We start from the raw sequence: 139,337 nt of genomic DNA on the forward strand, positions 1-139,337 counted from the left end.
CATTGAATATAATAGTTTATCTGCGGATTGCTTTGCATTTTTCATATACTCGTCATATCATCCGTGAATGATAAAGTTCATTTTTATCTTTCCAATCCTTGTATGTTTTATTTTATTTATTTTCCTTGGTACACAGGCCAGGTCTTACAGAACAAGAGTTTAACAGCTGTGGTAATAGTGAGCTTCCTTATCTTGTTGCCAATCTCCAAGGAAAAGTTTTTAACAGTTTCACCTGAAAGTATGCTATCTGTTGTAGTGTTTCATATACCTGTATATTAGATCAGATATTATCAGATTTAGGGAGTTCCCTTCTGTTTCCAGTTTGCTAAGGGTTTTTGTGTGTTTTAAAATCATGAATGAATGTTGAATTTTGTCAAACATCTCTTTGCATATATTGCGATCATTATTAGAATTTTCTACTTTGATCTTTTAATGTCATGAATTACATTACTTTTTTTGGTAATGTAAAATATGTATTGCATTTGTTAAAGCTAACATTATCCTTTTATATGTTACTGGATTTAGTTTACTAATTTTTTAAAAGAATTTTTGCATCTATGTTCTTGAGAAAGAGTAGCCTGTAATTTTTCTTTCTCATACTGTCTTGTTGGGTTTTGGTGTCAAGAGTATGCCAGCCTCGTAAAACAAGTTTGAGTCTTCATAAGAGTTTGGGGCCAACTTGGAATTATTATTTATTCCTAGAATGTTTGGTATAACTTGCCAGTGGAACTGCCTGGCCTTAAGTTTTCACTGTGGGAAGATTTTTGAGTATAAATACAAATTCTATGTCTAGGACTGCTCAGAATTTCTATTTCTACTTATGTCAATTTAGGTAAGCAATGCTTTTCTAAGGCTTTTTATAAAATTTAAATTTATTGGCATAAAGTTGTTCATAATATTATCTTTTTATATAATTATGGTCATAATAATGTTCTCCTTTTTCTACCTGACATAGGTTATTTGTGCTTTTTTTTCTAGTGTCTTCGTTATTTCTCCAGAGGTTTGCCAATTTTACTAATCTCTTCAAAGATCCAATTTTGATTTTTGTTCATTTTCTTAATTGTATGCTTACTATTTTATTAGCTTGTGCTTTGGTCTTCCGTATACTTTTTTTTGGGGGGGGGGTTGAATTTACTATTCTTTTTCTAAGCTCTTTGAAATGGATGATTAGCTCATTAATTTTAAGTCTTTACTCTTTTCTATTATATGCTATATATTTTCTTGTAAGTATTAACTTTAGAAAAATTTCCTACCAGCTTTGATATATATGATACTTTCATTATTATTCACTTCAAAATGTTTTTAGTTTTTAATTGTAACTTCTCTGTGATATAAAGAAGTATGACTTTAAATTGTCCACATTATGGGGATTTCCTAGTTTTTTTTAATTGATTTTAGCTTAATTATATTGTGGTCAGATCAACATTACATGAATTAGAAATTTATCAAGATTTGTTTTAGGCTCAGAATATGAGCCAAATTTGTAAATGTTCTGCTTGAAACATGTATCTTACAACAATTGTGTGCAGTATTCTACATATGCTCATTAAGTCTAGTTTATTAACAGAGTTCTTCAAATCTTTTATACTCTTTTGTCTCGTTTTTAAAATTAAACTGAAAAAGGTGTCTTAAAATCTTCTATTATGGCTGTTGATTCTTCCATAGTCCTATTAAGTTTTGCTTATATATTTTGAGATTATGTTGTAGGCACAAATTTAATATTGTTATGTCTTCCTAGGAACTTTTGCTATCTTTTCCTCTGGTTTTTGCCTTAAAGTTTATTTTGCCTTTCATGAATATAAATACTTACATCTGCCTTTGTGTGTGTGTGTGTGTGTGTGTGTGTGTGTTTGTTAGATTCAGGGAGTACATGTACTTGTTTGCTACATGGGTATTACACTTGTAATGGTGCAATTGGGCCTCTGGTATACCCATCATTCAAATATTGGACACTGTACCCCATAGGTGATTTTTCAACTTTCTCTTCACTAGTATTTTTACCTTATTACTTTAAACTTTATTCTTATGCTTTAAATGTATCTCTTCTTTTGTAAACACCATAATTCCCCTCCCTCCATTCCAAATCAAGTCTGAAATTCTTTGCCTTTTAACTGGAGCATTTAGTTCATTTACATTTAATGTATATGTAAATGTAAATACAGTGTATACTTTGTAAATGTTTAGAATTAAATCTATTACTTTAGCTTATCTGCTTATTCATTCTATTCTTTTTCTCTTCTGTCTGGACTTAAAAAATGATCTGCATATATTTTATCATTTAATTTTGTCCCTTAGCTTGTTTGAAATGACATACTGTTTCTATTCCTTTAGTGCAGAGATTAGAGACCTTTTCTCTGTAAAGGGCCAGATAATATATATTTTATGGTTTGTGGACCACAGTCAGTGGGTTTTTTTAGGGTCTGTGGGCCGAAGTCAGATTTTTTTATAGCCATTTAAAAATCTAGAAACCATCCTTAGCTTGCAGGCTATATAAAAACAGGCTGAAATCTGTATTTAGCCCATGGGCCATAGTGTGTAACCTCTTCTAGTGTTCACTCTAGAAATTATAACATGCACACTTAACTTATCAAAGCCTACAATTAATGAAAACCTTTACCCTTCTGGACAACACATTGATATTAGAACATTTTGAGTCTATTGCCTTCCTAACCCCAATTCCTATGTTATGTTGTCTGGTATTTACATTTTATTCCAAACTCTACTAGATATGATCATTACTCTTTTTTTTTTTTTTTTTGAGACAGAGTCTTGCCCTGTTGCCCAGGCTGGAGTGCAATGGCACGATCTCAGCTCACTGCAACCTCCAAGGTTCCAAGGTTCAAATGATTCTCCTGCCTCAGCCCCCCGAGTAGCTGGGATTACAGGTGCGTGCCACCACGCCCAGGTAATTTTTTGTGTCTTTAGTAGAGATGAAGTTTCACCATGTTGGCCAGGCTGGTCTCAATCTCTTGACCTCGTAATTTGCCCACTTTGGCCTCCCAAACTGCTGGGATTACAGGCATGAGCCACCACGCCCAGCCAATCGTTACTGTTTTATACAGTCAATGTTTGTGTACATTTGTCTGCATATTTACCGCTTTCTCTGCTCCCTATTCTTTTTGTGACCTCTACCTTCTACCTGGATCGGGTCCCTTCCACCTCAAGTACATGTGTTAGAATTTTCTTTAGTGAAGGTTTGCTGGTGGTGAACTTTCTAAGTTTTTATTTGCCAGAAAGTGTCTCTATTTTGCCTTCATTATTGAAAGCAGGACTCCCAGGATTCTAGTCACAGCTCTGCCGTCACAGCTGCTGTGTGACTATAGCCTAGTCCTGTCTTTTTGGAACTCAGGTTCCCCACCGGTGAACCAAGAAGAAGGGCTAATCATCTCTCCTCCTGCCACCAGCTCATGTGACCAACTCCCAGTGTTGTGTCTGTACTGGGAAGTTTGGTATCAGAGTTGCTGAGGTTACTCAAGGACCCTGAAGAGCTGGGTGATATAGAGTGAACTGATGAGATGAAGCTGCCTCCCTGGAAGCCACAGTCTTCAGGATCTGCAGCCTCTAAAGTTACCACACCTATAGCACTTATGTAGGTTTACCCAATATCTGGCTTGGGCTAGCAGTTTCTCACAGGTATGGATGAACAACTCTAGGTGAGAACTTGCTGCTCCCCTTGGGCTGGACAAACTCAAGAAGGCAGGCTTCCCTTTCTGGGCCACCAGGCCCACCTGAGACCTGCCTTCCCTGAGCACAGGCAGGACACCTGGGTTCCAGCCTCTAACTCTGTACCTCAAGCCAGTCCCTGCCCCTCTCTGGGCTCCAGTCCTCCCCACCCCCTCAATGAAATGGGGTAAGGCACAGTTGAGATAAGTCTCAAGGCCTCCTCCTGCCCTGCCCATCAGGCAAAGGTGTGATGGTCCCTCCTAGTGTGTGGCCCTGATCTCCGTGTGCTCCCGCGGGGGAAAGGGCAGTGCTGAGTGTGCGCACTGGGGCAAGGGCCTGACCACTGAGCACTCCTCACCTGTGCCTGCAGGTGGCAGCAGCAGTCACCTGGCAGAGCCTGCGGGATTGCAGCAGCTGATTTGCGCATGGCCTGGGAAAGGGTCAGCTCAGTCACGCAAAGAATAATTCCCAGCCCACCGGTGCCCGCTTCCTGCCTCTGCCAGGCCCTTGCAGGCCCCTTGCCTCCATCCTCAGAGGAAGCCAGAACTGGGAGAGGCCTTGGCCAAGGCGTTCCGGAGTAGGTGCTACAGGCCCTCTGTGGCCAGAGCCTCCGCTCACCCAAATCCTGCCCTGCTTCCAGGCCAACCCTCGAATCCGTTCTCATTTAGTTAGGGCTGCCAGCCTACAGGCAGTTAACTGCTCCCATTGGCAAAAACTTTAACGAGCAATTAATTAATAAAACTCATGACTGCCAGCCCCACTTCTTTCAGTGGGGGCTGGTTTTATTAACTACTCAGTCATTGGGGCAAAGGCTGATATCCACGTGTTTGTATCCTTCAGGATCCTAGGGCAAATGAAAGGTGACTGATTATCATTTCTGGGCAATGTGCTTTACAAACCACACTTCTTTCAGTCCTTACAGTGAGGTACTACTATTATATCCATTATACAGATGAGAAAACTGAGGCCCAGAAAGCTTACTCTCTTCCCCAGTGTCACCTAAGTAGAAGTGAATTCCAGTCTGTCTGACTCCAAAGGTATTTTCCCCTTGAGTGGCCCCTCAAAAACTGCTCTGTTTCCTTTTATGGCTGGAAGGTCCCAGAACCTATGAGCTAAGGGGCTGTTTTCTGACCTTCTCATGGCCTTGCAGGGAGGGACTGTGTGGACTCAGGTTTGTTCCCAAAGCAACTCCTTTGCTTTAGTGATGAAGGGAGTCCTCACCCCTCAGCTCTGCTGAGACAGCCCTTCTGACCCTCTCCCTCCCCTCTAACCACCAGCCTCCAACCTGAATGAAGTTCCAGATTCTTCCTCTGCTTTTCCCTTACCTCTTTCATGTCTGTGGGTGCCCCCTGAGGCAGTATTCATGTGATTTCAGATGGCACAGGAGATTCATTTTTCATTTTACATCATCACTAGTCCTTTGTTAATTATGGCGTGTGCCCTTCATCATTTAATGGGATATTGTATTTTATTTTAAAAGTGATCATTTTGAATTACATGTAAAAAGGCCAGTTGATCTAGAAGAAAATATTAAGTAAATATCTGGCCGATTTCTAGACTTGTTAAAAACCACTGGAACAGAACTTGCCTACCTGAAGTTGGGGACACCTGGTTTGGATTACCCCATTTCTTCTTAACCAAACCAGCCCGGGGGGAGTTTGTCGACCTCAAGAGAGAAGTCCTGTCCCTTAGGGGAAGTTGGCCTTCCTCCTCAGCCAACAAGCTCATGCTGCAGCTGGGTTATTTATTTCTCTGAAAATGTTATCAATGTGCTACACCCATGTGGTTTCAGATAATCGTGGTTGCCTGGGGTGGAAGTGGAGGGGAGGTTGACTGCAAAGAGCCCCAAAGGAACTTTCTTGAAAGATGGACGTGTTCTATATTTTGGTTGGTGTGTTTGGTCCGAGAGTGTACATGTTTGCCAAGTCATCAGTCATCACCCTGTACACTTAAAATGTGGAAATTTTATTGTAGATAAGCAAAGTTGATTTGAAAACAACATCAAAACCAAAGCCACAAATATTCACTGATGTTGGGAGCCACTCATATTCATTTCTTGTTCTGACTTCTGAGCTGCGAGGTGAGCTCTGTGGTCAGCTGCACTGTGGCGTATGCTCGCTGTCATTCAGCTGACATTTCAGCTGCTCCCAAAGTCAACATTTATGAGTTCCGCCATGTGCCAACCACAAGAAGAGTGCATAAAATGACAGAGAGATGCCTTTGACAAAGGGACATCACAAGTCAGGCAGGAAGGGGTGACTTAATCGGTAAATGGTGTTGGGACAATTGGTTCTCCATTCAGATGCAAACAAAACTAGATTCTAATAGGGCAACTATAGTTCATAGGATTTATACTTTATTTCACAATAGCTGGAATAGGAGATTTGGAAGGTTCCCAATGCAAAGAAATAATAAATGCTTGAGGTGATGGTTATCCTAATTATCCTCATTTAATCATTACACATTGTGTGCATGGATCAAAATATCACAGGTACCTCATAAGTATGTATGACTATTATGTATCAATTTTTAAAAAGACTCGCCCCACAAAAAATTAGACCCCTACCTCACATCATGTTCATGCACACAAACATTCCAGATGAATTAAATGTTAAACAAATACTCTAAAAGTATTAAAAAGAAAATATAGGAGAGTATTTTAAAAATAAATTCCAATCAGAAAAAGCCTTTTAAAGCAAGACATGAAAGCCAGAAATCATAAAGGAAGACTACATCTAACTGTATAAAAATGCAAAACTTTTCTATGACCAATGACACCAAGAATTTAGCTAAAAGCATGCAGAAGATCCTGGGAAAATATTTGGCTCATATGTATTAAAGAATTAAGGTTTCTAATATGCAAAGAGGTCCTATGAATCAGTAAGAAAGTGGCAAAAAGCCCAATTAAAAATGTGTAAAGCAGGTGCCCTGCGTTGCCCAGACTAGCGAACAATATAGTCAGGATGGCTAAAGATGACCCCCAAGAAACCAAAAGGTGAGATGTCTGCTTATGCCTTCTTTATGCAGACATGCAGAGAAGAATGCAAGAAGAAAAACCCAGAGGTGCTTGTCAATTTCACAGAAATTTCCAAGAAGTGCTCTGAGAGGCGGAAGACAATGTGTGGAAAAGAGAAGTCTAAGCCTGACGAAATGACCGAGGTGGATGAAGTACTCTATGATTGGGAAATAAAGAATTACGGACCAGCTAAGGGAGGCAAGAAGAAGGACCCTAAAGCCCCCAAAAGGCTACCATCTGGATTCTTCCTGTTCTGTTCAGAATTCTGCCCCAAGGACAAATCCACAAACCCTGGCATCTCTATTGGAGATGTGGCAAAAAGGCTGAGTGAGATATGGAATAACTTGAGTGACAGTGCAAAGCTGCCTGACATCACTACGGCAGCAAGCTGAAGAAGTGTGAGAAGGGTGTTGCTGACTCTAAGTCTAAAGGAAAGTTCGATGGTGCAAAAGTTAAAGTTGCCTGGAAAAAGGTAGACGAGGAAGAGGAGGAGGAGGAGGATGAATTAAAAAACCTGTTTATCCATCTCCTTGTCAATATCTTAGAGCAGAGGAGTGTCATAATTCAGGGGTCCCCAACCCCCGGTCCATGGACCAGTACTCGTCTGTGGTCCGTTAGGAGCCAGGCGTCACAGGAGGAGGTGAGCGGCGGGCGAGCAAGTATTACCACCTGGGCCTCCTGTCGGATCAGCGGTGGCATTAGATTCTGAACCCTGTTGTAAACTGCACATGAGAGGGATCTAGGCTGAGTGCTCTTTAGGAGAATCTAAATAATGCCTGATGATCTGAAGTGGAACCGTTTCATCCCAAAACTATCCCCCCTTGCCCCCACCCTTGACCCCCGTCCGTGGAAAATTTTCTTCCATGAAACCGGTCCCTGGTGCCAAAAAGGTTGGGGACCGCTGTTGTAATTGACTCATCTCTCATTTGAGAAATATCTGTTGCCCTCATTAGTTTTAATTACAAAATTTGATCACGATCATATTGCAGTCTCTCAGAGTGCTCTAGAAATTGTCAGTGGTTTACATAAAGTGGCCACGGGTGTCCAGAGCACCCTGAAACTGTATCAAAGTTGTACATAATTCCAAACCTTTGTTTGTTTGTTTTTTGAGACACAGTCTCGCTCTGTCGCCCAAGCTGGTGTGCAGTGGTATGATCTCAGCTCACTGCGGCCTCCACCTCCTGGGCTCAGGCGAGTCTCCCACTTCAGCCTCCCCAATAGCTGGGATTACAGGTGCATGCCACCGTACATGGCTAATTTTTTTTATTTTTTTGTAGAGATGTCATTTCACCATGTCACCTAGGTTGGTCTTGAACTCCTGGGCTCAAGCCATTCGCCATTCACTGGCCTTGGCCTCCCCAAGTGCTGGGATTACAGGCATGAGCCACCATGCCCAGCCTCCGAACATTTTAAAATGAAAACGCCCTCTCATATTCTCACTCTGTGCACTTTGCTGTTGGTGTGACAGGGCATTTAAAGATGTCTCTGGGCTGGGTGTGGTGGCTCACACCTGTAATCCCAGCACTTTGGGAGGCCGAGGTGGGCGGATCACCTGAGGTCAGGAGTTCGAGACCAGCCTGGCCAACATGGCGAAACCCTGTCTCTACTAAAAATACAAAAATTAGCCGGGCATGGTGGCGCATGCCTATAATCCCAGCTACTTGAGACGCTGAGGCAGGAGAATCGCTTGAGCCCAGGAGGTGGAGCTTGCAGTGAGCCGAGATCACGCCACTGCACTCCAGACTGGGGAATAGAGTGAGACTCCGTCAAAACAAAACAAAACAAACAAACAAAGAAACCATGTTTCTGGCATTTTTATAATTTGTAAGATGGTGTTAACTATATGGTTATTGGCTAGAAATCCTGAGTTATCAACTGTATATGTCCATAGTTTGTAAAAAGAATAAAACAACTGAGAAAGCTCTTGATGCTTCTTGTCTGGCATTGAGGCTGTGGGGAAGGTGCCTTTTGGAGGGGCCATAGCTGAGGGCATGCGCCGTGACGCTGGACCGGTTAACTGTGCAGTGGGCATTCATTTAGCTTCAGGTTGTCTTGTTTCTGTATGTGGTGACAGCTTTCTGCTGCCATTCTTAGCTAGGGGCAAAGATGCGGGGGTCAGCTGGCATGAGAAGTGTTTAGTTTTTGTTTTGTTTTTTAGTTAAGTGTGGTGGTTTTTAAATTGTAGAACTCTTCATTGTCAGTAAAGCAAAGAGTCACTGCAATGAAAATTCAGGAACCTTCTGTCCTTAAACACGATTTGCAACATTCTGTTATTTTTTTCGTATGTTTAGAATGCTGAAATGTTTTTGAAGTTAAATAAACAGTATTACTTTTTTTTAAGTTGGGTAAAGGATATAAACATTTGTTTCACAGGAGAAGAAATAAAAATGGATGATGAAGTTATGAAAAGATGCTCGGTTCCACTCAGAATTATAATAGGCACACTAAAACAATTTTTTGCCCATCTAGAGAGATCACCTCCACATTGGAATGGATATGGTGGGACTCTACATTGGTACTACTTCTTAAGGGGGCAATTTAGCAGTGTCTATACCTTTTTTTTTTTTTTTTTTGACAGGGTCTTGCTCTGTCACCCAGGCTGAAATGCAGTGGTGCCATCATGCTCACTGCAGCCTTGACCTCCCCAGCTCAAGTATCTGTACAATTTTTAATTGCACAAATCTATAACCTAGCAATCCCTCTTTTAGGTATCTTTCCTTTAGAAATAGCCACACGTGTGCCAAAATATATATGTTAATTACTGCAAAGTGTATTACACTAAAAAATAGGACCCCTAAATTTCCTTCAATAGAGGGTTATGGCTAAATAATTTTACATTCTATGCAATGGAATTCTTGTACTAATTAAAAAGAATGAGATAGAACTGTACATTCTAAGCAGAAATGATATGCATTATAACTTGGCAAGAGAAAGAAAAGCGAGTTGCAAACACTATGTATAGCATACTAATTCTATTTTTGTAAAACAATTGCATATATGAGTTACAGGGATATATAATAATCATGTCTCACAATTACTGAATGTTTACTGTATATACCAGGAGCACTGAATTATTATTGCTCCTATTCTACATATGAGAAAACAGGAAGAGAGTGGTTAAGTAATTTGCCCAAGGCAGCACAGCTGGTAAGTTACAGAGCAAGGATTTGAACTCTGGCAGCCCAACTCCACAGTCTGAGCACTTAACCCTATACATGGCCTTGTAGGCCAAAAATACTTCTGTTAACAGTGATGACCTGGAAAATCAAGAGTGGAGGGGCAGAGTCACTTTTTAATAAATACTTCTAAATAGACATTAAAAAACACGAACTGGTAAAAAGAACTTATAATGAAAAGCCCATTTCCTGCAAGCCCCCTCCCCAGAGGCAACCACTTCTAATAGTTTGAGCTCATGTGGCAGTTACCTCCAGAGCCATAAATAACATGCTTATACTGCCATTTCCTGATTTATTAACCTTGGACATTATCTGTTGACTTCTGCAAACACTCAGAAAAGGAAAAATCAGCTTATCTTTTTTCTCCTTTCTTCTTGTTATGTTGCTTCTTGATAACAGGGCTGTTTGCTGCCACTGGCTCTGGTCTAGACCCTGGGCTGGACACTCGACCGCATAGTTGCCAAGACTAGGCCCACTGAGGTTCAAGACAAAAAAAGGACTTGCCCAAAGTCACTGTGAGTTGGTGTTGGAGGTGGCACCCGGCCCCTGGTCTGCATGGCTCCAGGGCCGGGCTGTCTCTGTGATACCCTTTGGCCCACCCTGAGAGTGACTCTTGCGCCAGCCCTGGCCCACGCGGGCCTCTCTCACTCTGGCAGAGGCTTAGCATGGCTGGGCTGGGTGGCCCTGGCTGGGTTCCTGCTGAGGGCTGGCTGAGGCCTCCTGCTGCTCAGGCAGGGGCAGGCGTATTTGCAGAGCGGCAGGTGCAGCCTCCCAGTGTTTGGCCAGTCAAGGGTTTTATTCTCCAACACTGCCAGACCTAGACTTTGACCCTCAGGGACTTCTACACAGCTGGCCTTCCAGATCACTGCCCCCATAGCCTCTATATCTCCAGGGGAAAGGCTGAGCCAGTGGCTGAGACTGGCAAAGTGCCGAGCACCAGATACCCAGGACCCTTAGGGCGAAACCACCAGACTCACATGCCCCAACCCTGCAGTCACCTGGGGCCATCGGGCGGGTGTGGGGGTGGGGGTGTATAGGGGTAGAAGGAGCTTTAAAAAATTACCAGTGCTGGCCAGGCATGGTGGCTCATGCCTGTTATCCCAGCACTTTGGGAGGAATAGGCGGGCGGATCACTTCAGGTCAGGAGTTTGAGACCAGCATGGCCAACATGGTGAAACCCTGTCTCTACTGAAAATACAAAAATTAGCCAGGCGTGGTGGCGCATGCCTGTAATCCCAGCTACTCGGGAGGCTGAGGCAGGAGAATCACTGGAACTTGGGAAGCAGGTTGCAGTGAGCTGAGATGGCGCCATGGCGCCCCAGCCTGGGCGACAGAGCAAGACTCCATCTCAAAAAAAAAAAAAAAGGATGTCCTGAAGGCCTCTTCAGCCCAGAGAGACATGGGCTTGCGGGCTGGGGGCAGACAACAAAGAAACACGGGGTTGGGGTGCAAGCCTGGGACTTGTAGGGGCCCCTAGCAGTGAAGAAAGGCTTTGCCTAGCACACGGTGGCCCCTGAGAGGATGCGGGTGGCACTGTCCCCACCCTTGTAGTCCCTTTTCCCAGACATGAGCTCCTGGCAGCTTTATCTGGGGTAGAGGAAGGGTCCTATTTATGCTGTGTCTGCATTTAGAGAGGCTGTTCACTCATTAAGTTACAGACTCCCCACCTTTCTGAACCTTGGTCTCCCCATCTGTAAAATAGGTATATGGGCAGGAATGGGGGTGGGAATTGAGGATTGTGGGAGCCTTCTGGCTTTAAAATTTTGAGCCCTGAGGAAGATCCCTGAAAGAGACTGTGCTAGGTAGGTTATGACTTTGGCTGCTGTAACAAACTCAAGAGTAAGAACCCATATAAACAAGAAGCCGTTTACTTCCATCCCATGCGAGGGACGAGGCTGCACAGTGGCTGGGGTGGCTCCTGGACTTTGGGCACTCATACCTCTTCCCTTTTTGCTCCTCCAAAAGGGTGCACCTCTTTTTTTTTTTTTTTTAAGGGCATGATGCAAGATTTGCAGACTTCACTGATGGCTGCATCCTATTGTTCAGAACTTGGTCATGTGGCCACCCAGTTCCAAGGAATGTTAAGTAATAATGTCTTTATTGTAGGGGGCCATGAACCCAGCGAAAATATGGGGTTCTATTCGTATAGAAAGGGGAGGTGGATATTGAGGAACACTTACAGCTTCTGACATGGAATCTAGAGGTTGCTTGCTGGAGGCTCCGAGGGTGAGATCTAGCCTTAGATAGGCTTTGTTTGGCTTACGACAGGCTTTAAATCCATTTGAATTCATCCCCAACTTATAACAATTAAGATTTTCACATTAATTTCAAATTTCTGGCTTCCTTGAAAAAACTGAAGGATCAGGCCACATGGGGCTCATATTTCCTCGAGTGACAGTTCACTGGAGCTGGGCAGTGCTCCCCAGCGTGGCCCATACTCTCCAGTTCACCCCAGGCCCCCCCCACTCCCTATTGTCTCCCACCCTCCCCCCCTCCTGCTCTCATTAGCTTTGCAGCCTGGCCGCTGTGGGCACTGTAGTTTGTGACTCTTGGCCCAGCATAGCCACCAGCTTCTATAAACAAGGAAATTGAGGCACAGAGAAAAAAAGGGACTTGCCCAAGGTCACCCGGTGAGCCTGGACAGAGCTGGGACTGCAGCTGCCGCCTGCACACTCAGCCTCAGCGTATTTTCTGCCGCACTGGTCACTTGAGGATCACCTGGGTGCCCATGTACTCAGGAGAAAGGATGGCCCAATGGTTAAGCCATTAGGTGCTGGAATCTGATGGGTCTGGGTTTGAATTTTGGCTCTGTCACTTTCCAGGGCAAGTAACATCAGCTCTCTGAGCCTTATTCTTTTTCTTTTTTTCTTCCTTTCTTTTTTTTTTCCTTTTTTGGACAATGAAATGGGATAATAATAGAGATTGCCTAACAGAATCACATGAAGATTAAAGTGAGGTGCAGGGCCATTGGCACTGATGGTGGGCACCTCCTTAAATGTTACACCCTAAGTATTTTGCTCATTCCAGCCTGCACAAGAAATCCTAATTACTGGGACAGGAATTCAGAGACAAGTGGAAAAGCAGAGGGCTTTATCCCCATGCAACTGGGGGACGTGGCTGCCCCTTCTGTGAGATGCAGCTCGGTTTCCTCCTTGTGGGGCCACAGCAGCCCCAAATTGCTGAGATCAGTCTGCAGGGCGAATAGAATCTGTGTCAAGCTGCAGAGGTGGACCTGAGCCATTCTGTGTCGGGCTGTGCCAGAAACACAAACACCTTCTCTGTCTTAGGAGCTGTGCTCACCTGCCCTCTCTTTCTTCAGCAGCCAGAGCTGCCTGCTCAGGTGTTAGTTCTGGCATGACTTGGCGTAACCTCAGGGAGGCACCACTGCGTCTCCTGTCAGCTCTTCTAAAGCTATGCCTCTGAGTATGGCGTGCTTTGGGGCCAGCTGTGACAGCTGGGGAGCAGCCCTATGCACCCCCACTACAGTCCAACATTTGGTTTCAGATTCTATTTATATACATTATGTACCTAGATACTTGTGGGTTTGATTTGGTTTTGTTTTGATTGCACAAATAACATTAGAACAGCTATAATGGAAACAATTCTAAAATGGAAAAAAAAAAGGCACGCACAATGCTATCAGTTGGCTCGGCTTCCTAAAAGCACTGCTTAAGTGCTGGCAATAAGCCCCGCACTGTGCTGTCTATGGTTGATCTCACTAAAGCTGCACAACAACCCAGTGAGGAAGAAACCTGTCACAGATGGAGAAACTGAGGCACCAAGGGGCAGGTCACCTCCTCAAGGTCACACAGCGAGGACTGGAATCCACCTCCAGAGTCCTGTGCTTGCCGCCTCCTCAGGGCTGCCTCTTCTTGCCTGTCATCCCTGCCACCTCTCAGCTTGACCTGGAAGCATCAATTTGACATCACTGTTCACTCTGTGCAGAGCTTTTCCAAGTGGCCCCTGGGTAGCAGCCCTGTCTTTGAGTGGGGAAACAGGTCCCTGAGACAGGTGGAGACATTGCCTTTGTTTTCTGCTTATTTCACTGAATTTTGTATTACAGTCATCCCCCAATACCTGTGGGGGACCAAATTGTAGGATGCTCATGTCCCTCAGTCATGCCCCCCACGACTTGTGCAGAGGGCCAACTGTATAAGCGTTTTCCTTTTGTTGTGACCATATGACCATGAGCTGGGGGGTGACCAGCTCTCTCAGTTTACTGCAACTGAGGGGTTTCCTGGGAGGCAGAGCTTTCAGTGCTAAGCAGAGACAGTCCCCGGCAAAATGAGATGGTTGGTGACCCCAGAGGACAAACCTGGGTTGTGCTTTCTGAGCCATCTCCTGGTGCTGAGCACTTGGACCGCTTCAGCTCTCCACTGGTCAGGCTGGACAGCCCTGTGACCACAGCTTGTCACTGGAGTGTCTTTTCTTCAGGGCCCCTCTTGAGTAGGAGGAGACCAGGCTTTGAAGGTTCCTCAGAGGAGATGTACGGGACCTGAATACAGCTTTCCTGACCCGCCCCTCATAGGAGCCTGCAGGGAGGTGAGATGGGCACCCAGGACAGGGCTGAGGGCAGGCAAGGGCCAGGGGTGTGTTGGAGCTTGCTGTTTTGGCTTGCAAGAACTGGTGGTTAAATTTTTAGGCATTTTGTGAGTTGGTTGTTAAACATAGCCACTGTTAAGAATTAAATTACATACACAAAATTAAATTACAGTCATGCATTGCATAATGACGTTTTGGGCAATGACAGACCACATAGATGACGGTGGTCCCATAAGATTATATGGGGCATGTAGAGAAAGCTACAGATAGCACTTCATATTGGTCTTGCAGATCAACTAGGGGGAAATGACTGATATTCAGTAACGGTGCTGGGACATTTGGTTTTCCATGTAAGAGTATATAAATTTTAAAATGCATCCTCTAGGTTTGGATAAATGCACTCTATGATGTTTGCACAATGGCAAAATCACCTAATGACGCATTTCTCAGAATGTGTCCTTGTTGAGTGACTCATGACTGTGTATTTAAAAAGATAATAAGTACTCAGAATGAAACACTTTCTGATTATTTTACCACCATCATTCGTTGTAATGGATTGAATCCTGTTCCTCTTTGCCCCAAATTCTGAAGTTAAAGTTCTAACCCTGAGTACTTCAGAATGTGAGCTTATTTGGAGATAAAGTCTTTACAGAAGTAAGCAAGTTAATTGGCGTTTATTAGCATGGGCCTTAATCCGATATGACAGGTGTGCTTATAAAATGGGGGAATCAGACAGAGACACACACACACAGGGAGGGCACCATGTGAAGATGAAGGCAGAGATTGGAGTGAAATTTCTACAAGCCAAGCAGTGCCAAAGATGGCCAGCCAACCACCAGAAACCGGGGGGAGAGGTGTGGGACAGATTCTCTTTCATAGTCCTCAAAGGCACCAACCCTGCCAACACCTTGATCTTGGACTTCTAACGTCTAGAACTGTGAGAGAATACATTTCTGATCAAGCCACCCTGTTTGTGGTACTTTGCTGTGATAGCCATAGCAAATGAATCCATCTGTGCTCTTGAAGTTGCCATCTGTTGCACTGGTAGAGTAAAAAGAATGGTGAGCTTCTGTGCACCTTTTCCAAATGCCGTGTTCGATGTTTGCTGTCTTGCAATTGGCCGTGGCAGAAGTATTTATTTATTAAAACTTTTTGTTTTTTGGTAGAGATTGGGGTGGGTCTCAGGAGGTTGCCCAGGCTGGTCTTGAACTCCTGGCCTCAAGCGATCCTCCCACCTTGGCCTCCCAAAGTGTTGAGATTACAGACACTGCACCTAGTCAGAGAGTTATTAAAACCACAGAAATCTACAAATGTTACAAATCAGGACTTGCTTTGTTGTTTTGTTGATTGTCTAGATAGAGTTGAGAAAGCAGTGAAATGTTATTAAGGCATATTCCATGCAATCAATGTGTCATGTCTGTAGCTGTTACATCATGAACAGCACAAACAATTTGAAAACCGTGATCCGATTCAGCCAACTATTCAAAATCTGTATTCAAAATCAGACTCAGCAAAGATTCCAGTATCTGAAGACCATAATCCCACTCGGCAAAAAATTGCTCACGTCATTGATGGACAAATGAAATTCCGACATATATCTTTGTTGTTTCCTTTTTTTCTTGTTAATGTAAATGAAAATATCAATATAGGTATCCAAACAACACTTAGAGAGCCAGTTGTTAATATTTACCAGCCCACCACTAATGTGGGGCGGAGGAGGCCAGCTCTGGCCCGCCCAGGACTGAGGGGCCCAAGGCTGCAGGGCCTGCACGGGTGGGTGGACCGACTGCCTGCGTTTCAGCTGCTCTGGGTGGACCGGTTCCAGTGTCTCCTCCCTGGGAGTGGGGTGGGGGGCTGCCTTCCTACCCTCTACCCTGGGGGGCTTCTGCAGGGTTTCTGCTTGGTCCCTAGTGACCTCCGGCTATCAGGACCCTGTGGTGTTAGCAGCTGAATTTCTTTTTCTTTTCTTTCTTTTGTTTTTGTTTTGAGAAGGAGTCTCTCTCTGTCACCCAGGCTGGAGTGCAGTGGCGCAATCTTGGCTCACTGCAACCTCCACCTGCCAGGTTCAAGCAATTCTCCTGCTTCAGCCTCCCGAGTAGCTGGGATTACAGGCGCCCACCACCACGCCTGGCTAATTATTTTTTGTATTTTTAGTAGAGACAGGGTTTCACCATGTTGGCCAGGCTGGTCTCCAACTCCTGACGTCAAGTGATCCACCTGCCTTTGCCTCCCAAAGTGCTGGGATTTAGGCATGAGCCACTGCACCCAGCCAGCAGTTCAATTTCTTGATGGGGAAGTAAGAGAAGAAATAAAAAATCAATGATGTAATTAATCAAGTAATTCAATAAATATGAAGGCAAATACATGTAATGAAAGGGCAATGAAAAAAGCAAACTAAAAAACAAAAGAGTGGAGATAATTATGCCTGGTCTGGCATGCAGGAGAGGCTGCTAGGCCTAGCATTGATCGATAGCCTTTATCTTGTCAGAGCAGGGCTGAGTCCTTCAGCTACCCTCCTTGAAATATAAATCGATCCCCTCACTCCCTGTTTGAATCCACCCATGGCTTCCTGCTTCCCTCGGACTAAAATTATACTTCCATTCCTGTCTTCACATCCCGGCTCTTTGCCCTCATCTCCTTTGCCTCTGTGCTCCGGTCACAATTACCAGATCCTAGTTTCTCCAACACGCTGAGGATATTCCTCACTCTGAGCCTTTGCACATGCTGTTCCTTCTGTCTGGTATGCTGAGCCCAGGCCCACTCTTTCCATGGCTGGCTCCTCCTTATCCGTTAGGACCTTGTTACAAACATCACCTCCTCCAAGCAGCCTTCCCTAATTACCTGGCTAAAGTGTATTCCCTATTTCATTTCATCTCCACTCTTTTGTTGTTTAGGTTGCTTTTTAAATTGCCCTCCCATTACATGTATTTGTCTTTGTATTTATTGAATTATTTGATTAATTACTTCATTGATTGTTTAATTTCTTACCTTACTTCCTCATCAAGCCATCAGCTCCATGAAGGCAGGGATGGTTTCTGGGCTCTGTCATGTATGCAGAGCCCAGCTTGAGGCCTGGCACTTGGTGGGTACTTAGGAAATGTTCGTTGAATGAATGAATAAAATACATTCACTGAGAAACTGTATGACCTAGAGATAAATCATGGACCTATGGTCCAACAGAGATATGGATTCAAGTCCTGCCACTGGCACTTATTGCTGGTGTGCTCTGGGACAGGTTCTTAAATCTCTTTAGGCCTCAGTCTCCCTGTCTGTAATCCCCTACGTAATTCCCTTCAAATGATTGTTATGGGGATTAAATAAATCAATCCATGCAGTTTTAGGAATGGGCTTGGCACAGAGAGGTGCTTGGGAGTGTTGGATGCCAGTATTCTTATAAGTAAAGGGATGTGGGACTTTGGGGTTCAGGGGTTCAGAGGTTCAGAGCCTGACTTCCCATAAAAGGGGATGGGATAACTCCAAGAGGAGTTCTTGGAAGAAGGGGCATTTGAACTGGGCCATAAAGGGGGGTGGATGGCGTTTCTCTAGGCAGAGATGGCAGTAGGGAAATCAGGAGCCAGGAGGGACATCTGGTCCCAGAAAGAGATCTGCGGGCAGGCCAGACCTGCTCCAGGGCTGGGAGGAAAGCCACTGGGTGCCAGGGATATGCTCAGTATGAGCTGCCTTGTTCTAGGCCACGGCCTCTGCCCCCAGTCTTGACATTTGGTTTTCACCTGTTTCCTCCGGGTAGTTGACACACAGCAGCTGCTGACTCTGAGGAGGCGTGGGGAGGCCCAGCTGAAAATGCCCCCGGAGGTGGTGACTCAGTAGCTCCTATCTCGACCCTGGCAGAACTCAGGTAACTCAAGACACGGGGCAAACCTGGAGAGGCCCCCAAAGCTGTGCCAGGAAAGCTCTGCAGTGTCACGGAACACATGGAAGTCGCCTGATGCTACTGACTCACGGAGGCTTGGTGGATTGCTTTGAGTTGTTTTCGGTCACCCTCCATCTCCTTGTCTGTAGAACAGGGACAGGCACACCTCAGAACTGCTGGGACAGTCCGGGGAGCCTTTTGGTTGGCACAGTGTGTTTCAGAGTGGTTATCTGTCCCCCTGCCCCAGGCATCCTCATGTGATTCGCTTGAAAACACGGCAGGACGGGTCCTGTCATTATCCCCATTTCACAGATGAGGAACACTGAGGCTCAGAGGAGGGCCCTGACCTGCTCAGTACCACATAGCTGGAGAGTGATAGACCCAGGGCTGGAGTCAGACCCCAGACAGTGCACAGACGGATGATCACATATTGACAGAACTTGGATGTGACCACAGGATACAGAGAGTGGAGAACTGATCTGATGAACTGACTGCAGGAGGCAGGGTAATACCATGGCCTAGCTAGCCCTCACTTCTTTTCTAGAAAGCATGGTGAGGATGGTGGGGCTGATCCTAGGGCTGGCTGCGGAGCAGTGGCATGGAGACCACCTTCCAGAAGTGGTCAGAATGGAGGAAAGTTTTCCTATTGCTCTAATATGAGGAGGCAACACTGCAGACCAGAATGGGTTAAAAGGTCAGTAATTTATTTTTATTTTTATTTTTTGAGACAGAGTCTCTCTCTGTCGCCCAGGCTGGAGTACAGTGGCACAATCTCAGTTCACTGCAACCTCTGCCCCCCTGGGTTCTAGCGATTCTCTTGCCTCAGGCTCCCAAGTAGCTGGGACTATGGGTGTGCAACACCATGTCCAGCTAATTTTTTGTATTTTTAGTAGAGACAGCATTTTGCCATGTTGGCCAGGCTGGTCTCAAACTCCTGGCCTCAAGTGATCCACCCACCTCAGCTTCCCAAAGTGCTAGGATTAGAGGCGTGAGCCATTTCGCACGGACCAAAGGTTAGTAATTTAAATTCTCCTCTGGATTTTGATGTGGCAGATGTTTACTGAGCACTTAGCCACATGCCAGCCATGGGTGGTAGCACTTAGCATTATCTCATTTAGTCCTTACAACTCCATGGATAGATACTGCTATCACCCCCATTCTGCAGATGAGCAAACCAAGGCTAAGGGAGATAAACCAACCCGTCAGTGGAGCCGGGTGCTGACCCAGACGGTCTGCTCTAGAGCCCCATGGCTAATCACGCCTCTGCTGCCTGCTCTGTGGGCTGTTTTCTTAGTAAATCTAAGGCCCTGGTACCCAGTAGTTGCTGTGCAAATATCGGGTTAGCGGATGAATACATGAATTAGTGAAAAATGGCCCACGTAAAATAACCTGTGAGTAGGAAGAGATTTTTGGAGACTGTTTAGTCCTCCCTGCAGATGTGGTAAGTGTCTTATCTGCAACGCCCTAGCTGCACAACTCCTTGGCTTCCCTCTGAGACAGGTAGCTCACCCCCAACCTTGTGGGCAGCACCAGCTCTCAGAGGGAGCAGAGAGGCTGAGCCCGCGACCCTGCTGGAGCACAAGATGTCAGAGCTGGGGACCCTTCCTGCCTCTCCACACCTCCTATGTGCCCCAAGAGGGAAGGAGTCTGCATTTCCTGAGGCCCTCCACTGAGTGGGGGTGAGGGGTGGGCAGGCTGAGACTGGGCTTACCCAGGGCTCGATAAGGGGCCTGGAGTCCTGGTGGGAGTTCTGGAGTCAGACTGCCCGGGTGGGATCTCCGTCGCATTCCTGAACCCCCTGTGCGCTATCTGTAAAACCCGCATTATAAAGTGGCTCCTTGAGGTCAGGAGTTCGAGACCAGCCTGGCCAACGTGGTGAAAACCCATCTCTACTAAAAATACAAAAGGTAGCCAAGTGTGGTGGCACGTGCCTGTAATCCCAGCTACTTGGGAGGATGAGGCAGGAGAATTGCTTGAATCCAGGAGGCGGAGGCTGCAGTAAGCCAAGATCGCATCACTGCACTCCAGCCTAGGGGACAAAGCAAGACTCCATCTCAAAAAAACAAAAAGAAAAAAAAGTTATAAAGTGGCTTCTGCCTCTCAGGGTATGGTGAGGAGTCTGTGGGCTGATTCCTGTAATGGGCCTAGCACAGTGCCTGGTTGCCAGGATTACATAATAGCTATTATTATCATCTGCAGCCACCAGACATAGAATTGGACACTCTCCGGCTCCACCCCTTCATCCCAGGGGTGCTGGGCTAGGTCCTGGATTGGTGGTGAGGGAGGAGTCCCAGAGACAAAGCCCTGACCTCACAAATGCTCCCTAGGTACCTGATGAAGCAATTTCCTGACCCTGTCTCTTTTCTTCCCTTTATTTATTTTATTTTATTTTATTTTATTTATTTATTTATTTTTGAGACAGAGTTTCGCCTTGTCGCCCAGGCTGCAGTGCAATGGCACGATCTCAGCTCACTGCAACCTCCACCTCCTGGGTTCAAGCGATTCTCCTGCCTCAGCCCCCAGAGTAGCTGAGATTACAGGCATGTGCCACCACTCCTGCTACTTTTGTATTTTTAGTAGAGACGGAGTTTCACCATGTGGGTCAGGCTGGTCTTGAACTCCCGACCTCAGGTGATCCACTCGCCTCGGCCTCCCAAAGTGCTGGGATTACAGGCATGAGCCACCGCGCGCAGCTTCTTCCCTTCACTTTTAGAAGGCAAACAAGGCAAAGGCATGTGCCCTCATTTACTAGATGATCTGAGGCACAGAGAGGTTAAGAAACCTCCCCAAGTGTACCTAGTGAGTGAAGGTCCCAGCCCAGGGCCTCAGGCCCAGCCCCTGCTGCTCCATCACAAGCCAGGGACCCTGAGGCCAGAGGTCATGGAGGATGGAGCATGGGTGTCAGGAGTGGCAGAGTTGCCAGTGGGTAGACAGGAAGTCACTGGGACTCCCTTGGTGTCCTTATCAGGGTGGGTGACATCTCTGGGGCTGTGGGGAAACCCCGGAGCCTAGAGGTCAGGCTGTCATCCTGCAGATCCCCCTCTCTCTGACACTCCTTCTCCCTTCTGGTACCCCAACCCTGTCTGTACTCAAGCAGGAGACTCGTAGGGCAGAGCAGGCCTGCAGGCCCATGGGTGCAGCAAAGGTGGCATCGACTGTTGGGAATTTGCCATGGGGAAGAGGGGCAAGAGGGAGCTGGGACTGGGAATGCCAGTGGGGTCTGGGCTGGTCTTCAGGAATGGATCTGGGCTGTGGCCAGCAGATAACCCTTCTTTACTGCCTTGGGGAGTCAGAGAGGGCTCCAGTCCAGACCTGGATCCACCTCTGCTCCCATCTGACCACCTGTCCACATCCCTGTTTCACCTCTTGCGTCTCATCTCTACCTCGGTTCCTTTGTTCAGACACAGAATCGAGCTGGCCTCTTCCTCCTTGCCCCTTAAACACCAAGCCCTGGCCTCAGGGGATGTCCCAAAGGCCACTTTCCTCACCATATTCAGTCCGTGTGCATGTGTCCCTTCCCAGAGAGCATCTAAGCTGCCCACCCCACCTCCAACACTCTTTCCCCTTTCCTGGCTTATTTTTGTTCCATAATTCTTACCACTGGATTTATTTATTTATTTGAGACTGAGTCTCACTCTGTCACCCAAGCTGGAGTGCAGTGTCGAAATCTCGGCTCACTGCAACCTCTGCCTCCGGGGCTCAAGCAATTCTCCTGCCTCAGCCACCTGAGTAGCTGGGACTACAGGCATCTGCCACCATGTCCGGCTAATTTTTGTTATGTTTAGTAGATACAAGCTTTCACCATGTTGGCCAGGCTGGTCTCAAACTCCTGACCTCAGGTGATCCACCTGCCTCGGCCTCCCAAAGCACTGGGATTATAGGCGTCAGCCACTGCACTCTGCCGCCACTGGATATTTTTAATAATTACTTGCTTATTCATTTCTTGTCTCTCCTACAGTTCTGAGGGCAGAGGTTTCTATGTTTTCTTGGCTGCAGGATCCCCCATGCCTGGCACATGGCCTGGTGCACAGCAGGCCCTCAATAGACACTCGCTGAAGGCGTGGTGCATCCCCTGCCTGTCCACACTTTCATCCATCCACCGTCTGTGCTTTCTTCCCACATTTCTTCACCCATCAATCACCCAGAATTTCTTGATCCCAGGCCCTGTGCTGGTTCTTGGGTTTGGTGCGCTAGCAGGGCACACGGATCAGGAAAGAAAGAATTCCGACACTTAGGGATTGGTCCCAGCCAACGGGGAGCCTGGGGGACTGTGGGAGAAACAGTGGGGTGAGGGGAGGTGAGGGAAGGTTTGTAGGGTGCATTGAGGTGCCTGCAGCACCTCGCACCAGGCGTGACCCACAGCGGCACCTGATAGAGACTTTGTAGAATAAATCAGCCATTGCCTGGATGGCTTCTAGAAGGGGTGGCGGGGCTCAGACGATGTTCTCAATGTTGAGGACGTGATGCAGGAATCAGAAAGCATCTAGAGGAGGGGTACCTGGGTGTGAGAGCTTGAGAAACTTCCCCTGGAGAATTGCCAGACTGAGACAAGGAGTGAAGGGTGGGACAGGGGACAGGCAGGCAGGGTTAGGGGCGAGTGGGCCAAGGCCTGCCTGGAGGACTCTGCTGGGCACCCTCCCAGGATGCCTTGAGCGGTGGCCGCTGAGCTCTTTCCTGGAAGAGGCTTCCATCCCTGCCCCTTTGTCTACCTCAGTTCTCCCTCTGTCAGGTGTCCTGCAGGAGCCTGGAAACTCAGAGAGAAGAATGAGCAGGACTCCCCATCCCCCTCGCTTCCCGCCTCCTGACCCCACCAGCTGCTGGCTGGGGCCTGTTTTTATTACAGGCAGGTGAGTCTGGCCCAGGATTCCAGGCGTGGCCTGGACTGAGGGAGGAGGCAGGAAGAAACTCACAAAGAGTTGGCAGATCACGGATGGAGGGCAGCATCTCCCAACAGCCTGGGCGGCCGCTGAGACCCAGAGAACCCAAGGACTTCCCTGGGCTCATCCAGCCGCCTCTGCTTCCCAGGAGAGAGGTGCTGAAGTCCACGAAGAGGTGAGGGGTGGGGGCACTCAGCACCTAAGGGTCAGGTTGGCCCCTGCAAGGACACCTGGGAACAAGAGAGGGTGGCGGCTGCAATGGCTGTGGGGCAGCCGGAAATGGGGCGAGACAGACAGGCGGAGCCTCACCTGGGGCTGCCCGCCAGCCCAGACAAGCTCAGACTGGGTGCCTGTGGCCCTGGGAGGAGGTGGAAGGGGAGGAGCAGGCCACACAGGCACAGGCCGGTGAGGGACCTGCCCAGACCTGGAGGTAAGAGACGGGTGGGGGACAGGGGTGGGAAAGATAAGTGGGGTGCCACTGCCAGCCTGTCCCCCTTGACCTTGGCCATCCCTCAGGTCTAGTTCAATGCCCTGAGGGTCCCGATGTGTGTGGCCTGCCCCTTGGCCTGTTCAGGGTACTGGGCGTCTCTCAGTGGAGGCCCTGGCTGTTCTGGGGTTACCCCTTGCAGTGCACAGCATGGCCGGGCATGCTGGCATGGTGGTCATCCTAGCACCGGGAAGCTGGCAGGTGTGAGGTGTGTTCCCGGTGTCCAACGGACACTGCAGGACGCAGGGCAAGGGTGACGCCACGGAGCCTGAGCATGGACGGGAGGCAGGCGGCAGGACCTGAAGTCTCCTGCCTGCTTTCCGCAGCGCCCTGAGCAGCTTCCTCCTGGGATCCCACGGAAACCGGTTTGGGAGCAGGTTGGCCCAGGTTGTTTGACTTTTGACTGAGGAGGAGAAGGCAGCCTCCCTTAGCAAGCCAAATGGAAGGAACAGGGTGCAGGCCTGGGGGCGTGCCCAGCCAGCGGCCAGCTGAGGGTCCCCCTGCTCCCCCCAGCTGCCTGCACCCAGCATCACAGCCCTCCCTGCCCTGGCTGCAAGAGGCAGGAGGAGAACTTCAAACGGTCCCTCCCTCCACCGGCTGCTTGTCTTCTCTGGGCCAGGCCCCTCCATGGTGGCTGAGGACTCTTTGGAACAGGGAACTGTCGTGGAAGAAAGGGCCCGGCCCTGCCACTGCCTCCTGTGGGACCCTGGGCCAGGCTCCCCTGCTGTCCAGGCCTGTTTCCCTGTCTGTTCCATGAAGGAGAGGCAGGGGCAGTGGTCTGTAAACCCATAAGCTGCAGCAGTAGGCCCCTCCCCTGGTCTCATGGGCCACACACGCCAGCCAGCCAGAGGTGGGTGTCTGGAGTTGCGGGTGGGGTGCTGGCACTGTGCCCTCTCTACCAACTTGGCTCCCTGGGGCGTGTGGGCAGCAAATGGCACCCCCCACATTCCCTCTGTTAATTAGCCAGCCCCTGCTAATGAGTGGCTTCATCATTGCTCCATTACGCCTTCTGAGCCATCTGTGCCCCAGGACTTAGGGGGAGACCCTGGGGGCTCCTGGCTGCTGGGCACGGGCACATGCAGAAGGCGGCATTTCTGGGATGTGTTGGGGGGCTGGGTGCTCCGTGGGCTTTCCACAAAGTAGTTTCAACTGCAGCTCTTCATTTTACCAAGAGAGAAGTGGTGGCGGTCCTGGTGTCCAGGTGAGGAAACGGAGGCGCCCTCTTTATGATTCTCCCAGTGGGAAGTCTCTTGTAGCCAACACTTTAACACATTCTGTGCTGGGCACTGATGGGGTGTGTATGGGTGTAGGGAGTGGGGGTGGAGGTGGGGTGCACGGGGAGATCAAAGCTGACCTCCAGGAACACTGTGGCATCGAGTGAGATGATACACAGTCCTTTCGAGTTGGAGCAAGTCCTGCCATCTTTGCACACTGCTGTGCCGCCTTGTGGGTAGTCACTAAACCTCTCTGGGCCTCATTTGGCTCCCTTGGCACAGGAGCGATGATGCCTCACTGCCTGACCAGAGGCACCTGACACCAGGCCTGGCATCCGAGCAGCTGCCACTCAGACCTCACAGGCCAGGGCCAAGGGAGCTGCTGATGCAAGAGGCACAATTTTAGGGGCAAGAGCAGCAACTGGGATGGTCTTGAGGTAAGGGGATGCTGGTGACCCCATGCCAAGGCTGGGACCCCTAGTTCAGGAAGGGAGGTTTCTACAGAGGAGTCAGAGGCCTCTTCTGCTGCCCTCTCCACTGGGGGAATTTGGATTTTAAAAGAGAACCCAAGCTGGGTGTGGTGGCCTACCTGTAATCCCAGCTCCTCGTGAGGCTGAGGTGGGAGGATCATGTGAGCCCAGGCGTTTGAGGCTGCAGGGAGCTCTGATTGCACCACTGCACTCCAGCCTGGGTGACAGAGCAGGGTCCCGTCTCTAAAAAAAAAAAAAAAAAAAAAAAAACAAAACCAGAGAGAGAGTGGGGAGTTTATGCTAAACCAAAGATACAGCAGTGGCAGTGACAGAGGCTATCTAAGACAGGCAGATATCTCCATTTTACACAGGAAGATACTGAGGCACAAAAAGCTCTAATTTGATGCAAAATCTCATGGTTGGCTATTCAGAGGGCTTCAGGGTGATGCTGGGTGGCGTCTAGGTGGAGTGATGGGCAGTTTTGAGCCCCCCAACCACTGGGGCTCCTCCAGACAAGGCTGCTTCTAGCTGGGTGCCAGGCAGGGATCATCCCAGGAGCCACACTCGGAGGAGGGGCTGTGCTTCTGGCTCCAATAGCCTGAGCTGCAGAGGACACCGTGACATGCAGGGATGTGTAGAGTCTCACCGAAGAACCCAGACCTCTGGACGCCCAGCCATGCACACTGCAAGAGGGGCCCAGGCTGGCAGGCATGTGATTGGGTGAGGGAAGGGCTTGTTAGACGTGGCTCAGCCTTGCTCTGGGCTGAGGGGCTTCTGAAGGCTGGGGGCAGGGGTATGGCCAGAATGACCTGTTCTGGATGGATCCAACCTTCCTGCCAAGTGCGCTTGGGAGGCTAGGCTAAAGGTCAGACATTCCGTCATGCTTAGGAAGAGGGGGCGGCCACACTGTCTACCTTCTATCTCAGGCAGCGGGGCACCCAGGCATGCCTTCCCCGCTGGGGAGGTCAGCAGGCGGGGGTGGACCTTGGAGGCCCAGCCAGCCTGAACCCTAAGGAACTGCATTCTGCAGTGGCCCCTTCCCGGCAGGGCAGGGACAGGGTGACCCTGGGGGAGGGAGAACGTCTGTCTGCATCTGGCTCAAGGCCATTTCTTGTTGGCATGTGGTCAAGTTGCCATTGGAACCAAGAAGATGGTATGGAGGGGGAAAGCAGGACTTAAATAAGGCAGCTCTAATCCTGTGTGACCTGAGTCAGTCCCTTTCCCTCTCTGAGTCTCAGTCTTCTCCTCTCACAAATGGGGCAAATCCTCCTTGGCAGGGTTGTGGGGGAAAATGCAAGTCACCTGCCTAGCACAGGATAAGTGCTAAACAGGGGTTCACCTGCTCCAAGTCTAGAACCTTCAGGGGGTGGGGTGGATAGAGGCCAGTGCTGCAGCCAGGTGTGGACACAGGAGCCCGACTGGCATCCGGGGAGTGCCTCCTCCCTGACCACAAGCTCCAGCGCTTTTGAAACCAGATGCAGGTTAAACATGGGCAGGGCACCTGCCGAGGCTCCACTCACCAAGGGAGCCAGCTAGATGGAGTCAGTCCTTGGAGCTCCAAATAAGGTATCAGAAAATGTCTTGGACCTGGGCATGCTCGCCCCTCCTGTGTGCCCGGCCTTTCATTCTATCATCTGAGCTGGCACCAAGGCTTGCATCCTAAGGCTGGTCCTGAAGCACCACTAGATTTGTCCCGTTTTAGCGATGAGGATGACCTTGCTTCCCCCGCATCTTGGCTAGGCCAGGCTCCCTGCTCTTTCCCCGACTGGGGGATGGGCAGTGGGTGGGGGAGGTGGGCCTAGGGAACCAGACACACAGCTCCCTTTGTGAAGGCGGCTGAGTCACATGTGTAACGCAATCCCTGCTGGGCCTGGGCCCTGAGGCGGGTGTGATGGGAGATGGCGTTATCATGGGACTGTGGGTACCCCCACGCCTGTGTCCAGGAGGCTTTCCCACAGGAGATAGCAGGGAGGTGGCTGGGAACACTGGCCGCAAAACACATGGTCTGAGATCAGGTCCTGACTCTGTTGCCAACTTGCTGCAAAGCTTTGGGAAGTTCCTCTCTCTGAGCCTCAGTTTTCATCTCTGTTAAATGGGAACGATCATCACTGTTTTGTAGAGGAGGTAGTAGATGTGAAAGGGTTCTGCAAACTGCAAATGGTGGAGTTCTGGGCCTTTGGCATTCATGTGGACTTTATCATAATAATAATGATGTTGGCCAAGATTTATTGAGCACCTACTGTGTGCCAGGCATTGTGCTCAATGATTTATATGGTCACTCAGCTTGCAAGGGGAGAAGCCTGGATATGAACTGCTCTTGTCTAAAAAATATCCACCTCTGAGGCTGGGCGCAGTGGCTCACACCTGTAATCCCAGCACTTTGGGAGGTCAAGGTGGGAGGATCGCTTGAGCTCAGGAGTTCAAGACTAGCATGGGCAACGTATCAAGACCCTGTCTCTCCAAAAAAATACAAAAGTTAGCCTGGTGTGGTGGGGCATGCCTATAGTCCTAGCTACTTGAGAAGTTGAGGTGGGAGAAGTTGAGCCCAGGAGATTGAGGCTGTAGAGAGCTATGATTGCATCACTACATTCCAGCAAGGGCAACAGAGCGAGGCCCTGTCTCGAAAACAAAGAAAAAACCCACTTCTGAGCAGGCAGTGGTTGCTCATGGCCATTTGCACAGGTGGGGACAGCTCTTCACTGTTTGCTAGGCTGGTTCCCACTAAATGCTGCTGCTCTGGCTAGAGGGTTAGAGATAGAAAAAGGGGCTGAAGACCTCCTCCTAACCCTCCCAGCCCCACCATGTCTTCCTACTCCCCCAGGCCTCAGTCACAGCAGACAATAAGGATGCCCTAACCTCTTATCCCTGTCCTGAGGCCCTCATGTTCTTGAAGAACTCCTCCTACCTCCCTGGCAGCCCCCTCTCCACCTCCTTTGCAGGCCCCTCTGAACACTCCTTTGCAGGCTCCTCTGAATAACAGTGCCCTGGCCAATGCATCGGGGTGCCCATTGTCTGCCAGGCCTGGGCTGCAAGATTTACGCATGTGGCCTCATTTAATCGGCCCAATAGAAGGTGCTATTTTGGTCCCCACTTGGCAGGCAAGGAGATAAATGGATGGAGAGATGCTTGCCCAAGTCATCCAGCTGGCCGGCTGGGAGTAGAGGCCAGCTGGCCTGAACCCAGAGTATGTGATCACAGACTCCGGGCTCAGAGAGGGTGCAGCAGCATTGCCCCCTCTCCTCTGTCCCTCAAAACGAAGGGTTTCCTGCACCTTCAGCTTTCTGCTTTCCCCACACCATCTCTGGACTCCGTTGCCAGCCAATGATGCCATGACCTTCTCTGGGCCTGGCGACCCCAGTCCCTCACTGCTGAGCCCCAACGACGTGTTTCCAGCTGCCTTGGGAAGCAGGGGGGACCTGTGGCTTCCCCACATGACACAGAGCTACCCCCATTCCATTGTGCACAGGGCAGTCTCTTCTCTGCCTTCCGGATCTGCACCCCATCTTGTGCCCCGATGCTTCAGGGACGTTTCAGACATCTTCTCCCTCTCCTCGGTCCCCACCTTCACTTGTCGGGTTGTGGGGGGTGGGGTGTCCCAGCCCTTTTCCTGGTCTCTTGGACCAAAGTCTCCTCGCCAGCTCTTCCCCCATCTGCCTCCTTCAAGGCCCCATCTGGACCCAACTTCCCCTCTACTCCTCTGCCCATCCCTCCGCATCATTGCTGGTACAGGTCCCTGGCGTCTAGACCAGGGCTTCTCACACCTCCAATTCTGGAATCCCCTGGGCATCTTATTAAAATACACGTTCAGATTCAGCAGGTCTCAGGCTATCTGTAGGTCTGAAGACCACATTTTGAGGGCTAATGAGGCCTCTCCCTACCCAAACATCTTCTCTGGCTCCCCAGTGCCTTTGATTTAAGCCCAAACTCTACACTTTCAAAATCTTCCAGAATCTGCCCCTTGCTGCCCAGTTAGATCCCACTTCCTTCCAAGCATGGCTCCATGCCCTACCTCTCCACCTCAGCCAATGCTGTTCCCTTTGCCTGGGGTGCCGTTCCTGCTGGTCTCTGTTTATCGAAGCCCCCTTCTTCTCCTTCAGGTCCCAGCAGGGGCTCTGGGGTCTACACGCTTAGTTCAGATCCTGGCTGTTATAGAAAGGCGTGGGTAGCCCTCCCTGTACCTCGGTTCCCCTTCTGTAAAGTGGGGATAGACTGTTGTGAGAACAGAAGGAGAAGATGAAGTGCCTAGCAGGGGCCGGATACCTGGTGTCCCGTGTTTGGTTACAGCCCACACACCTGGAGGCCCAGCCAGGTCCAAGCTGTGCGACCTTGGCTAAGTTACTTCATGTCTCTGACCATCTCTAACATACAAGTGGTACCCAACCCACAGGGTTGTGTGGATAAAATGAGGATGATCTGTACAAGCAGAGCATCTTACACCATAAAACCTCCAGACATAGCAGGTGATTATTAGTCCTGTTATCAGCACTCATAACAGATAGTGTTGTGTTTAACAATTCATTGAATTTCTCCCCCTTTACTCCCAGAGCCCCCCTGGATGTTGAATACCAACTCCAGGTATCACTACTATGAGAACCAGGCTTGTCTCCCTAGCCAGACTCAGAGCTGGGGGCCTGCTTCCTCACCTGCCTGCCCCTAGCTCATAGTAGGTCTCTGCAAAGCCCGACGGTGAGAGAGGCAGGCAGAGCTGGGCAGCCAACTCCGCCCAGCTGGGCAGCCCCATAAGCCTCTCCTATGTGGCCAGAGTGGCAGCTGGCTCCGCACTCTCTTCAGCCATCTGCAGAGAGAGTGGTGCCTTCAACTCTCCATCTGTGCCTTTCTGGTCAGCACTCTCTGTGGGGTGTGTGTGTGGTGGTGGTGGGGGTGGGGGGACAGCCGCCCTGTGGGCCTGGTCCCTGCGGAACAGCTGAGGCTGCCCCGGTTACCAATTGATCAGGCCCTGAAGGACTGACCTTGGGGAAACTGAGGCAGAGGTGGTGGTATGTCAGGGACTCCCCATCCTCCCCTAGATAACTCACTTGCCCTCCCTTGTTAGTGGGCCCCCAGTGTAGGCTGGCCTCTGCTGCTTTGGCAATAAGGGAGTTCCCACTGCAGCCCCGGGAGAGAGCAGAGGGTATGACATGGGCCCAGTCCCCACTGTGCCTCCCTGCCCCAGGTATTGGCCCACAGCCTGGACTGGGGGCTGTGAATGTGGGGAGCACAGTGCCGTTTTCTGGAAGCTCTCACCTTATGGCCTCCCTGCACCCCACGGGGTGGCTTTGTGGCCCTTCCTTTCTGCAGCTTGATTTCAGGCAGATAGGTGAGGAGTGCAGTTCACCTGCAGCAGCCCTGGCTCCTAGGCTGCCCGAGACGTTCCATTCATTCTTCCTCCACGTGGCATGGGGAAGCTTTTCCTGGCCCCTTTGTTTAGAAGGCAGATCTCTACTGGAGAGAAGGAATCTCAAGTTCCCCAAGCATCCACGTGTCCAGGCCCCAGGCTGAGGCCTGGGGTGCTGGATTGCTGAGTGGTTAGGAGACCCGCTATGGAGCCAGACGGCCTGTGCTCCCCCCATCCCAACTCAGGCACCTCCCTGCTGTGTGACCTTGGGCAGGTTAATTCTCATCTCTGAGCTACATGTATCTGCCTTAAGCTCCCTCTTCTTTATCACCACATTCATAGGGAGTATTTATTGAGGGCTTGGCAAGTACCAGGCACTGGTCTGAGTAGCAGGTTTGACTTCTCTCCACTGCCAGGGGCGCTCTGGAGCTGGAATGCAGACGGTGGTCAGCGAGTGTAATTACTGTTATTGTCACCACTCACCCTTCTGGCATTGTAAAATCCTCCCAGCACATCTGACTGAGGAATCATCTATCCTCATTGCTCGGAGGAGGGCAGACAGGAGCCTCTGCAGGGAGTGTGAGTTATCCAAAGCCTCCTGACTCGAGAAGGGCACTGAACCCCAGCAGCGGGAGGCGCTGCTGACAGAGGAATGACCAGAAGGGGGATGGGGCATGGCCCATTTCCACACTTCTCTGTCTGAGCTTTTGGGGCCACTGGGAATGGCTCTTCACCCAGGCCTCGGTTTCCCCTTTGGCTCAGCAGATGGATTAAAGGAGGCTGTTTCCAGAAGCCCCTGGGGTCTCAGAATCCAAAATGACTTGGGATGTTGAAACTGTGGGTGCTTGAGGAGCACTGAGAGGGGAGACGGATCACCCCCCAGAGGGGACGCAGGTCAGCCGGTCAGTCGTGCGTGGCCTGGCTGGCCTCCTGCCCGGCTGCCTGTCACCCGCTCCCTCCCGACTGCCTTCCGCTCTGCCGGTCAGCACTGGCTCCCGTCGGCTGCCAAGGAGGCTGGACTCTCCTTCAGGAAAGGGCAGTTGTCGCCCTGACCTGGGGGGTGGGCGGACAGCATCCAAGGGCCCTGTTGCCGTGGCAACCCCGGCCTCTCTGTGGGAACTTTGGGGAGACTGGCCCTGGGAGGCGACAGATGGAGGCTGAGGAAGCAGAGTGATCCCCGGCCCCTTCCTGTCCCTGAACACTGTCTGCCTGGATGAGGGGTGAGGCTGAGGTGCCCCCTTGCCCGGCGCTGAGTCATGGGCATCCCCCAGGATCACTGCCTCAGCGCTCTCAGCCCTGCCCCCTCCTGGTCTCCCTCTGAGAAATCCATGACTCACATATATCGTCCGTCATCCCCAGTCAAGCTCAGGGAGGAGGGAGGAGCCCAGCTGGGGCAGGAGGGGGGTGTCTCCCCACCAAACAAACCCGGTCCCTCCCTCTCCGCACTAGCTGTCTGCCCTGCCCTGCCGTAGGAGATGGGCTGGGAGCCTCCCACGCTCTCCAGCTCACTCGGCAGGCAGCGGGGACCAGGGCTGGCAGGTTAAGCCTCTGGGGGTGGATCCTGAAAGGTGGTCCAGCCGCCTGGCCCTGCGTGGGACCCTCCACCTGGCAGCAGGTACCCAAACAAGGGCTGGACAGCAGGTGGGAAGAGGAATAGTGTGAGTGTGAGAGTGTGTGTGTGAGTGTGAGAGTGTGAGTGTGAGAGTGTGAGTGCGAGTGTGTGTATGAGTGTGTGAGTGTGAGTGTGTGAGTGTATGTGAGTGTGAGTGTGGATGTGTGCATCCGTGCACGGGTGGCTGTTGGACAGTGGGTAGGGTGAAATGGGGAAATGGGGGGGGTCTTGGTATCTTGGTGGGATCTAGCCCAGGTCAGCATGGCCGTGGGTGGGTCTCTAGAGTGGGAGTGGACCCACAAGGAGATGCCTGGGAGGGGACTGGGGCCCAAGGGGAGCGACACCTCCCGGGGCTCCCAGGCATTTTGTAGCTGGAGAAGCTGAGGCTCAGAGTGGTACAGTCACTGGGCCCAGCAAGCTGGGGTCTGCTCGCTAGGCTGTGAGATCAGTGCTCCCACTACACAGATGGGAGAACCGAGGCTCTGGGAGGGCACGTGGCTTGCCCAAGGTCACCTAGCACATCCAGGTATAGAAAGCCAGGGGTCAGGCTCAGGGAGGGGGTGGCACTTGAGGGAACTCCTGAGGGCAGCTTTCCTGCAGCTATCCCTGGGGCTGGGTCCGGGGTCCCCACTGAGCAAGGGACAGCCGTGCTCTTCATCACCAAGGCCAGCTTTGGGAGAAGGTGGCCCCGCAGGGTCTCTGAACGTGGGCCACCTGGGTGAGAGTCCTGGAACCGGTGACAGGCAGACGGGGAAGCGCAGGCTGCGGGCTGAACACCCTGCCCGTTGCCACCAGACCTCAGGGCTCCATCTGCCTGGCACTGATAGGACTTCCCACCCTGGTCCCCGTGGGGGCTGGGAGTGTGTAAGAAACCAATGATTCCTGTCCTCCCCCGTCCCCAACCCATCTCCCCTGTGTGGTAGAGTTGGGGTCTCCCTGTGCCCCACTGGGAGGGGCCTGATGTTCATTTTACTGAGTGGGGAGGAGGGGATGGGTCAAGGCAGGGGCCTCCCACCCCCACCAATGTGGAGCAGTTGTGGCCTGGGGTCCACGGGCTGTGTAGGAATAGCCTTTGTGGCTCCTTCAGTGGACCAAGGAAGTTATTTATAGAAGCATTTATTGAGCACTTACTGTGCACTCTGTGCTCTGTCGGGAACATGGCCGTGAGTGAGGCAAATAAGGTATCTCAGAACTCGTGAGTGACCCAGACCCAGAGCCAAGCCCCCTGCCCCTCCCAGAGGGTAGCCCCGGGCAGCCTGTTGGCTCCTTGGGGTCAGAGACTGTGTGAGAAGGAGCATATCTGGGCATTAATAACCATGGGCTGCCAAGTTGGCTCCCCAGAGCCCAGGCAGGGGTCCTGTTGGGCTCTTTTCTGCCAATGTCCAGGTGTGGAATGAGCTCTTAGGGCCAGACCTGACCCCTTCTTTGCTGCAGGGACCCGAGATATGGACCCACCTTGGTCACAGCATCACTGTGGCCCCCTTGCCCTTCCTCTCCTCTGGCCTCAGGAGCTTAGCTGCTAAATGGGTGTGTAGGGGTGATCACAGCTGCCCTGGCTCCTGTAGGCCTGGGGCTTGGCTCCGAGAGTGTCGGGTGATGGAGAATGCCGCTCCAGGTGTGATCTGTGATGGACAGGCTGTGTCCTGGCCTGGGCCACTGGGCAAGGGCCAGTCAGCCTGGTGTGACACTTCCTTTTGTCAGGGATACAAACAAACAAAACAGTTAGGAGGTGAGATGGAGGCGTGAGATAAGCTTGCTAACAGAGGGCCCAGAGAAGGGGAAGAGGACCAGGGAGGCTCTGCGGAAGGCACTTAGGCTGGGCTTGGGAGAAGGTGGGAGGGGAAGGGACTGATGTCTATATGAGCACTGTAGGGGGAGTCCTAGTGGAGGAAACTACTTAGGAAAACATTTGGGGAATGATACAAGCTGGGGACCATGGGGAGGGTGATACCGGACCCCTGGCATGGGTCATTTCATGGGACTTGATGAGCCAGGCCAGCAGGTCTCAGTCTGCTCTGTGGCGGGGAAGAGAGGCAGGAGGACTCGCCAGGCAGGTGCTGTGTGGGGCTGGTGGCCCAGGCTGCAAACCCAGCAGGACGGGGAGGGGCAGGATGGGTGTGCAGTGTGAGGTTGGCCAGGCAGTCCCAGTCTCTGGCTGCTGGGTTAAGGCTCAAACTTGGAGGCAGCTTCACGTGTGAGGGAGACGAGGGGGAGGTGGCGCCCAGTCGAGGGGAAGGACAGGGAGAGGTGGCAGAGCTGCAGCAGGGTTGGTGTGGGGGTTGGCCCCCTGGCAAGGCCCAGCATGACAAAGGCAGGTGCGAGGAGTGGGCAGGACAGCCGTGGAGGGACCACTGCGGACTGTCCTCCAGCCGGACTGGGATGCGGGTTCCGCCATCCTGTGCAGAAGCTGTGTGCAGGTGGGGTCTGGGGGGCTGTGCCATTTCAGGGATGCGGGATGGGCTTCCATGTGGCTGGGCTTCCATGTGGCAGGGCTCCCAGGGAGGCCATGGAGGAGGCCGTGGGGAAGTCGGGTGGAAGTAGGGAGGAGAGGGGAGTGTGACAACAGAGCCCCAAACCCCAGCACCACCTCCTCCTCCCAGACTGGAGCTTGAGCAGGGCTCAGCCCCCGTCCCCATGCTGGGGGTGGCCCTGTGGAGCCCGCCTTCTGACTCACAGCAGATGGGGACATCATGTGAGCAAACCCAGCAGTCAGGGGTGACCAGACGCAGCAACTGGGCAGATGGCAAATGGGGGGTGGGGCGGGCTGGCACAAAGGGGTCTCTCAAACCGGGTGGGGCGGGGCTGTGGCATGGCCTCAGCCTCCCAGGCCTCCTTTCTCCTGAGCCGTCACTCGGCTGAGACCCTGCCCCTCCTCCTGTCTCTGGTGCCCCATCTGGGGCTCCTTGAGGCCCCCAGGGGAGCCCTGTAGATTCTGGTCTTAGGTCTGGACTGCTGGGTAGAGGGGCCAAGGGTTGGGGAGTAGGAAGGGATACACATTTTCTGACCACTGCCTAGTGCCAGCCTGCCCTGGCAGGAGGTCAGCTAAGCCCCAAACTCTCCCTGGTTCCCTGATGGCTCAGCCTGGATGGGAGCAATCCTGGACCTTCCCTGACCTCAGATTCTGCCAGGCCCTGGGCTCAGTGCCTTGCACATGACACCCACTTTTCAGATGAGGACATTGAGGCAGGGGAGGCTTACCCAGTGAGCAACCCCACATCTTTGGGGATCCAGAATTTGGGCTCTTGTCCCTTGGTGGAGAGGAGGCTCCTCAGCCAGCCAGGCACATGCTTGTGTCTTGAACCCTGCCCCTGCCACTGCCAAATCCACGCACCTGTAGGGTGACAGGGCCCATACAGACAGCAAGGGTGGCTTGCCCAGGGAGAATCTTGGCTTTGTTTCTCTCTGGTTGTGGGAACATGGGCCTGTGCCTCAGTTTCCTCATCTGTAAACTGTGGATCACAATCACATCTGCTTCAGAGGCTATTATGAGCATGAAGAGAGTTGATATAGGAAAGCATATGGGAAAGTGCCTTTCCCATACGTGGGAATGTTAAGCCTTTTTTAAATACCTCTCCCGTTGGACAGATGGCTGTATTGAGGCCCAGAGATAACCTGAAATAACTGAGCACTTCTCCCTGCCCCTGCTACTGCTGGGAGAGCTGCGGCCACCTGGACACCAGTGGCGCTCACTCACCCACCTCTAGCCTGACTTGTGCTTTGGTGAGGAGGCCAGTGTGGTAGGCGTCGGGCTCCCAAGCTGGCGCCTGCGCAGGCTCAGGCAGTTTGTGGTATGCTTGGCAGTTCCAGGCAGAGATAAAAGCTCAGCCCCGGAGGAGCTGGCATGCTTCCGGGCACCAGTGGACAGGCCTCTCTGCATTAGTGGGAGATGGCCTGGCGGTGGGGAGATGGCCTTGCTGTCCAAGAGCCAGCCCAACCCTGGTGGCCTGAAAAGTTCTGCGGTGAATGGCTCTGGCTTGGTTTCCCAGACTCGGGGCCACTTACACCAACTCCAAAACAAGGAACAGTGAGATAGAGAGCCGCCTCTGCCACCTCCCAGGCCCTTTCCCCTCCCGTCCCCAGGTCTCTGTCCTCCTAGTACCCCCAGCCTGGATGCTCAAGGCCCACGGGGGAAAGCTGACTTTTGAGAGGAGCTGTGGAGACTTGCATTCCACTGTCAAAGATGACAGCTTCTCTGGACCCGTTTCCCTGCCTGTAAATGGAGATAACAATACATCCCTTTGCAGGGTTGCTGTGGAATTTGGGGCAAAAATGGCTGCAAAGTATGTACCTAGCACAGTGCATGACTTCAAGAGGTTCTCCCTAAACCTCAGCTCGAGGTTTAATCTTCCAGGTCATGGGGTCATTGACTTAGGCTCAAATCCTTGAAAAATGACTTAGAGCAAGCGGTTGAATTTCTCAAAACTTCATTACTTGGGCTGTGAAAGTCTCTGATACCTAAATGCGGCCTTGTGGGGATGAACCGAGACAGCCACACGTCACAGGGGCTCGTGAGACACAGACCCTGTCCCCAGCTGTCACAGACCTTTGCTTTTCCATCCCTCAGCCAGGCTGCCCCCTAGGAGAGGCGGCACGAGATGGGCTGTTAGGGGTGTGGGCTCTGGGGCTGCCTGATTCTGTCCCAGCTCTACTGGCTGTGTGGCCTGGGACAGGTGTATTAACCTCTCTGTGCCTCGTCTTCCTAATTGTAAACATGAGGATGGTAATGGCATCTTGAGAGGGTTAAGTGAGCCTCTATATTTTAAGTGCTGAGTGCAGGGCTGGGCACACCTCAAGTGCTATTGTAATTGCCCCTTCTGGGCCATGACCAAGCCTTGTTCTTAGAGAGCATCGGAGACTTTATCCGGAACAATGGTGCCATCCTCCCAGGATGTTACCGGGAAAACCACCAATCTTGTGACAGCTTCCCCTTTGGACATGCCCATTCCTGGGGTCTTGATCTGCTGCCCCGAGGCATTGTCCAGCCTGGGGCTCCTTCATGTTCCCCAAGACCTGAGACCTGACCCAGGTTTTGGAGTGAGTTAATGTGACCCTGGGCTGGGGAGCTGAGCTGGAGCCATTACCCACAGAACCGCCGACCTTTCAAAGGACCAGAGGCCATGGCCCTAGCCCTGGAGAGGAGGCCTGGGTTCCAGTCGAGCTGGTTTCCTGGGACAGAACAGCACTGTGGTCACTTCTCTGCTGGGTGAGTTCCCGTGGCCCCTGGGAGCTAGGCTGAGCAGCTGACCCCTTCTGGGTCCTTGGCTGAGTCTGGGCCTCAGGGTGTGGCTCTGTGGCTGGCACCCTGGGTCTCGGACCCTGTGGCAGGGGGTCAGACAACTGCCCAGACCCACCTGCTTTGATGGTGACAGATGCTAGGGGTGAGCCCCAGGGGCTGGCAGGGACCCCTGAGTCATGCTCAGCCCTGTGCCCTCTGCCCACTGCTCCTCTGCTGTGTCACCATCTGGGCACGGGCCAAACAGTTCAGGAGCGACTCACAGCCCAAACTTCCACCCCTGGGGCATACACTTCACTGCCTACAAAGACCCTCATTCAATCTTGAGTGCTGCTGGCCCTCTAAGACTTGAAACTTTATCCACATTTCACAGATGAGGAATCAGGCCCAAGAGCTCGGAGCAGCCAGTGGTAGCAGAGCCCGAACCCAGTCTCCTGCCTCTTAGCCTGGACTTTTCCTCAGAGTACCACAGATGGCCATTCCCATGATAGGTAGTGAGTTCCCCACCTTTGTAGGTGTTCAAGTGTGGCAGGGGAGTTGCAGAAGCAACTTTGGCATCGCATGGGGCTCCTCTTCATGGCTCCTTCCAGCCCTGAGCTTTCCTAGCCTTGGGGGAGATGGGCACCCAATTCCCACATTCCCCGGAGTCGCTATGTCCTTAAGCATCACATGGGTCTTTCTAGCTGCATCAGGCCATGCTTGTGGGCAGGTGGTGCCTCTATCTAGAAACCCTCTTCATAGCCTGGCTGTCTGGCAAGGTTCTTCCAAGGAACCTCCACCATTGAAAGCCATGAATGCATCTTCAGAGACTCCTGTCCATGTGTAAATAGCTCAGTGGGCTGGATGGGAGGGAGCAGAGGGGGAGAGGGACCCAGCTGAAGAGGACTGGAGTGAACAGGGAGAGGCTGAGGGAGGTCAGGAGGGGCAGGACACCCACCTCCTGAATCTTCAGGACCCGTTGCTCTCCCTTATCCAACAGGCTTGAACCTGAATAGGGGCATTCCTGACCCCATGGCACTCCCCCTGCCCCCCACCTGCCCAGAGCCATGGGCAGTGGGCAAAGCTGGAAGAAACCCTTGTGCACAGCTTCCTCAAAGCTGTACTTATCCTATGCCATGGCTGTGCTGGCCACACCTTCTGGGGGACTCTGCCACCTGTGCGCACACCTAGGGGACCAGGTGCACACGGTCTGTCCTCCAGCTCCTCTCCTGCCTGCCTCCTGGCACCTTAAGTGGAGGTGGTGGGAGCTGGGACCAGTGCAGCACCCTTGCCAGCCATGGTGGGGGAGGACAGCCAGTGTCTCTTCATGGAGATCCTGCAGCAGGTGGTGGCATGCCCCAGGGTCCCGTCTCTGTCTCCCTACCTGGGTTTGGGAAACTGGAGTCAGAACCTTTAGTGATTGCGATCTAGGAAGGACGGTAGTGTTTGCAAACCACGTGAGCACAGGAGTGAGCAAGGTCCAACCCCACCCCTGTTCCCTGGGCCGTGAGGCTTTGGGCCCTGTGGCTCAGCCCCTCTGAGCCTCCCTTTCCCTCTCTATGGAGTAGCTGCTGCTGACTCTCCGTGTCGTTGCCAGGGCATGCAGGACAACAGAGGCAGCCCAGGTAAAGGAGTGCACCATGCTCCTTTGGATCCAGTTTTACGAGCTCTGTGTCCCTGGGCAAGCTCCGTGTCCCTGTGTCCCTGCTATAAAATGGGAATGATAGTACCTCCTCATAGAGTGGCCCTGGAAGCATGGGAGGTCAAGTGCATATCCTATTGTTTGCACTTGTACGTGGCTCTCTGCCCTGCCCCAGCTCTGCCTCGTGAGTCTCTGCAGACTAGTCCTCGGGACACACCCCACCCCCAGCCTGCTAGACCGCAGGACCCCATGGCCATAGGCACGTGCCCTTTCTCCTCCTTGCTTGACCTTGGAGAGCCTGTGGGGAGCCCAGGTGGGAGCTTGGGGTCTGCAGCAATGGGAACGGGACCCACTTTTCTTTGCACATCTGCTACCTGGGCTCCCCTTAGGCCCGAACCACGGGAGTGGGACTTTGAGAGTCTTGGGGGTGGTAATTTTGCTTTAATTTTGCTTTAATGTAGAGAGAAAATCCAAGGTTCAGTGCTCACAGATTCAGATGGAATCTCAGACATCTTCTAATCCAGCAGCCATTAAAGCTGTCTGTGGCCCCAGGGGCATAGGAAAGGCATGCGCTCCCAGGCTTCCGTGCTGTGAGACTTCTCAGAGCCTTTATCGGGAAAGTAAAGGGGAGTTTGCCTTGTGTTTCAGATCCTATCAGGCTATGCACAGTCTTGGGAACCCTTCTCTGGCCAAGCAGCCGGCAGAGGTGTGTGTGCTCCTGATCCTGTTAGATGCTGGAGAGTGGAGATGGCTCAGTGCTCGAACCCTCTCCATCCCCTATGCCCTACCCCTCACATAGCCTGAGTGGCACTTTTGGGTTGGATCTTCTAGATCTTCTATCAGGAATGGCTATCTAGTATCTATCAGGAATGGCTCCTTTTGGGAAGAGGTGTGGAGCCTGCCTGCCCTGGGTTAGAGTCCCAGCTCCGTCTCAGTCTTCATTTACTCATCCAGCAGTCACTGGGGATCTTCTATGGACCAGGCACTGTGCTAGGTACTGGAGATGCAGGTGGTGAGCAAGACAGGTGAGACAGCAAAGCTGAGCAAGGGATAACAGGTAAGCAAATCGCAGAGTCATGTCAGTGTTGGGTGCCATATGGGTAATAAATCACATGGAAGCGAGTGATGGATACGGAAGATAATTTTAATTGGGTGGTCATGGAAGGCTTCTCAGAGGAGGGGACATTTGAGTTGAGGCCTGAGAAAGAGGCAGTCAGGGAAAGGGTCCTGGAAAGGACGTGCTATGCTGAGGGAAAAGTGCACGCAAAGACCCTGAGGTGTGTCTGAGGACAGAAGTCTAGAGTGGCTGGAGTTGGCGACTGCAAGGAAGGGATGGGGTGGCGTAAGGCTGGGGGACGGGAGTAGGCTTGTGGTCACTGGCTTGTGATTTCAGCAGTCCTGCTGCTCCCTGAGCCTCAGTTCTCTGACTTACAAAATGAGCTTCATCATTTCAGTCCCCGCCCCCACCCTGGTCGGGAATGTTGTAGGTGTGAAGTTAAGACAGTGCTTTGGCTTTTGGCTCTGGGCAGCAATGAGCTATTGCAGTTATTTTTATTATTACCATGAGTGGGATGTTTAGGGACTATGGGTGGGGCTGGGGAAGCTGTGCCTCTGTTTCTCTGGGTTGCTGTTGTAAGTGAGTGCCAAGTGTATGTAAAAGGCGTGGTGTGCCTCGTCTGTACCTCCCCCCAGGTCCCCTGAACCACAGCCCCCTGCCAGCTCCCTTTAAGCACAGGATCCTTTGATGCAACAGAGGCCGCCTTCTCCGGCCAGCAAGCCCTGTGAGCCTTTCCGGGAGAAGGTTTCACCAGAGAACAGCAAGTCCTTTCTTTGCTTTCTTTTCCTCTTCCTCCGGGGGCCAAAAATAGGGCCTGAATGGGACCCAGCTCTGGGCCTGCAGTGAGACAATAGCAGCCTCCTGACTGAAGCTGCCTCCTGGCTCTGCTCCACGGAGGGGCGGGGGAGAAGGGGAGTTGCAGAGACACCATCCCCTCAGCCCCAAGCCCCTGCTGCCTTTCCCATGGCCTCTGCCAGAAATCGTCCCAAAGCCCCTTCCTCTGTTGGACTCCCCTCAGAATGTGATTGCCAGTGGGGTTTCCCACTTGTGCTCTGAGAAAGTGCTTGTAGCTGGTTGACTGAGACCCCAGGACCTTTTGCACCCCTGAGCAACCCCACCCTATCTGCTGGCCTGGAACCAAAAACCTCGGTGGGGGTTCTAACCCCTGGTTCTTTTCTGTGCCCTGTCTGGGGCGTACCACAGTTTTTATGTCCTTTTCCCTTTGACTCAGTGGGTATGAAAAACTTAGAGATCAAAGGAATGTGCCCTCTTGGAAGAGAGCGAGTTCCCTGTCACTGGAGATGTTCAAATAAAGTTGGCTGAGCATCGAACGTGGGGGAGAGTTAGGGATTAGCCAAGTGCCAGATGGACAACTGGTCTTCATAGCTTCATGTCCCAGAGAAAATCTCCATTTAAATTCCATACCCTTCCCTTACCAACTAGGTGGCTCACAGCAAGTCACATCCCCCGAGCCTCTGTTTCCCAATCTGTAAGGTGGGTCCCCTAGGGCTAACCTTGCAGAGTGGTAGAAATGGATCTCCAAAATGCCCAGTGTAGTTCCTGGCACACAGTAGGAGTTTCAGAAGCTCTGCCTCTATTTTCCTCCCTCCCCAGACTGGCAAAAGAGAATCTGAGCTCCTAGCCCCCCGGGAGCTCTAGAAGGAAGCCAGGAGGAACCTCCAGGCCTAGGGCCAACTCAGAAGGGGGATTCTTGGTAGGCTGTGGCAATCTGAGAAGGCTTCCTGGAGGAGGTGGACCCTAAGGAGTTTTCAGAGAAATATGATGCACACATTGTGCTCACAAAAGCCAGTGGTGGAAGCCAGTGGTGGGATTAGAGGGTGTTCAGCTTGTTTTGAGGGCAGGGCCACAGGCTGGCAGCTTCCAGAAGCAAATCCAGCTACTGTTAGGCATAATTTGGTTACTGGGTGGCCTGCACTGGGTTCTAAAAAGATTTGGTTTTGGGCCAGGCGCGGTGGCTCACACCTGTAATCCCAGCACTTTGGGAGGCCGAGGCGGGCATATCATGAGGTCAGGAGTTCGAGACCAGCCTGGCCAGCATAGTGAAACCCCGTCTCTACTAAAAATACAAAAATTAGCCGGGCATGGTGGCGGGCACCTGTAGTCCCAGCTACTCGGGAGGCTGAGGCAGGAGAATCGCTTGAAACTGGAAGGCTGAGGTTGCAGTGAGCTGAAATCACGCCACTGCACTCCATCCTGGGTGAAAGAGCGAAACTCTGTTTGAGAAAAAAAAAAAAAGATTTGGTTTTAAAGTCAATGTTGACAAACTTGCAGATTTCATGTAAAAACCTGGGGCTCTGCCTCTCTCGAGAAATTGGAAGCTCTGGCTCTTTGTGGTCCCTTCAAGACAGGCAGGTGTCCCCGGGGCTCCCCATAAATTGCTGTCCTAACCCCTGCCCTCCCTCCTGCCAGCTCCCTGTCTGGCCTGGGCAGCGTCTGAGTTGAGGACTTGGGCACAGGACAAGTTACAGAGCCACGTCGCTTTGCTGGGTCTGAGCCGGGCTGTGACGTAGTCCCTGCAGCTGCCAACGGTTGCCAGGGCAACGGTTGCCAGGGGCTGCTGTCACCTGCGCCCCTTCTCCCGCGCTGGCGGCTGGGGCTTCTCAGCCTCTATTCCCTGGCTGTCCCCTTTGTTTGAAGCTCCAGTGAGGGAGCAGTGGCTGGGGTGGCCCAGCTTCAAAGTCTCTGTCCTCTTGAAAAGAGGTGGTCGGGGGACATTGACCCACCAGCCCCGCAGGCTACTGCCTGCAAACAAGAACCCCTCATCTGCCACGCACGTTCTTAATGTATCTATAGTCCGCCTGATGCCACAAAGGAGTCCAGGTACGATTCTCCCGCCTCCTCTCCCCTCCTCCCCGTCCCTCTCACTCCTGCTCCCTCTCCCTGCTCCCCGCTTCTCCCCTGTCTTCCTCCTTCACTCCCCTTCCCCTCCAGCTCCCCTCCTTCCTCCCCATCCCTTCCCCTTTATCTTTTTCCTCTCCCCTGCATTCCCCTTCTCCCCAACATTGATGGTGTAGCCAGTGGGTGGGGGTGTGGTGGCACTAGGGACCCTGGGGGAGTCAGATGGTACTCCAAGGGACTTGGGCAGTTGAAGACAGCAGCCTCAACTACAAGGAAGTAGTTGGGGGTGAGAGCTCCACACCCGTCCCTGCAGCCCAGCCCTTGCTGAAGATTCTTTTGGGTCCCTGGGCTGCACCCCCGGTGTCAGAAACAAGCCTCTGACAAGTCCAGGGCGTGAGGGGACTGGAAGTGCAGGAAAGAGCCACCAGTGGGGCTGGGATCCAAGGTCACCTGGGTGAGTTCCGATGGGCCCCCTGATTTGGGCCCTTGGGAGGATGGCGTCCAGCTGAACCCATGGAAACACATTGTTGGAAGCTTTCTTTACTGTGACTTTTCAAGAGATGTGCTTTCTAAGAGTCAGGTAAGTTCAGGAGGGAAATAGGCTTGCAGATGAACAGTGTGTGTCCTGGAGCCCGCCCTGGGTTCGCATCCAATCTTCATTACTTGCTAGCTGTGTGACCTCGGGCAGGTAACTTGACCTCCCTGGGCCTCGCTGGCCTTATTTGTTGAGTGGGTGTGATGGTACTTGTCTCAAGGGTTTTGAGGAGGCTTAAATGTGTGAACATGTGTAAAAAGCTCACAATCCTGTCTTGCATTTTCAAAGAGCTTAATGAACATAGTTGTGTCACTGGAGGTGGTGAGCACCCCGCCTGTGGGGTGTGCAACCCCTGATGGTCAGTGATGCTGTGCTGTGTGCTCAGGAGCGGGGATGGAACTCAGTGCTTCTACTTCCCTTCCCTGGACGGGGCCCAGGCACAGCCAGGCTCGGGCCCCCAGCCTTGGTAGGGGAGAACTTTGTTCTACTCAGCCTACTTAGTAGGGGAGGGTGCTCTCGGCCCCTCAGCCAGTGATCCAGGACCTCGAGGAGGGGGAGGAGAAAAGAAAGGGAGGGTTGGTGGCCAGCCTGGGAATGCTAAGTGTCCTGCACTCCAAAGATGGGAGTTTGCCAGACCTGGGGTAGTTGAACTGCTAAGCAAGGAGGGAGGTGACTGGGCTGACCTTGCGGGCCTGGCCTTGGGCAACGTGGGAACACAGATAGGGAAGGGGAACCTCAGCCAGACAGCTGAGGTCCGGCTGTGGTTTGAGAGGGAAGACAGTCTAGAGGGGGCAGGGGAGACGGCTCAGCATCCTCTTTGTCCCTTGCTGCCAGCTTGGAGGTAAGCTCTGTTCTTACCTGTAGGCATCCTGAAGCCTGCGGGAGCCTGGAGGGCCCTGGCTGCAGAGAAGGCAGTCAGGGGACAAACATCAGAGTTGCCCACTTGACAGAGGAGAAAATAAGGCCCAGAGAAGGGACAGGCTGGCCTCAAGATTCCAGTTGGCTGCAGAGCTTGTCTGAACCTTATGCCCCTAACTCCTGCCATCCCTGCTCTAGGCATGTACATTCCCTGGGCAGGTACTGACTGGTGTGTGCCCTGGCGCCCAGGAGGCTGGCCTCAGCTGCTCCTTGGAGATGGCCAGGTGGAGACTTGGCCATGAACCTCTACGTGGCTGCAGACCACCCCAGGCGCATAAGCTGAACAGGCCTGGCACCAGAGTCTTCGGACTGCTGGCTCTTTGGCTCTTTGAGGTCCCTTCAAGACAGGCTGGTGTCCCCAGTGCCTTCCTAATCCCTGTTTCTCCTTTAGGTTCTAAGTCTCTTCAATCAATTCTAAAAGTCCTTTTTTTTTTCTTTTTTCTTTTTTTTTTTTTTTTTGAGACAGGGTCTCGCTCTGTCACACAGGCTGGAGTGCAGTGGTGTGATCTTGGCTCATCGTAAACTCCACCTCCCAGGTTCAAGTGATTCTCATGCCTCAGCCTCCCGAGTAGCTGGGATTACAGGTGTGTGCCACTATGCCCAGTAATTTTGTTTGTTTGTTTAGAGATAGGGTTTCACTGTGTTGGCCAGACTGGTCTCGAATTCCTGGCCTCAAATGATCTGCCCACCTTGGCTTCCCAAAGTGCTGGGATTACAGGCGTGAGTTGCCGTGCCTGGCCTCCAAAATTCTTCTTGTCTTTTTTTTGTTAATTTGTATTTAGAGACAAGGTCTCACTCTGTCACCCAGGCTTGAGTACTGTGGCATGATCATAGCTCACTGCAGCCTCAAACTCCTGGGCTCAAGCAATTCTCTTGCCTCAGCCTCCCAAGTAGCTGGTACTACAGGCAAGCACTACTCCCCCTGGCTTCAATTCCAAAATTCTAAGAGGCTTTGATTCTCATCTCCTAAAACTCTTGCATCCTCATATTCTTTCTCTCTCTTTTCCAACATCCTGAGTGTCTTAGCTGCTTGAGATGAAGTCACAGGCTCAGCTGGCCACGGCCAACTTTAATGGAATGGCACACCTGGGACAGGCCTGGCAGTGCCCTTTTCCCCACGAGCTGGTGCTGCCGGCCGAAGGGAGGTGGGATAGGCCTGAATATACCCCAGGCTCACCAGGGACCTCTTTCCTGGAAGTGTCAGGGATGATGATGAGTGGCCCTGGGGAATGCCTAAGTGTCTCCTCTAGCTCATCTCATGCTAGCTAATGACCTTTGGGAGAGCTCAAAGGGGAAGGGAGGGGAGGGGGCTGGAGGTGCTGGCAGGCTTCTGTGTGGCGTCAAGATTTCTGAGAGCTTTTTTCCATGTTGATAACAGGTGTCCATGCAAAAAAGGCTCTGCCTTCATGTTGGGTTGGGAAACTGCCCAACCAAGCTTTATGGGTTTCTTTCCTGCAGGACTTATCAGAGCCTTTGATATGCTAATATACAACAGAAAGTATGGCCCACAAGCATTTCTCTAATCTGGGGACTAGTGCTCCCTGAAAGTGCTTTGGCAAGTTACCTCATGGTAAAGATGGGGAGACTGAGTCCCAGAGAAGAGAAAGAACTCAGAAGACCACAATGGCTAAAAGTTTGGGCTTGGAGGTTAGGCGGACCTGAGTTTGAGTCCCAGCTTGCCTGCTTATTTGCTGTGTGATCTTGGGCATTACTTAACCTCTTTGGGCTTCAGTTTCCTAAAGTGGGGACACTGATAGCATTTGCTTCACCAAGTTGCTGCGAGGATTGCATGATTCATGGGCTCTGCTCATAGGGTTACTGTGAGGATTGAACAATTAATTTTTTGCCAAGTGCTTTGCAGGATGCCAGCGGCTAAGTGAGCACTTGGTGAGTGGAAGCTGTGATCCTCCCTCTCCTCTTAGAATCTCCCTGGATTCCAGGGCCCTTTCCACTGCACCAGATAAGACCCCTGTTTCGTCCCACTCACCATCTGGTGTCCTGCCAGGCATGGGGACTGGGAGGATGTGGGGGCCTGAGGCCAGGACACTGGGACTCTCACAGACGTGTCACAAGGTTGTCATCACAGGGAGGAGGACCAGTGTGTGCAAAGGCTTGGAGGTGGGAGCATCCAAGGCCAGGCTCCTTCCTGGCTGGATGACTATATGTTGGCTTCTCTGAGGCCTCTTAAGCAAATGCGCAGTTCCACAGATGGGAGGCAGCAGGGCAGCCGGCTTTGGACAACTGACTCTGGGAGGACTCGGAGTCCCTTCCTATGAGTGGGTCCTTCCTCTCAGGCTGGCAGGGAGTGCCCCAACTTCTCCCCTTTGTCAGTCTTCCCACAGGGTGTGTCTGGGCAGGCAGAGGGTGTTGTGGCTCAAGCACTTGGTTGGACCAGAAGCCACGGCAACAGTGAGGCCTGAGCTGGCGGTGTGGGGGGTGGGGGGTGTCCAGCAGGTCTGGTGTAAGAGTGTGAGCCTCACCCTGGGCAGTGAGTGGGCCAGGCCTGGGCACCTGCCAGCCTCCGAGGCAGGCAGCTTGCTTCATTTTATTCTCCTTTATTGTAGGAAAATTCCTGAAAACTGAAGTCACTCTGCTTCTGCCAGTGATCCTGGAATACCCCTCTTGGGGAGCTCTCTGTGGTCACCTAGCTTGGACTTCAGTCACCCACTTGGGGAGTGGGAATGGGGGAGGGGAGTGGGAATAGGGGAGGAGAGTGCTTCTGCCTTTGCAAGCTGTTATCCCAGGACCCATGGGTGCGGCTGAGGGGTGGGGGGACTGGGCTGGGGGTGGGGCGTAGCCCTGAGTGCCACCTGGGTCTGACAGGGGTGTCTACTTTGAGCTGTTGGGTACATGCTATTTCCAAGTAAGATTTACTTTTATAAAAAAAGTTTGGAAACCGTTGGAGGGAGGGTCCTCTCAGACGCCACCCCACCCACCATGGAGGAAACACCTGCAAGAGCCCTGCTCTTCGCACTGTGCCCCGCCCTCCCTGTTCCCTTCCCAGCTTTGAAGTCTGTTCCTCTGCGGAGCTCCCCACCTTCTCTTGCTTTCTCCTCCTGGCCCCATGCATCCCTGTGTATGCACGGGCACACGCACACTCATGCACACACATGCACACTCATGCACGGGCACACACACTCATCACACACTCATGCACAGGCACACACTCATGCACACAAGGACATTCATGCATGGGCACACACACTGATCACACACTCATGCACGGGCACACGCCCATGCGCGCACACACACACATGCCCACTAATGCATGGGCACACACACTCATCACACACTCCTCACACACTCATGCACATGCACACACTCATGCACGGGCACACACACGCTCACGCACGGGCACACACACCCATGCACACACACATGCACACTCATGCATGGGCACACACACTCATGCGCACGCACACACATGCACACACGGACACTCATGCACAGGCACACACTGATCACACACTCATGCAAGGGCACACACCCATGCGCACACACATGCACACTCATGCATGGGCATGCACACTCATCACACACTCCTCACACACTCATGCACAAGCACACACTTATGCACGGGCACACACTAATGACACACTCATGCACGGGCACACACTGATCACACACGTATGCACGGGCACACACCCATGCACACACACGTATGTACACTCATGCATGGGCACACACTCATCACTCCTCACACACATGCACATGCACACACTGATCACACACTCATGCAGGGCACACACACCCATGCACACACACATGCACACTCATGCATGGGCACACACACTCATCACTCTTCATACACTCATGCACACGCACACACTCATGCACGGGCACACACTGATCACACACTCATGCATGGGCACACACCCCCATGCACACACATGCACACTCATGCATGGGCACACACACTCATGCACACACACACACTCATGCACACGCACCCACACCCACATGCCTGTGTAACTCGCAGGAGTTCATCCTCACCCTGCTGCCCGACCCCCTGGGCCAAATCCTTGCTTCCAAAGGCTCAGCAGCTCAGTGTTGTGCCCCAGCAGCCCACAGGAGAGCAGCTGCGGACGGGAGGGGAGCTAGGGCAGTGGAAGTTGAGCTGGGGGGGGTCTTCCCCTCTGCCTCTCCCAGCGAGGGCCCATTTGAGGGAAAGGCCTCCAGGTGGGCAAGACTAGGCTGGAACCTGGAGATTGCCTCCGGGGCTCCCTCGTTCCTCCCTCCTTGGCTCCCTTCCCACCCCACCACCCCCCAGCCTGATGCCTGCCCTTCTTCTGATGTCTTTCAGGAAGCCCCTTCCAGGGCCGCGCTAAATGCTGGGGGAGCCACAGAGGAGCCTGATGGGTCTGCGTCACAGGGCAGGGAAGAGAGTGCTGGAACGCAGGCTGCCCTGGCCCCGAGTCCAGGCCCTGCCATCTAGCAGCTGAGGGATGCGGGGCCAGTCCCTCCCCTCTCTGACCATCTCTAAACCAGGGCTGCTGGTGCCTTTCCCTGGTTCATAAGCCCGTGGTTCCCAAGCCTGCAGTATGTCCATCGATGGGATGCTTGTTAAAGCCAAGCTCTCAAGCCCACCCCATCAGACCCTCTTTGGGCCAGGACTGTGAATCTGCATTTCAGCTCACTCCCAGAGGAAGGTCTGACCCACCGGCAGGCTTGGGAGCCTCTGATGTGAGCGCCTGTGGCAATGGGGGGCGTGTTGTGTTGAGGGTGGGTTGTGGGCCAGCAGGAACATGCGTTAATTTTGGCAAGGAATGGACGGGTAGGTGAGGCTTCATGGGGAGGACTTGTCTTAGCTCGTCTCAAAGATGAGCGGAATGTCACGGGGCTAAGTGCTATCCAAGGCAAAGGGACACCAAGGGGCAAAGGTCTGTGGGTGGGATGCCTGTGCTCGGGGGTGGGCAGTGGCCACTGTGTGTAAAGGGAAGAAGGAAGCAGTGGATGGCCAGGTTCGTGAGTCTTCCCGGCAGGAGACAGCAGGGAGGCGCCTGCCCGGGAAGGGTTAATCCCAGAGCCGTCCAGGTCCTATCCACTCAACTTCCACCTCCATCCTCTGAGGAAATGGGTTTTCCAGGAGCTTGGCCTGGGCAGCGGTGACTCGTGGCTCCACACGGAAGTGACTCAGGCCCCCCGGGAGAAAGCGAGCCGTGGGTCCCCACTGCCCACCGTGCAGAGGGGCAGGGCTGAGCCAGGTCTGGAGCTGGAGCCCTGGGGGTGGGGCGGGGGATGGGCTGGTGGTGGGGTGGGGTCTCAGCTCAGACAAACCCTGGCCATCTTCCACTCTGCTGGATCCTTGGGGAACCCCATGATGTGGCCCCCATTGTGTCAGACTGGACTGGCCTGTTCTGTCCTGTGTGTGTTTACGGAAGGTCTGAGGTCAAGGGCGGCTGCTCTGGAAGCTGGGGGTTGTGGGGGCTTCCGTGGGCCTCAGCCCCAGCACCCTCTATCCCAGGCTGGATTCTCTGTGCTACTCTCCATTCTCCTCTCCTTCCCTTTGGGGGGATTCTAAAGCCGGGGAGTTAGGAAGGATATGCATCTCTGGGGCCTTTACCAATGCCAGCTCTACAAGGAGGGGGAGACTTGGCACCACGCCCGTGTGATCTCAGAACACACAGCCTTCCCCAGCCTCAGTGTCTGCATCTGTGAAATGGTAGCAGTGAGACCCGTATCACAGGGTGGTTCTGAGGGTTTGGTGTGATAACATGGATGTCACCACTAACATTATCATTGTGGGGGTGTTGCTAGAATGCCCCCTGCTCAGCCACTCCCTCTGGCTCTGTGTGAGCCGAGGCAAGGCCCTTGCCTGTGAGGCCGTGGTTGGTACTGAGCGCCTGATGGCTGAGGCTCTGTAGCGCTGGGGATCTGCGGCTCCAGAGGCAGAGACAGGTCAGGTCCCAGGGGTCTGTGCGGAGACTCATGCTACATCCCTGGTGCCTGGGTGGGTGGGTGGGCAGGTGGCAGGTGTGTGTGCGTGGGGCAGACCTGGAGGGGTGGCATAGGCAGGGATGAAGGAGGGGCGCTAAGCGGACAAGCGTGACAGTGTCCCCCTGCCCAATCTGTGTGGCAACTTTCTTGTCCCCAGCCCAGTTCTCCTGCCTCAACGGGCTTCTGGAGGAGGGAAGTTTTCTGGGTGGGGTTTAACCTTGCATTGCACTCTCCCGGAAAGGAAGCTTCATGCTTTAAGAATTTCCCCTCAAGGTGCTCTGGTGGGTGAGCTGGTTGCTGGGGGCCGTACGGGAAGAGGGGGAAACAGGGAGGAGGGGCCTGTGACAGGCCCAGGGGGCTGAGTTAGGGGCAGGCATGAGCTGTTTAGAAAGTACAGAGATACTTAGCTGAGACTGATGGCACCTGCCTCTAAGCCGTTTACAGGTATCAATTCATTTAATTCTCACAATGACCTTTGAGGTGAGGTTGACTTCTTTATTCTTCTTTACTAGTGAGGAAAGCGAAGCCCAGAGAAGGTGAGTAACTAGCCCAAGGACACACAGCTAGTGAGGGAGTCAGGATTTGAACCCAGGCAGTCTGGCTCTAGAGTCTACCCCATGGGTTAAAGGAAGCCAGCCAGCCCCTCCCCTCAAGCCTCAAGGATGTTAATGGAGCCACAGCTGTCCACCTTGGAGTAGTTGTTCAAACAGCTGAGGTGGAGTGGGGATGACTCAGGAAGTGGAGGGGACAGTTGGTCCCTTGTGTGTGTCTGGATTTCTTCCATGGAACCCCATGTTGTCGCTTCACTTGTTTCCTTCCAATGATGGAGAGCTCACTACCTGTACTCCCCTCCTTTACTCTCAAGGGCCAATCCAGGAGGGCTGAAGTGACGTGGTGGTTCTGCTTTGTCCTTCAGCCATGCCTACTGACAGTGAAGGCTCACTTTGAAGGTCAGTAAGCCAGGGAGATGCATGGATTCTGGCCAGTTCCTTCCTTGCTTGCTATGTGACCTCAAGAGGTCACTGGCCCTCTTTGGGCCTTGGATCCAAATTCTCCAAATGATTTGTCAGCTTCGAGTTTACAGGTAGGGAGTGGTGGTAGCAGTGAGGGGCTGCTTGGAGGAAGTGGCATTTGAACTGACAATCAGAGGGGGACAGCAACAGAGACTGACAGGAAACAGAAGGAAAGAGGGGGTCTGGAAGGGACATGTCCCTGTCCCCGGATGTTGGGTTTCCTTCCAGTGGTCAGAGGTGGCAGGAGGCAGTTTCAAAAGGAATCAAAATGCTTACAAATCACAACCTGGGAAATGGTGCCCTTCCCTAAAACACTTTCACATCCTTCTTCTCAAAGGGCTCTGTGATGCCACCAGGGCAAGATGATGAGCCTATTTGACCTACGACTGAACTGACAAGGCCTGAGAAATTGGGGTTCCATTCCACATGGTGGGACGCAGGGAACTGGCTCTCAGTCGAAGGCGCCAGGTTTATTTGAGGGAGGACTGGCCCAGGAAGGAGACATTGAGCTCCTGCCTGGGACACCCCTCCTTTTAATGCTGCTCTCAATGATTTGGTTCAAAAGCCACCTCTTCCTGAAAGTCCTCCTTGGTTTCTCTTAAACTCAGACTCCACGTGTGTTCTCCGGCTTGTGGCCGATGACTGCCTCTGTCACTGTGGCCAGCTGCCGCGCCATGCAGGATGAGGTTCTGTCTGTGTCTGTGAGCATCCAGCTCTGCCACAGGGCCAGCTGGCCATAGGGAGGGCCAAGCCTTCTGGCAAGTCTACAAGTGCCAGGGCCACAGGTTCCCTGCCAGGCACTACAGTCCTGACCAGGCAGGGAAAGCCCCTGGCCTCGGGAGCATTTTTGGGCAAGTCATTTAACCCCATGGGCCTCAGGTTCTCCATCTGTGCAATGGGTCAACAGCAGTGCCCACTTCAGAGGGTTGGAGTGAGAATCAATGCAGATGCAGGGGTGGGACGGGTCAACACAGAAGCTGGCAGATAGTAGCCGCTCAGCTAATAGAGAGCTTAGGGGATCAGATTTGCTCCATCCTTGCCAGGGCGGGGCAATACCGAGTCCTTGTCCCCAGCAGAAACCGTGGTCCCTTTGCTGTTCCAGATGCTCTGGACCCTGGGTACTGGCTCCCCCTGGCGGTCATGATAGGAAGCGCCCTTCCCCTCTGGCTCCTGTAGAGGGCGTCGCGGATGCATTGATCCTTTAGTTCCTTCACTGAACATCCCCACAGCCTTTATCCAGCAACCTCTGTACAGCCAGGGCCTGCCCACAGAGATGGATCAGGTGCTCCCTGGCTGACCAAGGAGGAGGGAATGCACGTCTCCCACTACCTGGAGGAGGCTACTGGGGGTGGGGAGGGGCTTTGGCCAGTGGTGTGAACCAAAGGAGGCTGGGACTGACTCTGGAGGGAGTTGAGGAGGGCTTCCTGGAGGAGGTGTCCTCTGAGCTAGGTCTCAGGAATGATGATAGGGAAGTAGCTGGGGAGAACTCTGGGAGCCCCCTTTTTTCTGTGTTCCCTCCAGGCCTGGAGGGGCAAGGTGGTGACGGTTCCAGGTAGAACCCTCATGCCAGATTCTAGATAAGATAATCCCGTCACTCTGGGTTCAGGAGGGAGGTACTATGATTAGCCCGATTTTGAGTGACTTACACAAGGTCCTGCAGCGGGCAAAAGGTGGAACTGAGACTGGAACTCAGCTGGACTCTGGACAGCCACTGCCCCCCCCCTTTTTTTTTTAAAGCAGGGTCTCACTCTGTCACCCAGGCTGGAGTGCAGTGGCACAGTTATAGCTCACTGCAGCCTCGACCTCCTGGGCTCAAGTGATCCTTCCACCTCAGCCTCCCTAGTAGCTGGGACCACAGGCATGCACCGCCATGCCTGGCTAATTTTGTTCATTTATTGTAGAGATAGAGTCTCACTGTGTTGCCCAGGCTGGTCTGAATTCCTGTGCTCAAGCGATCCTCCCTTCTCATCTTCCCAAAGTGCTGGGATTACAGACATAAGTCACCACACCCGGCCTCACTGCCTCTTGATTAGCTTCTGGCCGCTCTGGGGAGGTCCATGGGCTTTTTCCACACTTGCTTCCCCACCTCACCTCCCACATCCATGCCACACTGGCCTCCTCTTCTGCAGGGCCAGCCCAACCACCACACAGTCCACACTCCCAGCTAACACTCCTGGCCTCTTCCAGGTGGTGACTTCCAAGAGTGACTCCGTGGGAGGAAAATGACTGCCCAGTCGCTGCTGCAGACGACACTGTTCCTGCTGAGTCTGCTTTTCCTGGTCCAAGGCAGGTCTTCCCAGGGGTGCCCTGGGCTGTTGGAACTTACGTTAAAATGCCCCTGTGCCTAGGGTGGCTGCCAGCACACATGCTAACCCCTTTAGGCAGGTACAGCTCAGCTAGTGGAGGGTACCTTGGAGAAAAGCAAAAGACACTCCTTCCTTCTGGCAGGTGCAGCCCTGCAGTGCACAGCTTAGGGTATGGAATATGGATGGGGTACTGGCCCCACTCACCTTCGCGGCCAGAGCATTCTTGTGCAGTGTACCACCTGCACAACCGTCCATGTCAGCCACGGCCTCATTAAATACTTCATTGCTGTTAAAAATATGTTTTCCCTTTGAAATTACTGTTCGTTTTCAGTTTCCTCTTTTTATAGTTTGATGCTGATAAGTTTTGAATGGGAAAGACTAACACATTTTTATAGACCCTTGGAATGTATGTGAGTCTCAGGCTCCAGGTTCACATGTACTCAGCCTAGGTCCTGTCCCCTTCCATGCCTCTGGTCAGCCCCTGCCACGGGGTCCCATCTGCAGCCTCTGCCTCCTCAGGTGCCCACGGCAGGGGCCACAGGGAAGACTTTCGCTTCTGCAGCCAGCGGAACCAGACACACAGGAGCAGCCTCCACTACAAACCCACAGCAGACCTGCGCATCTCCATCGAGAACTCCGAAGAGGCCCTCACAGTCCATGCCCCTTTCCCTGCAGCCCACCCTGCTTCCCGATCCTTCCCTGACCCCAGGGGCCTCTACCACTTCTGCCTCTACTGGAACCGACATGCTGGGAGATTACATCTTCTCTATGGCAAGCGTGACTTCTTGCTGAGTGACAAAGCCTCTAGCCTCCTCTGCTTCCAGCACCAGGAGGAGAGCCTGGCCCAGGGCCCCCCGCTGTTAGCCACTTCTGTCACCTCCTGGTGGAGCCCTCAGAACATCAGCCTGCCCAGTGCCGCCAGCTTCACCTTCTCCTTCCACAGTAAGGCAACTTCCAGGCAGAGGGAACAACTGGGCAGTGGTCTAGAGGAAGGGAAGGCAAAACGCAAAGTGGGCTGGGCTCGCAATATCAGATCATGAAGACTGGGCTTTGCTCACAGGCACTGGGGAGCCAGTGAAGGTGTCTGAGGAGGGGAGGAGTGTAATCCAAGTGCTAGGATTACAGGCATGAACCACTGCGCTCGGCCCCACTGTCCCTTGATGGTTACTTTGTGGGCAGGTAGGGGTGAGGATGGAGGGGCAAGGGCCCGTCCTGAGGCTGCAGAGAAGGTCTTGGTGAAGGAGGATGAGGTCTGAACAGGGTGAGAGAGCAGAGACTGGAAAGGGACTGAAGATCAAGAGCACCAGGAAGAATTCTTCCTCAGCATCAGTGTAGACTGTTTATTTCCTTTCACAGAGGAGGAAACTGGGGCACAGAGAGGATGCCCAAAGCTGCACAGCTAGCCAATGGGAGAGCCAGGATTTGAACCCAGCAGCTGATTGGAGTGGGGTGGGGGTGAGGGGCGGAGTATGAGAGGTCAAAGGTCAGGAAAGCAGTGGGGCTGACTCTGAGGTCCAGAAGCTGCATCTTCCCCCTTGAGTGTGACAGGTACCATGTGGCCACTGCCATTCAGCACCATTAAATGCTGAATGGTGGCCAGGAAGGGAGGAGCATCAGAAGGAGCTTGAAGGTTTACTGGGGGGTTTTCATGTCTTTCCAGCACCTCAAGTTTGAGGCAGGGCTTTCAGGGGTGGGGGGCACAGCACTTTGATTGTGTTAGTGTAACAGGCTAATGATTATGTCCAGTGCAACAGGCAGGCCCAGGCCCGTCAGTGGTGGGGGGTTCCCCACACCCCAGGCTGGGATTCTGCCCCGCAACCTGGGAGGATTTAGGGCAAAGTTGATCCTAGTTGCAAACTGGCATTCTGAAGACCAGACTGAGCTTGGTCTTGTTTGGCCTGTAGAGGGTTTTTAAAAAACATGGACCAGGGATTTCAAATCACCTAAAACCCAGGCTTTCTCGGTTATGCATTCAAAAGATGGGACTACCCAGGGCCTGCCTTCCTCAGTGGCACAGAAAGTATACCCTCCAACCCCCACTATCTGTCTTCCTCATCTGAGTCCCAGCTAATCCCTGGAGACACCTTACTCGGCCACCTTAGTCGGCCGCCCAGGCTACCTGGGCAGAGGGGCCCGAGCCTGGAGTCAGGGAGGCTGGTGGGTGTGGAGTCCCAGGAACCACCACCAAGCCCCCCACATCCCTCCTAAGGAGGCCTGGCTGGGCCCTCCCTGCTCCGTGTGTGTAGCCGAAGGCGTCTGCGGAGGGTGCTGAGCAAGGCACATCCCACCCCATCCCGCTGGGGCTGGTGTTGCTGGCAGGTTCTGTAAGACACAACCCCCACGGGTTGGCCTCATCTGAGTGGCCTTGGCGGAGTCCACTCTGCTTCTTGAAGCCTCAGTTTCCCCTTTGTAAAGTAAAGATCGAGGCATTCAGAGTCATGTCAGGGTGGTAGGGGGCAGAATGGGAGGGTCCTGGGACCTGAATCGGCAGCCTCGGCGGGGGCCTGTCCACCCCTCCCCCAGGTCCTCCCCACACAGCCGCTCACAATGCCTCGGTGGACATGTGCGAGCTCAAAAGGGACCTCCAGCTGCTCAGCCAGTTCTTGAAGCATCCCCAGAAGGCCTCAAGGAGGCCCTCGGCTGCCCCCGCCCGCCAGTAAGTGTGGCACCTGGGGCTGTGAGGGGAGGCAGGAAGGCATCAGAGATCTGGACCTGGGCAGGGCGGGGACCTGGAGTGGGGGCCACTGCGAGGCCTTCCCTGGGACTGGAATGCTGCTTTGATTTCTCTTTCTGCCTTCTGGGAGTCAACACATGCCCCCCAGGCTGAGCCCTCTCCTGTCTGAGTCAGTAACCAACATCACATCCACCATCCCAAGCCCTCCTCCCCCTCATAAAGAAAGGACGGGTGGTCCACGGTACAGCCCAGCAGACCAAGGCTCAGAGACGGCAGAGCCGCTCCAAGGCCACAGAGTAGGTTGGCACAGGCAGAGCTGGGCCCAAACCCATGGTGCTGAGTCCCAGGACAGCCCCCACCACCCCATTGCTCTCCTTTCCCTTGGCTCCCAGGACCTGGCCTCCTCTGTCTGACCCCACCCCCGCTCATTCTTTCTCTCCCACACGCAGCTGCCTGCTTTTCTCTTTTGTCCGCTCTCCACTCTCTCCTGCCCACCCCATCCCTCTCTCTGCCTCTGCCTCTTCCCTGTGTCTCTGTCTGAGTCTCTCGTCCTCCTGCCTCGGTCTCCCTGCTGGCCCGGCCCCCTCCCCACCATCACCACCGCTTTCTCCTCCCTGCCAGGCAGTTGCAGAGCCTGGAGTCGAAGCTGACCTCTGTGAAATTCACGGGGGACACGGTGTCCTTTGAGGAGGACCGGATCAACGCCACGGTGTGGAAGCTCCAGCCCACAGCCGGCCTCCAGGACCTGCACATCCACTCCCGGCAGGAGGTCAGGGGCAGGGCTGGGCAGGAAGCAGATGTGGGTTGGGCCGGGGCCAGCAGGAGGTGGGGGCTGTGAGCACTCCCTGAAGCTCAGTGCCGTCACAGCCTCTCCCTGGGGCCTCCCGAGAAGGTTCCAGGCCCGAGGATAGCCATCCTAAGTCGGTAGTTCAACCGTGGGACTGAGGACCCTGCGTGGGCACAGTGGCAGGGTCTGCTTCCTATACCAGTCTCCTGGTGCCAACCGTGTGAACAGAAGACCAGCCCCTAAGCGCCTGTCCAGGCACCCCCCCGTTTTTTTTTTTTCGAGACAGGGTCTTGCTTTGTCACCCAGGCTGGAGTACAGTGGGGTAATCATGTCTCACTGCAGCCTCACTGCAGCCTCAAACTCCTGGTCTCAAGCGATTCTCCCACTTCAGCCTGTGAGCAGCTGGGAATACAGGCTTGCTACCACACCTGGCTTTAAAAAATTCTTTGCAAGGCTAGGTGCAGTGGCTCACATCTGTAATCCCAGCATTTTGGGAGGCCGAGGCAGGCGGATCACTTGAGGTCAGGAGTTCGAGACCAGCCTGGCCAACATGGTGAAACCCTGTCTCTACTAAAAATATAAAAATTAGCCGGGCATGGTAGTACATGCCTATAATTCCAGCTACTCAGGAAGTTGAGGCAGGAGAATCACTTGAACCCGGGAGGCGAAGGTTGCAGTGAGCCGAGATTGTGCCACTGCACTCCAGCCTGGGCAACAGAGCGAGACTCTGTCTCAAAAAACATTTTTTATTTTTGTAAAGACAAGGTCTTACTATGTTGTCCAGGTTGGTCTTGACCTCCTGGGTTCAAGCAGTCCTCTCGCCCTGGCCTCTCAAAGTGCTGGGATTACAGGCGTGAACCGCTGCACCCAGCCACACCCCCTGTCTGGAGACTGCCCCCTGAGTGGCTCTGGTTAGCTGGGAACCACCCACACTGCCCACATGGCCACCCCCAACTTGGCTGCTGTAGGCAGAGCTGGCATCTGAAGCCCCAGACAAGAGAACACCATGTGGTTCTCCCAGGGCTATTTGCCCTGGAGTCCTGGATTCTAACCATGAGACTCCCCAGCCAGAGCTGGTAGCAAGGAAGGGAGGGATGAGGAGGGCTGTCATGAGTCAGGCTTGACTTCCTGAAGAAATGGGCTTAGAAGTGGCAGCGTCCAGGAACAGATGGGTGTGTGTGTGTGTGCTGGGGTGGGGGGCACGGATCTGGGGGTCCGCATTTGGCTGAGCCCTAAAGGGACCTCTGCAGGAGGAGCAGAGCGAGATCTTGGAGTACTCGGTGCTGCTGCCTCGAACGCTCTTCCAGAGGACGAAAGGCCGGAGAGGGGAGGCTGAGAAGAGACTCCTCCTGGTGGACTTCAGCAGCCAAGCCCTGTTCCAGGTATGGGGTCCTCACCCTCATGCCTCCCAGGAGAAAGCAGTTTTTTTCTGACAGAGGTGGAAAGAAGGCATGCAGATGAGCTCCTTCCTCTGGGAGTCAAAGCCTTTCCTTGTAAAGTTACAAATTGCACTGCAATGTGCAAATCTCCCTGTGAGAGGGCTAAGCAATGTTCTTCTTACTATAGTGTAAATGACTACATGGGCAAAAGTGGTTCCAGAGGGAGACGCAGCATCTCAAGGCAGTGTGCTGGGAGAGGGTTATCTAGAGAGGGTAAGGGGCTTCTGGGCCCTTCTTCTCAGTCCTGAACTCCCTCCCTACTCTCTTCCTCCAACCCCATGTATCTAGGACAAGAATTCCAGCCAAGTCCTGGGTGAGAAGGTCTTGGGGATTGTGGTACAGAACACCAGAGTAGCCAACCTCACGGAGCCCGTGGTGCTCACCTTCCAGCACCAGCTACAGCCGGTGAGTGGGGGCCAGCCATCAAGAGGACAAGCGCTCCTCGGCCATGTCGCCCTTTCTTCTCCCTCCCTCCAGACTCATTTGTCTTTATAATGAAACAATTGCCTGATCGAGCAGTCAGGTCCAAATGGGGCGGGTGGTGGCTTGACTGTGTTCTAGACTTCCTCTGCCTGGCCTGTAAAGTTGGCGGTTGGGGGGCTGTCACAGAAACCACTCTCCTTTCTTGTCCCTACAGAAGAATGTGACTCTGCAATGTGTGTTCTGGGTTGAAGACCCCACATGTGAGTATGCAGGGGTCTCTGGGCTGGACAAGTATCTGGAAGAGAAATGGAGTCCTGGGGGGTGGGGGAGGTGGGGTTAATCACCGAGGGCTTCCTGGAGAAAGGAGGACTTTGAAGAGAGAGCGATGGCAGTCTACGAGTAGGCCGGGTGGAAGAATGACACAGTCGTGCTTTTGGGGGTGGACACAGTGGGGTCCTGGAGGACTGGACTTGATTGGAGCCCCGTGCTGTCCCCTCCTCAGTGAGCAGCCCGGGGCATTGGAGCAGTGCTGGGTGTGAGACCGTCAGGAGAGAAACCCAAACATCCTGCTTCTGCAACCACTTGACCTACTTTGCAGTGCTGATGGTGAGGGTCCCCGCTCCCACCTCGCAGCCACACCCCAGGCCGTGTGCTGTTCTGTGCAAGCGCTTTTCATATATTAAGTCATTTATTCCTCATAACAGCTCTCCAAGGTAGCTTCTATTGTTGTCCCATTTTATAGATGAGGAAGTGGAGGCTCAGAGAGGTTAAGCAATTTACCCGTGGCCACACAGCTAGTCAGCGAAAGAGCTGGTTCGTAGAGCCCCTGCTCTTTATTCCCAAATTTTGGGGTGTACAAAAATGCAGATTCCTGGCCCTCACCTAGGGTTCTGATTTGGCAGTGCTGGGGCCAAGAGTGTTTCTAATGAGGCCCCTGAGGTGGCCTCCAGTGCCCCCAAGACCTCAGAATTCATGCTCCCAGGACTGTAGGATTCTGCCTGTGGGTATCCACCTGGGGCTTGAACACCCCTGGGTGTGGGAATCTCATTCCCTCACAGGAAACCTATTCCCATGTTAAATGTTATAGAAGAATAATCAATGCCAGGACAGAATAGGGGTTCTGTTATGAAGGGTTCTTGGCCTCTGTGGGTCAGGAAGCCGCTTGAGAATGTGGTCAAATCTAAAGATGCCCCCACTCCAGAAAAATGCACTCATGGGACCACATTCTGCTCAGTTGGGAGAGGGGGTTCTTAGGCTTCCGAGGCCCACCAGGGACCCCAGGTTAGCCCCTCACGCAGGGCAAGCCTCCAGGTTGTGTGGGGGACACAGAGGCCAGCTCTCTCCTGTCTCCTGGGGCCAGGTCTCCTCGGTGGAGGTGGACGCCGTGCACAAGCACTACCTGAGCCTCCTCTCCTACGTGGGCTGTGTTGTCTCTGCCCTGGCCTGCGTTGTCACCATTGCCGCCTACCTCTGCTCCAGGTGAGGACTGAAAGGGGTGGGACAGGGGAGGGGACCCTCCATTGCACACACCTCCACCAGGGTGCCGCACACATCTCCGGTCATGGCCTGCCCGCATGACCTGGAACTGTGTGTGTGGTTAGGGGAGCTGTTCGGGGTAAGCTGACCCTTGGGGGCCACGTCTCCTCCTCAGATCAGTGGTGTTTGGATAACATAGTATTTACAAATTTTAGCTGTCAACATTTTATTTATTTATTTTAATTTTTATTTTATTATTATTTTTTTTTGAGACAGATCCTTGCCTCTGTCGCCCAGGCTGGAGTGTAGTAGCATGATCTCGGCTCACTGCAACCTCTGCCTCCCGGGTTCAAGTGATTCTTGTGCCTCAGCCTCCTGAGTAGTTGGGACTACTGGCACCTGCCACCACACCCGGCTAATCTGTATATTTTTAGTAGAGACGGGGTTTCACCATGTTGCTCAGGCTGGTCTCGAACTCCTGACCCCAAGTGATCCACCCACCTCAGCCCCCCGAAGTGCTCAGATTACAGGCATGAGTCACTGTGCCAGGCTAATTGTCAACATTTAAAATTGAGACAGTCCACCTAAGAATCTGTTTCTTTCCTAGAGTAAGACAGGAAAGCAAAATAAAAAATTTAAAAAAGGAAAGAATCTTCATTTCTGCCTTTGAATAAGCAGATTTGTGAGAGCACTGGGTGAACAGAATAATATCACAGCGGTAATGATCATACTTAACGTGTGTCAAACTTCCCATGTGCCATGCGCTGTTCTAAGTGTTTTACATGTGTGAACTCAATTCATCCTCACAACAACCCTATGAAGGAACACTCAGAGAGGGTAAGTGACTTGCTTGAGGTCACACAGCAAGGAAGTGGCAGAGGTCAGATTGTCAGTGCTTGGCTTGGCCTAAATTGGGGCCCACTTGCCCTCAGTGCTGAACCCATTTGGGTAGAGGAGAGGCACCCTCAGTTCTCACTGTCCCCAGCCACGAGGAAGGAGAGGAAAGTGAAGCTGTATTTATGCGTGCGCACAAGCACGTGTGTGCCTATATGACTGTCATGTGTGTGCACAGCTGCGTACCTGGGGAGCTAAGTAGGTGATGGTGATGGGGAAGGACAGCTGGGTGATGAGATGGGCTCAGCGGAAGGCTGGGGGTGGAGGCAGAAGTCCTCAACACCCAGTTGCTCACAAACATGCCCAAGGACACAGCACAGGAACTCTTAGGAACTGAGCACCTTATCTGTGTCAGATGCTTTGTGTCAGTGTAACTCTCACCCCAACCCTATGAGGGTACCATCCTCCCACTTCACAGATGGGCAAACCGAGAGTCTCAAGGGGAGGGGACCAGCTGAAGATGGTGCCATGAGTTAGGGGCAGGGCAGGGTGGGACTCCAGGATGGTGACACTGGGGCCTGCATGTTCTGCTGCACCCTCTAGGGCCATGTAGAATCCTGGAGTGGGGGTGGGGTGGGGTGTGCACACATTGACTTGCAAACCTCAGACAGACCGATGCATGCAGCCCACACTCAGACTCACAGTCGTGCAGACAGATGGGAAGACACAGAATGTGGATGGCATGGATTCTCCAACATGGTGAAAATGCCAAAGTGTTTCTGCTCTGACTTTGAGAATATCTGGTTTATTACTGTGGTTGTCTTCCTCGCTCTGCCTGGCTGAGGCTTCTGTTAAACGTGCACGTGGTGCCTGAGTCTGTGGGTGCTGGGCACACAGTAGGTGCACAGGGGGATGTGGGGAACAGTTTGGCTGCAGCCACAGGAATAGGATAGGGGCCATGTATGACTGCATGTGTGTGTCGGGGTGGGGGGCAGTCTGGGAAGGCTTCCTGGAGGAGATGTGGGCACACTCCCCTCTCTACCTTCCCACACTGGCCCACCAGGGTGCCCCTGCCGTGCAGGAGGAAACCTCGGGACTACACCATCAAGGTGCACATGAACCTGCTGCTGGCCGTCTTCCTGCTGGACACGAGCTTCCTGCTCAGCGAGCCGGTGGCCCTGACAGGCTCTGAGGCTGGCTGCCGAGCCAGTGCCATCTTCCTGCACTTCTCCCTGCTCGCCTGCCTTTCCTGGATGGGCCTCGAGGGGTACAACCTCTACCGACTTGTGGTGGAGGTCTTTGGCACCTATGTCCCTGGCTACCTGCTCAAGCTGAGCGCCATGGGCTGGGGTAAGTGGCTGGGGAGGGGGGGTGCCTCAGACCTGCCTCTCCCACTTGGCTCTGGCAAAACCCAGGCACCTGGTTCTGCCTCTCCACCTATCTCTCTGACTTCCCTCCTGGCCTCCTTCACTCATCCTCAGGTGTCCTTCACCTTGGCTGAATCAAGGTCCCCTTTAGGAAGAAGCAGTGAGCCCTGTCCCCAAGAAACACTTCCAAATTCTCCACATCACTCACTCCATTGCAAAGGGGATTTACAAGCAGGGCCACTGTGTGTGAATGTGCAGGTTGTGCACTGCTCAAAGGCACCCAGTTCAGAGATCAGAGGGGCTGAAATCCAGTCCCGCTCCAGTCATTTAATTCACTCAGGCTGGCAGTGGCCCTGCCTCAGGATCCCCCTGGACCTTGGGTAACAGATTCCCTGTGGCTTGGCATTTTGTTCTTGGCCAATGACTGTTCAATTCACCTGTGGCCAGCCCTCTTATGTCAGACCTACAGCCCAGGGGCTCATGATGCCACAAGTCTGTTTGGACATTGCACAGACCCCTCAACCTCCGCATGCCCCTGACTCCAGCTTGCTGCTCTTCGCGGGTTTGTCATTGGGCCCCTTCTTTGTCCATTCCCCCATTTGCATGAAATTCCTTTGGAGGTGTCTCTGTGTCAGGACTTTGTGTTTGGAGGTGGGCAGCCCCCTCTAGGGAACTTCTAATCTCCACCGAACGGGCGAGGTCAAGGCCCAGTGCAGACGTCCCCTGATGGCAGAACTCTTGCTGTCCCTCCTAAACTGTCTGCCCCTCCCATCTCCCCTGTGACATCCAGCCCTGCAGCAGAGACCCACAGGCCTTTCTCCCAGGGGCCCCCAGGGTGACGAAGGGCAGGGCTAAGGTTGGAGGAGATGGCTTCCCCTTATAGGAAACCCATACTGGAATGGGGAAGGAGAGGGTCCAAACTTGGGGGAACTTCCCCACCAGATGGGGCTGGGTGGGCTTCAGGAGCCCAAACTTCAGAGGGGCCCTTGCCCTCCAGACTCCCTGAGGCCAGCAGGGAATGGGCAGGCCTCAGAGAGTGGGAAGTAGAGCAACATGCATTGCCACCCTCAGGCTTCCCCATCTTTCTGGTGACGCTGGTGGCCCTGGTGGATGTGGACAACTATGGCCCCATCATCTTGGCTGTGCATAGGACTCCAGAGGGCGTCATCTACCCTTCCATGTGAGTGGCTGTGTGCGATGGGGGCAAGAAGGTGGGTCTCTGGGCACAGAGGCCAGAGTGCAGCCCGGGCCCAGGTCATGCTGGCCAGGGGACACCTGGGTTCCAGTCTCCTCGAGGAATTGGCCTGGCAGTGGCTGAAGCACTGGTCTAAGAGTCATGGAGGGTGAGAAAAGGCCTGGATCTACCACTCACTCACCAGGTGACCTTGCACAGGCCCCGGCCCTTCTCTGAGCCTCGGTTTCCTCATGCATGAATGGGGGTATGGGTTGGAGCAGATGAGCCTCACCACATTCCTCAGCAGCACCTCTCTGTCTCCCCATGCAGATGGGAAGACAGAGGCTCAGGGAGGGGAGAGATCCGCTCTTGGCCACGCTGAGGGCTGGTGTGCTGTTCGAAGGCAGAGGATGAGTGGGGTTGAAGTCCAGTCCTTCTTCACTCACCTGATTCACCCAGGCTGGCAGTGGCCCTGCCTGTGGATCCCCTGAACCCAAACCGGAAGCCAGGGTTCCTGAGCTCCAGCCTGGGAAGGAATCCTTCCCATTGGCTCAGTGGTTTTGAAATTTTCAGCTCTTTATGTTGTGACCCAGTGATTTCTGCCTCACTTTTGTACTATCTATATTATTACTTACTTAACATTTTCCTTTAAACAATCTGACTTGTTAACTCCAGTGTATTTTTAAAATTACATCAACACTGTAAATAGAAAACAAGCACACTTGCTGTAAACAGTGGATAATCCTGAAAACAAACATGACAACCACAGCCCAGGAAATGCTGCCCGTGCTGGCCACACACTGAGCCCTCCTGCCTTTGCCCGCAGGTGCTGGATCCGGGACTCCCTGGTCAGCTACATCACCAATCTGGGCCTCTTCAGCCTGGTGTTTCTGTTCAACATGGCCATGCTAGCCACCATGGTGGTGCAGATCCTGCGGCTGCGCCCCCACACCCAAAAGTGGTCACATGTGCTGACACTGCTGGGCCTCAGCCTGGTCCTTGGCCTGCCCTGGGCCTTGATCTTCTTCTCCTTTGCTTCTGGCACCTTCCAGCTTGTCGTTCTCTACCTTTTCAGCATCATCACCTCCTTCCAAGGTAAGGAGAAGACCCGTCCCTTGGCCCAGGCAGGCTGTCTACACATGGAGCAAGGGCAGGGAAGAGATCACCCAGGGAACCTGAAGACTTCCCTTCTCTGGGCCTCAGTCATCCCATTCATAAAATGGGGACATCCAGGCCACAGTCAACAAGTCTTGATTGAGCACCTACTATGTGCAGGCCCTGTGTTAAGCCACAGGGCTATGGCTGAGCTGGTTGGGTGTGGGCCTTGTTCTTGTGGAACTCAGCTCTACTGGGGAAGACTGAGCATGAGCAGGCAAGCGTGTAGCCATCAAAGGTGGTCCCAGATAGTAGGGACATCGTCGTGAGCATTTGCTGCACAGGGCCTCGGCTGGGGTGGGGGACACCCTAAGAAGGGTGGCCAGGGAGGCCTCTCTGGATATGAGACGTGTGAAGACAAGAGAAGGATCCCCCCATGGAGAGACGGGGGGGGGGCCTCCCTACTCCAGGTGTGGTCCACAGATCAGCAGCAGCAGTGTTGTTAGGAGCTTTTTGGAAACGCAGCCTCTGGGCCACCTGGGCCCTGCCACATCAGAATCTGCATTTTCACAAATGCCCAAGGGGTCACGTGCACATGATAGGATCAGGAGCCCTGGTCTAGGGGAAGGAAGCTCCAGGCAGAGGGAGAGGCAAGAGCAAAGATCCTGAGGTTGGAACCGGTTGTGTGTAGGAAGGACAGTGAGGGAGAGCGTGGCCAGATGGCGGCGGGTCGGGGCGGAGGGGTGGGATCGCAGGGCAGGGTCATGACAGCTCTGGCTTGATGCCAACAGGGTCCCTTTCTGTGCATGTACCTGTGTGTGTACATTCAGATGCACACACAGGCATGCACACCCCTCTGTTCCTGGCCGTGCAGAATGGAAGGGGGTTGTATGGCCAGGCCCAGGGGCTCTCATGCGGTTCAAGGCCAGCCTCCCATACAGGGTCACCCTAGAATGGGAGCTGGGAGTTGGTGGTGGGGAGATGTTACCAAATTTCGGTTATTTAACATTCAAGCCTTCATTCCTGCCTGTGAGATGAGGGGACTCAGGATTGTAAGTGAGGCCCATACATTCACACAGACATTTACTAAGCTGTGGATACATCATAGTGCTATTAATTTGAGGGGTGCAAAATCTCACAGTGCTTAAGTGGGTGGACTTCAGAGCCTGTTCACCACTGTTTGAGCCCTGGCTCAGCCACGTCCCCTTACCTGAGCCTCCTGGGCCTCAGTTTCCTTGTTTACAAAAGAGAATAGTAATGAATAGGACGGGCCTAGGAAGCTTGTGACAGTGAGAGGCCACACGGGGACCTAGCACAGTGCCCGGCTCATAGGAGGTGCTCGCTGGGTCTCATGGGTGCCCGACAGCACGTCCTTGGCAAACACTGTGGAGAGGTGGGGCAGACCCGAGTCACAGTGACTGGGGAGGGAGGAGGAGGGATGGGGTGGGGCTCCCCCACCTGCTGACCCCGTGCCCTCACTGCCCGCAGGCTTCCTCATCTTCATCTGGTACTGGTCTATGCGGCTGCAGGCCCGGGGTGGCCCCTCCCCTCTGAAGAGCAACTCAGACAGCGCCAGGCTCCCCATCAGCTCGGGCAGCACCTCATCCAGCCGCATCTAGGCCTCCAGCCCACCTGCCCATGTGATGAAGCAGAGATGCGGCCTCGTCGCACACTGCCTGTGGCCCCCAAGCCAGGCCCAGCCCCAGGCCAGTCAGCCGCAGACTTTGGAAGGCCCAACAACCATGGAGAGATGGGCCGTTGCCATGGTGGACGGACTCCCGGGCTGGGCTTTTGAATTGGCCTTGGGGACTACTTGGCTCTCACTCAGCTCCCACGGGACTCAGAAGCATGCCGCCATGCTGCCTAGGGTACTGTCCCCACATCTGTCCCAACCCAGGTGGAGGCCTGGTCTCTCCTTACAACCCCTGGGCCCAGCCCTCATTGCTGGGGGCCAGGCCTTGGATCTTGAGGGTCTGGCACATCCTTAATCCTGTGCCCCTGCCTGGGACAGAAATGTGGCTCCAGTTGCTCTGTCTCTCATGGTCACCCTGAGGGCACTCTGCATCCTCTGTCATTTTAACCTCAGGTGGCACCCAGGGCAAATGGGGCCCAGGGCAGACCTTCAGGGCCAGAGCCCTGGCGGAGGAGAGGCCCTTTGCCAGGAGCACAGCAGCAGCTCGCCTACCTCTGAGCCCAGGCCCCCTCCCTCCCTCAGCCCCCCAGCCCTCCCTCCATCTTCCCTGGGGTTCTCCTCCTCTCCCAGGGCCTCCTTGCTCCTTCGTTCACAGCTTGGGGTCCCCGATTCCAATGCTGTTTTTTGGGGAGTGGTTTCCAGGAGCTGCCTGGTGTCTGCTGTAAATGTTTGTCTACTGCACAAGCCTTGGCCTGCCCCTGACCCAGGCTCGGTACCGATGCCTGGGCTGGGCTAGGTCCCTCTGTCCATCTGGGCCTTTGTATGAGCTGCATTGCCCTTGCTCACCCTGACCAAGCACACGCCTCAGAGGGGCCCTCAGCCTCTCCTGAAGCCCTCTTGTGGCAAGAACTGTGGACCATGCCAGTCCCGTCTGGTTTCCATCCCACCACTCCAAGGACTGAGACTGACCTCCTCTGGTGACACTGGCCTAGAGCCTGACACTCTCCTAAGAGGTTCTCTTCAAGCCCCCAAATAGCTCCAGGTGCCCTCGGCCACCCATCATGGTTAATTCTGTCCAACAAACACACACGGGTAGATTGCTGGCCTGTTCTAGGTGGTAGGGACACAGATGACCGACCTGGTCACTCCTCCTGCCAACATTCAGTCTGGTATGTGAGGCATGCGTGAAGCAAGAGCTTCTGGAGCTACAGGGACAGGGAGCCATCATTCCTGGCTGGGAATCCTGGAAGACTTCCTGCAGGAGTCAGCGTTCAATCTTGACCTTGAAGATGGGAAGGATGTTCTTTTTACATACCAATTCTTTTGTCTTTTGATATTAAAAAGAAGTACATGTTCATTGTAGAGAATTTGGAAACTGTAGAAGAGAATCAAGAAGAAAAATAAAAATCAGCTGTTGTTATCACCTAGCAAACTGGTGTAAGCATTTTGGGTCATTTCCTTCTGAGCTTTTTCCTGTGCTTCTATTGAAAGAGTCACTGATATTGATACAAATACCTTGGGGCCAATCAGGAAACATGAAAGAGAGAAGAGGGCTGTGTGTGAAGAAAAAAAAAATCGACTGCTGGAAACCTCATCAACCAGGGCACAGGGGAAGATAAATGGCAACTTGGTGTCTGTGCTGGGGAGGCAATGGGGAGTGGTGGGGCCTGTGGCGAACTGGAGACTCCCAACCCCATGCTGAGAGCGTGGCTGCTCATCAGCTCCAGCTGGTCACTACCTTGCAGGGATGAGGGCCCATGTAGCCAGACCACCTGCCTTTTATGAGAAATGGGAAATCCAGACTGTGGTTTGAAATCCCCTGATTTTAAAATTTTGGCGAATCCAAAACATTATCTGGCCAAAGAGATTACAGTCAAAAGCTGCCTGGTCCTGGGATTTATGCAACCAGTTTACTGATCACTCTGCAGCAGGTGGGCTGCAAGAATTAAATCACTGGACTTCTCTCCCATCCCTGCCTTTAACCTTGTTCCACCAAATCAATCTCTCCTCCCCCTCCTAAGGCCCAGGTGAGGCAGATCACGCAGGTTCCCATCTTCCCTGTGATGAGGGCAGTCGCAACGGATCATTGCTACTGTGTTCAGGTAAGAGGTCCCAGTGCAGCCAAAGTCCTCCCCAAGGCCCACAGTCCACTCTCTCCCTTCTGCAGGCTCCTCCCTCCTCCCCTGGCCACTCTAGGGGGATGCCCAGCAGGGGAAGAGGCTCAGAGTCCTGGATTGGACAAGGTGGGTGTGAGGCAGCTGAGTCTAGACTGGCAGTGCCCTCTGAGGGGCGTGAATGTGGGATCTTGGGACCTACAGGGACCAAGAACCCCTGTGCCCTGCTGCTCTCCCAGCCCTCCCTCCACTCCCTCCACTCCCTCCACTGACCTCTGTCCCCACCTTTCTGCAGGTGGGGGGGCTCCTCTTATGCCCTCAGCTCCAAAGGACAGAGGCCAAACCTTCCCAAGCCTCCCCTACCCCAGTGTCCGGATTGGGCAGCCCAGGGGGATCAGAGCCAGCTTCCCTCCTTACAGGCTTCTAGGTCTCCATGAGGGGGTCTCTCAGAGCCCCATGGCTGGGCTAGGTCCTGGGATGGGGGTTGAGGCAACTCCCCCCATCTTCCAGAAGGGGGGGAAAATGACCCAGCCCCGTTCCTCCGCAATTCTCCTGCTTCTCAAACATTTGGTTTCTGCATCTGAGGCTGGCTCAGGTAGTGGGGAGGGGTCTTGGGTTGGGTCTCACCTTCTCAGGTAGGCCCTGGACAGGGCACCAACAGCTCCGTGCTGATCCTTTTACCCTGATGGTTCTTATCATGCACTTTCCCAGGCTGTGGGGCTTTGGACAGTGGGATCGCCCTTTCTGCCAGCATGTGGCCAGGCGTGCATCTGGAAACATCCCTTTAGCTTGGGAAATGGATTGGAGCAGCTGAGGGCTGAATGCTGGCTGGGTCTCGCTGGAGGACTTGAGGCCCTGCCCACTGGAGCCATTGGGAGAAGCTGGGGCAGGAGGTGGCAGGAAGGGACACTACTGTTTTGTTGGCCCTGGGGTTGGGGGGGTCTCAGGGTTCTGTGAGTGGCTCCAGGCTAGTCCCTGGTCCCCAGGGGGCCTTTCAGGGAAGGGGCCATAGGAAAAGGTGGCCCTCCTTCCAGCCCTGCCTGACCTTCCCCCGCACCCACCCTCCGCCCACTTCCCAGGTGGGCTGGCTGCTCGGAGTCTCAGTCTGCTCACCCCCAGGCCCTTCTTCACACACTGGTACCCGCGAGCCTCTCTGAGGGCCCAGGTGCCAGGATGGGGCTCCAGCGATGGGCCCAGCACATCCAAGTCCACTGCCCCACCTCATCCTCACCTGCAGCTGGGAGGGAGGTCTGCAGATCTTCCAGGAGAAGGCTGGCCAGGTGTGGAGCAGTGGCAGGCCCAGCCATTCATCTGCCTTCGCAGCCCTCCCTGCAGAGGAAGTTTCTGGGGCTCAGGAAGCCCTGGGCTCTGACCTGCTGCTCCATGCTGAATTCCCACCTGCTCCCACACCATGAGTGACCCTAAAATCCCCTCCCTACCCCTTCCCAGACCCAGAGGGCTCAGCAGGAGACACTGAGTGGGAGGAGGAGGAAATGGAGGCCAGCAGGGGCTGAGCAGCTCCCCAGTTCGATCCCAAGGCTGAGTAGGGCTAGTGCCAGCCTCGTGGGCCAGAGGGGGATGCCAGCAACCACACACCTTGGTGGGATGCCCTTCGCCTTCCAATCTCCAAGTGGCCATGGCCTCATGCACAGTGCATCCGTGGGGCCTCCAGAGTTGGCCCGAGCGGCTGGCGCCCTAATTCCTTTAGGCTGAAGCCCAGGAGTGTTTGCCACCTCCCCCCCCACCTGATCAGTAACCATTTGGGGTGTGAAGACAACAGTTTCACAGCTCTGATGATCAGAAACGATGTAATGGCCACAGGCGGCTCCGCCTGCGTCATCCATGAGTTCATCACACATCTCGGGAGGCTCAGGGTGACAGACAGTGCATGCAAGGTCACCCAGCCAGGAAGTGGCCAGGACGGATGTTAGCTCAGGCCTGACCAGCCCCCGGGGCCGCACTGCTGTCTTCCCGCTACCCTGCCTCTGGGTCCGTCCTGTTATCCAGGCTGGTGGGGGAAGCTCAGGCTGCAGGGTCAGCTCCTGCTCTCCTCCCACACTCTCCAGCCTGGTTCAAGCCATAGGCACCATCCAGGTCTTCGTCCTCATGCCCAGAGCCAGGCTCTGTGCCCAGCTTGTTGCAGGTCTCATCAAACCCTGACACAGCCTTAGGAGGCAGCCCCATTGCCATCTTCACTTTACAGAGGAGGAAACTGAGGCTCAGAGAGGCTCCCAGCTTGTGAGAGGAGGGGTCTGAGTAGGTGCGTCTGACTCCAAAGCCTGTGCTCATCACAGTTCCCAGGGATCCACTCTAAGCCAGGCCCCTGTGGCCACCCAGCCCCTAGCCCCGTAGATCCCACCCCAGTGGGGCCCCGGGGGCACATACCTGGGTGGGCTCAGCAGCTCCCTCTGCAGGTGGACCCAGGTTGCGGTGAGACTGGGAGCATTGCCCAGTTCCCCACACTCACCTTTCGCAACCCAACCAATGGCGCCATCGAGCAGGAAGGGTGAGAAAGAGGACACAGGAAGCCAGAGTGGTGGGGCTGCAGGGTGGGGGCAGGCCAGCTCAGCAGAGCCTGGGGCCAGAGGGCCAGACAGCCACAGAGCTCCTGGCGTGGGCAAGGCTGGCCAAGGATGGCGACGCCCAGGGGCCTGGGGGCCCTGCTCCTGCTCCTCCTGCTCCCGACCTCAGGTGAGTGGCTGGCACCTCATCCCCTCCTGCCACGCTGGGCCAACCCTGCCCTGCCGAGGGAGGGATCCAGGGACAGACGCAGGGACTGGAGAAGGTGAGGAGTTGGGGTGTCTGGGATGTGTCCTCCGAGACCCCCCGTGGCCGCCTCAGCACCTCCTCTAGCCCTGTCCCTTTGGGTCAGTCCTGTCCTTCCACTAAACCTTGCTCAGGACTGGTCTCAGGTTCCCTTTGTTGCTCCACAGTGCCCTGGAGATAGGGGAGGTCGGAGGGTGCTCCCTGACTCCCCAACCTGGGCTGTGTCTCCCTGACAGGCCTGGCTCTGAGACAGGGGTTGGCCCTGGGCAGGCAATTCTCCAGCTGGCTTGTGAGATCCTGGGGACGGGATTCGGACACTCTGGAAGCTGAGGCCAGGAAGGTCTGTCACCTCGTTCTTCTGGACCTCTCCTCCCGCACATGTCACCCCACACAGGCTCCCTCTCCCAGTCTCAGCCACAACCCCTTGGTCCTCAGTGGCCTGAGCCAGGATCCACACTCCTCCCCGTCACTCTCCTATCTCACACACAAACACATGGTGCATCTCCAGAGGCCATGGAAGTGCCCGGGCCTTGCCTTTGCTGGCCTCTCTCCCAGGAAAGCTGTCCCCCTACCCCTTGCCCACTTAGCCGGCTCCATTTACCCTTCTTGGCCTCTGTGGTGTCTTAGCAACCCTCTCGGACAGGGGGAGGTGCTCCCCTGTTAGTGCTCCCATCTCTGGGCCTTGCGGGCCACTCTCGTTTTGCTCCTGACTCGGTGAGGGGCCTGCATGTCCATCTCCCTGTGTGTCCAGCGTGTGGTCACGTGACTTTGGCCACATAGATCAACTTATTTGGGCTTCAAAGAACCCTCTTCTTTTCAAACATTGGAAGATTCAGTGGAGTGAATCAGTCCCTGGCTCAAAAAAGGGTGGGAGATGACAGCACTGTCCTCCTAGTGGCCCCGGGAGGCCCTGGTACAGAGCAGGCCACCGGGCAGCCCTTGATAGATGGATGAATGGAGCCACCGATGGCAGCTGTGACCAGGGCTCATGGGCGTCCTCAGGTCCCAGCTGTCATCGCTGGTTGGGCCTTCAAGGCTCCTCCAGGTGATGCTGTTTCCCCCATGGTGATGTGGGTGCTCTGGTTGGGGCAGAGCAGCAGCCATTTGATTGAGCACGGAGCTCTGAGAGGTCTACACACGGGAAGGTCTCCACACTTCCTGTGTGGACAGTGATGTGTTAGTCTCCATTCTCCATTTGCGCATTCATTCATTCATTCATTCAGGAAGCATCGATGGTGCCCTCTGCTCCTGCTGGTACCACTTGGCCCCTGCCCTCAAAAGGCTCACAGTCTGCAGGGGTGACACAGTGTGGTGGGGACTCGCATGTGAGACCCAGCTGTTAGGGCTGAGCAAGGGGTGCATGCAATGGAGGGCCTGGCATGAAGGCACACGTGACAAAGGTGCAGGCAGGGCACGGGGAGCAAGGAGGGTGGTCACTGGGCAGGCTGGCACCTGGGGCAGCCTTCAGCACCGTGAGGTCTAAAGGGCCCAGGAGGGAGTGGCCCCCTGGGCTTCTACAGCCAGACTGTGGCTACAGGAGGGAAATGGCGGTGGTTTGCTCACGGTGAGCCAGAAGGGGCTGAAGGAGCCATGCGGGATGGGGGCAAATGCCCACCCTGCCCTCCTCCTGCCCTCTGACCTCCAGTCCACTTTCCACTTGCTGACCCCCAAATGAGGCAGTCCATGGAGGCCAGGCTCTGGAGCATAGAGGGTCTGGAGAGGAGGGGAGTGCTATCCCACCCACAGGCCTAGCACAGGGTCTCCTTGTCTACATGAAATGCTTGCAGTGTCTTCAAAGAATAAACACAGAAAAGATATTTAATGATCCTGTCTGTGTAGGGTGCTTGCCAAGAGCTTCACTTACATGCCTGCGCTGAAATTCATGGCAATCCGGGAGGGAGGCCTGCACCTGCACCCATTCATGACAGCAGGGCCGGGATGGCAGAGAATGGCACCCGCCCTCAAGCTGACAATGTTCTCTCCCCTCCTCTCCTGTCCTCTTCCTTCCCCTCTCAACCCCTCCTCCCCTCTCCTCTCTTCCCTCTCCCTGTTTCTGTCTTCCTCCTCCTCTCCCTCTTCTCCCCTTTTTTAAAAAGCCAACATGGATCATACTATATTCATGCTCATCTATCATTTTCCTTTCCCATTAAACAATGCATCATAAATATCTTTATAAACTAACAGAAATTTACAGTTCCTTTATAAGCTATCTAAAACGAATTATCACATATAGAGTCCATTATTACAAAATCCCCTCTAAAATGTTATTTTTTTTACCCTGCTGTTACTCTTTATTCAGCCATTACTTTTATCATGTCTTTTTTTGTCTTAATGATTAAAAATGAACAGTTTTTTTAAAAATGTGACAGTAATACTGGACATGATTTTTAAAAAATCAAATACCAGAGAGGGAAAGAAAAAATGGAAAGCAGATGAGCCCCTGCCCGCCTCAGCTCTCAGCATCACCCATCGCAGAGGGAGTTCTCCTAACACTTCCTGGGGGTGGCAATCCGAAAAGTGACAATGCAGAGCCAAGACCCACTTCCCACCCTCAATGGGAGAAGGATGCAACAAAGCACTTCAGAGTAAAAGACATATAAGTGGCCGCAGATATACAGGTAGATGCTCAAACTCCTTAAATGAAAATAAGATTCAATGTCATCTCTCAGACTGGCAAAAATCCAAAAGTTCAGTAAACTATAGAATAATAGGCATGTGGATAAATAGTCACTCTTATCCACTTTGAGTGAGAGTATAAATAGGTACACCATTTTCTGGAGGGAAATTCAATAATACCCGGCAGTTTTTTAAAGCACATACAGAAAGTCCTAGAATAGGAATTTTTTTTTTTTTTTTTTTTTCGAGACAGAGTCTCTCTTTGTCTTCCAAGCTGGAGTGCAGTGGTGTGATCTTGGCTCACTGCAACCTCCGCCTCCCGGGTTGAAGCAATTCTCCTGCCTCAGCCTTCTGAGTAGCTGAGATTACAGGCACCCACCACTACGTCTGGCTAATTTTTGTATGTTTAGTAGGGCTTCCCCATGTTGGCCAGGCTGGTCTCAAACTCCTGACCTCAGGTGATCCACCCACCTAGGCCTCCCAAAGTGCTGGGATTATAGGCGTGAGTCACCGCACCCAGCCTTCCTGGCGGTGTTTTAAAGCACATACAGTTAGATACAGAAAGTCCTAAGATAGGAATGTTTTCTATGAGTTCTCAACACAAGCTGAAAAGATGCACACTCAAGAATTCTTATGGCAGATTGTGAAAAACAATGTCCACCAAGAGGGGACCGGTTAAAAAAGTGTTGCGATGCCCATGGAATGGAATAGTTTGCAACTATATAAAGAATGAGGTGGAAAAGTTCTTCAAGATATACTGCTAGTCCAAGCGTGGTGGCTCATGCCTATAAATCGCAGCACTTTGGGAGGCCAGGGTGAGCGGATCGCTTGAGCCCAGGGGTTTGAGATCAGCCTGGGCAACACAGCAAAACCCTGTCTCTATAAAAAATAAAAATAAACAACATAAAAAAATGAAAAACTAGCCAGGCATGGTGGCACGTGCCTGTAGTCCCAGCTACTTGGGAGGCTGAGGTTGGAGGATCGATTGAGCCTGGGAGGTCTAGGCTGCAGTGAGCTGTGATCATGCTACTGCACTCCAGCCTGGGTGACAGAGCAAGACTCTGTCTCAAAAGAAAAAAAAAAGATATATTGTTAAGTGATCTTATTTGTGTAAATTTAAAAAATGATGTATTGGCAGGGCTTGGTGGCTCACACCTGTAATCCAGCAATTTGGGCAGCTGAGGCAGGAGGATCGCTTGAGGCCAGGAGTTCGAGACCAGCCTGGGCAACATAGTGAGAACCCCCTCTTCTTAATTAAAACATTTTGTCCTTAAAAAAATGATGTACTTATAAATACTTGCATATGCATACCTTCTGCAAAATTTCCAGAAGGCTGTTCAATAAACCGTTAAAGATGGTAAACTCTTTGAACACCTACAATGAGCTATGTCCTTTATCTCTAATCCTTCCCAAAACTTGCAAGGAATGTATTATTAGCTCCATTTTGCTGGCAAAAGATTGAGCCTCAGGGAGTTTAAGTAACTTGCCTCAGGACAACCAGTTAGTAGATGACCCAAAGCTTCCATTTCGTGCCCTGTATTAGGTGAAAGGGAACTGAACTAAAAGTCACAAAAGCTGGTCTTTAGTCCTGGAGCAGCCTCCAACTAGCTAGTAACCTTTCTCAAGTCATTTTGCTCGAGGGGCCTTGGTTTGCTGTATTTTCTACCCGTCCCAGGAGGTAGCTGTGATGGTTGTGTGTGCTTCTTAGCACAGGTGTGAGCAACCACACCCTGCCAATACATCATTTTTTAAATTTACACAAATAAGATAGTGTGAATGTGGGAGAATGAGGCAGACCAAGACAGAATACATCCAAGAGTTTAACCAGGAGGCCACAGTTGCAAGGGCTTTGGAAGGTCTGATGTGGAATAACTGAAAAGCCAGGCAGACTCCCTGGAGGAAGGGGTAAAGGAGTAATAGCACAAACATATGAAACCTTTTATTTACAGAGCCATGTGCCAAGCCTTTTGTACATGCTTTCCCCAAAGCATCCTACCAGCCCTGGGAGATGGGGTATTTGCTTTTACCTTGGAAACAGCCCCAGAGAGGGTCTGCATTCTGCTCAAGTGCACCGTTAGTGTGAAGCATGGAGCTGGAATTCTAGCCCAACCACCAGACTCTGGAGCCCCAGCTCCTTTCCCTGCTCCTCATCCTTGCTGCCCATCTTCATCCAGCCCATTCACACTCTCTGCATTCCTTCCTTAGGTCAGGAAAAGCCCACCGAAGGGCCGAGAAACACCTGCCTGGGGAGCAACAACATGTACGACACCTTCAACTTGAATGACAAGGCTTTGTGCTTCACCAAGTGCAGGCAGTCGGGCAGCGACTCCTGCAATGTGGAAAACTTGCAGAGGTGAGGGGACCCCTGAGCTGGAGGGGGAATCTGAAGCTGCTAGGAGGAGGACTATCAGGAAGGGATGGGGCCATCTTCCTCCATGGCCCCAGAAAATGTTGCTCCCATCTGACTCTTCCACCTTGTTTGACACTTCAGTCCCCCTGACCTAACACCCCCATTCTGGCAGTTGCGGTCCCTACTGATCTAGGGTATTCAGAGATGAATCCACTCCTATCCTGGCCCTTGGGAGTTGTGGAAGGACAGACACAGACCCAAATAATGATGACTCCAGAGTGTATACAGAATGGCAGACAAGGTGCCAGGTTAGCCCAGAGGAGGGAAGTTGGCCAAGGCTTCACAGAGGAGGAAACCTGGAAAGGGCTTTAAGGGTGCATAGGAGTTTTCCAGCTGGATCTAAGCAATGGTGAGGATACAGGCAACAGAACTTGAAAGTAATGGGGGATAACTACAATGCTTTGAACTGTAACAATGTAAACTGCGTGGGGATGGAAGAGACAATGGGCAGATGCGATGGGTGGGAGATAGGACTGGAAATATAAGCAGAGACTAAGGTGTGAAGGGTTGTGTAAGTTATACCAATGGGTGAGGGCGGCAGGGCAATGACATATTTTAAGCGCAGGGAGAGTATAGTCAACTCTGCATTTTGGAAAGATTGCTCAGGCTTCAGGGACGGGTGATGCAGGAAGACATGACCCAGTAGGATGCATCACAGGGGTCTGGGTGGGAGTGAGGGCCAAGTCAGCACCACTAGCAGCAATTGGCATTGTGTGCTTGGAAAGGAGAGATGGACTGGGGAGATGATACGATGTAGACTCCGTAAGACAAGAGACTGGTTAGATGTGGGGGTGAGGGAAATGAAGGGGTTTAGAATACAACATCTTTAGGATCCATCTCCAAAAATATCTCTGCCTCTCTTTCCTTTTCCCACTCCTAATCAAAGTTGCCCATAACTCTTCTGGGATGCCTAGAAAAGCACGTGGCTTACATTAGTACTTAATAAATATGTATTAAAGGAATGAGTAAAAGCCCTGTGCTCAGGCTTGGTGTTAGGACAGCCATCTCATTGGATCATGTTATTTCAGTGGCCTGAAAAGGCTTCCATTCCCACCTGCAGGTGATCCAGTAGCTTCTTAGCATCCCAGAGCCGTTCAGAGGCTCCTCTTTGTGCTGCCCAGGTATATGCCCAAAAGAATTTAAAACAAGTCTCCAAACAAAAGCTTATACATGGGCCAGGCACGGTGGCTCACGCATGTAATCCTAGCACTTTGGGAGGCCGAGGTGGGCAGATCACTTGAGGTCGGGAGTTTGAGATCAGCCTGGCCAACATGGTGAAACCCTGTCTCTACTGAAAATACAAAAAAAAAAAAAAAAAAAATTGCCAGGCTTGGTGACAGGCGCCTGTAATCCCAGCTACTCGGGAGGCTGAGGTGGGAGAATTGCTTGAACCCAGGAGGTAAAGGTTGCAGTGACCTGAGATCACTCCACTGCACTCCAGCCTGGGCGACAGAGTGAGACTCCATCTCAAAAAAAAAAAAAAAAAAAAAAAAAAAAAAAAAAAAAAAAGAAGCAGCAGCAGCAGCAGCTTGTACGTGAATATTTGTAGCAGCACTATTCACAGTAGCCAAAAAAAAAAAAAGAGGAAAATACCCAAATGTCCCTCAATGGATAACGGCATAATTAAAATATGATCTCTCCATATGATGAAATAGTATTCATCCATAAAAAGAAATAAAATACAGGGGCCAGGCACTGTGGCTCATGCCTAAAGTCATCCCAGTACTTTGGGAGGCTGAGGCAGGAAGATCACTTGAGGCCAGGAGCTCAAGACCAGCCTGGGCAACAGAGTGAGACACCGACTCTACAAAAAATAATTTAAAAAAAGAAATAGGGCCAGGTGCAGTGGGTTCATGCCTGTAATCCCAGCACTTTGGGAAGCCGAGGCAAGCGGATCACTTGAGGTCAGGAGTTCGAGACCAGTCTGACCAATATGGTGAAACCCCATGTTTCTCTACTAAAAATACAAAAAAAATTAGTTGGGCGTGGTGGCTCACGCCTGTAATCCCAGCTCCTCGGGAGGCTGAGGCAGCAGAATCGCTTGAACCCGGGAGGCGGAGGTTGCAGTGAGCTGAGATTGTGCCACTGTACTCCAGCCTGGGTGACACAGTGAGACAGTCTCAAAAATAAAATAAAATGGAATACTGATACATGCTACAACATAGATGAACCCTGAAAACATTATGCTGAGTGAAAGAAGTCAGAAACAAAAGGCTGCATGTTATATGACTCCATTTGTGTGAGCTATCTGGAATAGGCAAACTCAGAGACAGAAAGCAGATTAGTGATTGCAGGGGCTGGGGGAAGGGGGAAGGGAGAGCTTCATGGGTACGGGTTTCCTTTGGGGTAATGAAATATTCTGGAACTAGGTAGTGTGACGGTTGCACACCATTGTGACTTACTTGATGCCATTGAATTGGACACTTTAAAATGGTTAAAATGGTAAATTGTATGCTATGTGTACTTTACCACATGCACAAAAAAAGACAAACACATAAAATACTCAGAGGGACGCCTAGCTGGAATCCTGCAGGAGCAGCCTGGACGGCCCCCAAGCCACTTTTCTTCCTCCTGTCCTGAACCCAGGGTCTTTACTTTGATAGTTTGGGTCAGCCCTCTCACCCCAAGAGCCTGATGAGTGAGTAACTCAGCCTGCAGGATCCTACCCTCCCCCCATCCCTGGCCCTTTGCAGATACTGGCTAAACTACGAGGCCCATCTGATGAAGGAAGGTTTGACGCAGAAGGTGAACACGCCATTCCTGAAGGCTTTGGTCCAGAACCTCAGCACCAACACCGCAGAAGACTTCTACTTCTCTCTGGAGCCCTCTCAGGTGAAGAGTTCCCCAGCCCTCTTGGCTGGTTCGGACCCTATTTTTCTTGAACATATATTCCAAAACTCTAAGAGAGTTATATCCTGTGATATAACTAGGGCTTGTCCCTCCCGCACGTCCCAATTGGCAGAGCTGCGTCTGTAAAATGAGCTCTAAGACTCCTCCAAGCCTAAAATTTCTGTGAGCTCTTCTACTGAGGGAACATATTTGAAATGAGGTAAAGGGTTCGATGGACAGACTCTGGGTTTATGCTGGTCTGGATTCAAATCCCAGCTCTGCCCTTGACCAGCCATTGTGATCATGGGCAAATTACTTTTCTGAGCCTCGGTTTCTCTGTCTATAAAAAGATGAAGGTATTGCCCACTTTCAAGATTAACATGGCCAGGTGCAGTGGTGCACACCCGCAATTTCAGCACTTTGGGAGGCTGAGGTAGGAGGATGGCTTGAGGCCAGGACTTCTAGACCAGCCTGGGCAACACAGTGAGAGTCCATCTCTACGAAAACAAAACAAAACACAAAACAAACAAAAGATGAATGAGAGGAGCAAATGAGATAATGCACAGGGAATGCTTGGGATAGTGAGGGCTTAGAAAGCCTCCTGCCTTCTGGAAGAAATGGATGTGGTGGTGGAACTTCAGGCAGCAAGGTGAGTTGGTTAGCACTGAGGTACTTTTAGGTTTGTCTGGAGAAAGGGAAATGGAAGAGAGATTCTTTCTCAACCCTTTATTATGTCACTCAAGCAGCTGAGCCCTCTGCAGGGGTTATGTACTGGCCCCAGAAATCACCTACATGTCCTTTCATTGGAAGTCTGGACTGGGAAGGAGAAAGTTGGGGCCTTCAGCTCCAGCCATGAACCCCCTGTGCCAATGTGCATGGGGTGTTTCTGAGGCAGGCCCTGGGTGGGTCAGGCTGTAGCCCTTAGGGGAACAGGGAGCTCAGAGAATGAATGAAACATGCTTTGCAGCCGGGCACAGTGGCTCATGCCTGTAATACCAGCACTTTGGGAGGCCAAGGCGGACAGATCATCTGAGGTCAGGAGTTCGAGACCAGCCTGGCCAACATGGTGAAACCTTGTCTCTACTAAAAATACAAAATTAGCTGGGCATGGTGGTGCATGCCTGTAATCCCAGCTACTTGGGAGGCTGAGGCAGGAAAATCGCTTGAACCTGGGAGGCGGAGGTTGCACTGAGCTGAGATAGCGCCATTGCACTCCAGCCTGGGCAACAAGAATGAGACTCCATCTCAAAAAAAAAAAAAAATGCTTTGCAATGACCACTGAAATATATTTCAATATTCTGATGATTCTTTGTTTTTTAAAAATGTGTTGTTGTTGGGCGGGGAGGATTTGACATTCAGAGTAAACGTGTGTGTCCTCCCTCTCTGCCCTTGTTCTCTCACTTCCTGAACTTCCTTCCTGACGGTTTTATTCTTTCCATTTATTCCTGAGTCAGAAGCCAGACATTGTCACAGTCAAGCCCTGTGTAAACACTGGGACTGTTAGGGCCCTGGCCAAAAGCACATGCCCTCCAGCCGTCCTCATACTTGCACATTCAGCTTGCCCAGGCATCAGGTGCCCAGACAGGCACAAGCTTAGCTCTACTCTCTGTATTGGGAAAACCGAGGCTCCACAAGGGCTATAACTTGTCTAGGGACGCACAGCCTGTGAGGAGCAGAGCTTGCACTGTGCCCCAGGTGTCCTGCCTCTCAGAGCTGACAGTCCCCAGGTGCTGCCCCCTACCCAGTGTGCCTGCTTCCCCTCCCAGCTGGGGGAGTGGCAGGACTCGTGTTGGGGGGTGGGTACAGATGGGAGCTGCTGTGTCTGTGGTTGTAGGTTCCAAGGCAGGTGATGAAGGACGAGGACAAGCCCCCTGACAGAGTGCGACTTCCCAAGAGCCTTTTTCGATCCCTGCCAGGCAACAGGTCTGTGGTCCGCTTGGCCATCACCATTCTGGACATCGGTCCAGGGACTCTCTTCAAGGTGAGGACTCAGGGAAGCTCCAAGGTTAAGTGCTAGATCCTCTGGGGGCTCCATGCCACAGCTTGCTGTCACTGGAGCCTGCTGAGGGATCCAATGGGGACAGAGCAGGCAGTGAGCCTCTTAGTGTTTCTAATGCAGCCCGTGGCCATCTCAGACACCTGTCACTAGAGTCTATGGTCTTCAGACTCACACTGGTCACATGCTCTCAGATGTTTGACCCCCACACATGAGTGCCCTTTGGCTTGTCTATGTGTCCTGGGGGTGCTCACGTGCTCTGTGTGTCCTCGTGCATGCACAAACATGCACATCCTTTTCTATTCCTGTGCATGCACAAGCCCATGTACTCAGCTGTGATCATATCCACACGAGCAAGTGTACCCATGCCCTTGCACATGTGTATACCAGGTATGTGCACCCAGAGGTGTGCATCCACTCCTGTGCAGACGTGTGTACCCCTGAGGGCTAGTGTGCTCCCCCCACCAGCCCCCTTTCTACCGAATGCACACTCACGCTAAGACCCTCAGGGGCACGCTATCCTCCCTGCTGACTTCCATTTCTTGGCTGATCTTGGCCCCATGCCCCCTCTAGTTAAGAGGGCAGAGGAGCTCTGGAGGCCAGCAATGGAGAGCTGTCACGTGCACAGCTTTGCAGCCAGTTGACCTGGCCCAGCCCAAGCAGGGGACCACTGGGAGCAGCAGGGAGGAGGCTGCCCGTGACTCCTTGGCTCCCTGGTCCCCTGGTCTCGAACTCTGCCCTCCAAGCAAAGGCCATGGGTTCCTGGAGGCTCCTAGGAACCCCAGCCTTGGTGGGTTGGGATGGCCCCTTCTGCAGCCTGGCCTCCCCGATCTCCCCTTTCACAGGGCCCCCGGCTCGGCCTGGGAGATGGCAGCGGCGTGTTGAACAATCGCCTGGTGGGTTTGAGTGTGGGACAAATGCGTGTCACCAAGCTGGCTGAGCCTCTGGAGATCGTCTTCTCTCACCAGCGTCCGCCCCCCGTGAGTCCCCTGCTCAGGCCTGGCAGTCACTGCAGGGCAGACAGGCGAGTGGGCACACCTGGGCCCATGGGCCCTTCATGGGACACTACACATCTGTCCCCTACCCTTCCACAGTCGCCCAGGAGGAGCCATTAGGGCCATACACATAATTGGATCCAAGGCCACACACCATAGAGGTGCACATGAGGACCTGGCAAGCCCACCTGCATACACATGGCATTCCACATCCTCCACACCCATGCTCCCCTGACACGCACACATGCATGCAGACAGGCAAACCCTCCCGCCCACAGCCCCACACCACAGTCACGCGCTTCACACGCCGGCCCAGGGCTCATCAAATGGTGCACTTAATTTTTCTGTGTGGCCCATGGGTGTGAACCTTGCTTTCTACCTAATGCACACTCACGCTAGGACTCGGGGGAGCACACCGTCCTCCCGCTTCCCCTGCCCTCCCCCAACCTTCCTTTTCCTCTCTCCTGACTTCCACTCTTCGGTTTCAGAACATGACCCTCACCTGTGTATTCTGGGATGTGACTAAAGGTAGGGCCCGGAGGACCTTCTCTGGGGTAAGACAGGAAGGGAGGGTATGGGCTGCATTGTGGGGCGGGGCTAGCTCCACTGGCTGAGTGCCTCCCCTGCCTTCCTCTCCCCTCCCCTCCCCTCCTCTTTGCTCCCTGTATCCCCTCCCTTCCCCTCCCCTCCCCTCTTCTCCTCACCTCCCCTTCCCCCTCCCCTCCCTTCCCTATATTCCCTTCCCCTCTGTTCCCCTCCCCTCCCCTCTCCTCTCTCCTCTCCTCCCCTCCCTATATTCCCTTCCCCTCTGTTCACCTCCTCTCCCCTCCCTTGCTCTCCCCTCCCTATATTCCCTTCCCCTCTGTTCCCCTCCTCTCCCCTCCCTTGCTCTCCCCTCCCTATATTCCCTTTCCCTCTGTTCCCCTGGCCTCCTCTCCAGGGCCCACTGGAGACTGGTCTTCTGAGGGCTGCTCCACGGAGGTCAGACCTGAGGGGACCGTGTGCTGCTGTGACCACCTGACCTTTTTCGCCCTGCTCCTGGTAACAGCCCCCTCCACTCTGATCCCAGCCATCCCAGGGGCTTCCAGCTCCTGCCCTGGGGAGGGGGCTGCCTGGTGGTCTTTGGGTATATGGGCCTGGCCTCCAACTGACGTGGTCCCGGTTCTGGGGTCACCCACAGAGACCCACCTTGGACCAGTCCACGGTGCATATCCTCACACGCATCTCCCAGGCGGGCTGTGGGGTCTCCATGATCTTCCTGGCCTTCACCATTATTCTTTATGCCTTTCTGAGGTGAGTGATCCCCACCTCCCCACCATGTCTCCCTCCCGCCCTCAAGGGAGGCAGCAGGGCAGGGTGGGAAGCATTCAGGTTGTGCAGCCTCTGACCGTTGTCCTCTCCACACGTTAGTGTCCTCATCCCAAAATGGGGTTGGGGGTTGAAATGTGTCAGAGCTATTTCAGGAGCAAGTGGCAGAAACTCAACTCAAATTGGCTTAAACATAACAGGGAATGTGTGGTTCACGTAACTGAGAATAGCAAATCGCAAATAGGGTTCATGTAATTGAAAAACCCAAGGTGCATGGACTTCTGGCAGGGTTCGATCCAGGGGGTCAAAAGAGGTCTCCAGAACTTGGTCTCCCTCTACCTCTCACAGCTTTGCTCGCCCCTTGACAGTCATATCGGGCAGCTTTACCACCCTCAGGGGCCCTGGCTGCCTCAGGATTGCATCATAGCTCCTTAGCTGCTTAGGCAGAAATAAAAGAGGTCTCCTCTTTCCAAGTATTCTAAGATGAATCCCAGGATTGAGAAGGATTTTATTTTGAGATAAAACAGAAAGATGCAAAAATAGTGCAGAGTCCCGTGGTTCCTTCTCTCAGATTCCCCCTGTGGATACATCATAGACAACTGTAGTTCAATATCAAAACCAGCAGCTGGTGGTACAGTACTGTTGACTAGAATATAGACTTTGCTCAGTTTTCGCCATTTTTAATGTACATTCATGTGTGTGTCTGTGTGTGTGTGTGTGTGTGTGTGTGTGCGTGTGCGCAGGACATATCATTTGATTGGCCCAGTCCAAAATGAAAATAAAGAAGGCTGGGCGTAGTAGCTCATGCCTGTAATCCCAGCACTTTGGGAGGCCGAGGCAGGTAGATCACCTGAGGTCAGGAGTTCAAGACCAGCCTGGCCAACATGGTGAAACCCCGTCTCTACTAAAAATACAAAAAAGTTAGCTGGGCGTGGTGGTGCGCGCCTGTAATCCCAGCTACTCAGGAGGTTGAGGCAGGAGAATCGCTTGAACCAAGGAGGCGGAGGTTGCAGTGAGCCGAGATCACACCATTGCACTCCAGCCTGGACAACAAGTGCAAAACTCCGTCTCAAAAAAAAAAAAAGAGAGAGAGAAAGAAAATATATGGCCCCTTTTTCAAAAAATTTTAAGAATGTCAAGATGGCGACAGTAGAACATTAAGTCCTTCTGCGTTTGGGGTCCTACAGAGGTCACATGCTCATGAAACTGGCCCTGTGTGAGCATGTGTGTGCATGTCTGTGTATATCAGCCTATGCAGTTTTATCCCGTGTATACACCAGAGTTGAGTCTTACTGGCCTAACTTGGACCATGTGCCCATGCCTGTCTGGGTCACTGTGGTCAAGAGCTGGAATGCACAGATTGGCCGGCCAGGCCATGTGTCTGCTCTTGGGTTTGAGCTAACAAAGAACCCCTGGCCCCTGACTTATGAGAGTGGGGACGGGCGTTCCTTAGGGAAACCTGGGGCTGTGTCCAGAAGAGGTGGGAGTGAGTGCAGGATAGGCAGAAACAGCAGAGAGCACTGCAGCCTGGGCCCAGGCCATGGCTGAGGGACCCACAGGATCTGCCAGCTTGAAGGAGCCTAGGGGAGCTGCCAGTGCCCCAGCCTGTCCTGTCCCCCGCCTCCTGGGGGTCCCTGGGGGTGGCCTAAAGCAGCCCTTGGGTCTCCTGCCCCCGCATCCAGGGCCGTCCCTCCGCCCTCTCCACGTGCCTCTGTGTCAGCATTTGGCCCTAGGCTGCAGCCCCCTCTAGGCCCACCCAATCCATCACAGACCAACCCATGAGTGTAAATGGTGCCCCTCACCCCCACCCTCCAAGCCCTGGCCTAGGACATGGTCCCCATCCCCAACAAGCCGAGTGTGACTTGCCAGCTGGCCGCATTGCTGGACCCTGTGAGCGGGGCTTGGAGCGCCAGGAGAGATTACCACCAGCTCCCCAGGGTGGGGCCTGGCATCTCAGGTGAGGTGGACATGATCCCAGATGCTCCTCCAGGAAGCCCCCGGCTCCCCTCCCTCGGCTGAGAGCCCTTCTGGATCTGGTTTGCTAAGAATTCAGAGTGGGGGCTCCAGAGAGAGGGAGGTGAGCCTGGTGAGTCACTGGGCAGGGAGTCTGGAGCCCAGGGTTGGAGCCCCTGCCCTGCTCTGTAACCCCGTAAGGCTCCCGTCCCTCTCTAAGCCTCACTCTCCTACTGCATTTTTGGCTTCATGCATCCACCCATCTGTCCATCCACTTCACCAATGGATCCATGGTCCCTCCACTGTTAGGCCTGAAGTTCACAGCATGGGAGAGACCCGAGGAGGGAGAGGATGGGGAGTTACACTATGCTGCTGGGAAATGTCCAATTCAGCTCAGGCTAAGGGGCATTCAGAGATGGCCTCCCCAGAAGGAAACATCCAAGGGGCATTTGAAAGGCAGAAGAAGAGGAGTCAGGCAAAGAAGGTGGGAGGAGCTGGGGAGCAGGGAAAGGCATTGAGAGCAGTGGGAAGAGCTGACCTCTGCGAAATGAGATCAGCCTCACCTTGGTGTAGTTTGGGTCATTCCAGGTGTTTTTTTTCTTCTCTTCCCAAGGCTGCCTAATCTCTAGCCAGTGTCTGGCTTTTGACTGATAGGTGTGTTGCTCAGTTACTTTGGGCCCGTGTACGTTTGTGTGTCACCTCCATCCCATAATTTTAAGTACATGCATGATATGCAGCCCATATGCATGAACCTTAAGTAGCTAATTATCATACAAGGTTATGTGAAAGAAACTTTTTCTCTCTAATGTAAATGCCCATCTCTGAAGAGCTGCCCCTTACTGGTTTGGTCCGGATCTTGCCGGCCATGGGGTCCCTTTTTTATATCACTTTTGTCTTGCCTGCTGAACCTCTGCTTTTCATCTCACTTCTTGCTCACCCGTCCCATTCACCCTGCTTCTATTCTCTGCTTTTACTTATTCTGCCCTTTATCCAACTTTTAATTCCCTTTGCTATTCTCCTGCCTCATTTTCTGGCCTCATTTTCCCTATTATCCTGCCTCACATCGATCAAGGGATGAGGCTGGTAGGATCCGGAACCCACAGGGCCCCGTGGGCCATGAGAGGCTCCTGGACTTGAACCTCAGGACACTCCGACTCTGGCTGCCGGCAGGGATGGAAGCTGGATGAGTGGGCAGGAGCTGGCAGTGGGGGTGGAGAGCCATAGGCTATTGGGGTGGACAGGCCTGGGTGCCTCATGGGAGCTCCCCATGGGAGCTGTAGCCCCTTGGGGTCTCTTATTTCTCACCCCAGGCTTTCCCGGGAGAGGTTCAAGTCAGAAGATGCCCCAAAGATCCACGTGGCCCTGGGTGGCAGCCTGTTCCTCCTGAATCTGGCCTTCTTGGTCAATGTGGGGAGTGGCTCAAAGGGGTCTGATGCTGCCTGCTGGGCCCGGGGAGCTGTCTTCCACTACTTCCTGCTCTGTGCCTTCACCTGGATGGGCCTTGAAGCCTTCCACCTCTACCTGCTCGCCGTCAGGGTCTTCAACACCTACTTCGGGCACTACTTCCTGAAGCTGAGCCTGGTGGGCTGGGGTAGGTGCTGCCTGGATGGACAGAATAAACGGCCGGCCCTGAGGGTGCAGAGGGAAATAGCCTTGGGGAGAGAGAGGAGGGGTTCCCAGAGCTGGAGGGATGGCCATCTGGAGGGGACGTGGAGGAGGAAGTGCCAGTAAGCCCCAGTGGCGTCATGCCGTTTCCCCTTGTGCCCAGGCCTGCCCGCCCTGATGGTCATCGGCACTGGGAGTGCCAACAGCTACGGCCTCTACACCATCCGTGATAGGGAGAACCGCACCTCTCTGGAGCTGTGAGTGGCGGCTGTGGGAGCAGGGGTGATGCCAGCTCCCCGGCTACACATATTGGGGCTGGAGAGAGGTGGGGAGAGGAGGGATTTCTAGGAAAATCTAGACCAAATATGTCAAGACCAGAAGAATTCTCAGATCCAGCTAGCTCATAGCACAGAGAAGTAAACTGAAGCCTAGAGAGAGAGAGGAAGTGAAATGAGAGAGGGGGCCTGAGAAAGGAGAGGGAGAACTGGACCAGGAGGCAGGATGCCTTACTCGAGCCTGGGCCAACACGAGCCCACATGGCACCTTGAGGCAAAGTAAAGAAGGTCACCCCGTCCGCATGCGGGGTGCGCAGCCTGGAGAGTGGACGGTGTGTTGGATTTCAGCCCCCACCTGCTGCCCAGCCAGGTGTCCTTGTTCAGGCCACCACCTGCCCAGTGATTCCCAGTAGCCCTGGCTCTAGTCTGGGCTCTGCCCTGCCTGCTATGTGTGTGATCTTGGCAGGCCCGATCTCTCCCAGGGCCTCAGTCTCCTCATCTGCACCATGGGGGAACTGATCAACATGCTCTTTGAGGCCCTTTGCCCCTGCAGTGCAGAGGGCAGTGGAGCTGAGTTCAGTTTCTAGACTCACACCTTGGGATCCATGGGGCACCCACCACTGGGCCCACGGCTCCGTGCTAAGAGGAGCTGGTGAGGCCTTGGACCTGTCCCCAGGCCTCAAAAGCAGGGGCCCCAGGAGCTGGAGGGGTCACAAAGGTGCAGGCAGTGGGCCAGGTGGGGACTGCAGCGGACTGGCAGTCACAAGCCCATCTAAGTAGCGGTCAGTTACTATCCTTCAGGAGGGCATCCACAGAGCTGCCAGGTGTATGATTTTATAGGAGAAGCAGAAATCTAGGTGTTTATACCAAAGCTTCTGATTTTAAAGGCGGCCACTAATTCAGTTTTTTCACAATGTAATATGGGGCAAATGAAACATGTCTTTGAGGTCACTTTGGCATTAAAGAGACACCAGACTGGAGCCAGGTGACGGCCCCTCCCACAGCGGGAGAGCCAGGGATTGATGAGTGGAAATGGGAGAGGCACCTTCACAGACAGAAAAGCTCAGCCAGGGGACTTCCTGGGTTTGCTGGCCAGAGGTACCACTCCCAGTCCCACCACAGCTGCCCCCTCCTCCAGATGCTGGTTCCGTGAAGGGACAACCATGTACGCCCTCTATATCACCGTCCATGGCTACTTCCTCATCACCTTCCTCTTTGGCATGGTGGTCCTGGCCCTGGTGGCCTGGAAGATCTTCACCCTGTCCCGTGCTACAGCGGTCAAGGAGCGGGGGAAGAACCGGAAGAAGGTGCTCACCCTGCTGGGCCTCTCGAGCCTGGTGGGTGTGACATGGGGGTTGGCCATCTTCACCCCGTTGGGCCTCTCCACCGTCTACATCTTTGCACTTTTCAACTCCTTGCAAGGTGAGGCCCCTGCACCAGGGAGGTGATGGGCTGTGTTGTCTGTCCCAGGAGGTATTGGGAGGTGGGGAAGAGGGTGGTTTGCAAGACACAGGACTCTGTTCAGGCTAGCTGAAGTCAAGGATGTTGATTTCAAATACTCAGAGCAAGGATCCAGGGCAGCAAAGTTTGGCAGCTGTATTAGTCCGTTTGTGTTACTATAATACAAAGGAATACTGGAGACTGGGTAATTTATAAAGAAAATGGGGTTAATTGGCTCATGGTTCTGCAGGCTTTAGACAAAGCACAACACCAGTATCTGCTCCTGGTGAGGCCTCAGGAAGCTTCCAATCATGGTGGAAGATAAAGGGGAGCCAGCGTATCACATGGCGAGAGTGGCAGCAAGGGAGTGGGGGGCGCCATGCTGTTTTAAACAGCGAGATCTCGCATGAACTCCAAGTGAGCACTCACTCATCACCAAGGGGATGGTGCTAAGCCATTCATGAGGATCCGCTCCAATGATCCAATCTCCTCCCCTCAGGCCCCACCTCCAACATTGGGAATCACATTTTGACATGAGATTTGGAAGGAACAAACATCCCAGACATATCAGCTGCCTTCATGGGAGCTGCTACCAGAATCAGAAAAAGCCACCCAAACCAAAGCAGATACGTTCTCTATCTTTTTCCTGGAGCTATGGAGTCTCTCACCTAGTGTCTGTTGGAACTCCTTCATTCTCTCTCCACTCACCCTTTACTACCCATGGCCCCAAATTGTTACCCAACATGGCTGCCGTAACCCTACCTGACCTTGCAAGTTGGGTGTCCATCGTCCATCTCTGGTCCAATCAGCTGCGACCAGAAGGGCAGAATCATGTGATATGATGTCCACATGACATGGATGGGATCTCCATCCAGGGATCTATGGAGGTAGGAAGGAAATGCTTGCTGTATTTGTTACTGGCCCCCGCAGGGCCCTTCCTCTGAGATCCCAGCAAAGGGGTAAGAGCAGTCCATGTGCTATGGTTTATATGTGTTCTCTTTGCTCCTTACATCCACAGCCCACAGAGGCATCACAGTCTGACTGTGAGAGAAACAGCCAAGACAGGAGTGACGAGACTCAACCTGTTCAGGGAAGTCACTAGAAACCCAGGCGTCCTAGATGCAGCGGGTATAAGCCCCCAAGACCAGGACTGGCTCCCAGTGCCCCATGAGAGATGTGTGGCTTAGTGGCTAGGGCCAGGCAGCCCTAGGTCCAAATCCTAGCCCCATCCCTGACCCAGCAAGTCGCTTGGCTCCTTCCGTACTCATTCATCTCGAAATTGGGATAATCCCATACTTATCTCACCAGTTTTTTTTTTTTTTTTTTAATTGAGATGGAGTCTTGCTCTGTCACCCAGGCTGGAGTGCAGTGGCACGATCTCAGCTCACTGCAACCTCCACCTCCTGGGTTCAAGCAGTTCTCCTGGTTTCAGCCTCCTGAGTAGCTGGAACTACAGGCACATGCCACCATGCCCAGCTAATTTTTGAATTTTTAGTAGAAATGGGGTTTCACCATACTGGTCAGGCTGGTCTCAAACTCCTGACCTCAGATGATCTACCTGCCTCAGCCTCCGAAAGTGCTGGGATTACAGGCGTGAGCCACTGTGCCTGGCCTGCCAGATTTCACAATGAACAATGACAATGCATATGTGGAAACTACTAGGTCTTCAATATGTGGGAACTATATTAATAATCATAGAAATTATGACTGTAAGGCCATCTGAGGCTGTCTCCAGGTGGAGAATCATGAGTCCATGCCTGGAGAATCCCCGGGGTTGATGGTTGGGGAGAAATGAACTTTGAAACTATAGCTGACATCATTATTCTTTCAGAGGTTACCTTAATATGTAAGCCTGCACACTTCACTCTACTAAGTTTCCACTGGGTCTGAGTTATTCTGTATTTCTCTCTTCCTCTCCAATACAACAGAGCCCTTGGTATACTTGAATTGCCCATTGAACTCTTCTCAATATTTGTCTTGCATATAGAGGTTTAGTTACAGATTTCCTTGAAACATAGAGTTTTTCTAAGTCATGTTCTGTACTTACTATAATTTCTTTCACCCCACACTTTCCCTTTTCCTCTTGCTGGAGTGCCTCCCATAATAATCCTTTATAGAGGGAGTGATGATTGTTGTGTATGTCCGAAAATTCCTCTATTTTGCTCGTTCTTTTCTGTAATAGGCATATGTAGATATTTTATTTGAAGGTCTCTGTTTTTCATTTCCAAGATTTCTATTTGGTTCTTTTTTATTTCATTTTTGAAATGGTTGTGAAATGGTTGCATTTTTGCCTTTCCCAGCAGTTCTTGAGTGGTTACGGTGGGTCTCCTCCCTCTCAGCAGCCACCAGCCCAGGCTGCCCCCACTCTCTGCCCACCCCTTTCCAGGCTCACCGAGGCCTCTCCTTCCTAACAGGTGTCTTCATCTGCTGCTGGTTCACCATCCTTTACCTCCCAAGTCAGAGCACCACAGTCTCCTCCTCTACTGCAAGATTGGACCAGGCCCACTCCGCATCTCAAGAATAGGAAGGCACGGCCCTGCAATATGGACTCAGCTCTGGCTCGCTGTGTGACCTTGGGCAGCTCCGTGCCTCTCTCTGTACTCCCTCAGTTTCCTTCTCTGTACAATGTGGCTGGGGAGGGAGAGGATGGGACCAGGTTGGACCACGTGGCATCAGAGGTCCCATCCAGATCCAACTATAGGTCCAAGAGTCCACGTAAGCAGGTTTGCAAGGCTCTAAAGTTCCTATAGTCCTGAGACCCCCTGCCAGCAAAGAGTGACAGTCACCTCCATGCCCTGCCCTCATTGCAAAGCCCTCACTCACCTTCTGGTCTCAGCAAGGGAGGAGAGTCTGTTGCTGGTGTAGCCCTGGAAGGAGCCCCCAGCCTCTCCCCTCCTCCTCCTTGTCACTGGCCTCCCACAACTCCCCTTCTGGCTGCCTGTAACCTTGAGGGGCATTCAGGAGGCCAGCATTCCCTCAGGCATTGGGGGTTTGTTTTGGGAGGTGGGAGTTGATCCTCCCACCCAGTCTGCCCCTGGTCTCTGCCCATCCCATCAGAGCCCACCCTCCTGGAAGAGACCCCTGCGTTCAGAGTGCTGGCAGCCCTGCACGTGTCCAGGGACACTGCATTTCAAAGAACCACTGAGTGGGTGAGCTACCTTGGGCAAACCCCCCACTCCTGACTCTGACTGCCACGTGGGTGGCCCGACCTCTGACCTGCTGTCATCATTGAGGTAGAAAGCAAATAATCTGGGCTCAGCACACCTGGGGGTGCTCCCACTCATTCAGTGTGTGGGGCCCCTGAACAGAGGCTGGGCATTGCCACTAGAACCTGAGCTCCTAGAGAACAAGGACCTGGGTGGCCTCGCTTACTGTTCCAGCCCAGGCCGAGCACAGGGCCTGGCTCGTGGCAAACCTTGAATAAACATTTGTTGGCTGAATGAGTGGATGTATGAGTTTGGCACCAGCCTGGCAGATCCCTGAGCCAAGGGGGTGTCTCAGGCCAGACCTAGGTGGGCAGGGTACTTCCAGCAGCTGGGGCTCTATGTCACAATCGCATGCAGGTTTCTCAGTAGGAAACAAAAAGAGGCAGAGATAGCAGAGATGGGGTAGAGATACAGAGATGGAGAGAAGGAGAGAGAGACTTAACAGACAGGCTGACACAAAGAGGGAGAACGGTGGCAGAGAGACAGATGCAGAGAGATGGCAGCCCCACGCCGGCTCCAGCGACCCCCCTGCTCGAGGGGAGCAGTGAGTGTTGCCATCATTCCCCTCCCTGGAGCCTCACCGCACAAGTCCCTCCCTCACTCTACTCACAACTTACCAACCATCCTCCCTACCCGGCCTCCGACCCTCTCCAGGGAGCTCTGTGGACTGTCAAGCCCTGTCTGCAGGTGAGAAGTTACTGTCACTGTTAGGCCTCCCCCAACAGCCCTGGAAGCTGCAGGCTGCAGCCCACCTCCCCGTCCGGATGCTGAGTGCTGACGTTGACTGCAAATGGATGCGCTTCGCTTCCCCTCCCAGCCCGCAAGCACTTGAAAGACAGGAAGGCGGGCCCTCACTTTAGGCAAGTCGCTGTGTTCCTGGAAGGGAAATTCTGGGGTGTGGACATTGCATCAGGTGAGCCACAGGAGCAGTTCTGGTGGACAAACTTGGTGTGTTTTGGGGCTTGTCTTCACAGACATCTGTTTCTCACACTGAAGGTCTCAACTTCCTTATCTCAAAGTCTCAGGGATAGTAACCTGAGAAACAGCTGTTCCACCATCTGATAGGTCTGGGCTTAAATCCTGGCTCGGCTACTTAGGAGCTGTGTGACCCTGGGCATTTTACTTCACCTCTCTGAGCCTCAGTTTCCCCATCCATAAAATGGGGATTATAAAGTCCTCACCTCATCCTGACAGCATTAAATGAAGTGACAGAAATAAAGTGCCCAGCACTGACTCCGCAGGAGTTAGTCAGCTCCCCCACCCTGCCTTGATTTAAAGAAAGACCAGCCAAGGGTAATGGCATGAGGAAATGGAGGTCCAGACAGGCCCAGCCACCTGCCCAACTAAGGTCACTCCATGGGCTGGGTTGAAGCTAGGGCCAGGCCTCCCCGGGTTGCCCTCATCCCAGAGCGGTCCCTGAGTTTAAGGATTATCACCTGGTCCTTGGCTGGGCTTGGTGGCTCACACCTGTAGTCATAGCACTTTGGGAGGCCAAGGCAAGAGGATTGCTTGAGCCCAGGGGTTCGAGACCAGCCTGGGCAACATGGTGAAACCCCGTCTCTACTAAAATACAAAAAAAATTAGCTGGACATGGTGGCGTGCGCCTGCAGTCCCAGCTACTCAGGAGGCTGAGTCAGGAGAATTGCTTGAACCCGGGAGGTGGAGGTTGCAGTGAGCTGAGATTGTGCCACTGCACTCCAGCCTGGGCAACAGAGCAAGACTCCGTCTCTTAAAAAAAAAAAAAAAAATCTAGGCATGGTAGCTACTTGGAAGAGGAAGAAGGAAGACCACTCGAGCCCAGCAGTTCAAGACTGCAGTGAGCTATGATGACGTAACTGCACTCCAGCCTGGATGACAAATCAAGACCATGTTTTTAAAAAAAGAAGGAGGAGGAGAAGGAAGAGAAGGAAGGAGGAGAAGGAAGAGGAGGGAGAAGGAGGAGGAGGAGGAAGAAGGAGGGAGAAGGAGGAGGAGGAGGAAGAAAAAAGAAGAAGAATAAGAATTATTATCTGGTCCCAGCCCCCAGTCTCAAGGAAAATCCTGGGTTGCAGAGTTTCCCAAACTGCTTAGTGGGATGTGGGACCAACAAGACCACAAGTCCTGGATGGCTGGGCTTCCTGGCTCAGAAGGAGAGGGCAGATAAGAAGGTGTGGCTAGCACTGGGGGTGCACTGCTTTTCTGGCTGGCTCTCCATCCTGGGGCTAGGCAGGGGCTGAGGGGCTGGAGTTCCTCATCACCTGCGGTTCCTGCAAAAGCAGCTCCAAGTGCCATGTCGAGCACCCATAAGGCCAAGGGGGCTATGGTGAAAATACACCCCAAGGCCCAGAGCAGATGGATGGAGTTCCTCCGTCATTGCACAGCAGCAATAGCAACCTAGGAGGTGGGCCATCATCACAGGTGGGAGCACAGACCCTGATCTCAGTCCACCAGTTTCAAATTCTGTCTTTGCAACTTGTCTTGGGCAAATTCTTCAACTACTGAGCCCGTAAAGCAGAAACAGCAGTAGCTGCCCCACAGGGTTAATGAAGGAAATGAATAAATGAGACAGTGCCTGCAAGGACTGCCCACTGCCTGGCCTGCCTGGCCCAGAATGAATGTGACAAAGCCAGAGCTTTGCCTTGGCCATCATCTCATCAGGTCCTGGGTACAGAGAGGGTCCCTTCTGCCATGGCTCCTGCCTGGTTCTCTGTTCTGCCCAAATCTCTTCATTCCTTGTATTTTTTCATTACAACATAACAAATACACAGGAAAAAAGAAGACTTATTTGCTCCATGCTGTCAGATAGGCAACACTAAAAGATATAAATCCTTTATCAATTAATGAATTCAATGAAATTACAGTAAAGATTTTGGGGCGGGCACGGTGGCTCACATCTCTAATTTCAGCACTTTGGGAGGCTGAAGCAGGAGGATTGCTTGAGCCCAGGAGTTCCAGAACAGCCTGTGCAACATAGCGAGACCCTGTCTCTACAATAAAATAAAATAAAGGAAAAAAATAAATATTCTAATTTATTTTATTTTTTTTTGATTCTCCAGAAACTTTTACAATTGATATGGAGGCATATAGACCTCAAATAGCTAAGTCAATCTTAATGAAAGAGGGCATACAGGAGGCGGAGGTTGCAGTGAGTTGAGATCATGCCTGTGCACTCTAGCCTGGGCAACAGAGCTAGACCCTGTCTCAGAAAGAAAAAACAGAAAGAGGGGCATAGAAGGAAGACTTGACCTCTAGACATAAAGATATTACAAGGCCAGTTTGGTAAATGCAACGTGGTGTCTGTGCAGGGATAGGAAAGAAGATCAGTGGAACAGCACAGAGTGCTCAGAGGCAGACCCATGGACACCTGGGGGATTTAATACATGACAAGGGTGGCATCGTCATTTTCAGAGGAGGAAATACCTAAAACTAACCCATTAGTTCATGAAGACACATTTAAAATCATTAGTCATCAGAGAGCTGCAGATTGAAATGACAATGAGACCTCATTGTATCCTTATTAAACTGATGAACTAGAAAGCTAGATGGTACCAATGGGCAGGGACAATATGGGAGCCAGGGAGAGTCTAGACTGCTTCAGCTGCCTGGAGAAAAACACAGTGCTTCTGCTGAGCCAGCAATCTTGCTACTGGTTGTTTATCTTGAAGAAATATTCTTCCAGATCTAGACCCCTCTAGACCTGTGTAGCATTGTCTGTGATGGAAGGGAGCTGGTAGCAAGTCTGAGTGGTCTGTCCAGCCCACCCAATGTCTGCTGGGGAATTCCCTCAAGACTGCCCCAAACCGTCAAGAGATAGGGCCAGTTGGAATTCCAAAGAAATAAACACTAAGCGCCGAGGTGATCCATATCCGTCCAAAGCATTTATTAGGGAAACGTACATAGGGAAGGCTGTAGTGTTCTCATGACAGACAGCAAGAAGGGAGATGAGTCTGTTCATAACGAGGAGGTGGGTTTATGGAGTTTATATGAGTGTTTAAGGGAGTTGGTTCAGGGCTGGGGCATGTTTAGCATTTGTTTGATCTTTCCATGTTTCCAGCAACAACCTAAACAACTATCAGTGCCTGGGGACGTTGAAAGCTCCCTCTAGAACACCTGGACACCGAGTGCCCGTCACTGGAAGGACGAAGAGGTAATAAGTGTGGATCCACACAATAACGTGGAGAGATCTTAAAAACACAGCCTTTCATGAAAATATAAGAACCAGAAGGATATATTTGTTCAGTCTCATATTAAACATATATTAAAAACACCAGCATGCAAAACAATACTCATTTTGGAAAAAAAAAAATACACATCAGAATGGTTACTTTATAGAGGTGGGAAATGAAAGTGGGTATGAAGAGAAAAAGGAATGAATAAATATGTAAAAGGAATGAAGTGTTGCATAGGGTTGAAAAAGGACAGTGAAGCCTATGCTGCATCCCACTAGCATAACACATCACCTGTTTTCCTTTCTCCTCCCTCCTCCCTTCCTGCCTTCATCCCAGCCAGTTCCCCACAGAGGTAATTACGAGTTGCTTAGCACCAAGTCTGAAATACTACACACACTGTCTCGTGAGCTCTCCACAGTGCAATTGATCCTTTACAGCTTATTTTTATGGCTGCATGATATTCCAACTGGGAGGGGGAACATCATTCTCTATTCATGAGAATTGAGGCAATTCCTAAGTTTCTAGCAGTAACACTAACTGTGCAAACTTGTCAGCACAGTGACAGTCTGGATTCCCTCCTGGCAGCCCTATCCCCTGACCAAAAAAGGCCCATGCACCCCTCCCTCCAAAAATAAAACAGTGAAGATTATATTTTAGGACTGTATTGGTAAAAACACAGATATAATTCAGGGCAGATTCACACTTATATAGTCATTATTATTCTCATTTTTTTCTTCTGAATTTAAAAGAAATTAAACATTTTCATGAGCCACTAGCCTAATGGATAGGTTTTCCCCGTACTTCGAGGTAATGTTCTACATCACAGCTCCGGCCTGGACTAGAACCCAGGACTCAGTCAAGGCAGCCTGGTTCTGTCCACCGCAGCTGGCAGCTACTCCAGGCCCCACACTGGTTTCTGTCTGTCTTGATCAAGGCCACATTTGGCATGCCGTGGGGCAGGGGCTGCGGTGTGCTGGTAAATGTTTAACAACTGGCTGGCTCAGAGGAAAAGCCCTGGTCTTGGCATTTGCTAATTTTTGTGGTGTAAATAACCCCATGGCCAATTTTTTTTTTTTTTTTTTTTTTTTTTTTTAGAGAGGTTCTCACTACATATTGCCCAGGCTGGTTTTGAACTCATGGGCTCAAAGGATTCTCCCGCCTTGGCTTCCCAAAGTGCTGGGATTACAAGTGTGAGCCACCGTGCCCAGCCCTCTTAATTTTTAATAATGGCTGTGTTTCACAAAAATGTTGGAAAGTTTAACAACTATCAAGTTGATGCCCCACTATACCAGTGCACCGCTGGCAGAAGGACCCATGCAACCTGGGAAGACTACATTTCCCAGAAGCCTCCTCTCCCAGGACCAGCGTTCAGCTTCCCAGGTTGTTACCATGGAGATGGCTAACAGCTAGAGCAGGCTGTCCTCGGAGGGGTGAGGAGGGAGCAAGGGACTTGGGGTGGCTGGACCCTGTCTGGCAGGGAGAGGGTGAGGCTGGTGGCCCCCTTCTGCCTGGGGGCCTCCAGCCCTGATCTTTCTGGGGAAGTTGTTGGTGGGGTGTGTGTGTGTGTTTATGTGTGTTGGGAGGAGGAAGTTGCTGGTGGAGAGGGGGTGCAGGGAAGGGCCAGTGGGTTGGGGCAGAATCTAGGGAACCTTGAGATAAGACTGCCTTCCCCACACTGGGCTATAGCTGAAGAGGCCACCTGTGTAGGGAATAAAGTGCTGTGGGTTCTTCTCCCCAGCTCTGCCTCTGATGGTGTTCTGGGACTGATACGTCAGCTTCCTCTTCACCTACTTCTTTCCTTGCCCACCACTCCCCCACCCCCACCATCCCTTCTATCACTTCCCCATCTCATATCTCTTCCAGCCTGAGACACACAGGTTTCACAACCAGAAATACAGGGGTTCAAATCCCAGACCTGCTACTTACTGGCTGTACCTTAAGCAGTGCACTTAACCTCTCTGGGCCCCAATCTTCTCATCTGCAAAGTGGGTGTCCTCAGTATCTGCCTCATAGAGTCAGTAGAGGATAAGTGAGATGATCTCCGTACAACTCTCAGCACAGGTCTGACACACAGTAGGCATTCAGCAAACTGTAAGTGCCTTGTAATGGTGATGACTGCCCTTCCTGGGCTCATTCTCTCTGGGACCAAGAGGCCAACAAATGGAGCTGATCACTGAGAAGTGCTGCTTGGCTAGAGGTTCTCCCCTGAGGATCTGGGGTCCTGAATGGTGTTGGGCTACCTGGGCCTTGGGTGGCCTCCAGCCAGATGAGCATTCGTTCCCTCCTGAGTCCCAGAGCACAGAATGTCAGAATTGGACAGAAAATATCTGCCCTCCCTTCCTACTATAAAGAGAAACTGAGGCACAGAAAGGAGCAGACAGTGACCCAAGGGTCCAGCAGGAGCTACTGGCAAAGCCAGGGTTTCCCCAACCAGGCTCAGTCGTGGCTGGTGGCCAGGGACTCACCTCCCTAGGAGGCCGAGGTGGCCCATGTGGGTGTGGAGTTGGAAATTGGGGCCAGCCTTTATCTGCTGCTGCCTTCTGCCCTCTTGCTCCTGGCTTCACCCAGGGAAGTGGGGGATGATTAGAAAGTCAAGGGTATTCTGCTTTTTTTCCTTACTACTCGCCCCCTTTGTCCTGTGGGTTTCGTTTGTTTTCCTCATCTCTGGACCCCCATTTGCCGTAAGGAAAACAGATGTTCGAGGACAGAAATGGAAAGACCCCAGCTGGGAGGCTGCAGATAGTGCATCAGCTGGGATGGCGTTGGGCGGTGTGGAACAGGGACCCCCATAGAGGCTGAGGTTTCTTATATAAGGAAAGGCTGGAGGTGGCACTCCAGGCCTCTGTGGCACCGCTGGGGACCCCAGCTCCCCCGTCTCTCGGCCCTGCCGTCCGTAGCAGGCAGCTTTAGCCCTCATGTGTGGTCACCTCATGGTCTCGCCTTGGCTGCCCCACCTCCCACTTTATCTCCACATTCCAGGTGGGAGGAGGAGAAGGGCAGAGGGCTCCCCAATCACTTCTGCCCACATCTCATTGGCCAGAACCGGGTCACATCACAGGGCCACCTCTAGCTGCAAGAGAATCTGGGAAGCTGAGCAATTCAAACCAGGCACACTACTGCCCCCTACACCACTGGGGTTCTGCCGTACAGAAGAGGAGACTGGATCTTTGGGTAGGTGACTAGCAGTCCCCTCTCAGTGAGGCTCTGCTCTGTGACCACAGGACATATGGTGAGCACATGTGGCGTCTCTGCGTGGATCACAGAATGAAGCCTGTTCCCTGGGCCAACACAGGCCTTGGCCAAGAGAGAGTAGGCTGTGTTACCCCCATCCCCCACTCCCTGTTTGTATGCCCTGGTGCAGGCACCTTCACTCTCTGTGCCTCGGTTCCCAGTTTGATCAGGTGAGATATCATTCACCTGCCATCTTCATTTTTGGGTGGGTTGTAGTCCATATCACCTTACTGTTAGGATTTTCTTTAAACCAGTCTATTTGTTTATTATTTATTTGAGATGGAGTCTCACTCTGTCACCCAGGCTAGAGTGCAGTGGTGCGATCTCAACTTACTGCAACCTCCACCTCCCAGGTTCAAGTGATTCTCCTGCCTCAGACTCCTGAGTAGCTGGGATTACAGGCGTGTGCCACCACGCCTGGCTAATTTTTGTATTTTTAGTAGAGACGGGGTTTTGCCATATTGGCCAGGCTGGTCTCGAACTTCTGACCTCAAGTGATCCACCTGCCTCAGCCTCCCAAAGTGCTGGGATCACAGGCATGAGCCACCGCACCCAGCCAATTCATTTATTTAAATAGGAAACTTGACAATACTATAGTAATCCCCACAGCATTCGCAGTCCTTGTCATTGATAACTGTCAGCTGGCACAATGGCTCATGCCTGTAATCCCAGCACTTTGGGAGGCCAAAGCAGGAAGATCGCTTGAGGCCAGGAGTTTGAGCCTGGGCAACATAGCCAGACCCTGTCTCTACCAAAAAAAAAAAAAATAGCCAGGTGTGATGGTGTGCACCTGTGGTCTCAGCTACTGGGGAGGCTGAGGTGGGAGGATTGCTTGAGCCTGGGAGTTTGAAGCTGCAGTGAGCCATGATCATGCTACTGCACTCCAAGCCTGGGTGACAGAGCAAGACCCTGTCTCAAAAAAATAAAAAATTAAAAAAAAAAGATAACTGTCAAATCTACTAAAAGCAAATCGACACGTGCCTTTCCCTGTCCTGTCCTGAGGATGGCTTCCAACCGGAGGCCTGCTTTGTCTTTGTTGTAAAGGAATATTTGCCAGGATTAGAAAGGTGTTACAGATGGGGTAGCACCAAACAGAGACTTTCTCCATGTTTGAAAGGAAGTCAAAGAGGGAATCACTCCCTATGTGTTCGACACCTCCTCAAAACCATCTCCCAGGCCTCCCGGGGATGCCCAGGTGGTGTTGGTGGCTCCTGCCTGGGCTGACAGTCGGCCATGGAGTATACTTACCCTTCCCCACAGAGACATTCCATCTCCAGACAGCCAGAGACGCTCCAGAATGGAGGTCCTGAGGGAGAAGGTGGAGGAGGAGGAGGAGGCCGAGCGGGAGGAGGCGGCCGAGCGGGCTGAATGGGCGAGGATGGAGAAAATGATGAGGCCAGTCGAGGTGCGGAAGGAGGAAACCACCTTGAAGCAGGAGACGCTCAGAGACCTGGAGAAGAAGCTGTCGGAGATCCAGATCACTGTCTCAGCAGAGCTCCCGTGAGTGTGGCAGGGTGGGGGCCCTGGCAAGGGTAGACTGGGGCTGGGCACAGGGAGACCCAGGCAGAGTGGTGGCGCCTGGTCTGGCAGGTTGACCAGGAGATAGAGGGAGGCAGTTAAGAGTGAAGGCTTTCTGCTTTTAAATGGCCTGGGCCGAGTGTCCATGCTCTCCCAACTAGCTGCGTGACCTTGGGCAAGTCACTCAGCCTCTCGGTGCCTCAGTGCCTTTATCTGTCTAAAAGTGCAGGTGCTGGCCAGGCGCTGTGTCTCATATCTGTAGTCCCAGCACTTTAGAAGGAAAAGGTGGGAGGATCGCTTGAGGCCAGGAGTTCGAGACCAGCCCAGGCAACATAGCAAGACCCCCACCCATCTCTACAAAAAATACAAAAATTAGCCAGGTGTGGTGGTGTCTATAGTCCCAGCTACTTGGGAGGCTGAGGTGGGAGGGTCACTTAAGCCCAGGAGTTCAAGGTTGCAGTGAGCTATGATTGTGCTATCACACTCCAGCCTGGGCAACAGAGCAAGACCTGTCTCTTAAATATATATAAAAATGTGCAGATGTTAATGATACCTGCCTTCTCAGTAGCCGTGAGGATTAAATGAGGAAGGGGTAGAGCCAATGGCAACTCAGTGGAACCAGGGCTTCTGTGTGCCAGGCATGGCTTCCCTAATGCCATCCCTGTTGTGACACAGGGCCTTTACCAAGGACACTATTGACATCTCCAAGCTGCCCGTTTCCTACAAAACCAACACACCCAAGGAGGAACACCTGCTGCAGGTGGCAGACAACTTCTCCCGCCAGTACAGCCATCTGTGCCCAGACCGTGTGCCCCTCTTCCTGCACCCCCTGAACGAGTGTGAAGTGCCCGTAAGGCTGGCATGTTGAGGGCAGGGCTGGGGAGCCTGGGGCTGGAGAGCAGAGGGCACAGGGAAGTGGGGCAGCTTCTCCAAGGTCACTGGGCCAAATCACGGACCTCCTATGGGCCAGAGCGCTTCTAGTCTGGGGGCAACATAAACTCGAACGCCAGCAGGCCTCAGCAGGCTCAGTGCAGATTACCCTGGAGGGCGGTGGTGGTCTGGAGACCCCATGCCCCCGCCTAAAGAGGCAGGTGCTGATTGCTGCGGGGAAACTGCAGGCCTGGGGTTACCTGATCAAGAGGAGACTCGGGATTTGTGTGAGAGTCTCTGGTTTTTAAATGCTGGCAGCTGACATAAATGCTAAACATTGCCACGTGGGCCAAATAAAGCGGGTCTGTGGGTCCCTGTCAGCTCGTGGGCAGCTGTTTCCCACCCTCTGGATGAATCCCATGTCATTCCATCTACAGATGGAGAAACTGAGGCCCAGAAAGGCTCAGAGACATGCTCTGGGTCACAGGGCTGTAAGGAAAAAGCCAGAGCTTAGGTTCTTATGCCTGTCCTGGTCCAATTTGTCTTATTTCTCTGTCCTTCCCTGGACAGGCTGACCTCTAAGGCTTCAGACTGTACTGGTCGCCAGCTGGCCCCAGCCCAGAACCTCTGTAGGCCCCAGGGAGAGCATCGCTCCTGGGAGGAGAGCACAGTGCTCCCAGGAACCCCAGGAAACAGACGTGATCTCCTCATTCAGCCCTGACTTGCTGGGTCACCTCAGGCAGCTCTCAAGCCCGCTCTGGGCCTCAGGTGTCTCCACAATGCCCTAGGGGTTGAAGGCGGCAAAACTTCAAAGCCCTTCAAAGTCCAGATCCAGAATATGCTTGTGCTGTCTCTGGGTGCTGGCGACATGATAGGGGCCTCCCAGTCATTGCCACTGCGCCACTGATGGCTGCCATGTGCCAGATCTGGGCATCACCTTCCCAGCCAAGGGCTGCTCTGCCACCCCAGGTCATGTGGGCCTAGCCTCCTGCATTTGCTCAGGCCTCTAGGGTACCCCTGTGGATTCAAGGAAGGCCCCAAGCCTGATCTCACAAGTTTTTATTGCCTTGACCCCACTGGCACCATCTCTCTCCTTGCAGAAGTTCGTGAGCACAACCCTCCGGCCCACACTGATGCCCTACCCCGAGCTCTACAACTGGGACAGCTGTGCCCAGTTTGTCTCCGACTTCCTCACCATGGTGCCCCTGCCTGACCCCCTCAAGCCGGTAAGCACCACTCACAGGCTGCATGCCTGAGCCCACCAGGACTAAGATGGTGTGAGAAACAAACTCACCCATCCAAACCCAAAGAATGGACTTAGAGGCCGGGCGTGGTAGCTCACGCCTGTAATCCCAGCATTTTGGGAGGCCAAGGCGGGCGGATCACAAGGTCAGGAGTTTGAGACCAGCCTGACCAACATGGCGAAACCCTGTCTCTACTAAAAATACAAAAATTAGCAGGGCGTGGTGGCGCATGCCTGTAATCCTAGCTACTGGGGAGGCTGAGGCAGGAGAATTGCTTGAACCTGGGAAGCGGAAGTTGCAGTGAGCCAAGATGGCGCCACTGCACTCTAGCCTGAGTTGTAAGAGCAAAACTCTCAAAAAACTCTCTCAAAAAAAAAAAAAAAAAAAAAAAAAAGAATGGACTTAGAGACCTGGAGAACAGCGAAAGTGAGACTTTTAATGATGGTCTTGCAAGATTGGGTGTCTGATAGGCAGACACACCCAGCATAGTTTTAACAAGCAGTTTATCCCCTAGTGCGCAGGTCCCTCCCCTGGTTCCTCACAGGCTGAGTACTATGGGGTCACAATCTTCCCAGACATCGCCTATTGATTGTTAGGCAGGGGCTTTAGGTGTTTTTTCTAGGGTTGTTTTGCAGCGTTTTGTTGCAACCCACAATGCATTGCAATCCTAGTTAGCTCAGGGGCTCTTTAAGTATTTGACTTATGACCTGAGTAGCTGGGCAGGCTGATAAGAACAGACAAAGCGAGCTATTTTGCAGACTGGTAAACTTTTATCTTAGGCTAAACTTTTTTGGTTTGAGTGACGGCAACTAAGGCGGTAGGTAAGGGGGAGGAAGGAGAAGGCTGACAAACAGGCATTGGCTATTCAAGCAGGGGCATAGTATATCCTGGGTTTTTTGTAGTTTGCTGACCTAAGCCTATTCAAGGCACTTTGCCTTGGAAACGGATCACTGTGTACATTATTTCCTTCAATGGGATGTCAGGCACGGTCTGGGAAAAGGAAGCTCAGCCAGGCTCAGGGTACAGCCTCTCAGGGCCCCTAAGGGCAAACAGGCCTAGAGAGAGACAGCCACTTGCCTGAGGACACACAGCAAGCCTGGGCTTCTGGTTCCCACCTCTTTTCTCCTTTGCATTCAGAGCTTCCCTGCCATGGCTTCAAGCGGTGCAGGAAAGAGAGAGGGGAGGCCTGGCTGCCCATGGCCCTAACCCCATCTTTGGGCTTCTGACCAACTTCGTCAGCTTCTCCTTCAGAATAGAGGGAGGGAGGAAGAAAGGGCAAGGTCAACAGTGGAGAACTGATAAAGGGAGGAGGAGGAAAGGTGGGGATCGAAGGAAGGGGGAGCATTGGAGCAAAACAGTAAACTTACCAATCAGAGGGCATTAGATCAGACACTCCTACAGTCCACAAGGTTTCCCCTATCAGGAAGTCCATAGCCCCTTCAAATGACAGGCAAATGTGAATGGCATGGCGTCTGGTTGTCATTCCATTCTTAGCAGGCTCCCTGACCCCACAAGGGTTAGGGGCCCAAAGCAGGTCCAGCCTGTGCATTGGTCCTGGCTCCCCACCCTGACAGGTGGTGGGCTGTGACCGGTGGGGAGGACAGGCTGGGGCAGCAGGGCCCCAGCTGTGCTGACCATCCCACTGTGACCAGCCCTCGCACCTGTACTCCTCGACCACTGTGCTCAAGTACCAGAAGGGGAACTGCTTTGACTTCAGTACGCTGCTCTGCTCCATGCTTATCGGCTCTGGCTATGATGCTTACTGCGTCAACGGCTACGGCTCGCTGGACCTGTGCCACATGGACCTGACGCGGGAGGTGTGCCCACTCACTGTGAAGCCCAAGGAGGTATGGTCGGGCTTGAGCTGCCTGGGTTTCCCAAAGGATGAACATTCCTGGTGCTGTCGTGCCATCCTTAGAGACGTCCATCCCTGCCGCCTCATCCCCGGCCCTGGCCACACGGACACAGATCCCTCACCACCCGCCCTTCCGCTGCCCTGGAGTTCATATTTCAAACCACCAGTGATTTATGTCCTCGGTGTCTTAACACATCCAGCCCAGTTTTCCAAGCTGGCTGTTGTTCTTCTCTGTCTGTTGCAACTCAGTTTTCAGCTACTATGCTCCCTGCTTGGTAAATTTTATGAATGCCACATAGCTCATATCTTAAGTCAAATGAGTCCAAATTTACCCTATGCATTTGATAGGGTAAAATGCATAATGCAAAAATCCAGCCAGCCATTTTTATATAAGACAATAGGCCGGGTGCGGTGGCTCACGCCTGTAATCCCAGCACTTTGGGAGTCCAAGACGAGCGAATCACTTGAGGTCAGGAGTTCGAGACCAGCCTGGCCAACATGGCGAAACCCTGTCTCTATCAAAAATACAAAAAAATTAGCCAGGCATGGTGGCATGTGCCTGTAGTCCCAGTTACTCAGGAGGCTGAGACAGGAGAATCACTTGAACCCGGGAGGCAAAGGCTGCAGTGAACTGAGATTGTGCCATTGCACTCCAGCCTGGGTGACAGAGCAAGACTCCATCTCAAAAAATAAATAAAATAAATAAAAAATAACAGACAAGTGGACAGACATTTGGTTCTCAGTCCCACACTCCCAAGGTAAAAAGCCCCCCACCACCCCGCTTTTTTTTTGAGACAGGGTCTCTTCTACTCTGTCACTCAAGCTGGAGTGCAGTGGCATGATCTCGGCCCACTGCAACCTCAACCTCCTGGACTCAAGCTGTCCTCCTGCCTCAGCCTCCCAAGTAGCTGAGACTACAGGCGTGTACCACCACGGCCAGCTAATTTTGTTTGTTTTTTATAGGTTCTCACTATGTTGTCCAGGCTGGTCGTGAACTCCTGGACTCAAGCAATCCTCCCGCCTCAGCCTTCCAAAGTGCTGGGATTATAGGCATGAGCCACCGTGCCTGGCCCTCAAGGCCCCTTTTTAATAGCAAAAAAAAAAAAAAAAAAATCACCAACTGTTCAGTGGCTGGTGGCTGTGTTTTTAGATCTGCTCATTAAGATCTCCATAAGGACCACAGGCTGCTACAGACACAAGAAATACTCTGGAATGAATATCAGAATCACAAATGCATCTCTTTACATTTAGAAAATAGTCATGCTACAGACAGAAAATGCTCTTCATGAGGTGGATTAATTCCAGGACTCTGGGATCAGGGTCAGGCTCCCGTGGGTGTCCGCAGCTTGGAGATGGGGATCCAGGGACCTGAGGCACCCAGCAGGATCACTGTGTACCTGGGTTATACCTGGGTGAGCACCCAGGGACCCCAGGGTGGGTGCTCTGGTGGGAGAAGGGCGAGACAGAAGGGGAGGCACAAGAAGAGCTTCAAAAGCCTCTGGCTGGGCGCGGTGGCTCATTTTGGGAGGCTGTAATCTCAGCATTTTGGGAGGCTGAGGCAAGTGGACCACTTGAGCCCAGGAGTTCCAGACCAGCCTGGCCAACATGGCAAAACCCTGTCTCTACTAAAAATATAAAAATTAGCTGGGTGTGGTGGTGCATGCCTGTAAACCCAGCTACTCGGGAGGCTGAGCCAGGAGAATCGCTTGAACCTGCAAGGTGGAGGTTGCAGTGAGCTGAGATCGCACCATTGCACTCCAGCCTGGGCAACAGAGGGATACTCTGGCTCCAAAAAAAAAAAAAAAAAAAAGCCTCTGAGCTCCCACCCAGGCATCTCAGCTCTCTCAGCTCAGCCCAAAGCTTAATGATTAACATTATATCAATAACAAACAGATGCAGAGAACTTTCGGGTTTAAAATCCACTTTCATGTCCATTGTGCTCATTGCTCCCCACGATGGCCCACTGTGGTAGATATTGTCACTTTTATGTTACAGATGAGTATGTTGATGAAATCAAAAGGTAACATAATGTGGCCAAAGTCACACAGCAGGAAAATGGAGACTCGGGGACTGAGTCAGTTTAACTTGAAACGCTGGAGATTCACTATTTTTCCTTCATGACTATCACAGGCCCACCTCTGCAGCCTCTGCAGTGCTCTTTTCTGGGAATACTTCTTGCCACCTAGCACACATTTGTAGACACACAAGCGTACACACACACACACACACACACACACACACACACACACACGGTTTCTTCTCCTTCCTGGCCCAGCAAACTGTTAAAGTCAACATATGAGGCCCTCCGATGACAAGATCTGAAAAATCCAACTCCTGACAGTTCTCCCCACTTCTGGATCAGACCCAGGTCATGGCTAGGATGGGTGGTGAGGATTGAAGAGGAGAAAGCCACACCTCCTGAGCTCCTGGCCCTGACAGGTACCTCCATCCGGCATTTTTTCTGTCTTTACTTCTCAGAAAGAGGCTGGGGAGAAAGTTCCTATTATTCTCACACCATGAACCTGAGATTCAGAGAAATGAGAGGACCTCCCGAGGTCACGGAGCTGGAGCTGCATTTAGGGCCAGAAAGGCCACAGGCTACAGGAGTAGCTGCCATCCCCCGGTCTGAGGGACTGGCTGGGCGGGTCTCACCTCTTGGAGTTGCACATGTAAAGGGGGGATGCAGGGCCACTGACCCTTCCTCCTCTTTTGGGTGACAGACCATCAAGAAGGAGGAAAAGGTGCTGCCTAAGAAGTATACCATCAAACCCCCCAGGGACCTGTGCAGCAGGTTTGAGCAGGAGCAAGAGGTGAAGAAGCAGCAGGAGATCAGAGCCCAGGAGAAGAAGCGGCTGAGGGAGGAGGAGGAGCGCCTCATGGTGGGTCCTCAGCCCTGAATCCCCTGGGCTCAGCTATCGAGAAGGGACTGCTAGGGATGGGAAAAGAGGCACAGGTCATGGAGGGGATGTGTGTATGGACCCCCCAACTAGGTCCACCTCACAATCATCCCCAACCTCTACCCGGCCCTGCAGGAATCTCCCACTGGTGGTCAGCCAGCTTCTCATGATGGACTCCTAACATCAGGGCACTGTACTGCCTGGGGCAGCCCATTCTATGCTAGGCAGCTCTGGTGTCCTCTTTGCTCTACACTCTTACTGGGGATATACCTGCATACACCCTCCCATCCATTCATCCTCCCATCTCTCCTCCCATCCATCCTCCCATTCGCCAATCCATCCATCCTCCCATCCATCCTCTGATCTCTCCTCCCATTCATCCTCCCATCTGTCCATCTCCCATCCATCCATCCTCCTACCCATCCTTCCATCCATCCATCCTCCCATCCACCCATCCTCCCATCCATCCATCCTCCCACCCACCTCCCATCCATCCATCCTCCCAACCATCCATTCTCCCATCTCTCCTCCCATCCATCCTTCCATCCATCCATCCTCCTATCCATCCATCTCCCCATCCATCCATCCATCCTCCCATTTATCCTCCCATCCATCATCCTCCCATCCATCCATCCTCCCATCCACCCTCCAATCTCTCCTCCCATCCATCCTCTGATCTCTCCTCCCATCCATCCTCGCATCCATCCATCCTCCCATCCATCCATCCTCCCATTTCTCCTCCCATCCATCCTCCCATCCATCCATCCTCCCATCTATCCACCCTCCTACCCGCCTATTCTCCCATCCATCCATCATCCCACTCATCCTCCCATCCATCCATCCATTCTCCCATCCATCCTCTCATCCATCCATCCTCCCATCCATCCTTCCATCCATCCATCCTCCCATCCATCCTCCCATCCACCCATCCTCCCATTTTGCCTCCCATCCATCCTTCCATCCATCCATCCTCCCATCCATCCATCCTCTCATCCATGCTTCCATCCATCCATTCTCCCATCCTCCCATCCACCCATCCTCTCATCCATCTATCCTCCCATCCACCCATCCTCCCATCCATCCATCCTCCCACCCACCCTCCCATCCGTCCATCCTCCCAACCATCCATCCTCCCATCCATTCTCCCGTCCATCCTCCCACCATCCTCTGATCCAGCCATCCTTCCTTCCATTTCTCCTCCAACCCATCCTCCCATCCGTCCATCTTCCCATCCATCCACCCTCCTACCCACTGTTCTCCCATCCATCCATTGTCCCACTCATCCTCCCATCCATCCATCCTCCCATTTCTCCTCCCATCCATCCTCCTATCCATCCATCCTCCCATCCATCCATCCTCTCATCCATGCTTCCATCCATCCATCCTCCCACCCTCCCATCCACCCATCCACCCATCCTCCCATCCTCCCATCCATCCATCCTCCCATCCACCCATCCTCCCATCCATCCATCCTCCCACCCACCCTCCCATCCGTCCATCCTCCCATCCATTCTCCCATCCATCCTCTCACCATCCTCCAATCCATCCATCCTTCCTTCCATTTCTCCTCCAACCCATCCTCCCACCCGTCCATCCTCCCATCCATCCACCCTCCTACGCACTGTTCTCCCATCCATCCATTGTCTCACTCATCCTCCCATCCATCCATCCTCCCATCCACCCATCCTCCCATCCATCCATCCTCCCCTCTCTCCTCCCATGCATCCTCCTATCCATCTATCCTGCCATCAGTCCTCTCATCCGTCCTGCCAGCCATCCTCCCACCCATCTCCCATCTCTTCTTCCAACTCCACACTCCTATCCTTCCTCCAATCCTCTTTCCCCACTCCCTTCTTTCCTTTCCTTCCATAGAGTATTCCTTGAGCTTCTTTTCTGGTCCAGACCTATTTATACGTAACAATGAACAACAAGACAGTCACAGTTCTCTCAGAGGGAGGCAGATAAGAAAGGTACTTGGTCTCCCATTTCCTTTCTGTGGATGAAACCTCACCCAAAGTCATAACATATAAAGCCGGTAACCCCCAGATGCCCAGTGCCCCAAAGAGTCCGATTTGTAAACCAGATCTAGTCAGACTCTCCCATTGTTTTGATTTTACAAATGGGCTCAGTGGTTGGGTGATGGGAGGGGAGATGGGCCGTCACACTCCGGTTGATGGTGCAGTCTACATCAGAACTCAGCTCTCCTGCTGGTTCCCCAGTCCCAGGGAGATGTCTGGGCCCCTGACACTCCTCTTCCAGCCATCTGACTCGTAGTCACCCACCTTTCCTTGGCAGGAAGCGGAGAAGGCAAAGCCGGATGCCCTGCACGGCCTGCGGGTGCACTCCTGGGTCCTTGTGCTATCGGGGAAGCGCGAGGTGCCTGAGAACTTCTTCATCGACCCATTCACAGGACATAGCTACAGCACCCAGGATGAGCACTTCCTGGGCATCGAAAGCCTGTGGAACCACAAGAACTACTGGATCAACATGCAGGATTGCTGGAACTGCTGCAAGGTGCCTAGGGAGGGGGAGCTGGGTGGGTGTGGCAGGCACAGTGCAGGTGATAGGAATAAAGGGAAGCAATGGCAGCCAGACCTTGGGGAGAGCGGGACACCAGGCCACGAGGGCTTTGAACCTTCTCCACAGCTGAGTCTCCATGGCCCACTCCCTTGCCCATGAATAACCATTCTGATACGATTATTGTCTCTCCTGATTTGTGTATCCTTCTAAAATGTGGATTGTTTGAATGCATTTTTTAAAAACTCTATATTGAAGTGTAACCTACATGCAGAAAAGTACACTCATCCCACGCATACATACAGTTCAATGAAATTCCACAAATTGAACACACCTTGGTTTCCTACACCCAGATCAAGAAACAGAATATTGCCCAAACCCCAGAAAGTTCCTTTGCACAATTACTATCTTCCCCCAAATGTATTTTTAACTCACGTGTGTGGCACTGGTACACACACGCACCTACAAGAGGGTACAGAGGAGGTCACAATCCTAAGTGTACATACCATTGAATTATCACACACTGAACACACCTGTGTAGCCAGGACCATTAGAAGCCCCCTCATTTCTCCTCCTGGCCACCAACCCTACCATCGTCCCCAGAGTTAAGCACTATCTTGACTTCTAACAACATCCATTAGTTTCATCTGTTTTTGGAGTTTACATCAGTTGAATCACACAGTGATTCAATACTCTTACTCTTGGATTCCTTCACTCATTATGTTTATGAAATTCATTGTGGCTTTTTGTGTGGTTTGTTCATTTTCATTTTTTATTACTTTCCATTATTTGAATACACCAGAACTTATTTGTCCTTTCTACAGTTGCACATTGAGACTGTGTCCAGTTTGGGACTGTTTTGAATAATGCCGCCATGAACATTTGTATACATATATTTCAGTGAACACATATACACCTTTCTGTTGGGTAACTACTGAGGGGTGGAATTGCTGAGTCACAGGGTGGGCACATACTCAGTTTTAGTAGATACTGCCCGATTTCTCAAGTGATTGCATCCATTTACACTCCCACCAGCAATGTATGAGGGTTCTCAGAGCTCCATCCACATCCTTGCCAATACTGGATACTTTCTTTTCCATTTTAGCTATTGTAGTGGACATGTAATGGTATTGCACTGTGGTTTTATTTAAGGCAATTGATTTTTGGCTGAGTGTGGGGGCTCACACCTGTAATCCCAGCACTTTGGGAGGCTGAGGAGGGTGGATCATTTGAAGTCAGGAGTTCGAGACCAGCCTGGCCAACATGGTGAAACCCCGTCTCTACTAAAAATACAAAAACTAGCCAAGTGTGGTGGTGGGCACCTGTAATCCCAGCTACTTGGGAGGCTGAGGCAGAAGAATTGCTTGAATCCAGGAGGCAGAGGTTGTAGTGAGCCTATATTGCATCACTGCACTCCAGCCTGGGCAACAAAGCAAGACTCTGTCTCAAAAAAAAAAAAAAAAAAAAAAAAGCAATTGCTTTTTGCAAACTTCACATATCCAGTAAGTTTTAAACCTGCTTATTCATTTTAAAAATTAATCTGTCAAGACTTTGGGGTTTTCTGCATATACAATCAGTTCTATAGCTGAATGATGGCCGTTTTGTTTCTTCATTTTTAATCCTTATACTTTTTCATTTCTTTTTCTTGTTTTATTTCTCTGGTTAGTACATCCAGTATAATGTCAAATTGAAGTGGGGATTCTGAACATCCTTGTCTCAGTCCTGATTCACAAGTAACGCCTTAGTATCATAACATTTCACTATTTGTATGATGTTTATCTTGACTGTAGGGTTTTTATAGCTAGCTACCCTTTATTTAACTAAGGGATTTCTTTCTCAGTTCCCTAGCAGGTTATTTTTTTTAATCAAACAAAATTTGTTTATATCAAATGTTTTTTTCATCTATTAAATGATCATAATTTTTTCTTCTATTAACTGGTAAATTAGACTGATTGTGTTCCCCCCTTTTTTAAATTGAGGTGTAATTGACATAACATATATCCACTAAAGTGCACGTTAGTGGCTTTTAGTATATTTACAAGATTGTGCAACTATCACCACTATCTAATTCCAGAATTTTTTCATCACCCCAAAAGAAGATTTTTATCTTTTGAGACAGGGTCTTCCTTTGTTGACCAGGCTGGAGTGCAGTGATGCAATCACGGCTCACTGCAACCTCTGGACTCAAGCAATTCTTCCACCTCAGCCTCCCGAGTAGCTGGGACTACAGACTACAGGCATGTGCCACTATGCCCAGCTAATTTTTGTATTTTTTATAGAGACAAAAAATGGGTTTTGCAATGTTGCCCAGGTTGGTCTCAAGCAAGCCACCCACCTTGGCCTCCAAAAGTGCTGGGATTACAGGCTTGAACCACTGTCCCGGGCCCCGAAAAGAAGATTGTGATTGAGATTATACTGGATCCATAGATCAATTGAGAGAGGACCGTTTTCTTAACAATATTGAATTTTTCACCCATGAACCTGGTATCTCTCTTCAGTTATTTAAGTCTTTTAAAATTTCTGTCAGCAACATTTTGTAGGTTTCAGTGTACAGTTCTTGCACATCTTTTGTCAGATTTATTCCTAAATATTTCGCTTTTTGATGCTATGATTTTTTTAAATTTCAACTTCTGACTATTCTTTGTTAGTGAATAGAAATGCAGTTGATTTTTACATATTGATCTTCTATCCTGAAATCTTCCCAAATTCACTTATTTGCCTAATAGCCTTTGTGTGGATTCCATCAATGTTTATACAGATAATTATGTTATCTGTGAATAAAAACAGTTTTACTTCTTTTCCCATCTGGATGCTTTTCTTGCCTTATCACACTGGCTAGAATCATCAGTAAATGTTAAACAGAAGTGATGAAAGCAAACCTGTTTATTCCTGATCTTACGGAGAGCATTTAGTCTCATACCATTAAGTATAGTATTAGCCACAGGTTTCTCTTATTGGTTCCTGTTATCAAATAAAGGAAGTTTTTCTCCAGTCCTAGTTTGCTGAGAGTTTTTTCAGAAATAGATGCTAGATTTTTGTCAAATACTTTTTCTGAGTCTATTGAGATTATTATGATTTTTCTTTTATAGTTTATCTACATGGTAAGTTACTTGGATTGATTTTTGAATGTTAGACTAACCATGCATTCCTGGGATAAACCTCATTTCATTGTGATGGTTAAATCTTTTATATATTATTGGTTTCGAACTGAAAATTTTGCTTAGAATTTCTGCATCTTTGTTGAAGAGAGATATTGTTCTGTAGTTTTCTTAGAATATCTTTGCCAGGTTTTGGTATCACAGTAATGCTGGCCTCATGGAATGAGTTGGGAAGTTTCCCTTTTCTTCAGTTTTCTGGATGAGTTTCTGTAGAATTGGCATGATTTCCTTTGTACGTTTGCTGGACTTCACAAGTGAAGCCATCTGGGGCTGGAATTTTCTTTGTGGAAGGATTTTAAGGTACAAATTCAATAGGAAGACTCAAGTTCTTTTTGAGTGAGGTTTGGTGTTTGTATCTTTCAAGAAATTTGTCCATTTCATTTGTTTTCAAATTTATTGTTATGAAAGTGTTCAAAATAGCTCCTTATTTTCCTTCTAATACGTTAGAGTCTTTAGTGACATTACCCCATTCATTCTTAATATTGGTAGTTTGTGTGTTCTCTCTTTTTCTCCTGATCAATCTGGTTAGAGGTTTATCAATTTTGTTGCTCTTGATGCAGGGGCAGGCCCCAAAATCAGGGCTTTGCCAGTGAGGATTCGTGGCTTTTTCCAGGAAAGAATTCAAGGGCAAGCTGGTGGTGTTAGAGGCAACTTTTCTTGAAGCGGCAGCGTACGGCAGCAGCAGACGGACTGCTCCTTGTGGAGCAGGGCTACCCCATAGGCAGTGTGCCCAGATTGTAACCACCCAAGGGGTTCACCTTGCCAGCTGCCTAGACAGAGCTGATTCAGACTGGGGAATTGCAATAGAGAAAGAGCAATTCACGCAGAGCAGGCTGTGTAGGAGACCAGAGTTTTGTTATTACTCAAATCAGTCTCCCAGAGCATTCGTGCATTCAGGGAGCAGAGTTTTTAGGGACAACTTGGTGGGTTGGGGGATGCCAGGGAACCAGGAGTGCTGATTGGTCAGAGATGAAATCATAGAAAGTCAAAGCTGTCTTCTTGCACCAAGTCAGTTCCTGGGTGGGGCTCACAAGATCAGGTGAGCCAGTTTATCCATCTGGTGGTGCCATCTGATCCATCAAGTGTAGGGCCTGCAAAATATCTCAAGCACTGATCTTAGGAGCAGTTTAGGGAGGGTCAGAATCTTGTAGCCTCCAGCTGCATGACTCCTAAACCGTAATTTCTAATCTTGTAGCTAATCTAGTCCCTAAGCAAGAAGGAGGTCTGCTTTGGGAAAGGGCTGTTATTGCCTTTGTTTTAAACTATAATAAACTAAGTTTCTCCCAAAGTTAGTTCAGCCTTCACCTAGGAATGAACAAGGACAGCTTGGAGGTTAGAAGCAAGATGGAGTCGATTGAGATCTCTTTCAGTGTCTCAGTCATAACTGTGCAAAGGCGGTTTCAAGAGTAGCGGCTCAGAGGCAGTTCCACAGTCACATTTATATCCACTTTAATCATATGCAAATTAAGGGGCAGATTATGCAGAAATTTCTAGAAATAGAGTGGTAACCTCTGGTTCACTTTGTCATTGCCATGGAAAAGTGTAATTTCTGGGTGTTGCCTTGGCCCCGTTTTAGCTAGTCCTCAATTTGGTCCAGTGTCTGAGACCCCACCTTGGAAGTCAAGTCCCACCTTCTGGTCAGTAAGTCCCACCTTATTGTCAATAAACCAGTTTTTGGTTTTGTGGTTTTTCTCTGTTGTTTTTGTTTTCTATCTCATTGATGTCCACTCTGATCTTTATTATTTTATACTTTATGCTTACTTTGAGCTTCATTTACTTTTTTCTAGTTTCTTAAGGTGGAAGCTGAGATGATTCATCTAAGACTGTTCTTTTTTTTTTTTTTTTTTTTTTTGAGACAGAGTTTCGCTCTTGTTGCCCAGGCTGGAGTGCAATGGCGCGATCTTCACTCACTGCAATCTCCACCTCCTGGGTTCAAGCGATTTCCTGGCTCAGCCTCCCAAGTAGCTGAGATTACAGGCATGCACCACGCCCAGCTAAGCCTGTTCTTTTCTAACATAAGCCTTCTTTCTCTCGCAAGTACTACTTTAGTGACATCCCACACATTTTACTCTATCATGTATTCATTTTCTTTCCACTCAATATGCTCTCCAATTTCCCTTTTAATTTCTCCTTTAATTCATGGGCCATTTGAAAATGTGTTTAGTTTACAGATATTTAGAAACTCTCTAGAGATATTTCTATTGTTGATTTCTAATTTAATTCTGTAGTGATTAGAGAATATAACTTGGTATGACTTCTATTATTTTACACTTGCTATAGTTTGTTTTATGGACCATAATATGGTCTGTCTAGGAAATTCACCAAATTCTTAATATAGTGAATTTTCTGTGTGTACTTGACAAGAATGTGTATTTTGCTGTTGGGTGGAATGTTCTATAAATGTCAATAATCTCAAGTTGATTGACAGTGTTATTCAAATCTTATATATCTTTGCTGATTTTCTGCCTACATTTCTTTCAATTATTGACAACATTATTGAAATGTTGGGCTACAATTTTGGATTTCTCTATTTCTTCTTTCAGTTCTATCAGTATTTGCTTCATGTATTTTGAAGCCCTGCTATTAGATGAGTAAATGTTTGAGATTGTTATGTCCTTATGATGAATTAACCTCTCTATCGGTATGAAATAATCAGCTTTATCCCTAGTAATATTTCTCATTCTGATGTCTATTTTGTCTGATATTAATCTAACCACTGGAGCTTTGATTTGTGTTAGCATTGGTTATCCTCTTTGCAGAACTGTGAGTCCATTAAACCTCTTTTTCTTTGCAAATTACCCAGTCTCGGGTATGTCTATCAGTGCTCTTTCGTTGTCTCGAAGGTACTCTGTTTCTGACCAGGCCAGTTTCCCTTGGGCCCTTTTTAAGGTGACCCTGAGGAACAGCTCGCTCATTTGTTTGGTGGCTTGGACTGTCTGTCCATCTGCATGGCGGACTTAGCCAGTCTGCTGCTCCTGAACTCCCGTCTCACCATCCTGTCCCAGCTGCTCTCATGGTGTATGAGCCTCCTCCTGCAACAACAGGTCAGAATACTTTGGGGCAGCAAGTAGGTCAGCTACCTGGTCCCTTTAGTTACACTCAGTACATTGCCAGCATTGATGGGAGGTGCAGGTTGTTCACAGGCTTAACACCAAAACTGCCTGGGAGTCCATGGTCAAGTTTTGCAGTAGTCAGGACCTGGAAATGTACAGAAAGCTGTCTCATCTTCCTTTGACCGAGTTATCATGGAGATAACTCAAGTGATAATCGCTCGTTCTGTTGCTACCGCCATCACACATCCCTTCTGCATGGTTACTGAGATTTGTGGTACAATTCACTGACAGAGAGTCCAAGTACTGTGAACTTTGTGACTCCATAGTAACCATCTATTGAGAAGAAGGCATCCTAGGATTTCTCGTGTGTCTTATTCCTCACCTCCTAGGCAACATCATTTCTTTATGGCTCTGTAACTCACTGGCCTACCTCATCAATACCTATGCACTCTGGTGGGGCATGGCGGCTTATGCCTGTAATCCTGATACTTTGGGAGGATGAGGTGAGAGGATCGCTTGAGCTCAGGAGTTTGAGACAAGCCTGGGCAACAAAGTGAGACCTCGTCTCTATAAAAAAAAAATTCAAAAAAATTAGCCAGGCATGATGGCATGCACCTGTAGTCCCAGCTACTAGGGAGGCTGAGGTGGGACGATTGCTTGAGCCCGGGAGGTCAAGGGTGCAGTGAGCCATGATTGTGCCACTGCACTCCAGCCTGGGCAACAGAGAGAGTCTCTCTCTCTCTGTCACACACACAAACACACACATATGCACTGGACAGTGAGGTTTCTATCGGGAATGAAATGAAGAGTATGAAGAGTTATTCTCAAGATGTCACAGCACTGTTTGCCAGTATGTTGACCTATCCCTTTGTGCTTGTCTCTAATCTTATGGCTGTCAACAGCCATGGGCTTGCTGGTGGACCCCCTTCTTCCTTCCCAGTATATACTACTTGCATAAATTGCTGGTGCATGCTACAAAAAGAGGGAAAGATGAGCCGAGGAAATAGCTTGTTTTTCCCAAAGCATCCCTTTGGGAAGACTTGTTGTGACCTGAGAATGCCAATTTGAAGATGTAGGGCGGGACAGTGACATTTCTATAGTCCCAGATGCACCAAATTATGGGAGACAATGTTGATTTCTATATAGTGTTCCACACTTTTATTTTATTTTATTTTTGAGACAGACTCTTGCTCTGTCACCCAGGCTGGAGTGCAGTGGCGCGATCTTGGCACACTGCAATCCCCGCCTCCCGGGTTCAAGTGATCTTCTCACCTCAGCCTCCTGAGTAGCTGGGATTACAGGCATGCACTACCACAAGTGGCTAATTTTTTTGTATTTTTAGTAGAGACAGGGTTTCACCATTTTGGCCAGGTTGGTCTCGAACTCCTGACCTCAAGTGATCTGCCCACCTTGGCCTCCCAAAGTGTTGGGATTACAGGCGTGAGCCACTGTACCTGATGACCTGCTTTTTTAATGGTCATTTAGTCTTGGGGAATGAATAAATAAGTAAATAAGTGTCAGAGGGGCGACTGCCAGCCCCTGCGGGAGACAGGCAGAGTTGATGCATGATTGCTTTGCTGGTTGCTCTGTCTTTGTGAAGAAGTCAGAAGCTCCGAGATGAGAAACTTCTGCCTTCAGCAAAGGAGACGCCTCTCGTCACTCTGCCTCCCTTAGGCACTGATTCCAGGGTTGTGGGAAGTAACACTCAGTAGATGCTTAGAATAGTCTCTAGCTGTTCAATAAATGTTAACTATTGTTGCTCCCATCTTACAGGTAAGGAAACTGAGGCCAAGTAAAGTGAGATCATTTCTCCCACGCCACACAGAGGGAGCAGAGCCGACACTGCCCTCCCCCAGGGCCTGGGCTCATAAGCACCATGGTGGTCGGTGTCCTCTGAAGGATAACAGCCCTTCAGAGGATGCTACAGTCCTTCAGCCCCTCTTCCAGCCTGAATATCCTCATCTCATCCATCAGGCTCCAAGGTGAAGGCAGAAGTGAGGCCAGAGAGGCAGTGCTGTGCCAAGTGAGGGCATGAGGAAGAGATGATGGCATAGGCTGTCACTTTTACCAGCACACGAACATCGGAGCAGCTGCTTTGTTTCTTCAAAGAACCTTGAAATAGCGAGGGGTTGCAGGAGGATGGCAAGGCATCCACAGAGTGACTGCCTGGCACAAACTTACCCTGGGCACATGGATGTGGCTATTGTCCATTCAATTATGCTTTTTCTAAAGAAATAGAACTTAAGTTAAGGTAACAAAGCATAATATCTAACTACTGCTTACACTGGTTTACAAAAGTAACAAAATTTAGGCCAAGAGTGCAAATAGGTTGGCCGGGCACAGTGGCTCACGCCTTTAATCCCAGGACTTTGAGAGGCCGAGGTAGGTGGATCACTTGAGGCCAGGAGTTCAAGACCAGCCTGGCCAACATGGTGAAACCCTATCTCTACTAAAAATACACAAATTAGCTGGGTGTGGTGGCGGGCACCTGTAATCCCAGCTACTCGGGAGGCTGAGGCATGAGAATCGCTTGAACCCAGGAGGCAGAGGTTGCAGTGAGCCGAGACCATGCCACTGCACTCCAGCCTGGGCAACAGAGCAAGACTCCATCTGGAAAAAAAAAAAAAGAGTGAAAAAAGGCAAATATCTATACAGTTGGGTTCCTATCCACTAAGCCCATTAAGCTTTGCCGCAGTTGCTGTGACATCTACCAGCAGTTCTCTCCCCAACTCTCCTCTGTTGTGCCCCGCACTTCTCTCCCCTCCACCCACAAGCTAGGGCAGAGAAATACTCAGGAGCCCTCCCAGGACCCACACATGACAGTGAGTACTAGGCTTAGAGTTGGCTTCAGGACAGCTTAATATTAACACCCCTCCAGGCAGCTGTTCTGCAGCCTCTGATTTCCTCTGGAACATGATTTAGGGTGGGGAGAACACCTTGCTCTAGGAAGGTTGATTAGAATGTGAGGTGCTCCCCACCTTCTAGGAGTTATCTGAGAGATGAGCCACTTTTATCGAGGGGACTGAGGACTCAGGTGGGCTGGGTGAAAAGAGGTCAGGAGTTTGAGACCAGCCTGACCAACATGGTGAAACCCTGTCTCTACTAAAAATGCAAAAATTAGCTGGGCTGTGGTGGTGAGCACTTGTAGTCCCAGCTACTCAGGAGACTGAGGTAGGAGAATCACTTGAACCGAGGAGATAGAGGTTGCAGTGAGCCGAGATCATACCACTGCACTCCAGCCTGGGCAACAGAGGGAGACCCTGCCTCAAAAAAAAAAAGAAAAGAAAAATAAAAGAAGGTGGCAGACACACTCCATGGAGGAGAAATTCCCACCCACCTGCTGTTTTTTGTTTTTTTTTTTTTTTGGAGAGACAGGGTCTTACTCTGTCTCCCAGGCTGGAGTACAGTGGTGTGTTCACAGCTTGCTGCAGCCTCAACTTCCTGGAATCAAGTGATCCTCCTGCCTCAGCCTCCCAAGTAGTCAGAACTACAGGTGCATAACACCATGCACTGGCTTAAAAAAAAAAAAAAAAAAAAAAGGCCAGGCATGGTGCCTCATGCCTGTAATCCAAGTACTTTGGGAGGCCAAGGCAGGCGTATCACTTGAGGTCAGGAGTTCGAAACCAGCCTGGCCAAAATGGTGAAACCCCCATCTCTACTAAAAATATAAAAATGAGCCAGGCATGGTGGCATGTGCCTGTAATCCCAGCTACTCAGGAGGCTGAGGCAGGAAAATCGCTTGAACCTGGGAGGCAGAGGTTGCAGTGAGCCGAGATCACGCCACTGCACTCCAGCCTGGGCAACAGAGTGAGACTCTGTCTCAAAAAAAAAAAGAAAAGAAATTGTGGAGATGGGATCTCCCTTTGCTACCCAGGCTGGTCTTGAACTCCTGGGCTCAAGTGATCCTTCTGTGTTGGCCTCCCAAAGTGCTGGAACTACAGGCATGAGCCACCATGCCCGGCTCTCCACCTGCTTCTTATGTATAACCTCCACGTGTGCCTGCCTATTTCCCTTGTTCCTGGCATGGGTAAAATAAACAGGAGGAAGCCTTTTTAAAAAACCTTCCACTTCCTGGGAGTTGCTAGACCCTTCTGCCATCAGATCTTGCTGGTTTGTTTTCATTGGCTCTAAGCACTGCCCAGCCGATGCGGAAAGACCTGCACATCCAGGTCTAGCCCAGGCCAGAGAGCCTCCTAGTCTTTCACAGAGGTCAACACGAGATTTCCTCACAGGGAGGCTGAGTGATGGGCAGGGACTTCTGCTCCCCCTCGGGGCCTCAGTTTCCCTGTTGGGATGAGGAGTGTGGGCATGGAGTCTCAGAGCCACCTGGGACTGACGTTCTGCTTCCCCAAGCCCTGGGCCCAGGTCCCTTCTCTGCCCCGGAGTAGCCATCTCCCAACTCCCCATGGATCAGGTGGGGACATGGTGGCTGTGGGGTACACTCAGTTGACTGCCCTCATCCCCAACAGGACTTGATCTTTGACCTGGGTGACCCTGTGAGATGGGAGTACATGCTCCTGGGGACTGATAAGTCTCAGCTGTCCTTGACTGAAGAAGACGACAGTGGGATAAACGATGAGGATGATGTGGAAAATCTGGTGAGTCTCAGCAGCTCGAGAGCCCAGGGAATGTGTGTGAAGGCTTCAGTGAGCCTGACAAGTGTCCCCAGCAGCATATGTGTGGCAGTGGGGGATGGCCCAAGTAGACCAGTGATGGGTTCCTCAAAGCAGGAAGGCTTGAGCAATTCCCTTATTTTACAGATGGGCACATTGAGGCCCAGAAAGGCCAGTAACCTACCCAGGACCTCCCAGTGGGTTAGGGAAGGGACAGGACTTGAAGTCAGGTCTTCTGCCCCCCATATCATCCACCTTGTTCAGGAGTTGCCCTGCTCCTTTGGAAAGCATGCCCCTTGTCAGCCTGGGCAACATAGTGGGACCCTGTCTCTACAAGAAAATTTAAAAATTAGCTGGCTGTAGTGGCATGCATCTGTAGTCCCAGCTACTTGGGAGGCTGAGGCAGGAGGATCACTTGAGACTGGGAGGCCGAAGCTGCAGTGAGCCATGTTCATGCCACTGCATTCCAGCCTGGGCAACCCCACCCCACCACAAAAAATAAAAATAAAAATAAATTTAGAAAAAGAAAGTTGCAGAGCGGGGTCATAAGACCCCACTCTGCAACCCCCTGGGAGTCCCAGAGCTGGCTGTTCTCAGTTCCATCCCAAGTAGCCATCATGAGCCCCACATGCTGCCAGGCCTTTCTTGTCTGTTCTGTCAGTTCCTCTGAAAGTCGTTGGCCAGGGCCTTACCCACATCACCAGCCTCCCTTCTCTGAATTCAGCTTCAGCCTTTATGTGAAATGGAGGCAGAAGGATCGTAGTTGTATTCATAGTAATTCTAATAAGTGCATTCGTCTGGCATCACAAGGCACCACAGATGCGGTTGCTTAAATGACAGAAATTAATTTTCTTACAGTTCTGGAGGCTGGAAGTCTGAGATCAAGGTGTGGACAGGGTTGGTTCCTTCTGAGCCCCCTGTCCTTGGCTTGTAGATAGCTGTCTTCTCCCTGTCTTCACATTGTCTTCCCTCTGTACAAATCTATGTCCTAATCTGTTCTTATAAGGACACCAGTCATTTTTCTTTTTATTTTTTTTTGAGACAGGGTCTCCTCTGTTGCCCAGGCTGGAGTGCAGTGGCACGATCATAGCTCACTGCAGCCTCGAACTCCTGGGCTCAAATGATCCTTCCACTTTGGCCTCTGGAGTAGCTGGGACTACAGACACACACCACCATACCCAGCTAATTTTTGTTTTTCAGAGAGACATGGTCTTGCTATGTTACCTAGGCTGGTATCGAACTCCTGGGCTCAAGAGATCCCCTTGCCTTGGCCTCCCAAAGTGTTGGTATTACAGGCATGAGCCACCATGCCCAACCAACACCAGTCATATTGGAGTAGGGCCCACTCTGATGAACTCATTTGACCTTAATCACCTCTCTAAAGATCCTGTCTCTAAAAACAATCATTCAAACAATAAGTGATCAAGACAACAACAACAACAACAAAGAAAAAATAAGAAAAATAAATAAAACAAATACAGTCACTTTCAGGGCTTAAAACTTCAACCTGTGAATTTTAGGGGGATGCCATTCAGCCCGTAGCAAAAGGTAGCACTCACATGGTCCTTACTAAGCACTGGGATCCATTGTATCTACTTAACCTGAAGTAACTCATTTAAATCCCCACAGCCACCTGGTGAGGTGGGCACTGGTATTACCACCTGTGATTAATATTATCCCATTTTACCGATGGGAAGACTCACACACAGAGAGGTTAAGTCACTTACCCAAAGCGATACAGCTGGTAAGTGACAGAGCTGGGATTTGAACCTACACAGTCTGGCTCCACAGTCTGGGTTCTCAGTGGTAACTCTGTTCTACCTCCTGGGGCTGCTTGATGTGATGTGCTTGGCACAGCAGTGTAGACCGTCTCAAAAGGGTGCTAAATGTTCTCAGCATCCTCATCTCCAGAGACTGGGGACATCTGGTGTGCAGTAAATCCAGGCATAGGCGCCCCCTGCTGGCCTTGGGGCATGGACCAGCCAGGGCCTGAGAGCCCAGCCCTGCAGGCAGCCGGCTGAGCACCCACATGGCTAATAATCAAACAGTTCCAGTCACAGAGTCCTGGTCCACCCTGGCCCAAGAGCCCTCGTTACAGCAAAGACGGACAGAGGGCAGCCCAAAGAGTCAGAACCCAGTCATGGACCCCCAGGAAAAACCAGACCCCGGGTGACAGCCCACCCACCTGACCATCTTAGAGATTTTTGACAATACTAACTGCTGACTGCTCACCCATTTTTGTCCCCTGCAAAATGTCACAATTAGATAAACAGTTGTCAGAGGTATGAGCAATGTTTGTGGAAAAAAGGTTTTAAGTCGAGAAAGTCTTATCCAAGTTTCTGTGATTATCTAGTTTGAGGACCATTTATCTAGATCGGGCCTTATTTCACAAATGGGGAAATTAAGGCTCAGAGAGGAAATAATAATAGGCCGGGCATGGTGGCTCATGCCTGTAATCCCAGCACTATGGGAGGCCAAGGTGGGCATATCATTTGAGGTCAGGAGTTCAAGACCAGCCTGGGCAACACGGTGAGACCCCACCCCCCCGCCCCCGCCCATCTCTACTAAAAATACAAAAATCAACTGGGTGTGGTAGGTGCATGCCTGTAATCCCAGCTACTCAGGAGGCTGAGGCAGGAGAATCACTTGAACCTGGGAGACGGAGGTTGCAGTGAGCCAAGATCATGCCACTGCACTCCAGCCTGGGCAACAGAACAAGACTCCATCTCAAATAATAATAATAATAATGTCAGCCAATCAGAGCCCCGAGGCCTTTGCAGACATTATATCATTTAATCTTCCTAAAAGGTCCAATTTACAGTTAAGAAAACTAAGGCTTAGAGCAGTTAAAGGACTCGCCCAGGACCCCTTAGCTGGTCTTGGAGAGAGGGTGGGGCTTGGATGCCCTGACTCCAGAAACACCTCTCTAATCATGAAGGGCCTGCAGCCAGGGCAGGGGGTGCTGCTGTCCTAAGCCAGGCAAGTATAGGGAAGGGCTCCCTGCCCAGAGTCGACTCCTCCTCTTCCACATCATGGGTCGTGCTCATGACCTCTAGTTCCCCTGGGGAAGCCAATGGACCACCTTGGCTTGGCTCTGCAGGCAGAGACAGAGCTTTGACCATAACTTCTGCTTCAACGCCCTGACCAGCACCACCTCCCCCACCCCCTTCTCCTCCCATCAGGGCAAGGAGGATGAGGATAAGAGCTTCGACATGCCCCACTCGTGGGTGGAGCAGATTGAGATCTCCCCGGAAGGTATTTTCTATTTGTGTATTCACTTATCCTCTCCAGATCCAGTTCCTGGGCCTCCAGAGAGGTCTGCAACAGCGAGGCAGGGGGACACAGGAGGGAATGCCATGCCCCACATTTCCACCCTTCTCACCTTCAGCTGCACCCTCCCCCCCTCCCTCCCTCCCCCCTTCCTGCCACACGCACTCAGCTCTGACCCCGAGGGCCTGACGACCAGTCTGGTACATGGGGCGATGCAGCTCAGTGAGCATGTGTGGGATGATGGCGTGTAGGTGGCAGCAAGGCCTGGAAACCCAGCCCATTCCCCTCTCACACTCTTCTACCCAGAGGAGGCCATGGGCAGTGCCCAGATGGTCCGGAGAGGGGCAGGTAGAGAAGGCAGGAGGGCAGGGACTGTCATGCTCCATGTCAATATCTGCTGGTGCCCACCTAGGGAGCACCCAGACCTATGGGGAGGGCATGGGCCAGTTCAACAGGGTGGGAAGTGCCAGAGAGGCTGTCATGGGAACCCAGAGGAGGCGCACCCAGCCCAGCACTGGGGCTAGGGCCTGGGGATGGGTGAGCAGAAACGGGTACCAGAAGTAGGCTAGGGGTCACCTGGGTGAAGTTTTGAAGGATCTGAAGGAGTCAGTCCAACAAGGGGAGGAGGGGATGATGGTGTTTCTGGCAGAGACCTGTACAAGCAAAGGCCTGGCAGTGTGAGAGTGTGGTTGGCTGCAGGGCAGACCCTCTGATGGGGCTCAAATCCCATTCTTGGGTGGATCTGTGCTTCTGCCTGGCCTGAGAACCCCTCTAGGGTTGGAGCCACCCCTGGTGATTATTCTCCTCGGCCTCCCTGGATCAGGCTTGGGGCTGGAGGAGTTCAGTACACAGAGAACGGGCAGTGGATGGATGAATGGCTGGGCAGGGCTGGCCCTCCCTTCCCCCAAACTAGGAAGAAGAGACCACAGCTGACTGTGTCCACAGCATTTGAGACCCGCTGCCCGAACGGGAAGAAGGTGATTCAGTACAAGAGGGCAAAGCTGGAGAAGTGGGCCCCGTACCTCAATAGCAATGGCCTTGTGAGCCGCCTCACCACCTACGAGGACTTGGAGTGTAAGGGGGATTGCTCTGGACATGGGTCCAGGCCAGCCCAGGGGCGGGGGTGGTTTCTACTCTCTCTGGGGTCATTGCTGGCCTCTGTGTGCCTGGAATAAGGCGGAGTTGAAGGCTAGGGGAGCTGGCCTGGCTGCAGCAAGTGTCCATCGGCCCCACAGGTACCAATATTTTGGAGATAAAGGAGTGGTACCAGAACCGGGAAGACATGCTGGAGCTGAAACACATAAACAAGACCACAGACCTGAAGACAGACTACTTCAAGCCTGGCCACCCCCAGGCTCTGCGTGGTGCGTGGCTCCCCTTTCCTGGGCCACCCAGGAGCCTGGGGTAGAGGCCTCACACACCCTGTGGCAGGTGGTATGTGGTGGGAGGAACCAGCATACATATTATACATGGGTTCTTGGGCAGCAAGCAGTAGAAGCTGCCCTGCCTCCCTCAGCAAACCCAATGTGTGGGAGGTCAGGGAAAGCTCAGAAATTCTAAGGAAATGTAACAAATGCTCCTCCAGGAAAGCTAAAGGGGGCGCCACATACCCGTTCTGTGGTTGGAATCAGGCCAGAACCTCACCATGAGGTCACACGGTGGAGGCCACATTTAAAGGAGGCAGTGCCGGACACAGGGGCTCACACTTGTAATCCAAGCACTTTGGGAGGCCAATGTGGGCAGTTGAGCCCAGGGGTTCAAGACCAGCCTGGGCTATATGGTGAAACCCCATCTCTACAAAAAATATAAAAATTAGCCAGGCATGGTGGCATGTGCTTGTAATCCCAGCTACTCAGGAGACTAAGGTAGGAGAATCACTTGAACCCAGGAGGTCGAGGCTGCAGTGAGCCGAGATTATGCCACTGCACTCCAGCCTGGGTGACAGACAGAGATCCTGTCTCAAGAAAAAAAAAAAAAAAAAATCCTGACCAAGAAATTTACAAAAGAAAAGCATAGGAGTAATATACATTTTTTTAAATGATCAACCTCATTTGGAAGTTGATAATAAAAAAAAAAGAAACTAATAAGGTCCCTAACCAATAAAGGACCATCTTATAACCCCCATGTTGGCAAAGATGAAAAAAATGGTCCTACTGGGTATGAACAAGTATGGGAGCAACAGTCACTCTGTGTCACTGTTGATGGGACAGCAGATTGGAACTTTTCTGGAGGACAGTTGGGCAAAATATTGATAATGACCATAAAATGTGTACGCTTTTGGCTGGGCACAGTGGCTCACACCTATAATCACAGCACTTTAGGTGGATCACCTGAGGTCAGGAGTTTGAGACCAGCCTGGCCAACATGGTGAAACCCCGTTTCTACTAAAAATACAAAAATTAGCCAGGTGTGGTGGCAGGTGCCTGTAGTCCCAGTTACTTGGGAGGCTGAGACAGGAGAGTCACTTGAACCCAGGTGGCAGAGATTGCAGTGAGCTGAGATCACACCACTGCACTCCAGCCTGGGTGACAGAGCGAGGCTGTGTCTCAAAAAAAAAAAAAAGTACACTTTTGGACCCAGCAATTCCACTGCTGAGAATTTATTCTTAGCAAATAATGGACAAGAACAAAAAATGCACGATGCAGATGTTCATCATGGTGTTGGTAATAATCAGAAAAAGTTGTACACAACCTAAACACCCAGCAATAGGGGACTGGTTCATAGCTAACCTCATCCATAATGTGGGTCTGTCTTCTCCCTGGGCCTGGGGTTGGGCGACCAAGCCAGCAGCCATACTTCCTAGTGCTTATGAAGCTGTCTCCTCCCACCTCCCGCTCCCCACCCAGTGCACTCGTACAAGTCCATGCAACCTGAGATGGACCGTGTCATTGAGTTTTATGAAACGGCCCGTGTGGATGGCCTGATAAAGCGGGAGGAGACACCCAGGACAATGACAGAGTACTATCAAGGACGCCCAGACTTCCTCTCCTACCGCCATGCCAGCTTCGGACCCCGAGTCAAGAAGCTCACTCTGAGCAGTGCAGAGTCAAACCCCCGGCCCATTGTGGTAAGAGCTCGCGGGGGCTGGGGACAGGTCGCCCTCCTTCTCTGGCAGCTGATGTCACCTCTGAATGGTGAGAGCCCTGGCTCTGGGGTGGCATTAAGGCCTGAGACATATCCAAGGGCACCAATGATGAACCAAGCATTTTACCAAATGTATTAGTCTGTTCTCATGCTGCTTTGAAGAAATACCTGAGACTGGGTAATTTATAAAGAAAAGAAGTTTCCTTGACTCACAGTTCTGCATGGCTGGGGAGCCCTTAGGAAACTTAGAATCATGGCAGAAGGGTCCTTTTCACCTTCTGCCTAGTGAAAAGGGTCCTTTTCACCTTCTGCCTAGTGAAAAGGGTCCTTTTCACCTTCTGCCTAGTGAAAAGGGTCCTTTTCACTAGAATTGGCAGCAGGAGAGAGAATAAGTGCTGAGCAAAGGGGAAGCTGCTTATAAAACCATCTGATCGTGGGAGAACTCACTCACTGTCACGAGAATAGCATGGGGGAAACCACCTCCATGATTCAATTATCTCCACCTGGTCCCGCCCTTGACATATGGGGATTACAGTTCAAGGTGAGATTTTGGTGGGGGGACACGAAACTAAACCATATCACCAAATGCGCCATCCTGGGGTTGTCTGGTGCCAGACTGTGCCCTCAGCCATGAGGCCAAGAATGTGTTACTTCCTTATTGTTATACAAAAATACTCATGACTAAACATTTGGAAAATATGTAAAAATGTAGAGAAAAGTAAAAATATCTCAGAATGGCATCTCTCATATGTTACCACGGATTATAGGTTTGGTTTTGAGAGTTTTTTCTAATGTAATTGAGATCGGGACCCGGGGATTAGAGTCCCTGTATTACCCACTTAACATGAAATTGTGCATTTTCCCCTTCATGTCATTACAAATTAGTTGGCAACTGTGTGTAATGGCAGCATGCCAAAGAAGCTCTTTCTAGCAGTAAGGGATGTCTAGCAATGGAGTAGGCTGCCTGGAGAGGTGGTGAGCTCCCCATCTCTTGAGGTAGGCAAGCAGAGTCTTGAAGGAGCTGAGGAGGGGCCCAGCACCATATGGGAGTGGAGTGGCCTGGCCCTGAGAACCCACGAAATCCATTGTCTGGCTAGGAGGGGCTATTCCATGTGAATCGCCAAACGACCCCAGACTCCAGTGTCCTGAACGTTCGTTGCTCCTGCCTGCGGGCATGCACAGAAATCTCCCCTCACACGCTCATCCTTTGCTCATCCTTTGCATGTTCTGGCCTCCCAGAAAATCACAGAGCGGTTCTTCCGCAACCCAGCGAAGCCCGCGGAGGAGGACGTGGCAGAGCGCGTGTTTCTGGTCGCGGAGGAGCACATCCAACTGCGCTACCACTGCCGTGAGGACCACATCACGGCCTCCAAGCGCGAGTTCCTGCGGCGCACCGAGGTGGACAGTAAAGGCAACAAGATCATCATGACGCCCGACATGTGCATCAGCTTCGAGGTGGGCCTGGGGGCCACGGCGGGCAGGGGTCGGCTGCAGGAGGAACCGGGGCTCTCTGTCTTATTCCAGCCACTTGGGAGAACCAGGATGGGCGCTGGTGAATCCCGGCGAGGAAATTCATCTTTGCTCCTTGGGAAAACCAAAAGTTCCCATCTGGGGACCCTTCTCTTTGAGCTCCTCTGAAAATCTTCCTTTTCCACCAAAAAAGAGAACTCAGCAGGCTAAGACGACTCTGCAGTCCTGGTCAGGGCAAACCTCAGATCCTAGGGAGGCTCTGTGGGAGGGGAAGAGTCTCACTACCTCTGAGGGGCTAGCCTTCCTAGTCAAACGCTCACTCTCCCGGCACAGTCCCCAGCTTTTCTGAGTCTTCAGTTCCTCTTTTATTATTATCTGTATTTTTATAAGTGAGAAAATTAAGGCTCAGAGAGGTTTAGCAACTTGCTCGAGATCACACAGCTGGAAAGTGGCAGGGGTAGATTTGAACCCAGGTGGTCCTATGCCCCGATCATGGCAGCCTCTCTGTGTTACTAAGGTGGTTGTTGTCCCAGGTGGAGCCCATGGAGCACACCAAGAAGTTGCTCTATCAGTACGAGGCCATGATGAACCTGAAGAGGGAGGAGAAGCTGTCCAGACATCAGGTCTGGGAGTCAGAGCTGGAGGTAGGGTCCTGTGGGAGAGTGAGCAGGTGGGCGGTATCTTTGTTTTTGAGATAGGGTCTCGCTCTATAACCCAGGCTGGAATGCAGTGGTGCAATTATGGCTCTACATCCCGGGCTCAGGTGGTCCTTCCCCCTCATCCTCCCAGGTAACTGGGACCACTAGCGCACACCACCATGCCTGGCTAATTTCTTGTTTTTATTTTTGTTTTTGTTTTTTAACAGATGGGGTTTTTCCATTTTGCCCAGGCTGGTCTCAAACTCCTGAATTCATGCAATCTGCCCTCCTTGGCTTCCCAAAGTGCTGGGGTTACAGGAGTGGAGGGGGGGGTGTCTCCATCACGCCCTCCAACACTTCTCATTTCAGGTGCTGGAGATTCTGAAGCTTCGAGAGGAGGAGGAGGCGGCGCACACACTGACCATCTCCATCTATGACACCAAGCGGAATGAGAAGAGCAAGGAATATCGGGAGGCCATGGTCAGTCCCAATCCCTTCTCCAGACCCCAGCTTTTCCTAGACCCCCCTGGTCTCCAGGGTGGTGGGGACCATGAGGGATTCTGCTGAGAAACCCTCTGTGGGGGATACGGTTATTGATACCATGCGGTCATCCTTGCTGCTGAACTGACCATTTCTATGGTTCATCCCAAAGAGTACTTGGGATTTGGGCAAGGTTTCCCCCCATCCCCAGGGGCTGTAGCCAAGCCAAGGCCTGTGGTTGGGAAAAGAATTAAAATTATGTGCCCACCTCTACTCAGGGCTCCCACTGAGGTTGCACCCTGGGCCAGTGGCCCCAGTGAGCTACCTCTGGCTCCAGACCTGAGCTCTCCTGCTCTCCAGCACAGGGAGGGCATTCAGGTTACACCTTCAGGTTGCAAGGCCCCGCCTGGTTTTCAGGGCCGACTTCTGAATCCCTTTCACCAACCAAGTTGAGATTTCTAAAAATAGTTTGGGGGTCGTGAGGCAGGATAGGCATCAGATGACTGTTCTCAGATCCCAGGGGAGGGTGTCAGCCCCCACGTCTCCAACTTCACTGCCCCCTGTCTGCAGATGGAGGACACAGGCCCCAGGGTGGAAAAGAAAAGTGAAGGGAGTTACTGGCAGTTTTTAACTAACATCATTAATAACCACTACCATTGACTGAATAAGCATCTACTATGGATTGTCAGGCATCAGGCTGCGTGCTTTACAGACATGATCCTGTCAGATCCTCAGATCCTCAGAGAAGGAAACCAAAGCTCAGGTAGTGAGATACAAATTCATGTAAGAAAAAAAGAGTTGGCTGTCACCAGTAAACACAGGTCCAGAGACCAGCATGTGGGCCCTTCTAAGGCCTGTCTTGGAGGCGCCATGCACTGGAACCTGGCTGTGAGGTCTGGCTTTGTGCTGGCACACTGCTGATGCAGAGCTGGTGGAGAGGTCTCTGTAGTTCCTGCTGATCCAGCTGACTGCCCCTCACCTTTACAGGAGCGCGTGATGCACGAAGAGCACCTGCGGCAGGTGGAGACCCAGCTGGACTACCTGGCCCCATTCCTGGCCCAGCTCCCGCCAGGAGAGAAACTAACACGCTGGCAGGCGGTGCACCTCAAGGATGAGTGCCTCAGTGACTTCAAGCAGCGGCTCATCAACAAGGCCAACCTCATCCAGGCCCGCTTTGAGAAGGTGCCGCCAGGGCCTTTGTTGGGGAGGGGATCTCAGCATCTGCATCCAGGAAATGGGCCCACGGCTGTCTGCCCACTACCTCACAGGCTTGTGAGGGCCTGATGAGGGGGATGAATATGTCAATGCTTGGGGTTTCCAAATGACTGAGTTGTTCCTCCTCACACTTGTTTATCGGATAGATGAATGGATAGGGGGATGGATGGATGTAGGTATGGATAGGTGGGTGGGTGGGTGGATGGATGGATGGACGGACAGATGGATGGATGGATGGATGGATGGATGGATAGATGGGTGGATGAATGCATGGGTAGATAGATGGACGAATAGGTAGATAGATGGGTGGGTGGATTGATGGGTAGATAGAGGGATGGGTGGGTGCATGAACAGATGGGTGGGTGGATGGGTGGATAAATGGATGGATAGATGGATGGGAGGCTGAATGGATGGGTGAGTAGATAGATAGATGTGTGGGTATAGGTATGGATAGGTGGGTGGATGGATGGGTGGGTGGGTGAGTGAGTGAGTGAGTGAGTGGATGGATGAGTGGGTAGGTGGATGGATGAGTGGGTGGGTGGATAGATGAGTGGGTGGGTAGATGGGTGAATGGATGGATGGGTGGATGGATGAATGGATGAGTGAGTGGGTGGGTGGATAGATGAGTGGGTGGGTAGATGGGTGAATGGATGGATGGGTGGATGGATGAATGGATGAGTGAGTGAGTGGGTGGATGGATGGATGAGTGGGTGGATGGATGGATGGGTGGATGAGTGAGTGAGTGAGTGGGCAGATGGATGAATGGGTGAGTGGATGGATGAGTGGGCGGGTGGATGGATGAGTGGATGGATGGGTGGATGGATGGATGGATGGATGGGTGGATGAGTGAGTGGGTGGGTGGATGGATGAGTGGGTGGGTGGATGGATGGATGGGTGAGTGGGTGGGTGGATGGATGAGTGGGTGGATGGGTGGGTGGGTGGATGAATGGATGGGTGGGTGGATGGATGGATGGATGGATGGATGATGGATGGATGGGTGAGTGGGTGGGTGGATGAGTGAGTGAGCAGGTGGGTGGATGGATGAGTGGGTGGGTGGGTGGATGGATGGATGAGTGAGTGAGTAGGTGGGTGGATGGACGAGTGGGTGGGTGGATGGACGAATGGATGGATGGGTGGATGGATTGGTGGATGAATGGATGGGTGGATGAGTGAGTGAGTAGGTGGGTGGATGGACGAGTGGGTGGGTGGATGGTTGGGTGGATGGATGGATGGATGGATGGGCGAGTGGATAGATGGACGGTTGGATGGATGAGTGGAAGGACGGATGGACAGATGGATGGGCAGGGATGGGTGGAGGGATGGGCAGAGGAATAGATGGGCAGATGGCTGGGTAGACAGAGAGATGGTACATTGTAACAACTCCTAGTCCTTGACCCATTTTTGTTGGTCAGGCACACACCATGTAGTTCCCGTGCACTACTAAGATTATGTCACTTAATCTTCACAAGGAGCTCTACAAGGGGAGGGGGGAGTACAATGACCCTCCTTTTGTAGACAAGAAATTGCAGGTTCTGAAAATGCCAGTAACTTGTCCAGAGCTACATGGCTCTCTCAGTCTTGCCCCCTGCTCTGATCTCATGGACATGACATCCCTATAAACATGACCCCACTGGCTCCCACCCAAGATATTTTGTGGCCCCTGCCTCTGTGGCAGGTATGGATAGGTGGCTTGTGTGAGTGGGGACAGTGGGGCCAACCGTCATGGTGCTGTCTAGTGACCCATGGGATTGCAGCCTGCAGCCTGGGTGAAGGTCAGCCTTGTCAGTCCTCCTTCTCTGTCCGCCCTATGACCACAGGAGACCCAGGAGCTGCAAAAGAAGCAGCAGTGGTACCAGGAGAACCAGGTGACGCTGACACCCGAGGATGAAGACCTGTACCTGAGTTACTGCTCTCAGGCCATGTTCCGCATCCGCATCCTGGAGCAGCGCCTCAATCGGTGAGCAGGCAGGGCAGGTGGAGAGAACCCACTGGGAGGCTGGACCACCAGCTTTGTAACCCCTCACCCTCTTTCCTTGCCTCTCTGACTTCAGACACAAGGAACTGGCCCCACTGAAGTACCTGGCTCTGGAGGAAAAGCTCTACAAGGACCCACGCCTGGGGGAGCTCCAGAAAATATTCGCTTGATGTCCCTCCTGGGGCCTCAGCCAGAGCTGCCAGAGAAAGGAAACCTCTTCCCGCAGCCTGGCTCCTGTGTTCCCTCTATCCAGCCAATGCCTGTTTACACAGACACTTGGCCTCACTGCCAGCCCACCTCCCCTACAGCTCTGTTTGTTCCTGCTTCTCATGATTTTCCTGTAAGTAAACACACTCTTAATTTGCCATTTGTGCCTCGCACTTCACAAGCTCCAGCAGCAGCCTTTCTCTTCTTCTGTTATCTATAGCCTGGGACCACCCCCTTCCTCCCCTTGGCCTGTCATTTGCTTCCTGTCCTTCTCTCCGTTGGAATGTCAGGTCTTCACAGCACCTCTGCAGATGGTCCCACAGCCATCTGCAAACAACTGGTTAGATCTCAATGTGACTAGGGTGGCCCACCTCACCAAGTGGGATGGGGAAAGCTAAGATGCATGCCCCAGAATTTGAGGACTGAATCCCAGCTCCTCCTCTTACCAGATACCACTTACCCATCTGTGGAATGGGGTAGCATTGTTGCATTAAATAAGACTTATGGCCAGGTGTGGTGGCTCACACCTGTAATCCCAACATTTAGGGAGGCTGAGGCAGGAGGATCACTTGATCCCAGGAGTTTGAGACCAGCCTGGGCAACATAATAAGACCCCATCTCTAAAAAAAAAAAAAAAACGAAGAGCCAGGCATGGTGGCATGAGCCTGTAGTCCCAGCTACTCAGGAGGCTGAGGTAGGAGGATCACTTTCACCTAGGAAGTCAAGGCTGCAGTGAGCCATGATTGCACCACTGCACTTCAGCCTAAGCAACAGAGCAAAACCCTGTCTCAAAAAAAAAAAAAAAAAAGACATAAATTATAAAGCAGGGAGGCTGGGAATGGCACATAGAAAGCAGTCATTAAATGTTAGCTTACAAAATAGCCAAAAAACACATGAAATGGCTGTCAAATTCATGAGTCATCTGGCAAATGAAATGTCACAACACCCTCTGGTATGAAAAAAATAAAAAGTACTGGTGATGATGAGAAACAACTGGAACTCCCAAATAGCCTTCCTAGTGAAAGTATAAATCAGTACAACCATTTTGGAAAACTGCTTGGCATTATCTATTAAAGCTAAACTAAAGCCCAACAATTCTACTCTTAGGTTCTACTCCAATCCATCATTCATCAAGTAAGAATGATGAACAACTCAACCGAAATGTAGATAGATAGTTATCTGCTAAAAGGCATGTGCTAGAACTTTCATAGCAGCATTATTGATAATAGCACCATACTTGGAAGTTACCTAAATGCCCATCAAGAGCGGAATGGATACATAAATTGTGGTCTTCAGATATTTTGGGTTGTCTTTAACTGCTTAGGGAGAACTGCTTAGGGAGAATGCTACTGGCATCTAGTGCATACAGGCCAGGGATGCTGCTAAACATTCTACAATGCCCACAATAGCCCCCCACAGCAAATAATTATCTAGGTCTAAATGCCAATAATATTGAGGTTATAGAGTATATTAGTCTGTTTTCACACTGCTGATGAAGACATACTCAAGACTGGGTACTTTGTAAAGAAAAAGAGGTTTAATGGACTCACAGTTCCACATGGCTGGGGAGGCCCCACAATCATGGCAGAAGATTGGTGGCAGACAAGAAAGAATGAGAACCAAGCAAAAAGGAAAATCCCTTATAAAATCATCAGATCTCGTGAGACTGATTCACTGCCATGAGAACAGTATGGGGGAAACCCCTCCCATGATTCGGTTATCTCCCACTGGGTCCCTCCCACAATATGTGGGAATTATGGGAGCTACAATTCACAAGATGAGATTTGGGTGGGGATACAGCCAAACCATATCATAGAGCAATGAAAATGAATGAACTGCAACACAACTATATGGAATGATATGGTCAAACTGCCTAAGTATAATGTCAGAAGATTCAAGACACAAAAGTACATACTCTATTATTCCATTTATGGAAAGAACAAAAATAAGGAAAATTAATTGGTGATATTAGAAGTCAGGACAACCGTCACTCTTGGAGTGTGAGGGTTAGTGAATGGATGTGAGCATGGAGCCCTGGGAGGGGGTTCTGGTTTCTAGTCATGTTCTGCTTTTTGACCTGGGTGTGTTCGGTTTGTAAAAATTCATCAACCTTGTGCACTTACAATGTGTCCTCTGGAGTGTTTTTGAGTGCTTGTTGTCAGGAATCTAATCAAGCCTTTAGCCCTAACTTAAGAAATTCAAGGGAAGAAATGCATTTAAGAAAAACTTCCATCTAACAAGAACTTCAGGAAATTCAGGTAAATGATACTAAAAGGAAACATTCCTAACGTGGGACAATCTAGGTAAATGGCCTGATCTCTTCAAAAGATCGATGTCATAAAAATAAAAGTTTGGGGACAGAAATGGAAAGAACTTAAAAGAGTCAAGTGTGGTGAATACTGATTGGTTCTTAGTTAAAAAAAAAAAGTCCTAAAAGGTTTTTGGGATGACTGGGGACATACGAATATGGACTGGTTGTTACAGAATTAAATTTTCTTAGCAGTGCTGATAACAATGGTTATTGTAGAATAAGGACATTATTTTTATTTTTATTTTTTGAAATGGATCTCACTCTGTCGCCCAGGCTGGAGTACAGTGGCCCCATCCCAGCTCACCGCAACCTCTGCTTCCCAGTTTCAAGTGATTCTCCTGCCTCAGCCTCCCCAGTAGCTAGGATTATAGGCATGTGCGCCACCACGCCCGGCTAATTTTTGTATTTTTTGTAGAGACGGGGTTTCATCATGTTGGCCAGGTTGGTCTCGGACTCCTGACCTCAGGTGATCCGCCCGCCTTGGCCTCCCAAGGTGCTGGGATTGCAGGCGTGAGCCACCGCGCCTGGCCAAGGGCCTTATTTTTAAGAGATACATGCTCAGTATTTGGTATTGGGGTGAAATATCATATCTACAATTTTCAGATGGTTCCGAAAAAGACACACAGACGAAGCAAATATGGCAAACTGTTAACAAGTGCTGGAATCTACGTGGTATCATTATATTGTCTTTTAAAGTTTTCTCTGTTTAGTTTTTTTTTTTTACAATACAAAAGTTAAAGGGAACTGCAGGCTAGACAGTTTTGATCCGATGTTATTCTGCTAATCTTTTAAAGGTGCCTTGCGGTGACTCACGCCTGTAATCCCAGCACTTCGGGAGGCTGAGGCGGGTGGATCACCTAAGGTCAGGAGTTCAAGACCAGCCTGGCCAAAATGGAGAAACCCCGTCTCTACTAAAAATATAAAAACTAGCCTTAGCCCGTCGTGGTGGCGGGCGCCTGTGGTTCCAGCTACCCAGGAGGCTGAAGCAGGAGAATCTGAAGCAGAAGGCTGAAGCAGAAGGCAGAGTGGGGACTCCCCCACGCTTTGGCTTTCAGAACAAGGGTTCGAATTCTGGGCTATTACTTTCTGACCGTGTGGTTTTTTGCAAGCATCTTAACCCGGGCCTCAGTTTCCTCATCTGTAAATGGGAACAGGAATTCCTACCCCTTAGGGTTGTACTGGGCGTTATGTGAGCCCAAGGAGCCCTGACCTGCGGTGAGAGGCTGGAGGCCGAAGGGCGAGGTTCGAGGGGCTCTGGGTGCCTGGGACAACCTCTGGGCAACAGGGAGAGGCGGCTGCGGGGCCAAGTCTCTCCTAAGCGGCCACGCGAGGGGCCCTGAGTCGAGAAGGGTTACGGCGCTTCCCAGAGCCTACCCCGCCCAACGTGTCACAAATAAAGTTGGCCTTTCTCTGATTCCCTGATTGCAGCCATTCAGGGAGCAGCCCCTTGCCCACGCATCCATTATTCGAGGCGGTGGCTGCGTGTGCAGTGCTACAGGGTTCAGCGCCTGCCTCGGCTCCGGAATCAGGCTGTTTCCTTCTAGACCTCCCATGGGGGATTCAAGCCAGCGTCCGGGTCAAAGAACAGGGACAAAGTCCTCCTGCCACGGGGGACCATCTGCAGGCAAAGTGAAGAATGAGGAGCTTCTGCAAAATGCCGACTAAGGCCTCCTTAGGTTTTGCCCCACTCCAAGATGGAAGGCCTGAGGCTTCACACTGCCCCCGAAGTCCCTTTCCCATTGGCTATTTGGGAATTGGGTTTTCCAATAATGCGGACGCTGATTGGTCAATTCAGGACGGTTGCTCAAGCCATTGGCGCAGCCGCCATTGGAGGGCGGCTCTCAAAAGTTTTCAGACACAAATTAGGTTCGAGGAAGGAAACGGAGAGGAAAGGGAAAACTTGAGACGGAGGCGGGACTAAGGAAACGGCAGCTTGCATTGGTTTATTAGAGGCCAAGGGGCGGCTCTTGGAAGCTCCTTCCTCTTGATTAGTCCGATTTAGGAAAAGAGGGCGGGTACTGAGGAAAAGCGGCAGAAGCGCCTGCTTCCATTGGCCAGTCCTGGCAGGAGGCGGAGCACCCGCGGCAGCTGATTGGTGCGGGAGGCAAGGTGGGCGGGGCTCTGAGCCGGAGGTTTTGTTGTGAGGGTCGGTTGTCAAGCAGCGGCCAATCAGGGCAGGGGATGGAGGCAAGTGGGGGTCGCGCCTGGAGCGGAGCCTCGGCCTCCGGAGCCGCAGCTGCAGGTGGAGTGGGCAAGGGAACGAGGTGGCGAGGGGACGGTGGGCCCTGGGCTGGGCCGAGCCAGGCGGGGCTGGCTGGGCTTGCGGGCAGAGAGCTCTGAGCGTGGGGAGGCTAGAGCCCGTACTCCGCAAGCAGAGGGTTGGGAGGATCAGCCGTGGCCGAGGGACCTGCCCCCGCCCCCGGACGAGAGGGGTCGGGGTGGAGGCCGGAGGGGGCAAAACCAGGGTGGCCGGAAGCAGAGCTGGGGGTCTGCAGAAGGGCAGGTAATGAATAGGGAGAAGAGAAGTAGGAGAATGAATGAATGGGAGACCCCGGGAGCATATGGGAAAGGGCAGTAACGGGAGTCTGGCGAGGCAGGGGCCACGTGAGGGATATCGGGAGACAGGATGTGCATAAGTGGGAGACTCAGGGGGCAGGGAGAAAAGGGAGTGTGAACGGAGGACTAGAGAGGCAGACCCGGGGACCCAGGAGAAAGGGGACGGAGGGGAGCGGGCTCATGGGAAAGAGGTGAAGTGGCTGTGGGAAGGACGTGGGAGGCTCCATGAGGAGGCCTTTTAGAGTTGAAGAGTCATAGCCACTCACGCCCAGACTGGAGGCCTAGTTCCTAGCTCTGTCCTTGGGAATCGCAGGGAGCAGGAGTGGTTCCCTTGCCAGGAGCTGGGGAATTGGACCATCAGGGTCGTCTTCGAGATTCTTTCCAGGGAGGACTTCAGTGGCCGTCTCTGGAATGCCTTTCCTAGGCCCATAAGCTTAGCTTCTGACTCCGCTCTCCCACATCCCACACGTCAGACAAAAACAACGACTCCCAGGAAATCTATGTGAATTGCAGACACGTGGTCTTCTCCGCCCCGCTGCGGCTGCTGCACTTTAGGCAGCCAGCATCCCGGAACAGAGCTGCAGCTCATTATCCTGGCCTCTGGGAGGAGTTTCTTTCTCCTTATGTTCCAAATCACCCTACCTGAGGTGCCCCCTCTGCAGATTCCCAAACCTAATTTGCAGTGCAGCTTCTGACTCTGGTGGCTTTGGTGGGTGTCAGTCTTTATCAAGTGGCCTTGGTGATCCAGGGAGCAATAGCTCTTACCAAGCATTTTCTAACATGACGTCACCTCTTGTTTGTATTGCAGCCCTGTATTGAGCTGAGATGGCTCGAGCCTAACATTCCATGATCCAGGATCGTGACAGATGT

At 51.9% G+C, this 139,337-nt stretch overlaps 5 protein-coding genes and 1 pseudogene across 63 annotated transcripts in view; all 6 read left to right on the plus strand.

The window, feature by feature from the left end:
• The first annotated feature begins 23,127 nt into the window (after positions 1–23,127).
• ADGRG1 (adhesion G protein-coupled receptor G1) lies at positions 23,128–68,076 on the plus strand. 48 transcript variants are annotated; one of them, XM_063700244.1, is made up of 16 exons: positions 23,183–23,320; positions 44,953–45,070; positions 51,289–51,373; positions 53,624–53,722; positions 54,262–54,684; positions 56,266–56,398; positions 57,038–57,185; positions 58,454–58,585; positions 58,931–59,047; positions 59,280–59,325; positions 59,568–59,671; positions 60,426–60,544; positions 62,439–62,725; positions 63,814–63,922; positions 64,743–65,011; positions 66,500–68,076. In XM_063700244.1, exons 4-16 carry the CDS (start codon positions 53,659–53,661, stop codon positions 66,628–66,630), a joined length of 2,082 nt encoding a protein of 693 aa, XP_063556314.1. In that variant the 5' UTR covers positions 23,183–23,320; positions 44,953–45,070; positions 51,289–51,373; positions 53,624–53,658; the 3' UTR covers positions 66,631–68,076. The 48 variants fall into 48 exon arrangements, with proteins under 48 accessions (XP_055220350.2, XP_055220347.2, XP_055220369.2 ...); XM_063700243.1 differs by lacking the exon at positions 23,183–23,320 and adding an exon at positions 23,505–23,575; XM_055364356.2 differs by lacking the exon at positions 23,183–23,320 and adding an exon at positions 32,042–32,292.
• On the plus strand, positions 45,082–50,422 carry LOC134757511 (histidine-rich glycoprotein-like). The gene is made up of 2 exons (XM_063700247.1): positions 45,082–48,665; positions 48,790–50,422. The coding sequence occupies exon 1, from the start codon at positions 47,337–47,339 to the stop codon at positions 48,456–48,458; it is 1,122 nt and encodes a 373-aa protein (XP_063556317.1). The 5' UTR covers positions 45,082–47,336; the 3' UTR covers positions 48,459–48,665; positions 48,790–50,422.
• Positions 68,077–71,349: 3,273 nt separating the features above from the next.
• Positions 71,350–92,485, plus strand: ADGRG3 (adhesion G protein-coupled receptor G3). Its single transcript, XM_004057715.4, has 12 exons — positions 71,350–71,449; positions 76,346–76,493; positions 79,244–79,382; positions 81,214–81,360; positions 82,221–82,355; positions 82,859–82,898; positions 83,311–83,411; positions 83,551–83,663; positions 86,942–87,222; positions 87,400–87,493; positions 88,650–88,933; positions 91,366–92,485. The coding sequence occupies exons 1-12, from the start codon at positions 71,392–71,394 to the stop codon at positions 91,473–91,475; spliced, it is 1,650 nt and encodes a 549-aa protein (XP_004057763.3). The 5' UTR covers positions 71,350–71,391; the 3' UTR covers positions 91,476–92,485.
• A 5,192-nt stretch (positions 92,486–97,677) lies between these two features.
• Positions 97,678–137,006, plus strand: DRC7 (dynein regulatory complex subunit 7). Of its 7 annotated transcripts, XR_010131576.1 has the most exons (20): positions 98,219–98,396; positions 99,285–99,476; positions 100,797–101,036; positions 101,730–101,904; positions 103,025–103,150; positions 104,821–105,015; positions 107,744–107,902; positions 110,216–110,434; positions 121,118–121,246; positions 124,444–124,516; positions 125,477–125,605; positions 125,767–125,895; positions 127,378–127,598; positions 128,855–129,070; positions 129,619–129,729; positions 130,093–130,203; positions 131,191–131,385; positions 133,236–133,375; positions 133,470–133,733; positions 136,706–137,006. XR_010131576.1 is itself a non-coding variant. In XM_019012303.4 (19 exons), exons 3-19 carry the CDS (start codon positions 100,834–100,836, stop codon positions 133,561–133,563), a joined length of 2,625 nt encoding a protein of 874 aa, XP_018867848.1. In that variant the 5' UTR covers positions 97,678–97,735; positions 99,346–99,476; positions 100,797–100,833; the 3' UTR covers positions 133,564–133,758. The 7 variants fall into 7 exon arrangements, 6 of the variants coding, with proteins under 6 accessions (XP_018867848.1, XP_018867847.1, XP_018867850.1 ...); XM_019012303.4 differs by lacking the exons at positions 98,219–98,396; positions 136,706–137,006 and adding an exon at positions 97,678–97,735 and having other exon boundaries at positions 99,346–99,476; positions 133,470–133,758; XM_019012302.4 differs by lacking the exons at positions 98,219–98,396; positions 136,706–137,006 and adding an exon at positions 97,679–97,735 and having other exon boundaries at positions 133,470–133,758.
• LOC109023552 (mitochondrial carrier homolog 2-like) lies at positions 116,544–117,716 on the plus strand (annotated as a pseudogene).
• A 741-nt stretch (positions 137,007–137,747) lies between the features above and the next one.
• Positions 137,748–139,337, plus strand: part of KATNB1 (katanin regulatory subunit B1) — a 21,586-nt gene continuing 19,996 nt past the window's right edge. Inside the window, exons 1-2 of one of the 6 annotated variants that reach the window (XM_004057716.5) lie at positions 137,748–138,153; positions 139,276–139,337. The exon at positions 139,276–139,337 is cut by the window's right edge and continues 244 nt beyond it. The gene's annotated coding sequence lies outside the window, so the exon portion shown is untranslated. Of the gene's footprint in view, positions 139,177–139,275 lie in introns of all 6 variants that reach the window. The other 5 variants (XM_019012307.4, XM_055364409.2, XM_019012308.3 and 2 more) reach the window with 5 other exon arrangements.

This window comes from Gorilla gorilla, chromosome 18 (assembly GCF_029281585.2).
Source record: "Gorilla gorilla gorilla isolate KB3781 chromosome 18, NHGRI_mGorGor1-v2.1_pri, whole genome shotgun sequence".
In the NCBI taxonomy this organism is placed as follows: Eukaryota; Metazoa; Chordata; class Mammalia; order Primates; family Hominidae; genus Gorilla; species Gorilla gorilla.

What these genes read in the sequence shown, in the direction of transcription:
- ADGRG1 (XM_055364375.2), top strand. Translation starts at nt 53,659, where the DNA reads ATGACTGCCCAGTCGCTGCTGCAGACGACACTGTTCCTGCTGAGTCTG. An exon ending in GGCGTCATCTACCCTTCCAT is followed by an intron (nt 63,923 to 64,742) that starts GTGAGTGGCTGT and finishes CTTTGCCCGCAG; the next exon opens with GTGCTGGATCCGGGACTCCC. An exon ending in CATCATCACCTCCTTCCAAG is followed by an intron (nt 65,012 to 66,499) that starts GTAAGGAGAAGA and finishes CACTGCCCGCAG; the next exon opens with GCTTCCTCATCTTCATCTGG.
- ADGRG3 (XM_004057715.4), top strand. Translation starts at nt 71,392, where the DNA reads ATGGCGACGCCCAGGGGCCTGGGGGCCCTGCTCCTGCTCCTCCTGCTC. An exon ending in CCTCCTGCTCCCGACCTCAG is followed by an intron (nt 71,450 to 76,345) that starts GTGAGTGGCTGG and finishes TTCCTTCCTTAG; the next exon opens with GTCAGGAAAAGCCCACCGAA. An exon ending in GCTGAGCCTGGTGGGCTGGG is followed by an intron (nt 87,223 to 87,399) that starts GTAGGTGCTGCC and finishes CCTTGTGCCCAG; the next exon opens with GCCTGCCCGCCCTGATGGTC.
- LOC134757511 (XM_063700247.1), top strand. Translation starts at nt 47,337, where the DNA reads ATGCTATTTCCAAGTAAGATTTACTTTTATAAAAAAAGTTTGGAAACC.
- DRC7 (XM_019012303.4), top strand. Translation starts at nt 100,834, where the DNA reads ATGGAGGTCCTGAGGGAGAAGGTGGAGGAGGAGGAGGAGGCCGAGCGG. An exon ending in AGGAGGAGGAGCGCCTCATG is followed by an intron (nt 107,903 to 110,215) that starts GTGGGTCCTCAG and finishes TTTCCTTGGCAG; the next exon opens with GAAGCGGAGAAGGCAAAGCC. An exon ending in CAAACCCCCGGCCCATTGTG is followed by an intron (nt 127,599 to 128,854) that starts GTAAGAGCTCGC and finishes CTGGCCTCCCAG; the next exon opens with AAAATCACAGAGCGGTTCTT.